The sequence below is a fragment of the Macaca fascicularis genome, chromosome 18 (assembly GCF_037993035.2).
Source record: "Macaca fascicularis isolate 582-1 chromosome 18, T2T-MFA8v1.1".
In the NCBI taxonomy this organism is placed as follows: Eukaryota; Metazoa; Chordata; class Mammalia; order Primates; family Cercopithecidae; genus Macaca; species Macaca fascicularis.
In genome coordinates, this window is record NC_088392.1 from 52,208,643 (window position 1) to 52,344,366 (window position 135,724).

General features: G+C 43.9%; 1 long non-coding RNA gene across 2 annotated transcripts; it reads left to right on the plus strand.

The window, feature by feature from the left end:
* The first annotated feature begins 51,170 nt into the window (after positions 1 to 51,170).
* On the plus strand, positions 51,171 to 87,377 carry LOC135968248 (uncharacterized). Of its 2 annotated transcripts, none has more exons than XR_012427150.1 (3): positions 51,171 to 51,446; positions 52,203 to 52,378; positions 86,346 to 87,377. It is a non-coding gene; the product is annotated as an uncharacterized lncRNA (long non-coding RNA). The 2 variants fall into 2 exon arrangements; XR_010582873.2 differs by lacking the exon at positions 86,346 to 87,377 and adding an exon at positions 54,109 to 54,394.
* Positions 87,378 to 135,724: the final 48,347 nt, after the last annotated feature.

The following is a 135,724-nucleotide window of genomic DNA, read 5'->3' on the forward strand; positions in this document are numbered from 1 at the left end:
TCTCTAGAATGTAAGCTCCACAAGGACAATGACCCACGCATCATTCACAAGTGCTCAGCACAGTGCCTAGAATAAGGCATTCAATAGGTATTTGTTGAATGAATAAACAAACGAATGAATGAATGATCCAGTGCATACCAGGCTTTTCATTGCAGATCTTTATTCCTGCAATGTGCCTAGCATAGATCTTATCACAAATCAATGCTTCTTAAGGGCTAATGGTGTTATTTATTCAACAGACACTATTGAGAGCCTATTTTACCCAAAATATCATGGGAGACAATAGGAAATATAAGAAACCCAAGCTGCTTTAATAACATTATTATCTAATTAGGGATGTGTTCCCCAATATGTGGTTCTTTTCTCCTTCCAGATACCTGGAAATTTTTCAACTGCTGGTAAGTGGGTAGGGTTGTGTGATTAATTAGCCAATGAAACCTGAGCAGGAATGGTAAGTGTCACATCCAGGATGGGTGAGTGAAACGCACAATCTTTCCAGTGATGGTGATCAAAGAGACCCTGTGCTCCAGGGTACAGTTCCTTGACAGAAGAGACTATTTGGCTTAGATCCTTGAGTCATCACATGGAAGTCAGTTGCTTGGAAAATTATCTAGACCTGCAACTGACTTCATGTGTACAGAGGATAAAGCTTTGTGGTGTTGGGCCACTGACATTTGGGAATCTTTTGTTCCTTCATAAAGCAGCCTATCCTGGTGAACACAGAGGCCCTGGCAGGGAATGGGGAGAGGTGGCAGCAGGGAGCAGGGGCACTATGAAACTGATAAGAATGATGATAACTGAATGAACAGCTTTCACGAAGCTGGATGTAAAAGGTGGCTAGTAAGAGATATAATCATTGAGGTATTCATTAAAAGGCAGGAATGTTAAAGAACTGTTGGGTAGACTGGATATAAAAACCGAGGGTATTATAAGAATGAGCAGGATTTAGATAAGCAGAAAAAAAGGGAACATTGTAGTTTAAACAAACGGCTTTAAGGAAAGCATAATGATGATGATCATGAGGAGGAGGAGGAGGAGGTATTGAGGGGGATGCTTGGTCAGAATTGAAGCCAGCTGAGATTGTAGGGACAGGCTGATCAATTCACCCATCAGTGAGGCCTGACTTACAGAAGCATCAGCATTGGGACAGGCCCCAAACAAGGAGAAGGACATTTCACAGGAGCAAATGTTACTTAAAATTCGATTTACTCTTTTTTGTTGATTTAGGGTGGCTATTTAATTAGTTTTGAGCATTGCACATTGTTTATGGTCATTGTTTCAATAGAAGTTAAAAGTAAGAAATTTTACCATGCCCTTGATTTGTAGACAAAATAACTGTTCCAGATTTCTGTCTTGTCCCCTTGCCACATTTCTGATTTAACAGTGTCTCTGACCTGGTGAATTGCTTCTAAATCATATCACCAGGTTTCCTGAGCTTCTGTTGTGTGGAACTTCTCCCAGAAGACAACATCACTAGAGCTGAGAAAACACATCTTCTCCCGTGTCTCAAGTGATAGGTTGTCTGATAACAAATGCAATAGGCCAAACGAACATTTGTGTTCCGGGAATGGCATTCCTCAATGTGGAAAATTCCACAAAATATGTAGCTTAAGCTGAGAAGTTCACTTTGGAGTCCAACAAGACTGATCTCTGAGCAAGCTAGGACTTGCCCACGAACCAGTCTTGGAAAGGCTCCAGGAAAGGCCACTTCTTCTCAGTTGTGGATCTCTAATTAATAAATACGAGGTAATCAAATGTGAACCATGTACAAAACTCTGTGCTGAGAGCTATGGGTGTGTAAGAGCAGACCAGGTTCTGGCCCACACCCCTCCCAGCTCTATTTGAGTACACATAATTAGTTCTCGAGGAAAGGAGGCTAACAGGGTGTAACAGCAGCCATGGCATTCAGGCTCCCTTCCTGTCTGCCACCAGCCTCACAGCCTGCTTGCCCAAGCACGTTTTGTGAGCCAAAAAGAGGAATAACCTCAGGAAGAACTTCCTGAGAAAATTCAAAGCACAGACAACTGATAGAAAGTCAAGATTACCTAAAGTTCTAAAAATGAGACAAGGATGAGCTTGATACAAACTTAGCATATGAAGGAATGGTCTATTTCAGGAATATTCCTATTTGTGGGAATTGCTACAAGTTGTTAGAGGATGTGCTCTTTGAAAAAGAGGCTTTCCTCAAAGCCCACCAGGATTTCTCCCTTTCAGAGCTCCTATCCTTCCAATCATTCCTAACTTCTTCTCCTATACAAATGTGGACTCTCTGCCCTTCCAGGTCAGTCTCTCACTAAGTCAAATCTGTATATACACACATACACACAGGAAGAGAGACAGTGTGTGCATGGAAACACAGTGTAGTGGTTAAGAGCTTGGATAGGGATGGGTGTGGTATTCATGCCTGTAATCCCAGTGCTGGGAGACCAAGACAGGAGGATTGCTTGAGCCCAGGAGTTTGAGGTTATGGTGAGCTATGATTACACCACTGCACTCCATCCAGAGTGTAAGACCCTGTCTCTGAAAAAAGAGAGAGAGCGAGCTTGGATGGTGGAGCCAGACTGCCTGGCTCAAACCTCAGCTTTATCACTCTTTAGATATGTGACCCTAACACCAACTTACTCAGTCTCCCTTTACCTTGGTGTCCTCATCTATAAAATGGGGTTAATGATGATATTTACTTCCTAGGGCTCTTCTGGGAATTACATGGAGTGGTATGTGTGAAATACTTGGACCAGTGCTTGACCTGTGCCTGTATCATCTGTTGTTATAGTTGTTGTTGTTGTTCTGTGTGCATTTCAATTTAATGGGCAGATGGGAGAGTCTTTACCACATGCTAGGGACATGGACTATAAGAGAACTATTGTGCATTTCCCTCTCCCACTCTTTTGACTCAAAGACTGAGGCTTCCCACTGTGGCCTGGAGTTCCTGCAACGTAGAAAACAGGGGTTGACAGGTGCTCTCCTCTGTTCTCTGAGCTACTATTTCTTAAACAGTCAAGAAACACCTCTCAAAATGGCTCAACTTGTTACAGCAGCTTTGGGCTTCTACTTTGCCACCACCCATGTCTAGAGGAAGGGCAACAAGCAGCACAATGGGTCTTCAGCTGTGCTCAGGGTAGAAGGGGGAAGCACCACCTGCCATTCTTTCTGGCATCCTTTATGAGAAACCCACTCACTGCCCTCTTCATCTTCGCCCACTATGAAACCTTTAGTCTCTGTCCTCTTTCCCTACACACTCTCCTACCCCAGGATACTGCAGGCGTGGTATAAAAACACAATAGTTCCTAAATGGTTCAATAACACCATCCCACTTGTGTTCACATTTAAAACAATTCACAATTCCAGCCAATAGCCAGACTCTGGCAGCAGGTAGGGCTGGGGAGGGAGCTTTCCTGAGTCATTCTCCCCCATCGCTGGGCTCACAATTCGAAGAATTAGTGGTAGCTGGGCAGTCAAGAAATGCTTCTCAAAGGCCAAAGGACTTTAGCAGATGCTGGAACAATGATTAATAACAACATGTAAGGCTTCAGAAACAGTCAAAGTGTGCCAGACATGGGAATTGGCAAAGACAAAGGTGCAACAGAAATTGATGCGCACCTGCACAGGATAGTGCTACAATTATGACAGCATGCAAATAAGTGTGCAGGGGCATAAATATACACAGAGGTATTTATTTATATTAGAGGACATTTCACACTACACAATACATCAGCTTACGTTACCTCATTTGATTTTCACAATTGATCTGTTGGATTAACAAGGTATGATATGATTCTTCATGTCACAGGGAGGAAATTCAAGCTCAGAGAGAGGAGCGACTTGTCTAGTTCTTAAAATCAGCAAGTACGGAACTTGGTTGTCAACTCACAAGTTCTAATTCTAGGTTCAGTGCATTTTTCCAGATGCCCTCTCGCCTCTCCTTCTCCCCTCTCCCCTCCACTTCTCTCCTCTTTTATCCTTCTGTCCCTCCCATGTGTTTCTCTCTTTCTCCTCCCCACCTCTTAGCAGTCCTGTGCTTGGACAAAGGTTTTGCAGGTAAGTCAGGCTCCTAGAATAAGGCTCCTTTGTGCCAGATGAGCTCATATCTCCTTGCAAGTCTCTCTTATGAGGAATGAGTCCCAATGGTTAGAGTGCTAACCTGTCCATGTGTGCCATCTCCAGCCTGCTGCAGGGCTGGAGCTCCCATTTATATGTTCTCTTACCACTGGGGAGTCGAGTGTACCCGAGGCAGAGGGGAGTCCTTCTCAAGAGACTCATCTGCTCAATCATGCCACACCAGAGACATAATATCCCAGGGTGAGAATAAGAAAAAGGACAAGAGAAAAGGTACCTGGGGAAATAACCAGCATTAAGAGAAAAAAAAATGCCAATATGGCTGGCTGGATTGCTTATATTGATGGAGCTAAATGCACTTAGGGGGTTATAACAATAAACAAAAATAAATAGAAAAAGAATTGAATCGCACAGGCTGCATATGTAAATGTCACTATCAGATAGTCATTCCTAGCCATCCAACTGGACCAGCAATTGATGACATCTTAGCCCAAGAGACTTGAGAATGTGAAGAAAGATACAACCTGATCTCTGAGATTGCCCCTCTTCAAGTGATTTCTAGAATCTTCTTTGGTTTGGGGACTCCATAGGAATCCTGGATGCAGGTGCAGGTGTCCCACCCCACCACACACACACACACACACACACACACACACACACATACACACATCACAGATCCCATCTAGACCTGTACTCACCCAGAAGATCCTGTGCCAAGAATTTCTCTTCACATCAGACCCTAGCCTCCTCCAAGATGCTCCACCTGGAAAGACTTTGATCATCTCATCCCAATATGAGTGACTGCCAAGAAAGGAGCTTCCAATGCTTTGTCCTGGGTAACATATGTATGCCCATGCCTTAAGCCAAAGAGTAAGACTGTAGGCAAAAGCAGTCTTGCAGGGCATACCCCTCATTTTCCCCCAGTGTCCCAGCACAGGGAAGTAGAGAACTATTAGAAGCTCTATCCTTGGCTCAACCTTCAATTGCGGTGCTAGGGACAGGGACAGAGGGGTCCTAGACTCCCCACTCCCCACTCCAATTTGCACTTCAGAAAGCTTAGGGCCTGATGTGATCTCCAGAGTTGGCAGGCAGTAGGGCCATCTGCTAGCAAATAAGAGTCCCAGGAGGCCTTGCTCACTCACACCTCCTTCTACTCCTGGACTCCAGACCCTGGCTCCTGAGAGGCCCCACATCTGGAGAGAGCTAGGCTTGCCCTTTCTGACTCACCTGTTCTCTTGCACCCTTGCCAGTTCTTACAGGTGAGATCCTTCAGAGCCCCTCTGGGAGTCATCAAAACCCTTTGAATTGATTTCTACTTCTCACCTTAGGAAAACAAGTACCATGCAGTCATTCCTCTGTGATGCAAATTGATTTGTGGTTTCACCCTGAACCTCTCTCAGCATCCAGAAATACCCCAGTCTAGGTGTTTAAACAACATTCTTCCTCTCACACTTCTGCCCCATTCTCAACTCCAGCTTTTCCACATTTTCTTCTTACCCCTAAACTTTCCCTCTGTACTCTGGGGTAGCTGGTACACAGCAGCAGAAAACATTTTTAGGACAGTGGCGCTGGGGCCTCTCTGGAAAACGGAATGAAGTTTACCCTGGTGGGAAAAGAACAAGGGCCTTCCCTCCAAAGGGAACAAGGAACCAAGGGAAGTAAAGCCATTAATGGCAGAAATTACTTTATTGTGAGAAGGACCTAGGGCCACCGGGTGGGGTGGGAAGGTGGAAACATGAGATCAGAGAATAAGAATTTTCTAAACACACTGATCCTCAATGATATGGACATTACCTGGTCCTGTGTGCTTTGTCTTGGAGCCCTCACCCTATCATGCAACATTCCATAGGGATGAACTTAATGGCTGGAGGCACTTATAGTCAGAAGAAGCCCAACACGTGCACCTAACCAAACACTACTTTCAAGAGTGCCATTCCAGGACACACTCTGCCTTAAGAGTTGTGTGTATATTTAAGTCTTACCTGCAAAGAAACGAATAGCTCTTCTAGGACAAGGACCAGATCTCCTTCAGCATTGCTTTTCCTCCTCACCACCATTCTCAACCCCAGCACAGGGTTGGATGCACAGTAAGGAAGTTGCATGGGAACCATGGGAAAAGCTGCACTTGTGTACATGAGATCCAGGCTTTAGCCTTAGACCTGTCTAATTATCTTGTGACTTTGGGAAATTCACTAAAATCCTCTGAGCCTTTGCTTGCTCACCTGTAAAACAGGGCTAACTAGACATTTGGGCCACCTTCTTTAATGGAAAACCAACTTAAAAATACCTTAAACTAATATATGCTACTCAAATTGTATATACTGCAGACCCTGGCATTCACAGATTCTCTTACCCCATCTTTGACTGTTTTCATGAAACCCCAAATCATATGACACAACAGTAGGTTACCCTTTTGCTGGAGTCTGATTTTCATTTAGGGGCTGATATAGTAGGCTGAGGCAGGAGCCTGGAGAGCAAGCCTGGCTGACTGCCCCAAACTCATCGACCCCTCAGTGTAGCGGTTCTTCCCTATGGGCAGGCATTGCACCTCTCGCTAGAGATCTGAAGGTGCCATGTCAGTTCTTATTTGTGCCTCTATACCTTCATAACATATCTAGAATACCTCCGGTTGCCACTTATGCCCACCCTGGACTATCTCATTTTCCCTGGGCTGTTACAGCATTCTTATAACTCATCAGCTTATGTCTGCTTTGTCCCTGATTGACTGCTTTGAACACAGCAGCTGATATGATCCTTGAAAATCATAAGACACGTCCTTTTGTTCCTTCAAACTCTTCCATGTCTTCCCAGCCTCCCCATCACACCCAGGACCCTCTGAGGGCAGAGACTACTGTGTCGAGGACACGGAGGGCATTGAGTAAATATTTGTAGAATGAGTGAGTGATCATTGTTCTGCATTTATAGAGAAAGGGAACTACATATGACTATTTTTCATGCATCTGAGATTCACGGAGGCCTCAGGATATAACCTCACAGATGTCAAGACTCTCCCACATTACAATAGTAAATAATCCATACATATTTAATTGTATATGGAAGTGAATTGAACGACACCTAAATCCACATTTCCAGACAATGCCCAGAATCGGTGTACAAATAAATCCATGACTGGGCACGGAAGCATGAGGCTGGCCCACGTGCAACCTAAGAGAGGGTGGGGTCAGATGACAGGGTGAGAGGGAGAAGGCCACCGACAGGTGCAGAGAGCTCCCTGAAGCTGCCCAGGGCAAGGCAGTCACTGCTACCCGTAGGGGAGGGATGCGGCACCTGGGTGACTTGCTGAGAAAATTCTGTGGAGTATGTTAATTTCTTTGGGACTTCAGAGGCCCCATAACTCTTGGAGATTAATAAGAATCTGGGAAGTATCTGTCTTTGCCGGCTGCTTTCATTTGCGCAGTAATAAAGCTCGCCTTTCTTGTTTAATAAAAACAATGTGGAAACAAATGGTTCTGTGCACAGTCGAACTTTAGAGAAATGAATTCGGTGGCACAGAGGGAAGTGTTTCATCACGCTGCCGGCTCCCCAAGTCTAAAACGTAAGCCATGTTTTCTTTCCCCTCCACCCCCATTGCACTCATACACCTCTCCCCATGTTGTGGTGGTACCTTTGGACTCAGTCCTGGTGCGCCAGCCACGTGGGCAGAATGGAAAGGGACAGCAAGTTCCCTGCGTCTGAAGGCCCACACTTGTTCTGTAAACAGGAAGCCGGGGCTTGGCTCCTGAGACTCCAGTAGCTAGAAGTACATGAGTGGAGGCCCAGTCCTAGACTGGAAATAAATATGATGAGGAGGAACTGGCTTTCGTGTAAAGGGAAATCTGCCTAAGAAAAGAGACTGTGGAACAATTTAGTAGTCTCACTGAGACATGAATCGTTAATGTGTCCCAAGAAGAAACTGGGATTCCATTGCTCACTGGTTCATTCATTATGGTCAAGGGCATGGACAAGGGCAGGCAGACTGTCCCCATCTGACTGCCTCAGCCACTGAGTCCAATGACCAGCTAACCAAGCAAACACCCTGGCTCAAACAGTGTTCCTGATGCCACCCCCCTTCTTTTCTCAATTGGGAACCCTTGAATTTCTAACATAGATAGGGCATAAAAGCAACACCCTTTGCTGGAAAGCTGTGTTTCCTCTTTGGGGTCCTGTATGACTACCTGGGAAATGGCATTAAGGATCTAAACCACGTTTATAATGGGGAGAAAGACTAGTGGAGCACCTCCCCATTGCCGGAAAACTCAGAAAACACAGGATTTATTAACTGCCTACTATGTGCCCTGCCCTGCTGACCACCATCCCCAGGGGGACACATGAATCACAGTAATGAATTAGAACCTCATTAAATTAGACAAGTAGGGGGTCTGGCCTATCTGCATTAATGAAGATCTGATTTATTAACTATCTTTAAAGAAATGCAGTTTTATTACTTTCAAGTGTACGCATTGATTCATATCAAGTGCCAGCAAGCATTGCCAAGTGGAGGTCCTGATGGCCCTGCCTTAACGAAAAGATAAGATTAATTTGTAATTAACAGCATCCATTTGCATGGAAACAATTAATGGGCTAAAGACCTCATAAAAACAGTGCAATCTATTAACTAGATTAATAATGCCCACCATACAATCTGGGATAACTTATTAGTTTTTTCCAGAAAAGGCAAAGGTCAGATCTACAGGAGCTTGGGTGCCATGCTGAGCCCAGAGAAAATTATAAAGGTGTCCAGGCTTGTTTGCAAGGTCCCCAGCTCCCTCATCTCTTTTTCCTTCTGTTTCTTCCAGCAGGCATTTCTTTTGGACAACTGAAAGAAATTTAAAGAGAGAGGTATAGAATAATTATTGACCTCAAGGAGCTTTCAGCATGGCAGGGAAGATAAGATATGTACACATTAAATACTAGGGAGAAATCCAAGTGTGGGATGAAGGTAATGCATAACTAACAAGTGCCAACTATGGTTGAACCCTGATATGGTTTGGCTGTATCCCCACCCAAAATCTCATCTTAAATTGTAATCCAAATTGTAATCCCCACACATTGGGAGAGGGACCTCATGGGGGGTGATTAGATCATGAGGGCAGTTTCACTATCCTGTTTTCATGGTAGTGAGTAACTTCTCACAAGATCTGATGGTTTTATACGGGGCTTTTCCCCGCTTCACTCTGCACTTCTCTCTCCCACTGCCATGTGAAGAAGGACGTGTTTATTTCCCCTTCCACAATAATTGTAAGTTTCCTGAGGCCTCCCCAGCCATGCAGAACTGTGAGTCAATTAAACCTCTTTTCTTTATAAATTACCCAGTCTTGGGTACTTCTCTATAGCAGCATGAGAATGGACTAATACAAACCCCTAGCTGTGCTAGTCCTTGTGGGAAATTCTTGACATGTATATGTTAATAAGTAAGCAACACGCAGAAATAGCCCTTGTAACTTCCTTTCCCATTCTGCACATGAAAAAAATGGAGGCACTGAGTGCTCTAGGACTTGTCTACATTTGTACAGTTGATACAATGTAAGGTAGCCTCACAATGAACCATACACACGTCCTAGTATTTACACCACTATGTGGACATTGCCTCTTAAATCTCCTCTTAAATCTGGGCTGATTCTATGGCTTGCTTTTGACCAGTAAGACTACTGCAGAAGGGGGCCAGGCACAGTGGCTCACACCTGTAATCCCAGCACTTTGGGAGGCTGAGGCTAGTGGATCACTTGAGGTCAGGAGTTTGAGACCAGCCTGGACAACATGGTGAAACCCTGTCTCTACTAAAAATACAAAAATTAGCTGGGCATAGTGGTACATGCCTGTATCCCCAGCTACTTAGGAGGCTGAGTCCAGAGAATCACTTGAATTCAGGAGGCAGAGGTCGCAGTGAGCCAAGATCATGCCACTGCACTCCAGCCTGCTGGGCAACAGAGTGAGACTTGGTCCCAAAAAAAAAAAAGAGAGAGAGAGAGAGTATTGCATAAGGATTGCTGTGTGACTTCTGTGGCTAGATCCTGAGAAGCCTTACAGCTCTGGCTACGCCTCTTAGAATACTTGTTCTGAGGACAGGCAACCTACAGAATGGGAGAAAAATTTTGCAATCTACTCATCTGACAAAGGGCTAATATCCAGAATCTACAAAGAACTTAAACAAATTTACAAGAAAAAAAAATCCCATCAAAAAGTGGGCAAAGGATATGAACAGACACTTCTCAAAATAAGACATTTACGCAGCCAACAGACACATGAAAAAATGCTCATCATCACTGGTCATCAGAGAAATGCAAATCAAAACCACAATGAGATACCATCTCACACCAGTTAGAACGGTGATCATTAAAAAGTCAGGAAACAACAGAAGCTGGAGAGGATGTGGAGAAATAGGAACACTTTTACACTGTTAGTGGGAGTGTAAACTAGTTCAAGCATTGTGAAAGTGTGGCGATTCCTCAAGGATCTAGAACTAGAAATACCATTTGACCCAGCAATCCCATTACTGGGTATATACCCAAAGGATTATAAATCATGTTACTATAAAGACACATGCATACGTATGTTTATTGTGGCACTATTCACAATAGCAAAGACTTAGAACCAACCCAAATGCCCATCAATGATAGACTGGATTAAGAAAATGTGGCACATATACACCATGGAATACTAGGCAGTCATTAAAAAAAGGATGAGTTCATGTCCTTTGCAGGTATTTACACTACTATGTGGACATGGATGAAGCTGGAAACCATCCTTCTGAGCAAACTATCACAAGGACAGAAAACCAGACACTGCATGTTCTCACTCACAGGTGGGAATTGAACAATGAGAACACTTGGACACAGGGTGGGGAACATCACACACCAGGGCCTGTCATGGGGTGGGGGGCAGGGGGAGGGATAGCATTAGAAGAAATACCTAATGTAAATGATGAGTTAATGGGTGCAGCAAACCAACATGGCACATGTATACCTATGTAACAAACCTGCACATTGTGCACATGTACCCTAGAACTTACAGTATAATTATATATATATACACACACACACACACATACACACACACACACATGCATATACATGTGAATACTTCTTCTGAGGGAATCCAGCTGCTATGTAAGAAGCCAAGCTATAGTGAGACTGACATTCTATGAGGAAGCCCAAGCTAGCCCCATGCAGAGGTTGTGTGGGAAAAGAAAGATGCCTGAACAGTCCTAGCTATTCTAGCCATCTTCACTGAGATATCAGACATGTGAGTAAAGACTCCATACTTGACACAAGCCCAGTAGATCTTTCAGTTGAGTACAACATCAATTACAGTCACCATAACCAAAGGAAAGACCCCACTCAGGAACCAGTCGGCTAAGCCGAGCTAATCTACAGAACCATCATTTCTCATGGTTCTATGCAACAGACCACCCCAGACCTAACTGGTAAGATTTGAATGTGAGTGTTCTAATGACAGAATTAAAAACTTGGTCACTGTGTCACACCAGCAGTTGGGTAGTGTGGACCACTGTGTGATCATCATGAGTTTGCCCACCTTATCCTTTCTTCTCTCCTCTTGGAGAACCCCAAACAGGTTTCCTCCTTCATTCTGATTTTCTGGCCTGTGAGAATGGTGTTCAGTTTGTGAGCATGTCTCAGACTAGCTGTGACCCTGCCTAGCTCCTGTGTATCAGCATTCATGAAACAGGTCTAAAACACTGCGGAGAGGGCAGGGCAGTCTAGATGGTGCCTGTCCTGAAGAGAGTTTGCCATATTGTTGAGACTCTGTCCTGAGTACCCTATTTAGACTTCCATCTCTCTGGTGTGAGTCCTGGACCCTGGTCTCCACTTTTAAGCTCATACTCAACTCTCCCTGCTTCCCCTCTGAATCCATGGAGGTTGGGCGATTGAGCTCTGCTGGTGCCTGATTTTTCTTGGGACCTAGGCAGGTGTCACTCTGAGCTCAGATGAATTTGTCCAGAGTCTGACCAATCCCTGGACCTTTGATCTATACCGGCCAATCTACCAACAACAAATTCTTACCTAAGTTTTGCCTTGTGGTCTATTCTGGCATTGGGATTTCCTAGCCTCAATAGTGCCAACCAAAGATGCTGGGTCCCATGACCATTAAGGTGGACAAATGATGACAATAGCTCAAAACATCAGGCTGTTGTAGCTGCCCTCAACAAATGCATTTTGTCACAGTCAAAATCTGTTACTAATAAATGAAACTCTTGTTATAAAATTTCTGACATCCTTACAGTGTGGGCTAAGTACTTTGATGAGCCTCTTTTCAAAATCCCTGGACCTTCTACCAGGTTGGATGATCACTTCCACCATGTATGTATATCACTGGCTTGATCTTCCCCTCACTGTCTCCATCACCAAGACTTTGTTGAAGTTTTTTTTCAGGGCTTGAAACAACACCAAAATTTCAGTTGGAGGAATGAAGCTGTAACAAAGGAAAAAAATATTTCTCCCTCTTCCTCTCAACTGTTCACACCTCTTAGCCCTGAGAGCTCTGAAAGAAAACTCCAGTTGGGAAACCTCTCTTCCAGAGATAATATGGGATAAGCAAGTATGCATAACCCAGGGGAGGTATCTTCCTGGTGACTCCTGGCTCTGACTGTGTCCCACTGAGGAAATCACATGGCCGGGGCAGGAGCACCAATCTAGAGCCCACACCCTGAGTGTCACTTCCAGACTCTGTGAATTCTAGCAATTTCCTTAACCTCTAAGGCTAATTTCTTCTTCTGTAAAAGAGGGTTACTGGTGTCTGTTGTAAAATTCAATGAGAAAACACTTTCAAAACTTTTATACATAATACTCAGTAAATGACATCTACTAGCAATAGTAGTATATACAGTAGTATGTCAATGACAGGAATATGTTCTGAGAAATGTCTCCTTAGATGATTTTGTCATTGTGCAAGCACCATAGGGTATATTTACACAAACCTAGATGGTACAGTCTACTACACTACTAGGCTATATGGGGTAGCCCATTGCTCCTAGGTTACAGACCTATGCAGCATGTTACTATACTGAATACTGTAGGCAACTGTAGCACAACGTTAAGTATTTGTGCATCTAAACATACCTAAACATGGGAACTGTACAGTAAAAATATAGTATAAAAGATTTTTAAAAGGTACGTATGTATAGGGCACTTAGCATGAATGAGGTTTAGAGGACTGGAAGTTGTCCTGGGTGAGTCAGTGAGTGAGCAGCGAATTAATGTGAGGGCCTAGGTCATTACTGGACTCTCCTGGTAGATTTTATATACTCGGTATACTTAGGCTACACTAAATTTATTTTTTTTAATTTTCTTCAATAATATATTAACCATAGCTTATTGTGACTTTTTCTTGATAAACTTTTGTTTTAACTTTTTACTCTTATAATAACACTTAGCTCAAAACACAAGCACATTATATACCTGTAAAAAATATATTCTTTCTTTATATCCCATTCCATAAGCTACTTTCTATTGTAAAAATTTTTTTCTTTTACTTTTTAAACTTTTTTGTTAAAAACTAAGACACAAACACATACATTCGCCTAGGCTTACGCAGGGTCAGGACCATCAGTATCACTGTCTTCCCCTCCACATCTTGTCCTACTGGGAGGTCTTCAGGGGCAGTGACACACATGGAGCTGTCATCTTCTATGACAACAATGCCTTCTTCTCGAATACCGCCTGAAGGACCTGTCTGAGACTGTTTTACAGTTAACTTCTTTTAATAAGTAGAAGGAGTATACTCTAAGACAACAATAAAAAGCATAGTATAGTAAATATATAAACCAGTAATATAGTCATTTATTGTTATCAAGTATTACGTTCTGTACAAAACTGCATGTGCTAGAATTTTACACAATTGGCGGCACAGTGTTTTTTTTCACACGAGCATCACCACAAACACATGAGTGATGCATGGCCCTGTAACAAGATTTAAAAAAAAAAATCACCCAAACCTTTTCAAGAGGTCATGACCTAGCAGGAGAAGCAAGAGAAATATAAGTATTAAAATTATTTTTAAATGAAATTTTCAGCTCCATTATACTCTTATAGGACCACCATCACATATGCGGTCCATCATTGACTGAGATGTCTTATAAGGCACAAAACTACTCATTTTTAGATTTTTAATTGACATAAGTTTTCAATATTGGACCTCAAATTGTATCTCCAGATTCAATATATATAAAATACAGTAAGCTTTCTCAAATCAGATTTTATTAAGGCCTCACAAAACCACTATCACAACCACATTTTTTAAAAAATTAAAATGAAATATGGAGCCATGCAGTAGCTTATATTATACCAATTTTGAGAGAAAGAATTTCAGATTTAGAAAGAGCAATGATTTTGTTAAGGTGGCATAATCCCCTGAAAAAGAAGGCCACGTTTGAACCCTATCATCTGAACTTGAACTCTAAGCCCATGCCCCTCCGCCCTGACCTTGCTAATGTAATGGTTCATCTGTCCATAAACAGGTACTTGTTTGAGCACCTACTTTCTATCAAGTTCTAGAAGAGATACAAGATAGGAAGAAAAAAATTACCCAGGTCTTCTGCTGAAGAGGTCATAATCTAGCAGGAGAGACAGGGGATACATGAGCATTAAAATTATTTTTTAAATTAATTCAGAAAACATTACTAGATTGTGTGCCAAAGTTAAGATTTATGTAAATTCCAAAACAAAATGTAGGATAGATATGGGGAGCTATATGTCAGGGACTCTCCAGGAAAGAATAAAACATTCAAATTAGGAGAGCTTCTTTTTTTTTTTTTTTTTTTTTTTTTTAATTATACTTTAAGTTCTAAGGTACATGTGCACAACGTGCAGGTTTGTTACATATATATACATGTGCCATGTTGGTGTGCTGCACCCATTAACTCGTCATTTACATTAAGTGTATCTCCTAATGATATCCCTTCCCCTTCACCCCTCCCCACAATAGGCCCTGGTGTGTGATGTTCCCCTTCCTGTGTCCAAGTGATCTCATTGTTCAATTCCCACCTATGAGTGAGAACATGCAGTGTTTGGTTTTCTGTTCTTGCGATAGTTTGCTGAGAATGATGGTTTCCAGCTGCATCCATGTCCCTACAAAGGACACGAACTCATCCTTTTTTATGGCTGCATAATATTCCATGGTGTATATGTGCCACATTTTCTTAATCCAGTCTGTCACTGATGGACATTTGGGTTGATTCCAAGTCTTTGCTATTGTGAATAGTGCTGCAATAAGCATAACGTGTGCATGTGTCTTTATAGTAGCATGATTTATAATCCTTTGGGGAGAGCTTCTTTATGGAGAGTTTATTACTATGGGGCAGGCAGGGTGAAGAGGAAGCAGAAGACCTAGTGTAAGAACATAGGGACGGTAGCAGCGGAGTTGTGGCCAGCCTCAGGCTGAAGGGAGGAGGAGAGGGAGGAGCTAGTGACTCAGAAAGGGAGAGGGCCTCATGTAGGGCAGACCACAGAGGAGGCAGGGACCTTACAGTGGCAGATGGAGGTGATCCCACTGGAAGGAATGAAGAGGGGAAATACTTTATCCCCGCTTAAGTCCCTCCTTATTGGCCCAAGCAGCCAGAAGCCAAGGGGCTCACATGCCCATTGACATAATTCATACAGGGCATCCTGCAGTTTAGAGGGCAGAGGGCAGATGGGGAGTGGATCTGGAGAGCCATGGGAGATATGAGGCATGGGGGACTCTGAATTGTAGATGGCATCTGAGTAGGCAGGGATGGAAAGCATCACATCAGGAGCCAGTGTTTGAAGGCAGGATAAAGGTGTGAGTGAGACCAATGGAAGATGGTGGTTGGTGAGAAACCTGGCTGAGGTATACTGAATGGGCTTGGTAGGAGAAGAGTGGGATTTGAAGTTGGGCCAAACATTCATTTCTTGAATTACAGGTTAAATTTTCAGCACCTAGTAGAATCTCAATGAATCATTTTTAAAGAAACACATCAATCCCACCACTAAATACACAGGCATGAGAATCAGGAATGCCAAAAAAGGAAGGCCTCTCTAGATCTACACGCAGAGAGGAGTGTTGTAGGTGAACTGGGAGAATATGTTTGGTGTCTTTCACACGTTTTCTTCTTCCTGGCCTTTAGTTTTGAAATCTCTGTCCCATTCTTCAGTTAGAGCCCAGTGAGGTCCAGGAGATACATATTTCCTTCAAAAAGAGTCTAATTCCAGGCTTTTCTCCTTACCTTATCTCAAGCACCAGTCCAAGACATTTCTATTAGGATTACTTAGGGGGAGGGCCTCTGGATGTGGAGAGTACAGCAGGGCAGAAAAGAGCAAGGGAGGAGCTAAGTAAAAAGCAAGGTCTCCAAACCCTAGCAGAGGCTGGCCAAGCTGATGCGCTGCTGCCGTATCCCTGATCCAAATGCTTCCTCTCCCCAAACCCCACATTAACACTCAGGGCTGGTGCTCTCTACTATGAATGTAACAACAGGGAAAAATCTACCTTGTTCATGTTGGTCACCATGGGACCTTAGGCTGATACCAGTAAATAGTCATGGAATGAACAAAGAGTGAATTGGAAAAAAATACATATATAGGAAAGGAGAGGTGGAAGTGGGGAAGAAAAAATTCTCAAATGCCCCAAACTCATCAGTGGGGACGTCCTTACTGACCACCTGTGTCTCTCCAGGACAATACAGGGCACTGTTGAAAGACACGAGAAGAGGACATACTCCAGCTGAGGGACAGGACTGTGTCAAAAGGCCATCACCAAGGAGAACCATCAAAGCGTAGGCTAAACAACACAGAACTGGTCATAAGTGGAGAATGAATGCACAGAGAGCAGAGGTCAGGGGAGTGGTGAATCTGAGTGGCTCAAAGGGTAGGCTACGTTTCAATAGGATGAGTGGATGGAGAAAGGTTCCCAAGTGAAGGGAACAGCGTGAATGAAGACAGGAGGTCAGAATAAGCAAGGCTGGTGTCCAGAATATTGCGGAGACAGCGTTGCTAACTCTCCCAATTCACATCACAAATATCAACACCTGCCCCAGTACTGCGCAAGGCACAGGGGATCCGGAGATTAGGGAGAGTCTCTGCTCTCCATAAGCTGTAGGGTTACTTCCAGCTCTGAAAGTCTAAAAGTGATGATAAACTAGCCAGACTTCTTACCCCAAACAAAGACTCCTTCCAGAGAATTCTGGAATTATGGCAGGCTGGCTTCTACTCCAACATCCCCAGAGAAAGTCATCTTCATCCATTCTTAGACAATTTTAATTGATACAATTTCTGGCCAGATGCAATGACTCAGGCCTGTAATCCCAGCACTTTGGGAGGCCAAGGCAGGCGGATCACCTGAGATCAGGAGTTCGAGACCAGCCTGGCCAATGTGGTCAAACCCTGTCTCTACGAAAAATATAAAAATTAGCTGAGCATGATGACACATGCTTGTAATCCCAGCTACTCGGGAGGCTGAGGCAGGAGAATCGCTTGAACCCAGGAGGTGGAGGTTGCAGTGAACCAAGATCATGCCATTGCACTCCAACCTAGGCGACAAGAGTGAAACTCTGTCTCAAAAAAAAAAAAAAAAGAATTTCTAGTATACAACAACTGAAATCATTCCCAAACAATGTTGTTTTTGTGATGAAAACCATCATGATTACGATCATGCCTGTCAATCTCTCCACACCCATTCCTCTCTGTGGATTCTCTCCCAGGACTCCACAAGGATGCTGGGACCACCACCCTCCTGGGAGGATCTGTGATGACAGCCTTTACTCTTTCTCAGAACAAAGCCCCAGGTCTTCTCCAGCCTTAGATTCTCCCAGCACTCTGGGCCTCTGTGTTTCAGTCATGGCACAAAGGCCACCTAAGGGTCCAGTCTGGTGGTACAGTACACATTAAATGGCCAGAACTATCACAAGAAACGTCCAGGCGAATATCACAAGAACTCCCACCCACAACTGCTCTCCTTCTCTCCCTATTGACACAATCCTTTGAAAGCTGTGGGGAGTAGAAAATTGCTTGCTTTCTGTTAATCAAGGACACTCTTTAAGATGCTTAAGTACAATACTGTTTAAAAATGGGCAGTTTTATATAAAGGGAAGGAAAAAAAGTACAGCAGGAACGTACAGTATATCAGATTGAATTAGTTTTTCATGCCACAACATGTAAACAAATCTGTTTAATTAGAACACCTTGTTTTTATTACATTCTGAGCAATTTTTCAATGATGAGAAAGCAAGACAATGGGGAAGAGATTCTAAAATTTCCCAGGGACACCCAGAGATCTTCTCTGCTTTCCCTGATGAGCCCAGCTCCTGGGGGTTCCCTTGTATTCTCCAGAAGTGCCCCTGGCACCTCCTCTTCCCACTTGCCCACACCTCCTTCAAAATAACAACCTCCAATTATAGAGATGTCAACAAATTTTATGCACAGAGGGGAGATGAGACGTGGTCACTGACATGATGAAAGCTTGGAACCCCAAGAAATGAAGAGCAGGAAATCCTCAAAGCCCCCAAGGCTCCAAAGAGATGAGTGAGCCCTGGACTGGAGGCAGATATCTGGTTCCAAATCTGGTGCTAGGGAGGGCTCCAGGCTCACTTCCCCAGCTCAGGCCTCTGTCTCCTCAAGAGGCAAGCCCACTCTATGTAGGAGAGAGCTTGACTGAGTACCCTGGCAGCCCCCACACTAGGGATTCTATGCTTCAGACCTACACACATGCCTAATACATGGCCAGAATGTCATAAGCAACATCCAGGTGAGTATCATGAGAACTCCCACCCACAGGGAGTTCACGTGATATTCATTTGGATGTTGCTCATGACATGGCATGTTGTGGCATGATTTTCACAAGGACATTCTCCTGTGCTTCAGACCTACACACATGCTTGATACATAAAGGCCTAAATCAAGGGATCTGAGAAGAATTAAGGAAGCAGCTAGTTGCCCCTCACCCCACTCAGAGCCCAGAGGATGCCCTGGCCTCTCCACGTTCTCTGCTGTGGTTCTCTCCTCCCCAAAGTGAACACTCTCGGGTCCTTACATACACCCACGCTTCTCTCCTCACCCCCACCATTGCACTCACACCTGCAGGGGTGTATGTGTTTGTATTTTTGGTTTCTGGTTGGTTTCCTAACAAGCAGAAGATTTAAGCTTTTAATCCATCTGTTGGGTGCAAAGCATAATATATTCTGGGAGTGGATTAGGGGACTAAATTTGGGAAATGTGTTGTCAAAATGTGGATTTGCAATGCAAGCTTATTGATGAGGGTGTCATTTGGAGTCTGAAGGCCTTTTTGGAGTCTCTGTGTGACGAGGGTTGAAGAGTAGTAGAGCAACAGGTGTACAGAACTCACCCTCCACAGAATAGTAGAGATGAAAACATTTCTTTGCAGGGTGCCCCAATCACTACTTTCTGGCTGCTTCTTTTTCTCTTGTTTCTTCTCTCATATAGTGGGACCATACACATTTCAGGATCTCTCCCCTCCATAGTACCACCCTCAGGATACTGACTTATATTTAGTTTCACTCAGGAGGGATATCTAATAATAAAACAGAAATCTCAATTTCTTTCTTGGGTATGCACATTTTAAGGATGATCAAAGTCTTATGTTCTTATGGTGGTGGGAATGTGGGCACCAATCAGTATTTAGGGATGATGCTAGGAGAGACAGAACAGGAGGCTCATCTCAGGGACCCAGAAACAAGCACCCCCTGGTGGCATCTCATTCACGTGACACCTAGGATCATTAGAGAACAGATATCTTCCTCTGCATGGAAGTGGCCAAAAATAGCCTCAGTTTGTTTTGTGACTGACGCTATTCCCTGTTACCCTACCCTGCGTCACGTGCCTGAACTGAGGCAATGGGTGAATGTAGCCAGGAATTCAGGAGTCAGCTGCAGACTTGGGATAGGTAAGCAGCAGGGTAACAGGCTACGAGTGTAGGTGGGACTAAGGGATGAGGAGGTGGGGATGTGTAAGCGTAGGAAGTCATCACTCTCTCACCCAGGCAGGGCTGCTGCACCACAGAAAACCAACATGGTCCTCAGAGAAAACCGACAGCAATGTAGGAGGCCCATCCGCAGCATCCCTGACTGGTAACTACCAGCCTCTAGTAGACTATCTGCAGCAAGGGAGAACTCACCACCTCCCAGGGAGGTGGAACACCTGGCTCCAGGTATGGACTGAGTAGGCAGAGGAGCGAAGACGGGCCGAAACTCACTTTTTATAGAATCTAAATGCAACAGTAGACTAGGGTGATTGGATTCCAGCCTCCATACTACACATTTGATACAGAAGGTTGGGATGAAATCTCCCCATCAGACCCACTTTGGCCTTGTTCCAGCTGACTTAAAGATGAGGTTGAAATGTCTTTTTGTCTGTAGGCTTTGCTCCTAGCTGACTCCATCATCCCCATCTGTGTACTGCCAAGTGTTAACCCACCTGCTGCCCTGCTCTAGACAAGTGCTTAGTGCACTGAAGCATAGGAGAATCCCAGTCCTTGGCCTCAGAAATGTCACAACCCACATGGGGGAGATGCAGAAAACGCATTCAGAACATAGAGAGCATGGGAAGGCCGTAGGAAGGGATTTGGATGCCAGTTCAGTAAAGTTTTTTTAAAAAAGATCCTTTAGTGGGAAGCCATAGACACTGGAGACCCCCACTCCTCCCTGTGCCACTGCACCTAACACATTTCTGAACAGGGTATTTCTCACCTACCCATTTCTCATTAAAGCCCCTTAAGTTGTCGGCCTCACTTGCCCCTTCTCCCATGGTTGGTCCCAGTTTGTCTCAAAGTGACCTTGGTGTTTTAAAATAGAATTTGTCTTATTGCCTCAAGGACTAATGTCAGGGAGCCCAATCCTGCTTCCTCGTGGGCCTATCTCTGCAAGAAAAAAGAAAGAAAGAAAAGAAAAGCACAGGAAGTGGTTCAGGGTTCCATATTTAGAAAACAAAAAGTGTCCTGGTACTCCCATCCCCTGAGTGGAGACTTGACAGATGACAACAGAGGAAACACTAAAGCTAATGATGGGACTGAGGCTACAGTGGGGCTTGATGCAATTGTTGGATGACAGAGAATCATAATGTAATAGACACCCCTATCTGGGTAAGGAACACCAGGAGTAAGATCAGGAAAATCTTGGCCAGTTCATTTGGTTGTTTCCATATCACTGTTCTTTATCCTTTTCTCTGCTGCACTATCAATTTTTCACTCTTACTGTATTATTACCATCAGCACATGAACATGCCATTATGTCTGCCATTAAATGAAACTCACATGATAGTGTTTCTCTCTCTCTGTTGGCCCATTTCTTTGTCCCCCTTTACAACAGACCTCCTCAGAGGGCCACCTACACCCTCTCAAATTCCTCTCCTCCTTTTCTCTCTAAAACCCACTCCCATCCACTTTCACCCACACCTCTCAACCAGAGCCATAATCCTTAGTGACCTCCACATTACTGTATCCACCTACCGTTTCCCAATGCTCATGGTACTCAACCTACCAGCAACATTTGACAACACTGGCCAACTCCCAGGGCTCCACACTCGCTAAATGTCCAGTGCTCTGGACTGTTCCTTGGTCCTCTTTTCTATCAACACTCACCCTCTTGCTGATATGACTAGTATTATATACTTTGAATGCTGTTTCAGGATCATGAATCCTGAATTCATCTCTCCAGCCTGGACTTTGCCCTTGAATCAGAGTTGTGTATCTCCAAGTGCCTACATGATGATCTCCACTTGAGTGTCTAAGAACCCTCTCAAACTCCACATGTCCAAAATTGAGCCCCTCGTTTTTCCCACCCGAATCCTACTCCACTCATAACCTTTCTCATCTCAGCCACTCAGCCAAAAACCCTGGAGTCATCCATGACTCCTCTTTTTCTGTCATACTCCATAGCTAATCTGCCACTAGATTATATTGGCTCTAGCTTCAAAACACCAAAATCCGAGACACTTACCACCTTTGCTATCACCCCTGCAAGTCTAGTCAACACTTACTTCCTTCCTGGATTACTCCTGCAGCCTCCCTTCCCTCCTTGGAGGTGTTCTTAATGCAGAGGCCACATGAATGTTTTGAAATGTAAGTTTCTTGTCATTTGATTTAAGAATCATGTCATGTATCAGTTTAAAATCTTCCAGTGGCTCCCCTTCCACCAAGAGCAAACTGAAACCCTCACAACAGCTTATAAGACCCTCCCTCCCCATGACCTCTTTGACCTCATCTCCTATTACTCTCCCCCTCACTCATCACCTCCAGTGACACTATCCTCCTTTCTGTGCCTCAGACACTCTCTGCACCCCTACCTTAGGGCCTTTGTTCTGGAGTTCCCCTGGTTAGAATATTCTTTCCCCCAGTGTTTTCTTGGCTCACCTCATCACCTTCTTTCATGCCTCTGCTCTCACTTTCTAAGGAGACCTACCTGACAATTCAATGTAATCCTGCACCTGCCTGCCCCATAGCCAGTATGCCCAATCCCCTTACTTTCCTCTGCATTTCTTTCATAGCATACATCGGCATACTCTATCATTTACCTATTTCCATGGTTTTTGTTTTCGTTTTGAGATGGAGTCTCGCTCTGTCACCCAGGCTGTAGTGCAGTGGCATGATCTCGGCTCACTGTAACCTCCACCTCCTGGGTTCAAGCAATTCTCCTGCCTCGGCCTCCTAGGTAGTTGGGACTACAGGTGCGTGCCACCATGCCTGGATAATTTTTTGTACTTTTAGTAGAGATAGGGTTTCCCTGTGTTAGCCAGGATGGTCTCAATCTCCTGACCTCGTGATTTGTCCACCTCAACCTCCCAAAGTGCTGGGATTACAGGTGTGAGCCACCATACCCAGCCCTATGTTTTTTAATGTGTATCTTCCCTTGCTGAAATATAGGCTCCAAACAAACAAGAATATTTGTTTTATTCTCAAATATATGCCAAATACCTAGGGTGGTGCCTGGTACATGGGTGCTCAATAAATATGCACTGAATGAATAGACTTCCCTTTTACTACCCAAACATAGCCCATTTCACCCACTCCTCCCAGCTAACAACTCTGTGAGTCCTGCTCTTTGGGATAACAAGTGTCAATATTTCTGACAATAGTAGTTATAACAACAGCTACGGTAGCTATAATTTATGGATTGCTTACAAGGTGTACAATCCACCAACCAGATGAAAGTGCTCAACATATACTAGATGCCATGCTAAACTTTTAACAAGAACTATGTCTCTTATTGTTTCTGATAGTTCAGTAAGACAATGTGGTAAAATGCATTAATGAATCCAATATTTTACCCCTATCCCACCTGCAGCATCCATACCCTTGAAGTGTCCTTATGGTGAGCAGGGTAGACCTCTTCTCCCCTTGACTTTTAGTGTGGCCATATGACTTGTTGTGGCCAATGATAAATGAATGGAAATGATAGCTTCCAGTTCCAAATCCAGGACTTAAGAGGCTTTGCATGTTTCCTCCTGCCTTCTTGCACTTCTGCCTAGTCCCTTGGGAAGAACAAGCCCTGACTGGGCTGCTGCTGTTGAACGACCCATGGAGCAAAGCCACCCCAGCAAAACCCAGCCCAGATCAGATGCCCTCACCAATCTCCAGCCACAAAAGCAGTAAAAATAGTGGCTGTTTTAAGCCACTGAGCTTTGGTGTGGTTTGTTTCACAGCAATAGTTAAGTAATAGAGATATTCCCCTATTTCCAATTTTAAAGGAAAGGAAAATGAGGCTTCTCAAAAGGAAGTAATCTACGCAGGATATCACAGCTGGCAAGCAGTGAAATCAGGGTGTAGCTCGAGTCTGACCCCAGAGCATGAGCACCAACCATTAGGTAACACCACCAACCCCCTTTTTGCTTTCTTTGCTCTTCCGTAGCACACGTTGCTTAGACACATTCTGAATTCCTCTCTAGATACATTCAGTTATTCATTCATACTTTCAAAAAATTAAAACTAAAAAGTTGAGTACTCCATTGTGCCTGTAACTTGATAGTTGCTGGAAACGCTGAGATAAGATCTGAACTATGTAAATAGAAATGTAGCAGAAAAGGAGAAAACACAGAGTGTAGCTGGAGAGACGTGCCTGAAGGAAGCTGAGAACAATCACAAAGAAAGTGCTGGTAACAACAGTCGTCAAGGCTCCAAGAAAGTAGACCCTGATGTGGCTTGGGGCACCCAGCTTCAGGCAAGGTGCTTGGGATGATTGGACAATTTCTATCCTGCGTGCTGGCAGAGTGCCACCCTCCCTCTTTTCCTTACAGATACTCCTTAACCCTCATGACCTTTTACTTCTCTTTGCTCTCGGAGTAGGACAAGAGAACCTAATATTATTAGTTACTGCCACTCAATGTTAAAAATAGACAAGCCATTTTCAGGCTTCATCAAAACAATATCATGATGAGTCACTTATTTTTCAGGATTGTGAATATCCAGAAAATATTAAAACATTCCCAAGACAGTGAGACAGTTCTCAGTGTAAGGCAAACGTGATTCTTCATAAGAGTTTGTAGCTTGTCTGGTGTCACATGGTTAAAAAGTAGCATAAACCAAATGAGAGTTAGAGTATTTAGGGATGAAAGGACACAATGAGTGGAGAAAAAGAGCAGGTAATTCATTCACCTTGGGTAAGTTGGTTAAACTTTCTAAATCTGTGTTTCTATAATAAATTGGAAATGAGAATACCTGATTCATCAGGTTGTGGTGATGTTTACGTATGTTTAAAAAAGAGAGAGAGACAGACAGAGAGAGCCCAAGAAGGTGTTTGGCACCAATCCATGGGCAGAGATCAATCATCATTACCATCCATTTGACAAATATTCAGCCAATGTTTACCATGGCCAGGTTCTATGCTATGTCCTGGAAATGCAGTGGTACATAAAATGGACCCATTTCCTCCTCATGGAGCTCACAGTCTAGTAAGGGATACGGATAAGTAAAACTGGCAGATACAATGCAGTGAGCCATGTGCTCTATCAGTCTACATGCAGGTAAAAGGGGAACGTTCACCAGTCGGCACAGTTTCAGACTTACAGTTCCCAAACCTGAGGCACTTGTCAAAACCTCAGAGGAGACATCAAATGGTAATGCAAAGGACATATTCATCAGAATCTACTCATCCTGTAACAAGATGGGAAAGACCATACCTAACATTCTGAATTCTGAAACAACCATGGAATGGTGACTTCTAACCCAAAGGGAAATGGTCCTGCAATGGCAAAGCTCAATGAAATTAACTGGTCGCATCCAACCAGGGCTTACGAATCTGTCTCATGACATAAGATTCTTATCTGTTCCTTGTCCTCATTCTGCATTAATCTCACTCATATATTAAATGCTTACTCCACAACCCCATGTAATCCTCATAACATCCCTGGTAAGTGAGTGCTATTTTTCATCCCCTTTTCACAGATTAATGAACTGGCACTTAGAAAAATTCAGTAACTTCTCCAAAGGTCACACAGCTTGGAACTGACAGGTAGGAACTCATACGGCTACGACTCAAACCCAGGAGCTCTTAAGCATCCAGGACCCTGCTATCCCTCATAATAGGCCTGTCTGGTGGGGCAAAAGGGTCTCAAAGACATTTTGTAGGGTGCTCTTGCAGACTGAAGCCTGTATATAACTGTTCAGCTACCACAAACCACAAGACCAAATTGGGGTCATAAACATGAGGGCTGTGGACGATCTGTGCAACTTGAGTTATTAGGGAAGGCTGTGAAATAGAGTTAGGACTTCAGTCCGTGCCTGGGTGAAGAATAAAAGCACCATTCGTTCTGTAATTCTTTTGATAAAGATGCATGTTCTGTGCACTGAGCTGCAGTTTATTTCTTATTACTCTGCTTTTGTCTTCTTTCTTAGAACATCTTAGATGCATAAAGAAAGAAAACAACCAAGCTTGCTCTATTACTGTAATTACAGCAAGACATGGTTGTGATTGAAGAGAAAACCACCTCAGGGGCTGGGGAAAGGAGGGACAAATGCCAAGGGAGTCACCCGTGCCTGTAGGAGGGCAGGTCACAGGGCTTGCAAACAAAGAATGAAAGTTCTCATTACACAGGATTCTTATCTGTTCCTTATAGCAAGCCCAGCACGATCCTGACTTAGAAACTAGTTATTAGTTCATGATTCCATCTGTGCCTGGCCCTCCCAACAGGAACAGTTCTCTCTTCTCTGACCTCCCCTAACCTATTAACTATGCCTCTTTGGGGAGATTTGACATTTTCCATTTTTTATAATATTTATGCATCTGCAGGTTATTTCCTTGCTCAACTTTCATCTCTGTGTGGGCAGGCCTCTGTTTTGATGTGTCTTTGGGTCCTTCATAGCCCATGGTGCAACACATATGCCCACCATACACCATACACCATACAGTGTTTATTGATAAATGAAGATACAGCTCCATCCCTTGACAAAAAACTGCCTTAATCACAGTGTCTTCCTTCAAGGATCTGGATAAATGAGGGGAAAACTATATTGTTCTCAATTTATACACAAGAAGGTCTGGCTCTTGGAAAATCCTGTTTATCCAAAGATCAGCTGCTAAGATCAGCTGATGAAAACCACAGGCAAGACCTGAGAGGGATATCAAATATTTAGAATAAGAAACAATAATGAAAGAACACTGAGCCAGGTAAGCACCCTTCACCTTCCCAGCCATTGCCTGCTCCTTGCCTCTCCCGGTCCTTGCTCCTCTTCATTGTTCACTCCCAACCACCACCTTAGTTCAACCCTCACCAGCATTTAAGAAACTCCAGCATTTAAGAAACTCCCTGACCCCAGGCACTTCCCTCCTTCTAACCTGTACAACATTTCTGGATTAACTTTCTGAAACTCTTGTTTGATCATATTGAGAAACGAATATACATAGTGGTTGAATGCAGAGCTTTGGACGTGGCCAGATCTGGACTCAGTTCCAGCCATATTGCATACTAAGCGGCAGTCATCTCAGCTATAAAATGAGGATAATAATAGCAGCTGCCTCGTAGGCAGGGGTGAGAATTAAATGAAATATTATGTATATTTACAGAGTACCTGACTCCTGGCAAGCCCTACAGAGATGTCAAGGAGCAGGAAACATTTTCCTACTCTCAGTCCTAAAATGGTCCTCAATGCCAATGAGGCACCTTGCTCTGCCTGGCAAGCCAGGCCCTCCAGAATTTGAATGCAGTTGTCCTGCAGCCCTGACACTTCCAGCCCCGACAAGCGGCCCTTTACTTCAGCCAGGTTCTCCTCACACTGAATGTGTGTGCAGGTTACAGAATGCTCGACTCTCCCCACCAACCTAAATCCTATCTGGGTAGATACTTGGAAAATAGCCTTTAGGAGACCCTACTCAGAACACATTTTAAGATACAGTCCAGATTGATTCAAGAACTGCATGGTGTATGTGTATGTGTGTGTTTGTGTGTGTGTGCGCACACATGCGTGCACGTAAACACAAAGGAAAAACAAAGTAAAATTATATTATTATGGCTAAGACCTTTCATGAATATGAGCAAAAGAAAAATACACAAATAAAAAAGATTACCAGATTTGACCACACAAATGCTAAAAAAGTCTCTACGTTTGAAAACACACTATAAACAAAGCTGAAAAATAAAAGACCAAATCAAGAGGAAAAATATTTGAGCCATATATGCTAAATAAAAGATTAATAATTTATAAAGCACTGTTATTAATCAACAGGAGAAAATTAACCAATAGGAAAAATAAGCATTGGACTTAAACCAGCAAATCATAGAAAGAGAAGCCTAGATGATAAAGAAATATACAGGAAAATGCTACCCTTTTAATAATTAGACAAAATCACAGTAAAGCCCAAAGTCTCACTTTGATCTCTCAAATAGAAAAGCTTCTTTTGTAACAATACCAGTAACAACTGGTATTGTCAAATCTGCAAATAATCATGGATTCACCCTGGCAAGATGAGCAGTGAGCACAACCTGCCCCTACAAGCCACAATGACAAGACACATACAAGGTTTCTAAAATGTGTATAGCTTTTTACCAGTAATTCTAACTTTAAAAATTAATCCTAAGAGACTAGTCATCAATAAGCACCAAGATTTCTGCATACTTTCATCACAGTGTTCTTTGCAACAGAATAAAAAGGAACATCTTAAATTTCCAGTAGTAAGATATTGAAACATAAATATTAATGGTATATTCACATGATAGAATGCTGTGCAACCATTCAATATTATATTTTAGAAGAATATTTAGGAGTTAAGGGAACTATTTGCAAAATATTGTAAGTAAAAATGTTAGGTAGTATTGAAAATTGGCAATTTTCTATATATTTCCAGAAGGGAAAAACTGGGGTAGGATATGCACGACAATGTTAAGTAGCTGTCTCAGTATGGAAGAATTCCAAAAATTATAATTTTATTTATTATCACTTATTTTCTCAGAAGAGATGAACATAAATTACACATAACAAAATGGACTTTACCTAGGCTTCAAAGTCAGTTCAAGGTCCTACTTCCTCCATCAAGTCTGCCCTGACTACTACAGACCTCACTGAACTACTCATCCTTCACACTCTCTTAGCCATTATTATCCATGTTATACAATCACCCATTTGATCAGATGCCTCTTTGTACTGCTGTCTAATTATTCTGGGTTTGAAAGTATTAATTCCTCCCACTAATATCTGGATCTACCTCACCCATGGCAGGTTGTATTTTCCAAGACGGCTGCAACAAGTTCTCCATCCCACATACTCTTCTTACTGCTGACATGGACACTCCTCCTATGAACAGGCAGGGTTTATGGTCCCTGTCTTTGCATCTGAGTGGTCCAGTGCCTATGGCAAAAGTGATGCTATGTAAATTCTGAGGCCAGGATGTATAAAAAGGATAGTGCTTCCACCCAGTTCTCTTGTAGGTGCTCTTTTTTGGAACCCAGCTGCCACATTGTGAGGAAACCCAGACCACATGGAGAGTCCACTTGCAGGTGTTCTGGCTAAGACCCTAGATGAAGTTCCAATAACAGCCAGCAAAAAACACCAATATACAAGTGAGAAAAGTGTTAAGCTGACTCCAAACCCACCATCTGCCTGCACACATAATAGACCCTGTTCAACAACTGCCTAGCTGAGCCTAGTCAATTGCCTGACCTTTGACAGATAATAACAATAAAATAATTGCTGTATTTTAAGTCAATAAATTTTGGGGTGACTTGTTATATGGCAATTGATAACTGGAACTTATTCACACCACCTTTTTATCTTTACTGCCTCACAGATCCCCTCTCTGGACCACTTTCAGTCCTCAATCCCTTAGCTTTATAAAAACTAATCCATGTATATTTATTATACAAATGAATGAATGAATGAGAGTTCTAACCTTCACTTTATTCCTTAGATCCAAACTCATACATGTCAAAAAGTCTTCTTAGTAACTTCCTCACCTAAGAGAACCAGAAAAAAAAAATTTATACATCTGTGAACTTTATATTTCCTTCTGTGTAATTCCTTTCAATTATACCCCTAACTACCCAGCATGCAGAATAATTTTACTTACTAAAAAAAGAATAGTGCAAAAAACAAGGAAAAGTGAAGAAACTGACTTCTCCGGTTTGCCCTCTTCTCAGGAAGAAGCCCCTCCCTAGGAAAAGGTGGGCCTGCTTTGGGGCCTACCATATTGTTACCAATATGGTAACAGGATACTGATACCGCCCTATCCTCAGTAAATAGGGATGCCAACTACAGAACTGCAGCCCGAAAGAGCAAACAGGCCTCGCAGTAAGCCACTATTACTATAGCCCTATACATGGTGCCAACTCTGTGGTGTGGTTTGAAAAGCAAAGGGTCTTCTCTATACTGACCCACCATGCCAGATCCAGTCATGGGTTAAGCATTTTCCTCTCCACTCTTTTTTGTTAAGAAAATCCCCTGGGGAGGGAGCACATATTAATTTTGCAACAGAATCAGCAGCAGTACTCTTGTTATTTTGCCTGACATCAACATTGCCTGAATGTGTTCATGGGAGTTTGTCCCTGGACTGGAGGTGGTAATTGTGCACAACCAAGGCAGGGGCTCATGGGTGAGGATGCCTACAGAAAAGAGAAAATTAAAAGAAGGGAAATGCAGAAATTCCAAAATCGAGCTTATGTTTTACAAGCTTCTTATGTTTTACAAGTTTCTTATGTTTTACAATTGCACCAAAATTTTACCTGATGGGAACTGATTAAATTTGGTTTTTTATTTTTTTTTTATTTTTTGCTGACTTTGGTAATTAGCAAAATTGGGATTACCACGAACTAGTGTTGCTCCCCTCATTTATGAGGCCTCAGAGACCCTAAACTTATCCTGGGCCGTTTGGGTGTCATCAATGTCATGCACAAGAGTCATCTAGACATCAAAGTTCCTTTGCCTTAATGCTGTCATCTCCCCAGTTGGACCCAGTGACTCAGAAAGGCAAGGATGTCATGACTCACGGGAGGAAATAGGGAAGTAGAAGGACCTATTCCAAGCACAATCTTATATGAACGCTCTTCAAAGACAGCGGGATTGTCTCAGATCCTGAAAAAGAGTTTGATGATTGACTTTCTCATTCCTCCTCTCCAGACACTGTTCAAAGCATGGCAATGAGGAAGATTGGCACCTTTTTGAATTAATCTGACATTTTAGAGGTTGCTCATTTGTTTTGTGGCCACTCACATCAGCTTGAGTTTGTATCTCCATGTAACTTCTCTAGGATCACTAGGTGTCCCCTAGAAAGACAGTGATATGGTGCTTGATATACTTTATTTGTTTTGACAGGACTGACCACAAGCAAAAGGTATTTTTGCTTTCCCCTTCCCAGAGGTAGATATTTTTTCTGCCAATAATTTATTTTGCCAGACAAAAAAAGTGAAGTTCATGTTAAGATTAGTTCCCTGGGTTTCTCAACAAATTTCTAAGATTGAGCTACCTGCTACTGCCTGCTATCACCATCACTATCCCCACCCTGCCCATGTGCCCACCTACTTCATCTTTCCCAACACCTAAACAGGTGGGCCTCATAACTTTCACTATCTCCATGATTACTGCCAATTTATCATCACCATCAACATCATCAGAATGGCCTTCACAAACCCCAACTGGGAAAGGCCTGTTCCCACAGCTACAGGAATCTACATATTAAGACTTTCAAGCTCTTCAAGCTCGAGAGCTCTGGAATATACTAATGGAGAGAAACCGTATTGGAAAAGACCCCTGGGAGAGGTAGGGAGGTAAAGTGTGCCGCAGTCGCCTCTCAAAATATCCAGCAAGGAGCCATCAGGGAGCATGTGCCCGTTCTTTGAACTCCCTCAAAGTACCTTTCATCTGTTCTAAATCCAGGATCATCTTTTGTACAAAGCTTGCTGTTTCTGGATAAATCCTTGGCCCTTGTTCAAGCCCTGGACTGTGTCAGGATGTTCCACAGACCCCAGCAGGAAAGCATTGCTAAACAAGCATTTCCAGCGGGACCCCTTTCTTGTGACAGGGATTCCAAATCCCAGCCAGAGCATCTGCATTCAGAGTATCAATGACAAGGCAGTACCGTTGCATTCTCATTTCAACCCTAATTTTCCTGGAGAAGGCCCCCACACCTCCACCAGGAGATAGTCATCAGTTGGTAGTTTCTTTCCTGAGGCACTCTATTTTCAGCTTCATATCATATCACGGACTCTCTTTCCATGCGGAGCAAGCTGGTGAAACATTTTTCCTTGCCTAAGCATTTGCCTCATCTCTGACTCAAATCTCCAACCTGGAAATGAGGGGGAGGGCAAGCCAATATGGCTCCAAGGGGAAGGCCTCCTGCTCTGCCAGCAGACGGCACCTCAGTCCGGAGAATTGCTATGTGAGGCTAAGCTGATATCCTCTCCTCTCTGAGTCCCCATCTCACCTCCTGTTGTCAGAGAAAGTTTGGCACCATCTGCTTCCTTGGGTGTGGCAGAAGACTAATACTATTTTCCCAAGTGCATTTCCAAAATTAGATACTTTCTCCTGGTATTTTTCCTTCCTGGTTGTCAAATGATCCTTTATTGAAATATTTTCCTTTATAGATCTAAACTAGCTGGGCATTCCACTGCATCACTGTTGATGTCATCTATGATATCATGAAGGTGGTGGCCATCAACATTACAGCCCACAAACTGTGCAGTACTCCAAAGCTCTTTCACGGTTCCAGAGTTCTCTAATTAAAGACTGGTGCTGCATCTGTTGGGCAATCTTGACAATGTCATCAAAAGTTATACTGTCACTGTGCTTAATGTTTTTCTGCTTCTTTCTGTCTCTGGCTGGTTCCTTAGGGTCTTTGATGATCAGGACAGAAGCAAAAAGTACAACCTCAATCTAGGCCTGTCTGTTCTGAATGGTCAGTTCCACTGTAATACTAAGACCATTCTAGTCACTGGTTGCTTTGGTGATATTATCACCAACCGTTTTTGAAGACAGATAGATCAAGGGGGTCAAGGTCAGACATGGCACCAACTTCCCCACTGGTGCACCTCAGGTACAGGCCTATAATCTTGTTGGAGTCAAACATGGGCAGAAAGGTGGATGTGGCCAGTGTCAGATGAACCTGGATATGGGAACTGAAGAAAGTTACACCTTGGCATCCTCCAAGCCAAAAGCAGAAAGCTCCCCTCACAGTTTTAAACAATCTTTATCTCTTCATTGCATTTTCATTTAGTGTGTTTTCTAAGTCACAACCAAATTTGTGAGCAAAGAAGAGCGATTTCATTCCCATTTTACAGGTGAGAGAACAGAGCCAGAGTAGTACATAGCATCTCTTTCAAGGTCTTAGCTATCTGCATAATGGCCACTTTGGGGCTGGAATCCAGATGTTCTAACTGATGGAGCTCAACTCCACATACTTCCCACCCACTGGCCTGTGTGTAATAAATGTAAGTCACAAAACAAACCTGAAACCAGTCAAAGGGAGCATGAACATTATGAACAGATTGTGAAATGTGAGTGGACTATAAAAAGTAGCCATTCAAATGTGCCTCACACTCTACCATGAGGACACTTTCACCCTAAAACACACAAGGCCCACAGGTTACTCAGAGACACAGATACCTCACCCAGGACACGTGTGCTGGAAGAGGACTGAAGAGTCAGCTCATAAAACACCTCCATTTTATAAATGAGAAGAGTGAGGCCCTGCAAGATCACTGACTAGTCAAGGCCACTCCAGGACTCAGACTTATTGGATGCCCGTTTCCAAAAGCTCTCCTTTCAGAACCTTCCTCTGCCTTATATGAGAAGGACATGACCTCTGGTAGAGGCCCAGGCATTTCACTGTGAGCCAGGAGAGTTGGCCCACAGCCATGGACACAGGCAGAGTAACTGAACACCCAGCCAACGAACTTCAGAGGAACCAGGAGGAGGAGCATCTATAAAACCATCCCTTCAGCAGCCTGCCTTGGTGCATGAACTTCTGAAACAGGAAGAGTTCCCTTAACCCCCTCACAGGGCATGAGACAGGGGTGTGGCTCGCTTCTTCAGTGCCCCGTTGCTCAAACCCCTAGGGGGAGCAGGCAGACAGGCAGGTTGTGGGGAGCATTTATGGGCTCTGACCCCATGGCAGCCTCTAGGGTTGAGTTTTACAGCTCCTGAAGCCCCAGTGGACGTATGTTACAGCGCGCTTTTTCAGTTTTGCCATCTGCAGGTGGTTTGTGTTAATCAGCTCAATTAGACCCTCTGCCTTATCATGAGGACAGAGGGCTTTCTGTATCCCAGGTTCTTGCCTTAATGTACTAGAAAACTCAGATCACACATGGGCTTGGAGGATGGATGCAAGGTTTTATAGAGTGGAAGTAGCTCTCAGAGAGGTGGATGGGGAGGTCAGAAGGGGGATGGAGTGGCAAGGTGGTCTTCCCTCAAAGTCGGGTCGCCCAGCGGCCGGTCTCTCCCCCGACCGAGTTCCTCTTGGCATCCACATCGTTCCGCAGTCCATGGCCTGCCAATGTCTGCTGGTGTGTTCTTTTGCTGGTGTGTTCCTCTCGACGTTCAGCTACCTGTGTGCATGCCCACTAGGGTCTCGGGGTTTTTACAGCCACAGGATGGGGGGCATGGCGAGCCAGAGTGGTCTTGGAAAATACAACATTTGGGCGAAAAATAACCAGGAGTTCCAGTCCTCACTTAAGTTCGCGGGCACGAGCTCGAGGGTGGCACCCTCGCCAGGGACCCCGCCCATCTCTAGCCAGCACTCCTCTGCCCCCCACCTGCATCACTTCCACTGTTAAGTATCCAGTTCCGTGGATTATGGCATGAAGGACTGTGGTCCAAATGTAAAAAGACCACACAGGAGCACTGGTAACGGGAGCAATTCATAGCCATCAATACCTGATGTAACTTAATCAAATGATCACTAGCAGAGGGGAGGGCCCTAAAGAGACAGAACACAGGACAGGTGTGTTTTAACAAAAAGAAAAGGGAAGACGGTAGCCCCTGGCCTGAAACAGGGCTCTGACTAAGGAATGCTTAGTCTAAGCTCTGACTCCTCAGTCTGGAGGCCAGCCTTGGAAACCTGGGATCCAGAGGAGGGGAAAAGTGATGAAGATATATCGATAGAGAAACCTACTGCACCAAGTAGTAAAAACCCATGGAAGCCAGCTTAGTATTACACTTTTTAAAGTTTTAAAGAATGTATTGGTTTGTGAAACCCAGAGGTCGGAAGGTGCTCTGGCTTCAGGCCCAGCCGTCTCTCTTACCTGCCTGGCTCTAATTTGCCCTGAGCTGGCTGCATTCTCCTCAACGACAGCAAGCACAATTCCGGGCTACCCCTGGCTCACAGGCCAGCAGCTTGGCCCCTCCCAGCCTAAGGAGAACTCCTTCTTTCCAAAGTGCAAGCAAGGCTGGCCTCTGATTAGCCAACCTAAGATCATGTGCCGGCTTTAACTAATCCTTGTGCTCTGACTGGCCAGGTCTAGATCACGAGCTTTCTAAAGCGCCATTAGACTGACAGCCGCAACTTTCAATAAGGAGGCTGGTTTCCGTCAGATCAGAGCCAATCACATTCCTACCTCCAATGCTGCCGCACAGTGGGGATCCCAGGAGGCCAGCCCCTCGCTCAGGTGCTCCAGGGCCTTGGCCCTCGTGGGAGGGCGGGGACTGCTGGAGGGAACCAGGGCCCCCCCACGCTGAACAACAGTTTCCTCTGGAAGGGAGCTGTCAAAAACGCCATCTCAACTCGCGTCATTCTCTGGTTGTCTGTTATGTGCCGACCGCCTCCTCCCGTGTGAATTTTAGCTCTGTGAAGTCAGAGACTCTGAATGTTTTCTTGCTTGCGGAATCCCCAGCACTTGGCACACGGTACAGGCTCAGTAAATGTGTATGTGTGCACGACTGAAGCCTAGAGTGCGCCTGGGGATGCCCTGTGAGTCTCACCTCTGCTCAGGGTGGTATTCCCACTGCCCTTCCGGGGCCCAGAGACAAACTCGGGACAACGGCGAGCAGTCACCCCTTCCCCTGGGCCACTTGCGCACAAGGGAAACGTGCCAGGGGTAGTGCCTGCCTCTCGGGCTCCAGGTACTGCGGCGTCCTGCATTCCCTACCCCTGCCAAGGCCTGCTGACACTTGGCTGAGGTTAAGCCATGGAGGTGTGATGCCCCTAAACCAGAGAGCAGCTGAGGGCAGCTACACGTCAGGGGTTAAGGGCCTGTGTGGGTGTGCGTGGGGACAGTAGAAGGCCAGAACAAGGATTCTGGGAGCTGCATGGAAGGAGGTTCTGCTGGTGCGAGGAGAGAGCAGAACAGGAAGGGGAAATGGCAAATGGCCTAAGCAACGCTCTGCTCCCAGATCGCTCACTCCCTCCGTCTCTGGGAGGCAACCAGGGCATGAGGAAAGGTTGCTGCCATTGTCTTCTTTTCTGCACAGACACCTGTAATCAAGGGCTCCATCAGACTTCCTGTCCCTGCGTGGTAGCTGCTTGCCACAGTGAGAACCTCAGCTCCAGACTGGAGTTGCCTAGCAACTCGGAATCCTGAAAAGAAAGCAAGAAAATAGAGGAGCCAGACAGAAAGGGCAGAGGGAAGTGGGCCTGGCAGAGGAAGGAATTAATCAGGAACAAACAGCCCTATGCACAGGCTCAAAGCACAGGGCAGCTTCACAAGTCCTTAGGACCTCTCCACCCTAGCCTCTTGCTGGCTTCTCACCCTCTGTTAGGTGCCTGCCATTCTCCACCGGGGATACTTCCTTTCAAACTGCTTACCTCCCTTTAAAATGCAAATCCTCTGGAGAGGGTTGTCCCATTTCGGTGTGGGAGGAGCTTATCAGACCCTTTGGGGGAGGAGAGAAGAGGAAATGGGAAATGCTTCTAATCCCATTCTAATCCATCCTGTGTGTTTTACTCTATTCTACAGCAATTTGGTCCATTTCATTCTTCTCCATTCTAAGTCTGTCCACTGGGCAAAGGTGTCAGACTTGGGTGTTTGGTAGCCATCTGTGTGGCACTCAGTGAGCTGCTTACTTTAGGGAGCCTCTCAGTTCTGTCCAAAATAGTCCCAAGTCATGGGTTGTTGTGAAACCCATTAAGCAAAATCCTGTAATTGAGAATATCTGGCACAATGTTTGACAGGTAGACAGCACACAGTGCATGCTAGTTTCCCCTACTGAAGAGTGGAGTCATAATGTCATAGTCACTGGGACCCCTGGGGTCTGTGTAGCCCTCCCACTTCGGTGCAAATTAACCAGACTCTAAATTTTGGAGGTGAAATTTAGTCCTGGAACCCAAAAATGACTTCAGCCCTTGCTCTTAGGGAACACTCTGTGGGCAAGGCAGAACCCCAGCTGCCAGGAGAGTCAGAGAACAATAGGCCATGGCACAATGTTCTGCTCCTGAATTAATCAGTTGTTCTCTTGTCTTTATTTTTCCAGCATCACTGGGACTATTCTTGCATCCAGTTGCTTTTCACGGGTCCTTTTGGTGAATCTATGGTGGTGTTTCTGGTGCATCTCCCTGTCATCATGGCTACAGGAGTCAGGGCTGGGGCTAAGAATTTCTCTGGAATTGGGTTCGCCATTTTCCAGGTTAGGGGTCAGGCCTCCGGACAAAACCAGGGCTTAAAATTTCACTGGCAAATGGAATTAATGTACAAACTAACAATGTTGTGTTTATCCATCCATCTATCCTGTACTTACCGAGTTGGGCCTAGCACTGTACTAGATGAAGAGATCACATGGAAGAGAGGATACAGCCAGAAATAGCCTGAGTTTTCTGCCCAATAAGAGAACACTGGAGAATATTCAAATCCAAACAGAACAATTCCTTTTGTCAGGGCAGGAATCGTTCAGAGGAAATGGAGATGGCCTGGTCGAGACAGAGGTCTCATGAGGCAGAGGGAACTGTTTGAAGCTCCTCTTCCTTACCCAAACTGATGAAAACAGTTTGCAAAAGGTAATATGATCTTTTCTAAATTCCACATTTCTGGACCCAGATGAGTCCTGGAAAACAAGCATACCTAAGAATAGAAAGAAAAGGTACAAGCAAGCAAGGACCCCCACATCTTGAAGGATAATTAGAGCTGATGGAGAATTAACAGGAGAGGAAAGAAGAGGGAACACGAATGCCCCAGTGTCATTTCTACAACTACCTGTGTGGGTGTTTGATGAACAGTGTCATACAGCATCTTAGCCTTGAGTCTTCATTAATTCACTGCTCTCAAGTTAGAGCAGTTCTGTCCTCTATGTTGCCAAGGCATGTGTGATTTTTGAGTGTTCATATATGCCTGCATGCATGATGTGTTGGGGTGGATGTCTGTGTGCTTGTTAAGGGAATGGAGGGACACCTACAGTGCAGGCAGGTAGCATCTGAATTGTGTGGATGTGTAATACTGTGTGGATTGGATTCATGATGGAAAACACCCTGATATTAAAACAAGAACTGGCTTGAAAGCCAGAAGTTTCTAGGACCTTTAGAAATGTCCAACAGTTTTGTTTCTTTCGGTGCCTCTGTCCAACTGTATTCCTGGGACAAGTCTTTGAGCAGAGAGATGGTCTGAAATAAGAGCTTTTCTGAGCTGCCCAGAGTCGTCCTGGTGATTATCAGAGCTACCCATACTATGACTGTGGTTAGATTTCATATTTACTTCAAGTGGGATGGTCTCATCTATCCATGGGTGACCTACTTTCAGGGCAAGGCAGAAAACAAGGGCATCAGAAGTTGGGTCTCTGTCCGATGGTTAATTCCTAAGGAAAGATTCTGCCAAGGGGAGGAACCCCATGGGCCACCCCTCCCTGCCCTTTATTTCTGCCCTACACAGGAAGTTTCTTAATACCCCCAGTGTATGATTTTTCATGTCCACTCTTGGCCTTTGTCTGTGCCATGCCCTCCACCAGGAATGTTCTCCCCTGTCCTTCTCTGTCTCTCCAAACCTCTGCATCCTGCTAGGCTCACGCTGCACACTCTCTCCACTGTCTGCTCCTGGACTATCTGTGTGAACCACTCCTCCAGAATTCTATTCTGTCTCTAATTGTTTTCCATCTGAGTTTTGCCTTTCCAATTGAGGCACCTACTCCCCCGCCACACTCCCTGACTTAGGCCGAGCTTTTAATAAAACCTGCTTCCCTTGAATTAACTCTGTAGCAGTGCTATAGTGTTTACAAGAAGCCACTTCTCATGAATTACATAACTCGAGCTTCACAATACTCTTTTGAGGAAAGCAAGGAAGAGCTTATTATCCCCATGTTACAGATAAGAAAGGTGAGGTTCAGAGAGATTCGTGATTTATTCTAAAGCCATGTAGCCAGGCTAGCAAATCCAGTCAGCCAATCCCAATGCTACTCTTCTCACTACAGCAGTAGTGAGATGGCCAGGCATTTCCTAGATACCATTTACTTCCTCATCTCCGCTATTTGTTCTTCTCATAGCTCAGGGCCGTCTAGGTAACACATCTTTCCAGCTGCCTCCTAACTGTCCTGAGTATCTGAAACCCCATCCGCAATGCTAAATCCTTGGCTTGTATCTACCCCAGCCAGATTGGAAAGAGGTTTGGAAATTCAATCACTGTTGCTAAAGGTTGATGAAGGATTAAAACAGAAACACTTAAAAGTTGACTTAGAATGGGTAATAATCCCTTTTTCTACTCCTCGTCCACCACAATAGCAGAACATCTGAGGAGAAAGGTCTGTTGGACCTGTGTTTTTCAGTATGGTGGCCACTAGTCACTTGCGACCACTGAGCATTTGAAACAAAGCTCATCCAAATTACAATATACTTTAAGTATAAATAAACATGGTATTTCAAAGATCATGCTTCATTTCAAAGCATGAAGAAAAAGATGTAAAATATCTCAATAATTTTTATAACATTTTGTTAAAATTTGGAGATTTTTACATCTATTAAATTAAAAGTATATTAATAAAATTAATTTCACCTGCTGCTTTTTACTTTTTTAATGTGGCTACTAGTACATTTAAATTATGTATGTAGCTCACATTACATTTCTATTGGAGTCTTAGTTTGGACAATAGGGCTTTTCTAGTACTTCAAATAACTTCACGTGCAGGTTATTTGAAGGTATGCTCAGATTATGCTTGAGGTTCCATTATCTGCAGCAATAAGAATTCAGGACAGAGTTCTTCTAGAAGATGGTGCTTGATTACTCCCAAAAGGAGCCACCAGCTGTCAGCTTCTTGGGCCCCACAGGGTTGATGGTCTGCCCCGCCACAGAAACACCCAGCGTCCCCAGCTGAGCGCAGACTGAATTCCCTGAGCCAGGCTCCCAGCCTGGGCTGGGAGTCTCTCTAATGCTTCCGTGTTCCTGGCTCCTGAGGGAGGGCCTCTAGTTAAAGTCATGCCTAAAACTCCTAAATCTGCCATGGAACACTGAGAGGCTATGCTCTCTATGGAATCTTCTGAGAGATTGCTGACTTTGACCAAAACAAAAGATATGAGAATTAAAGGCTGTTTAAATCAAGGTTACTATCATTTAATTGGAGTGGAATCTGGGGCCTGCATTGATTGAGTCCTTGCAGGGAAAAGCCACCTCCCTCAAATAGCATAATCCAAACTTCCTAAGCTGGCAACTTCTGTCTAGGGTCTTAAGTATACCTCCAAACTTTATCTTCACTTTAAGGATCTGACATTATTATCAGCATGCTGGCCTAAAGTGAATGCTACTTCCTCTTTGGAGAGCATGCTCCTAGACTCAGGGTCAGTTCAGGGGACCAGAACCATGGAGCTGAAGTCAGTGGTCAAGTCCTGGACAAGAAAGACCCAGTCACCTTTTCTTCACAGACCACCTTCAATGGGACTACTCACATCTCATGTTCTTGTCACCCCTTGATGGGATGGGGAAAGCCCCTAGAACTACAGTTTGTTTCCAAACATTTCACATAAACCAAAGGAGGCCACCCTCAGAGGCCACTGCTGGCCTCAGCTGTGCCAAGAAGCTCTGAATGAAGCAAAGACAGAAACACACAATCAGCCATTTTCCAATAGAGGAAAGCCTGCAAGCCCCCGAAACAGGAAGCCACAAAGCCAGGAGAGTCTGAAGATCTCAGGCTGTCCCCCAGTCCAAGGTGGGGGGTAAGGGACACATAACAATGTCATTTCATGTGATTAAAAATATATTGCATAAATAAGGCCAAGGAAAATAGAATAAAATATAAACTAAAAATAAATGGTTGAGTCAACTCATCTTTAATGCTTTTCCGTGTAACATCTATTTTGTATAATGGAATACGACTTTCATACTCCGACTGCAAATTTAACCTTGGCCACAAGTTATGATGTACATTACAATACACTTTTATTATGTTACACAGTATTGTGGTGGTTTTTTTAATCTATTGCTAAGCCCCTAACAGTATGTCTGCGTCAGTGAAGCCCATCTGTCACAACCACAGTGGAGACATTATTATGTAAATAGTTCTAGGGCCTCCTTTTGGGGGAATTTAATATATTGTCCTAATATCCCAGCCGGAAAAAAAATGTTTATAAAAATATATATATATTTTTGGTTTGTTTCATTTGTAGAGAAAGGCAGGTTGAGTTGCTCAGGGTTTTTTTGTTTTGTTTTGTTTTGTTTTTTTAATAGTCCAAGTCTCTTTTCTTCTCTCTCCCACTCACAATGTCTTTAAAAGCTAATGATATGGCTCCTAATAAAATAAAATAAAATACATGAGAGACTTATTTTAAACACACCGGCTGAAGTATAGGGCATTACTATCACACAGCCTAGTGTATTAGCCATCTTTTCTATATTACAGTCATATTTCAATAAACTAAGTTGTCTTAGCAGGTGCCATCTTGGATTATTTCTTTATTATACTGAGTTATAAAATATGCAGAAGGGTATGCTGAATTTTTTGTTATTTCTTGCCAGTTTTAAGCCTTTGCCAAAATCCATACATCTAAATTTTCCCTCGTAGAGGTGGAGAGGAAGACCGGGAAGGGACGGACAGACACTTGTGCTTGCAGGGCTGAGGGAACAAGGGCGGGACCAAATGAAGTGTGGCTTGCAAACAGAAGATGCCAGTGTCCCAGACTTCTTATTGCATCTTAATTAGCCAAGCCAGGATTTTAGGACAGCACAAAGAAAGGAGCTAATCATTGGTGGGAGCTGGGCCACCTGGACCTCCCAGCAACACATCAGCCAAATCCTGGCTTTTAATCAGGCCTCAAACATGTACTGAGCACTGGCCAAGCAGTGAGTTCTTTGAGAGAAGCAGAAGTGAATTACTTACTCAAGGGCATCCACTGTGAACAAAGAAAGAACAATGGGAGGATAAAGTAATCACACAATGGTAAGAGTGGTTTGGACCAAGGGCAGTAAGAGTTGAACAGAGGAAACTACAGTGCAGAACTGAATAATCAAGGGAAGCTTCTTGAGGCCGTGAGGATTCCACTAGATCTTGAAGAAGTAGAATTTAGGTGGTTGGAGTGGAGGAAAAGTGCCCCCAGACATCACAACTCAGGCATGCATTTCTACCTGCTTCAGGCAAAAGAAAAGACACAATGAAGGCCCAGAGGCAGAAGGAACCCAGAGGACCTAATAGTCCACACCCGTACCACCCTGAATGCACCTGATCTCATCAGAGGGCTTGATAAAGAGGCAATGGGCTTAGAGAAGCAGGCTTTCCATCTTAGCTTGCTGGGATCGAGACAGGTCTGGCAACAAGATGGGGTAATTCCATTGGGTGTCTATTTAAGAGAATCCTCTTAAAATAAGCAGAAGTCAGGAAACCAAGCTTGATCCAGGACAGAGCAAGACTGGTCAGTGAAGGAAGGTCATTCTGAGGGCAGCATGACACTTGTCCCTCACGCATGCCTCTCATTCCAGCCATGTCTCAGGTCGAAGGGGGGAAAGTGGGCTATAAGGAAAATTTTTAAAAAGCCACTTCACCAAAACTGCTGCCAGATGCTCCTACTTGTGACCTCACCAACAGCATGTCACACAGAGGCTAGTGAAGCATCCTCTGACACCCTTAACTTCTCACAGCTTATAGGAAAGGACCTGCGAAACACCACCTGAGAAGCTAAGTGTCTTAGCAGAGTTGTTTGTGTGCATCGACAAGTGGTCATAGTGAATGTGACTCCATTTACGCACCCGTGCCATGTCTTCAGTATATATAGATCCAGGTAAAGGAAGAAATGGCTGGCAAATTCCCTGGGGCCCAGGTGGGAGAAAGAGTTATTGTGCTAAGAGCAGCAACTTGCACCTGTCTGTGGCATGTGAGGACCATGTGGGTGAACGGCCATTCCTCTGCTCTATGTTGTCCTCAGTAAGGATCCAGCTAAGCCCTCCAAGCAGAAGCTCAGCCTGTGCCTCCAGACAAAGCTGGTTTATCTCAGAGCCAGGCAAATGGGAGCCCAGAAAAAGTCCCTGTGGCTTAGCTACACTGGTTACTCAGTTACTCTCTCCGCAAGGACCGTGGCAACCGTGTCAGGGAGGGAGAGCAGAAAAGTCCCTATCTAGGTCAGCCAGGAGCCTTAGTCCAGGCAGAGGAAGGAGTCCCACGTGGAGAATTAACTTACTCAATTCTTCCTGCGCACCTGTAGTAACTCCAGATGACAGTGGAGAAGAGAGGGTGCAAGAAGGAGGTGTGTGTGACCTTCCTAGAAGACTGAGCCGAGGGCTAGCTTTGAAGAGTCCTAAGAACTGGACTTGGTAGGAAGAGGGGAGCCCACTGGGAGCAGAGGATGGTCAGTGCCTGGGTGTCCCCCTCATCCCACTCCCCGGAGTAGTCAAGAGCCAAGCATGCCTGATCCCCCTTAACCAGGTTAAAGTCTCAGCTCTGCCAGTTGTGCCATGTGTGATCTTAGGCTAATTTCACAATCTTTCTGAGCCTGTGTCCTCATCTGTAAGGAGGAGCAACGATGTTTACCTATTATGATTTTTGTGAGGGGTAGATGAATATCAAATGGCATATAGTAGGTGTTCAACAAATGGTAATCTCATTCCTGCCTTGAAGGTCCACTTTGGTAGTTGGGATTTATAGTCCATGGACTCATAAATACATCTGTGGCATCTAGTTACATTTCAACCCGTGCTGCCCCTGGGGGTAGCAAATCTCACACAATGACCCCCACTCCAGGACCTCCTGTTAGAGCTTCCTCAGTGCTAGACGTGCCTTCCCAGGTCTCCCATGCTCACCTGAGGGCACATTAACTCCATGAGTCAGCGGGGAGCTTTTAGGAGGCTAAGTCAGGGCCTAAAAATGGTTGATTTCAAGAGGTCATATGAACTTAAGCCGGTGCCACCACAGATGGAGACCCAAAATTCCAGAAAGGGACCTTCATCTCTTTAGTTTAGATCCCCATAAACCTGCAAGGCTGCGAGGGAGGAGCACAGTGTTCCGACCCAATCACTGGCCCCTTGGGGAGAATCTTAGCAGAGTTGGTGGAAGTGGAGAGCCTGGGCGGGGGCGCAATTTTACAAAAGGACAGCTTCACTAGCACTGTGGCTAGCCCCAGAAGATGAATGACAGGAGCTGCCCTAGGCCACATCCAACAACAGGAGCTGAGAACTGTCTGTGTCCTCCCAGGCATCTCCCACCAGCCAAGCCTTCATTTCTGCCTCCTGTTCTCATCCACTGTGAACAAAGAAAGAACAATGTGAGGATAAAGTAATCACACAATGGTAAGAGTGGTTTGGACCAAGGGCAGTAAGAGTTGAACAGAGGAAACTACAGTGCAGAACTGAATAATCAAGGGAAGCTTCTTGAGGCCGTGAGGATTCCACTAGATCTTGAAGAAGTAGAATTTAGGTGGTTGGAATGGAGGAAAAGTGCCCCCAGACATCACAACTCAGGTTGGAGTGGAGGAAAAGTGGGCGGAGTGGGTCCCCCTTCCATCCCCACAGAAATGAGGCCATGAGAGGTGGCCCAGCCCCACCCAGCTGCCCAGGATTCTGTCCCTAAGGCTATCGTCCTTGGGCACCATGTGAGTCAGGGAAAAGAAGGTGGTAAGGGAAGGAAAGGAAGAACCAGGAGATGGGCCATCTGGGGAAAGGACAGTGACCTTCCAAGTGACATTTGCACAAGATCTGTTTTCTGCACAAGAACCTCTTTTCATCTAATAGCAGTTAGAATCTTCTAGGTCATGGGGCAGCTTCACAGTGATGAATTATCTGTCAGCTGAGAGGCAGTGGTACAGTTGCCTGAGGGTGACACCTGGGGATGGGACCCCAGAAGAAACTAAGAGGACACCACAGTGGCCAGGGAAGGCTAGAGGACTTTTTCCCTCTTGTTCAGGGCTGGAGTTAGGCTCTGACACCTGAAACCATCTGGTAGCCCCTCTCCAGGATAGACATCATTTCAGGGACCCCTCCAGTCAGACCCTACCACAAATCTGAGATGCTGCAGAAAGAGGAAAGTCAGTGAGGAGGGAGTAACAGCTTCCAACTTCCATCTAACCTTTCTCTATCCAAGCTCAGAAATCAGATAACCAAGAATACTACAATAAGATTGCATGACCTATCATCTCTCCCAAAATCATTAAAAAGGGTCTTCAGTGTCTTATCCTACAGATGGCACTCAGAGAACACTCACAACTTGCCAAGACCACACAGGACTCCGTCCCCCTGACCCTAACTCCTATTTCTGTGTTCATTTAATAACTCCAGAGTTACTCAAGAAGAGGTCAGGGGAGCATTAGTACAGATGTCCGCTCCTCCTGAGCCTGGAGTTGTGATACCCAATAGCAACGCTTCTTCTCCTGGCTGAACCCGGGATTGACCATGTCCAGAGCTGAGTTAGCTGTTTGGGCACAAGTGGCTGATTAGTAAGGGGAAAGCAAGCACTTTGGGAAAGGCCTAACTGGGCAGGCACATGGATGCCTAGGGAAGAAGTCAGAGGAAGAGGCAGCTCCATTTGGAAACACCCCCACCAGGATGCAGATGTTCCAGCAGCTTGCTGGGCAGCAGGCCTGGCAGGAAGCTGCTCTGGCTCTGACCCCAAAACCCCCTTCTCACCCTTTCACTCTTTTCACTCTGCCCTCCTCCCTCCCTCCCCCATTGCCTTCTCCTCTCCAGGCGCTTCCCCTGCGCTCCCCACCTTCTCTTCCCTTTGCTACACTTCCTGCTCCCTCTGTCCTTCATACTCTATCTTGTCCCTTTCTCTCCCTGACATTTGTGAGGACAATCTCCCTCCCTCTCTTCCTCTCTCTGTCTTCTACTTCCTCCGTGTCTAGCCTTTCTGGTTCTGAGTAGTTCACCTGGAAAGAATAGCCAATGTGGCAATGTCTTAGTGTCTTGGTCTTTTTCTTCTGGCCAAAACCAGAGAGTGCAGACGCAAGCAAAAAGTGCCCGAGAGGAGAGGAGGAAGAGAAGAATCTTGTCTAAGGACATGTTCCATTTTTATATTCCCTCCATATGACAGATGGATTGAAAAAGAGAAAGATAACCAGTCCATTAAGCATCCAGAACTCACAGGGCACAGACATGAAATGATTTGCTTTTTCTCCAATTCGTTTTCAAACAGGCCCTGTTAAATTCCCTTTTCCATCCTTAATGATGACCTAAGCACATCTCATTGCTGTCTAATCACTTCCAAATATTAAAAAGTACAAATGAATGGAGGCTTACTTAGAACTCCATGGTATATCCAATATAAGTATCATTTCCTCCTCTCCCCAGCATTGGCCAGGCCACGGCTCAAAGGATAAAGAGATGAGAGAGGGAGCTCTGTTACTCTTAGGATACCTCCTACTCCCCAACTCTTTAGTATGTTATGACAAAAAAGGATAGATACCAAGATAGACAGTGACAAATATCTTTTACAGATATGGTGCTGGGGTGGTTCTTCCTTGAATTCACTGACCATTATTGTCTGCTGGCTTCTAAACCTCAGTTTACTTGCTCTCCCATGGTGGGCATGTTGGAGTCTTGGAAGACTACCCACAGGGGCTACCCCTGCACATTGCCCTAAGCTGAGAGATTCAGCTCCACCTCCACCTCTCATAGCCTCTCATCACCCTCTCTACCTCTGCAGTGGAGGTTTCTTCCCCAGGCAGCTAACTTGTTGGTGGATCTACCAGACAGTGGCAGTTGCTGTAGACAAAAGGGTATGCGTGCTGCAGGTACAACCCAATGTCTACATCTTGAAACATTCCCTGGCTGGGACATCCAGGACTCTGTGTGTTCTAATCTCTCACTAGCTAGCTCTGTATGTCAGTTTATCTTTGAAGTATGGCAGAGCTGAATTCAAATTCTAGTTCACAACATGCTCATTGAGTTACTTTGGGCCAGCTATCACCCTCTTTTGCACCCCAGTGGCTTCATCTGCAAAATGAGGGTAATAATATCATCCATCCAGTGCTGCTAAATATGATCACACTTAGGCATAGGACTTGCACAAAATCATATTCAGTAAGTGATAAGCACATTATCTTACCTCTTGCAGTCTAATTTTCCCCATATTTAAAATAAAAATGAGGTGATGAGTTCCCAAGTTCCTTTTCAGCTTTTGATTTTATAGAAAGTGTACACATTTCTCTCCTCTACTGAGCTATTAGCTATGCCTATGCAGGCAGGGACACAAATCTCCTTCCATGCCTGCCCAAATGTGCATCCTGAGCTGAGAGGCTGGGGGACTCAGCTATGAAACACCCATTCCCTTTATGGATCAGTTAGCATCACTCAGGACTTGGGCTACACACCCAAGCTGGACCTCTCACTAAGCCTAAAAAGTAGGCTCAATTCAGTATTGTCCACACCCAGTGCTAGAGATGGGATACCCAGAAGACACATCACCAAAAGGATCAGGACTGCCATCTGTGTATCTGGAAAACAATAATTTCTTACTGTGATATTTTTGTTTCTTAAAGTCACAAACCACACATTAACCACACAAGCCATATCTAGGAGATGGATCAAGAATTGCAATATCATTCTCCTACCACATTTTGGGGAATTGAAGAATAAAAAAAACACAACTGCTTTTGCTCAAGGTCACACTGTCTGGAATCGAAACTCTCTTTGTCCTGAACTTAGTCTCCTGGTCAAATTGCCTCTGAAACACTTTCTCCCTCTCCTGGGCCATCCCTCAGGCTCTGCTAGGAGCAAGGACAGGAGATCTAAGATCTCAAAGATGCTTTTAACTTTGTTCTTTTTCCAAGATTGTCAGACTCTAGGAGCCACTGAGACTCCTGGAGGGAAGAGCATAGCTTTGCAAGTTTGGAATGACTTTAGTTCAAAGCATTCTCCACTCTCCCTGTGTTCCCAGTGAAGACAAAACCCAAGAACCCTGGGATACCAAAAAGATCTCAAGATTATGTTGGTATTTTCCTGAAAACTCACAGAGAATAGGGCCATGCAATGGACATGTCAACAGCTTTTTTGATGACTTCAATATAAGTGAATCAGAAAAAGATGGATTAAGTTTCCCTTCAAATACACATGTGCTGGAGAGTTGCAGCTGAGAAAATGCTTAGACCCATGCATTTCCTAGGGCTGGTCAACTCCAAACAGAGTGGGATGTTTTGCTGAGTCCCAAACACTGACTTCTCTTCCTATCCCTAAAAATAACTGAGCTGTCCAGCTGTTGGATGGATATTTTCTCCTTTGGTTTTTGTTTCATTTGATTTTCTCACAAAGTATCAGGGTGATAAATGACTTCAAAACCTGGTAGAATGTTCTGGGGGAATTAGGCATTCAGAAAAGTAAAAAGTAAAAATAAAAAAACTGCCACAATCTCACATCATTGCCCTCACCAGGCATTCTGTCCTTTGAACATTACCTGTCATTGCTTATCCATCCATCAATGTCAATCCCAAGATCTGTTTCCTCTGGGAACTCTTTGGGATTATTTTGGTCCTCATGAATGTAGAAATCAATCATTGAAACAAGTTTTTGACCACCTAGCATGTACCAACAGTGACTGTCTAAAACAAGGCCCTTGCCCACAGTGGGTTTATGACATAATTAAGAAGCTCCTACAGACTCATGAAGCAATTAAGAGGTAATAACAGATGGTACAGGTAGGTAAAAAAAAGTATGATACAAGCATAGGGGCTTTAGGCCTTCAGAGAATAGAGAAGGCACTATGTGTATCAAAGAAGGTTGGAAATCATAATAACCAACATCCACTAACTGTCGTGTTTTGGGGACTTTCACAGATGTTTTCTCTGGATCTCCACAAAAGCCCTTTAACACAGACAGGGTATTGGTCATACAGACAGGAAATAGAGACTTGGGAATATTAAGTGTCTTATTCAAGGTCATTAGTAAGTGGTGGAGCAGATGTAGAGACAGACTAAAGGCTTATAACCCAGGCACCTGTGCCTTAACACCACACTAGTTTTTTAAACAGTTTGTTAAAATTCGATAGGTAGATAACTATGGTCTGATACTGCAGATGACCGGAATCTCTGTGACATTTCTGAATATATCCAAAGTTGACTTGCACACCCCCACCTCTCCATTTTGCTAATGAATTATACCCATCTGGAATTTTCTCGTCCTTTCTCCCATTCCTAAAGATTCAGGACAAGTTTGGACCTTGGATTTCCCCAGCCTAAAATGTTTTCTCCTTCTTTGGAATAAATAGGACTTAATGACTGTAACTCTCACATGTCAACTAATTACGCACTGGGAGTCACATCACTTCTGTTTTCTTGTACTTTTACTTAAAGAATCTTAGGTTATTATTTAGCATATCTATGTCTCACCTTCTGCAGAGATTAGCTGCTCTCTGAGGAGAGTTTTTATGCCTGATACATGGTACCAACTGTTTTGAGAGTAGTCCAAAGCTATGTCTAGTAAATATGTGTTGATAGGAGTGAAAATCTCCACCCTATGCTGAGTCCTGCATCAGCAGGCCCTGTTCCCATCTTGGTGTAGAACTCTCCGTCTGCATGTTCTACATAGTTCTCAAGCTCCTGTGTGGAAACTGTTACCATCTTCCCCTAAAACTAGCTTCTCTTCCAGAGGTTTCTCTTGCTGCCAGAAGCAATGTAGTTCTCCCAGTCAGGCTCCAAAGGTGATCATCAGTTTTGATCTTGATGACCTAGGGTACTGTTGATTGTGCATTGAAGTTTCTTATAAATAAAAGGTGCCCGACCTTGCGCTGGATGATCCGGCAGAGACCAAAGAAAGAGCAAACTCCTAGGAGAGCTCCCAAGCAAAGAAAGGACAAGATACACAGGGAACAAATTAGTTAACAATGCAGGCTTCTGTGTGATCAGTTCACAATGCCAACGCCATACTTCAGAAGTGGGGAAGATGAGCTTGTGTTGAATTAGCCCACAGATGCTTCCTGGGAAAGTATTTGAGAAATCCCTGGAGACAGGGAGGACTGAGTTGAGAGAAGGAGAAGGGGAAGGCTCTGGGGGCAGCCCTGTGGGGAGAAATGAGAAGATAAATGCATGGGCCCTACTCTCAGGCATCAGAAGTTGACCAGTTGAAGACAAAGGGAAACCGGTATGGGGAAGTACTTGAAATCCAAATGGAGAATCAGTCGTGTCCACTGGGGCTATTTTAGGGAGCTAAGAAAAAGATACCAGAACTAACATTCAGAACCTGAACTTGCTCTTCCTCCTCTTCCAGAACAGAGCCTGGTGTAGTCAGAATCCCCATGGCAGGATTCTGGGGTTATTCTCACCTTGCCATGGTGCATGTGCAGGCACATGTCAGAAAGAAATAGTACTCAGAGCAGGCCCCCCACGATGCCTTTGAGAGCCTCTTCTCCTTCACCCAGAGCTTGGCTCCCAGCTTGGCTTGGGATGCCCCAAAATCAGGAACCTTAGGACAGCCTCCTGGAGGCTGGAAGGATAGGGGCAGCTGAGGTCATTGGGTTTCAACTTTAATGACTGGGTTATTATCATTGCCCCTAAGTGATTTTTCAAAGGCACAGGAAGAAGTCAGTCAACATTCCAAGTTCCCACCTGGAGGAGGCATTAGGAACTATCCTGAGAATCCCACTTCTCCTTTCTTTCCTTGCTACTACAGCCATGAAAAAATACTTCCAGGCTAGGCGCGGTGTCTCACACCTGTAATCCCAGCACTTTGGATGCCAAGGCAGGTAGATCACTGGAGGTCAGGAGTCTGAGACCAGTCTGGCCAACATGGTGAAACCCTGTCTCTACTAAAAATACAAAAATTTGCCAGGCATGGTGGCGGGTGCCTGTAAACCCAGCTACTAGGCAGGCTGAGGCACGGGAATCACTTGAATCCTGGAGGCAGAGGTTTCAGTGAGCCTAGATCACACAGCACTCCAGATGGGGGAGACAGTGTGAGACCCTGAAAAAAAAAAAAAAAAAAAAAAGAGAAAGAGAGAAAGAAAAGAAAAGAAAAGAGAGAAAAGAAAAGAAACGAAAAGAAAGAAAATAAAAGAAGGAAGGAAAAAAAATATTTCCACACCAAGAAAAGAGACTCACAGGGAGCATAAATGACTGAGGGCTCCAACTCCTAACGTTTTATTTATTTATTTATTTATTTTATTAATTAATGTTTTTATTTTACTGAGGGGCATAAGGCAGAAAACAGAGACCAAGACATGTTTCAGAGCAGGAGTGGACGTTTATTTTAAAAGACTTTAAAACAGGGAAAAAAAAGCAAAGTACACTTGGAAGGGACCCAAGCAGGCGACTTGAAGAACAAGTGCCCCAACTCCTAAGACTTGAAATTCATCTCAGCATTCACACTGAGTTGACAGCTCCCCAAGGCTGCTCTTCATGTGACTAAATGTGGCAGGGATTCTAAGGAAGACCTGCTCCTGGGAAACAAAGGACTCTCTTGTTGATGGACTTTGGCTCACAGACACCCTGCAGCTTTGTAGAACCTTCCTTAGACTAATCCAGGACATTTCCACCTAAATTCTTCTCTCCACTAAGTCAGACATGCAACAAACCAGTTCTGACAATTCTCCACTTTCCCTGCTTTCTTCTCTTTTTCCTATCACAGAGGAAATTCCCTACTTCACCTCTCCCTGGGCTCAGAGAGTACGCAGGGAAAAGACTGTCAATGAATTTATCCTTGCAGAGGTGCCAGGCAACATCCACCAGATCTGTCCATGTCTACAAGCAGGTAGGTAATATTCCTTAATCCAAGAAGAATTCAAATTATTTATATCACTGTGAATAAGGGGAAGTTAAAAAATCTCAACCAGAGTTTATTTACTGCCATCAGAGCTCCAGATCCCCGGAGTATTGCTCCTCCCGCCCCCACAGTTGCAGACACTAATGAAATGGGTAACATAACTGCAGACAAAACCTGAGGTGACTAATGATTTCAGTCTGTTCTTTCTTTTTAACACGTCTTCCAAAATACTTTGCTTTGGAGAAGAAAACAGTAAAAACAGGAAAAAAATGGGGGGGGGAATATATATTTTGCTTTTACATAAAATAGTTCTAAAATGTGTAGACCTAGATGGTCAGGGGAAAAAAAAAAGGGAAGAGGAGATGGGGACAAGCGGGAAGAAGAGAAAAAGGAGATAGAAGACAAGTGGTGTTTATCTCTCAATTCTGACCCACCTCTTTTGTATTGCAAAATTATATCACATGTACAGAAAATAACCTAAAATATAAATGTCTACTTTAATAAGTAGGTACAAAATGAGCACTCTTGTAACTACTATCCAGGTCAATGTAAAAACATGTCTAAGCATTCCTGTTTGGTTTGGTTTTCTTTATAAATCTTATCAATTAATTTGTATTCCTAAACACTATAGTTTAATTTTGCCTGTTCCTTATATTCAAGGAGTCACACAGGTATTCTTCTGTGTTTGGATTTACTGGCTTAACGTTTGGTTTGTAAAATTCATCTATGTTTTGCATGTTGCAGTAATTTGCTCATTTGCATCGCTGTGTAGTATGTCTGCATCTGAAGAGACCACATTTGATATATCCATTCTATCAATAATGGATATTCGAGTTGTTACCAGCTTGCGCTATTGCAAATCATCTCTTGGCATATGTGAGCATGAATTTGTGCTGACTGTATACTTGGGAGTAAAATTGGTAAGTCATAGGGCATGTATATCTTCAGCTTTAGGAAGTGTAATTTTCCAGCATTGTTGTGTCAGTTTATAGTCTCACCGGTGGTGTATAAAAACTCTGATTGCTCTGCAGCCTTATGAAAACTTGTCGTTAACAGGTTTTTAAAATTACCTATCCTATTGTTATGTAGGGTTATCTCACTGTGGTTTTAATGTTCACATTTCTCATTATTTCTGATTACTAATGAAGGTGGACACATTGCCATGTGAACACATTGTTTTTGTGTGGAAGCCTGTTTAAGTCTCTTGCCCATTTTTCTATTGCACTATCTTCTTTTACTGATCTATAGGAGTATTTTATTCAGGAAACAAGATTTTTTTGTTACTTATATGTATTATATATATGTGTCCCTCCCAGGGTTGCATCTTCACTCTCTTGAGGATTTATTTTGATGATAAAAATTCTACAGTTGAATATAGATAAATTGACAACATTTTTCTTTATGATTGGTGTTGTTTCCTGTTTAAAAATCTTCCCTTCCTCTGCAATTATGAAGATACTCTCTATCTTGTCTTTCATAAGATTTACTGTTTTGCCCTTTACAATTATATACTATTAATATTTAATATATTAATTTTATACACAATTTTTACAATTTATAAGTTGTAAATTTATATTTTACAATTATATACATAATCTATATGGTTTTTTGGAATAGTGTTAAGTAGGGGTGAAAATTTTTTTAATTATATGGAGATCTATTTTGTTCCCAAAGCACTTATTCAAAACACCACCCTTTGCCCACTGCAGTAGGTGCCGTACTTGTCATAAATCTAATAATACATGCATGGGTCTGCATCTATTAGCCTATTATTACTATAATACTACACTATCTTAATTTTTATAGCCTTAAAATAAATCTTAATATTCAATGGACGAAATCTTCTTCAAGGGTGTCTTGTCTATTCTTAGCATAATTTACATCTTACATATCTGTTTTTAGATTTATTCTTAGGATTTTATTTTATATTTTGATACTACAGTAAGTGCTATATTTTAAATTTTATTTTGTAATTATTTATACCTGGTATTTAAAAATCAATTGGTTTTTTAATACCATTTATTTAAAAAAGTGCTGAACTCACTTGTAAATGTTAGTAACTTATCTGTAGATTTGTTGAGATATTTTTACATATAAAATAATATAACCAATATATAAATACTTACAATTTTATCTCTTGCTTTCCAATTCACATAATATTTATTTTTCAACTTTTCTTGATGCATTGCCTAGGACATGCAATATAATGTTCAATAGAAATGATAATAGTGAGTACCATGGTCTTAGTCATAATCTCAAAAACAAAATCTGTCAACATTTCTACAAAAGAATTATTAAAGATGTGGTTCTTGTACATATTCTTTATCAGAAAGATTACCCTTTATTACAAGGAAGTTTATACTTATTCCTAGTTTGCTAAAGACTTTTTATAATACATTTTATCAGACATTTTTCCTGTACCTATAAAAATAATTTTTTTCTAGTGTATTCTACTAATGTGGTGAAATGTATTAATTTATTTTCAGATATTGAATCAATTCTGTATTCACAGAATAAATTCACACGAGAGATGACAAATTATTTTTTCTAAATATTGTTGGATTTTGGTTTGCTATTATCTTATTTATGATTTTTGTCCAAATGTTTAGGAGAGGCGCTGACTTGTAATATTTCTTTCTTTTTTTTACAGGTATTAGTGTCACGTTTATGATGGCCTCATAAACAAGTTAGAAAATATTTCTCTTTTTTTTGTCCCTCTAAGAAGAGTTTGGTTAAAATCACTACTATTTCTTTCTTATTATACATATTTGGTAAAATTTGCTAGTGAAATAATGCTTCAGAAGTTTTCCTTTTGGGGAAATTACAAATTAAATTTATTAACTAATATATTTATTAGCAATTCAAATTTTCAATTTCTTTTTATATTTAGTAGATGCCTTTTTCTAAATATTTGTCATTTCAAATAAACTTTCAAATTTATAATATACTCCCTTTTCTCTTTTTTATGTTAATTAGATCCATGATAATAGTCCCTTTTTTGTTATTTGTGATCTTTCTCTTTTTTCATGATCAATCCCATCAGGATTTTATCAGTTATAACCTTTCAAAGACTGATTTTTTAATTTCCAATGATCCCCTATTTTGTGTGATTATTTTTAGTTTTATGTTTTCTGTTTTATCTTTGTTATTTTATTCCTTTTACATTCTTTGTGTTCATCTTGAAATTGTGTTTCTAACTTTTAAAATGGATGCTTATATTATTTTCAGCCTTTCTTTTTTCCTAATATGCACATTCATGGGCATAAGATTTCCCCAGTAAATACTTATTTTGTCATACTCTACAACTGTTGATGTATTTTATATTTATTATACTCCAGTTTCAAATATTTGCTATTGTGCTTTGTGACTTCTTCCTTGAAGAGTGGGTTAAATAGAAGTACATTTCTTTCTTTCTTTTTTTAACCTTTAAGTTTAGAGACACACTTGCAGGTTTGTTACATAGGTAGACTTGTGTCATGGGCGTTTGTTCTACAGATTAGTTCATCACCCAGGTATTAAACCTAGTACTTACTCATTAGTTATTTTTCCTGATCCTTTCCCTCCTGTAACACCCCACCCGCAATAGGCCCCAGTGTGTGTTGTTCCCGTCTATGTGTCCACATGTTCTCATCATTTAGCTCCCACTTATAAGTGAGAACATGTGGTATTTGGTTTAAAAGCACATTTCTTAATGTCCAAACAAACAAGGATTTTTCTAGTTATCATTTTATTTGTCTGGATCATTTGTGTTTTTATCAGAGAACATAGTCTATATGATTTCAATGCTTTGAAACGTGACTTGCTTGATGACTCAAAATGTAGTCAAATTTTATCAATGCTTTTGTGTGCTTGAAAAGAATGTACATTCTATAGTTAGCTGCAGTGTGCCATACACATACACACACACACGTTTATATATTTTTATGTAAACATTAATTTTTTAAAAAATCTTTAATATCCCCACTCATTTTCTTTTCTGTTTGTTCTCTCAGTTAATGAGAGAGGTAAGCTAAAATACATATTATGAGGGTATGCTCATTTCTCCTTTTAGATTTGTCCATTTTTACTCTAGTTTAAGGTCATATTTTAGCTGTATTTAAAGGTAGTATCGTTATTTTTTTTCCTAGTTAGTTGAATCTTTTATCACTAGGAAATTCTTACCATCTCTAATAATATTTTACCTTGAAGCCTACTTTTTCTAATCTTAATATAATATATATTTCCATCCTTTTAACTTTTTGATATCATTATGTTTTAGTTGTACATCTCAAAAAACAAATACAATTGAGTTTTTTAACCCTGTCTGACAATCTTTGTCTTTCATTTGGAATATTTAGTCCATTTACATTTAATGCAATTATTGATATATGTGTGTTTAAATCCACCACTTTACTATGTGTTTATGCTTTGTCTCTCTTATTCTATGTTTTATTTTCTCTCTTTCATTTCTCTCATGGTTTGACTTTTTTAACTTTCTTTTTAGGGTATGGTTATGTATTCGTTGGCTAATTAGACATTTATTTTTCTATTCTCTTAGTGGTTAAACTAAAAACTAAATGTACATCTTTAGCTTATCAAAGTCTAATGTTAATTGGAAGCTTCTTCTGGAAAAGAAAAAGACATCAGAGAATTATAATTTTGTTTATTCCTCTCCTAATATATATACCAGTTTTTTATTTATTTTACTTCTATTTTAATTTTAAACCCCAGAAGGCAATATCATCATTGCTTTATAAAATCAATAGTCATTTAGGTTTAATTGTATATTTCTTATTTTTTTATTATTTAATCCTTCCTACATCCTCATTTTTCTCATGTGAGCCCATTTTTCTTCTGCCTGAAGAATGCCTTTACCTTTTTATTTAGTATAAGATTGCTGATGACAAATTTCCTTTTGTTTGTCCAAAAATGTCTTTATTTTACCTTCATTTCTAAATGATATTTTTTCGGGAGATAAAATTCTAGATTGGCAGTTATTTTTTCAACACATTAAAAATATCATTGTATTGTCTTTCAGCATTTTTTTCTACTGAAAAGGGTTACTCATCAGTCTAATTGTTGCACTTTAAAAGCAACCTATCTTTCATTCATGACTGCTTTTACAGGTTTCTTTTGTCTTTGATTTTATGCAATTTTAAAATGATGGACTAGGTGGGGTTTTAATTTTTGCTTATGTTTCATAGCAGTTTTAAGTCTTGGCTTAATATTTTAACATTGTTAGAAACGTCTCAGATATTATTTCTTCAATAGTTCTTCTACTCCATTCTCTCTCTTCCTTTTCTGGGACTTGAATTAAACGTATGATAGAACTTATCACTGTTTTCTCTGATTTTACCCTCTTTGCTGTTTTTTTTCCCCCACCTTTCATATGATTTGGCTTCATTTGAGATATTTTCTTCTGACCTATATTTCAGTTAACTAACTCCCTTTTCAGCTATGTCTAATCTTTAAATAAACCATTCCATGTGTTTTTATTCATATGCTTTTCATGGAACTAGTTTTTGAAATTTGATATATCAATTTTATGGTTTCTTGGTCTCTGCTGAAACTTCCATCTTGTTTTTAATTGCTTGAAAATAGTATATGTTATTTTAGTAACAATATAATATATATTTGATTTATAGTGTTATTTTAAAATGCCTAATATTTCCAATACCTGGAGACTCTGTGGGTCTTCCTTTAGGCAAGTTCTTGTTCATTTGGGTTTTTTTCCTTGTATGTCTGGTTATCTTTGATTGTGTGCCAAACAATATATTTGAAAAAAAAACTATAGAACTAATTTGAAACATAGAATGGAATTATCTTCTGCCAGAGGTTATTTCCACTTACTTTTGTCATACTTCTGAGGACAACAACAACCTTGGATTACCTTAATTCACTTTCAGTATTGGAAATTTCTGCCCCACCTAGTGATTCAAGCTAGGATAGAGTCTTGAGAGGGTGTGTTTACTTCTGATTAACCTGTATTACTAGGGTATAGCCTTTCAGAGTTCCAATCCAAGTTAAGGGTGATTTGCTAGTATTTACATCTCTATATTTCGATCTTCTGAGAAATGCTTTACTACCTTGTTAGATTTCCAATGCCTTCGGCAACTTGTTGTTGCTATTGTTGTTGTTTTCATCTTCTCTAATCCTCAGCAGAAGAGTTGGTCTCAAATTATCTAGTCCACTTATTTTGGCAGTGTCCCACATCTGACACCCAGGAATCCTATACTGTCTTCTGACTCCAGAGAGACCTCTGCCCACACTCACACCCATACCCACCCTTTCTCTAAAGACATATTACTAGCAAAGGGAATTGAAAGACTTTGATTGATACTCAGAGGATCCACTTTCAAGTTGTCTCTGCCCTCATCTGGCTGTGGCTTCATGTCTCAGAACTAGTAACTGGGCTACTGTCTCATTCCTGTGACCAAGTAATACCCACCTCGATTCTTAGAAACTCATCCATCCTTTTCTTTGTACCTAAAGACATGCTCTGTTTTCTAAACCCTCTAAGACTGGGGCTCCAAATTGCTCCTTTTCACCTTCCCTTTAACTGCAGCATCTCTGTGTGTATAAGGCAAGGACCACAGGACCTAACAATGTTCCTGGGATGCTACTTACCGGACAGATCCAAGTTGCCAACACTTGATATCCTCCTCTTTTTGAGATACTCTGTGCCCCTTCTAGGACTTTTCTGAGGATGACCACTTGCCAGGGCACCATCAGTGAGTGCTCTTCAGTGCTCACCATAAAAGTTTCTCCTGCAAAGCTGAGCTTTCCCCTCCCCCTGATCTTAGGTTTGCTCATTCAGAGCTGTCCTTCCACCTAGCTGGGCTCCAGCTGTAGCCAGGCCTGTGCAGCTCACCAAATCCTGTCACAGCTTCCATCTCTGCACCCAGTCCCACCAGGAGGCAACCTGGTCACAATATGAGTAGAAGAACCTGAATCACAGTGAGATAGGCAGTATAGCATTCATTCAATCATTCATTCATTTATTTACTCATTCATTTTGTTCTTTATAACCTGTGATCCCAGAGTGAGGGAATGAGTAAATAAATGAATGAATGAGTGAATAAATGCCTAATTACCAATAAATTACTCTAAAGCAATTGTCTTTAATCTTCTTATGAAGTTGCCTTTTCAGCCTTTACTCTACAGTGGTAATACTAGGTCTGGGAGAACAATTTGTTCAAGACTTGGCTAAAATCTATAAAACCTTATTGCTAGGATAATATGTCTTTGTAATAAATGTAGTAATCATTTTTATGTAAAGACTGTTTCTGTGGAAGCTTTGCTTTATTTATTCATTGGACAAACATTTATTTATGCAGGTTTTGAGCTGGGAATACAGAGAAAATGGACTAGGGACATCATTTTCAAGGGATTCCCATCTGTTGTAGGATATTTACAATGCATTGTGCTAAGGGTTATGATGGAGGACCACATGCACAAAAGGCACTCTGGGTCTCAACAAGGATAACAAGCAGATCAGGGAGGGTTTCCTGAGGACTTGTAGTGGACCTATGATTGGTTATCAATAACTAGCTGAATCCCTCACCCCTATTTCCCTTCTGACATTGCTCACTGACTTTACAGATACACTTTTCAAAGTACAACAGTAAAATTCAGCTCTGTGGGTCTGAGTGATTGCTAACTCTAAATTAGTAGAGTTTGAGTTAATGAGGTTTAAGAAGATCATTCTTTTTTCCTTATAGTGAAGTGAGTCCATGCTCTGCTCATGAAGCTCCTAGAATAATACTTTATCCAGTTTCTTATCACATATGCCCAGTTTCCTCACTCAACGGCCTAATTATAAATATATACCATTAATACCAGACAAGCTGGCCCAAAGTCCTCCAAAAGTCTCCAGTTGGGAGGGCTGGTAGGCCATACCCTCTAATATCCTTTTTATGCTTTTCTGTTTATTTACCAAGCAGTAAATCAGTAAGCATTTAATAACCTCCAACTATGTGCCTGGTCCTTAAGTATTGTAGATTTTTTCACATAGGGTTCCTATGCTAAATATGCTTATAATCTAGGTGAATAAAAAGGAGATGTTTTCATGCTAATTTAGGCAGCATGCACTTACTTATTCCACAAATCATTATTGGATATTGAGGACGTACTGAGTATTGCTCTAGATATCAGAATCTCTCAGCGAGTAGGACAGATGGACAAGCCAGAAGAAGACTGTGGCATTAGTTACAGGGAACCATCTAAGTCTCCTCAGCACAGTAAGCAGATGATCACTGACTCTGACTACTACAGAAGTTGCTTTCACTTTAGCCAGCCAGGCATATGGATCAGGCTAAGGTTTGGGATGCCTGCCATGCCCACCACCCCTTCCAAGGGATCTTCCCACACAGGTCCCCCGACCCTCTGCCACATCAGATCCAAAGTGGCACTTAACTAAGAAAACCAGCCTCTATCTTAGTCACCAAACTTTGAAGAAACGGGCATTCACATTGTGACCAAATAGAAACAATGGTGCCCAGCTGGAAACATTTTATTTTCTTTGTTGGAAATTTTTTAATGGGGAGAAAGTGAACCAGTTGATAATGGGACCACAGAAATCATGCCAAAAGTAGCCAGTCTGCAAAGGCCTTTAGTCTTAGATTTGCCCAAATGAACAGAAGCTACAAGTAAACAGAAATTCTTAAGTCAGGGAAGAATAGCAGAGGAGGCAGCTTGTCATTAATGGAAAGAATAGGAGACTGCGAGCTTCTGCTTCTAAGACGGCACCAAGATATTCTGGGCACTAGAGTTGGGCTGGATTCCGAAAGCCTCCCAAGCCCCAACTCCATCACAGCCCTGGCATAGCCCTGTCCTCCTGATTTCCTGTTCCTAGGAGGTCCAGCCTGTGCCTGTTGTGGCCTCACTTGGTATAAACCCAAACTCTTGGTGTCAACTGAGCATCTGTACTTTCACCTTAAAGAGTCTGAACAATGTACAAGACAGGCCCATTCCTTAGAGTTCTGGCCTCCTGGCAAAGGTTGAGGGAGGCCAGGCCTCTGCACAGCCCTAGGTACACATCTCTTTGATACATCCTGTAGAGCTGAGTCATGCACACAGGCTATGCCCAATGCAGGCTGCTGAAGGAGATGTCAGAAGCAAATTACTTACGGCGAAAAGGAAGGTGTTACTTAGGGATGCATGGCTATATGCAAGGACTGATAGAGCCTGGAAAGAGGAAGAGGAAGGCCTCTCTGAGGAAGGCAGGACATGGACCCATCTTGGTAGAAGACAGGGCCACCCATCCTCACCCTTCAACCTCCTCCCACGCTCCGGTCTCCCACATCTAGTTCAGGACAAGTGGGTGGATGTGAAGGAAAAGAGGTGCAAAGTGACAAACCTCAGGTGACAAAGAGGGAATAGACCACAGGACATATTGCTGCTCTAGGGGACACTGCAAACTGTGCCCACACTTTACGCAAATACAGCCCATATTTATGCAAATACCCACAAGGGCTTTATTAATTGCCAGAAGCAAAAAGACCACATAGCAGGCTGAGAAAGAAAGTGGTTGACTTCCATTCTCAATCAGATACTATCTCATTGTTCAAGTTCTCTAAATGCAAAAGCGATTGTGACCTCGTTGCCTTTCTCTCTTTGATGAAAAGGGACAAATGTGCCTCAAATGCTGAGTCCTTAGGAAGCTCAGCCCAAATTACAAACAGACATGTCTTTCTTCAGCAGGGCCAGTGCTCCCTTTTGGGGTAGCCATCCTCACCTCTGCCTTTTAGACACCAAACCCAGACACCCCATGAGTTCTCTCTGTCTCTCCCTGGCTCTACCCTTGTCTCTCTTCCACTTGCAGTGCCCCATGATACAAATTTTTCTCCCTCGCCTGCTCTCTACCCAACTGATCCTCCACCTCTGGGACCTGAGAGGCAATTAATGTTAATGATGCCTAGTTCATGCTAAGACAGCCAAACTTCATACACATTTAAAGAGGTAACCCCAATATCTTGACCTAAAATACATCATAATAAAACTTCAAGCAGATATTTATTTTGAATGGTGGGAGGCTGAGGTCTCCTTTGGGCTTCCAAAGTCAGTTGCACAAGCAATCCCCTCCTCTCACCCCATCACTGAGCAATTAAGACCCTACCTCATGCTGACTCTTCCCTTCCTGGGAATCTTCAACTCTGCATGTTAGTTTCTCCTTCCCAAATGGCTATACCTTCTAAGGCAACTGTCTTGAAGGAAAGAAAAGAGCTGAATTTTTAGGAAACAAATTCCCTGGAGTCATGACCAGGGCTGGTTTCTGAAATTCATTTTCCAGCTAAGCACTTTAGAACTGTGTTTCTTGTGGTTATTAGCACGAGTGACAACAGCCTTTTCCTCCCTGAGCCACGCAGATTAAGGAAACCTAAGACTACATTTCTAAAATTGTTTCCATTTCAACCCACAGAGAATCAATACAAGAGAAGAGCATTGCCTTCATTGCCTTAAACACTAATGTTATCCAAACTCAAATTCATTTTTGATGGATTGGTGGCTGTGTTTTCTTAAGACCAGGCTAGGATAAATATACACATTTCCTGATATTTTTTCTCTCTCTCCCTACCCCCACCCCCTACATATGAAAAATGCAGTGAATGATACACTCACACTTGGTTGTCCCTTCAGGACACCATCTGTATGGAAAAATTGTGAAACCATTTCCAGTAAAGAGATCCTGGGGCTTTGCTAAGGCCATTGGCCAGCATTGACTATATGACTCAGGAGTTCCCAGTCTGAAGGGAGAGTCATGGCACAAGCTGCAGAGAGCCTGGGTGTAGGGTGCAACACAGACATTGGGACTGTCTGCAGCCACTGCTAGACCCAGTCCCATCTCTCCTCATCCCTATTGTTGGGGTCCCTGGATTCTGATTGCCACTGCCACTATGTGTTTAAGCCCAGCCCTGACCCCACAACTGGCTCAGAGTCAACTGTGGCTTGTAGCAAGAGAGGTTGACAAAGCTCCAATCCCACATTTCGAGCCTGACATCCAATTGTTGCTGGCCTCAGGTGGCTCCCTTGCTCACCTTCTGCTCCTAGAATGCCCCTTCCTCACCATCTTATTCTTCAGGATTCAGCTGAAGCATCACTTCCTCCAGGACATTTTTTCTCTGACTGCCTTTTGAGTCAGTCACCCTCTTCTGTCTCCATCATTACATCTTGCAAACACATTGGCTGTTGGCCACCCAGAACTGCAAATGGCTCTGTTTGTATCTCCCCCGCTATAACGTGAACTACCTGAGAGCAAGGTCTGAGTGTTACTCAGCAGGAGGTCTGAGACAATGCCTGACACATAATAGATAATTTTTAGAAGGAGGAGGAAGGCAGGAAGGAAGGAAAGAAGGAAGGAAGGAAGGAAGGAAGGAAGGAAGGAAGGAAGGAAGGAAGGAAGGAAGGAAGGAAGGAAATTGAATGAAGCCCCAGCTTGGAGTGAGTACCCAATTAATAAACAGAGCTTCTGTTTTCATTCCTGAGATTATATTGAAAAACGGGGCATTAATATTCTTAGATGCTGCCATAAAGAGGTAGATTTATCTGGACTTCACTTCAGGACTTGGCCACATGACTTGTTTTGGCCAATAGAACATCAGCCAATGTAACACAAACAGGCTTGAAACGCTCTTACTCAATGGAGTTTGCCTTCTCTTGCTGCTGGGAATCCTCCAACTGACATCTAAACAAGCCTGAGCTTTCTATAGAATGATGAGAGACCCCAAGAGAGGCCTAGCCATTCCCACCACACTTGCCATTTTAGCTGAAGCCCTAGACATGTGAGGTCATTATAGATCCTCCAGCCCTATCCAAGCAAGCCCAGACCAGAAGAAACCCACAGAATCATGAGATATAAATCACTATGTTTTAAGCACTAAGTTTTGGGGTTGTTTCTTTTCTAGCAAAAGCTAACTAATACAGTTCCCACTATAAGCCCCTCTACTGTAACTTGTTTCTTTCCACCTTGCCCATTCTCCAACCATGCAGATCCCTTTACTTTCTTCAATAAGCCAACACTTTTCTGACTCAGGACCTTTGCACATGCTGTGCATTGCTCTCTGCTATGTTCTGAACCTGGTTAGCTCCATCTCATTCTTCAAGTCTTGGTTTTCTTGACCATTCATTCTAAACTGTGTTCTCCAACACTTCCCAGTTCTTTATTAGCACTGTTTGTTTCCTTCATATTTCTTTTAACAATTTGTGATTATTTTATGTATTGGTTTGTCAGTTTTAATACACTCCCTTCCATGCTCCAAGAAAGTATCTTGTCTGTTTACTAGATTGTCCCGAGATCCAATAGAGCTACTGAAGCATTCATTAGTTATTTGATGAAGGAAAGAGGAAGATAAAGAGAAATGAAGTCAGCTCAGTCCCTCCTAGGATGGGGTGCTTCTTAGCTCTACTGTAAGATAGAAAAAGTACATTATCCCCATTCCCCCATCCCCCTCAACTGTCATGAGAAATTTGGGGGAGGTGAGGGATGAGTATGATGGGAAGGAGAAGACAGAGAACCTACCATGGCCCAGCCCTGTGATCTCCATCTGAAAAAATACAAAAGGAGCCAAATACCGGCATAATGAGGAAATCAGAGTCACCCACAGAACAATCGGCAACTAATCTAAGCTCCCTGAGATGCTGTCCTGCATTGTGGGGGCGTCGGGGAGAATCACATAGAGGCAATTGCAGCAGGTGGGTGGGGCTCACTGTAAGAGAAGCAGGTGGGGCAGCTGGGTGGACAGCGAATGCACAGAGCTGTGCTGGGCCTAATCCTAGACAGGAAGCAGTCAGGTATGGTGTACACAAGGGAAGAGTGGTGGTCGAGCAGAACTAGCCCTGGCCCCAAACCTTAGGTGCAAACCCTGAGATAAGAGAAAGCTGGAGTCTAGCTCAAAAGAGAGCTACTGTACCCCAACAAATGGAACTTAAGACGAAATCTATGTTATTCTCACATTTTATCAGCACCATAGCAAGACTGGAAAGGCTCACCTGGCAAGATTCCATCCACGAAGATGATGTCCAACTGCCCTCTTTCCCCAACTCTCCTGGTTTGGACTCCACACACAGTTCTAGTCCTGGAAGTTGTCTCACTCTCTGGGTATCTTCTACTCAACACTTGTGAGACCAACACTAGTGAGATCCTGCCGTCGTCCACTGGGCTGGGTCTGACTTTGTCCATTGTTTCTCCAATACCCATATGGGCCCTGCTGTCTCCAATGTTGTCTTACTGGGCGTTTACTGGAATATAAAACCATCACAAAGTTCAGCACTATCTTCTTTACCCTCTTACAATCATCCAGTTAGAGCAGACTGCTGGATTGCCACAGTCATTTTCATCACCATAGTGTACTTCCTGGGCTCTCCAGGAATGCTGGCAACAGTCAGTCTAGGCCACTGGCATTTGATGGGCGGGAAACAACCTGAGGAATGACATTGCACATTGAAAAGTCAGCTTCTTGGGAGTTTGGCAGAGGTTTAAATATTCTGCTTTCCTGGTTGGGTGGAGACAGGAAAGAGAGTGGAGAGAAGAACAGATTAGAAAAGAATCATAGTGTTGGTCCCAGTCCCAGATTCCTCTTACATGGCTGGGAACTGAGCTGTGAAACAATACTCCTGATCCAGGATATGGCTGGACCCCAGGGGGATCTCCAAAATGAGAAAATGACCTCTGGAGACTATGGACCCACTGGTCGGGCCTTTTATAAGCTGTGGACTGCACATTCAGTCTGCCTGCCAGGGCTTTGGGAGATCATAAGTTTGGGCCCATTGCATCCCTAACACAGAGATCATGGTATCTGTGTTATAGTGAACAGTACTTTCTCTGCCTGATCTTTGGCAGATGGAGGAGCCCATGGCCACAGAGAGTGTTAAGAGCATGTCAGGAATATCTAGTCCTCTTTCTCAGCTGGTCACCCCCCAGAGAATGTAATCTAATGAGGAGCCCCAGCATTGACATTTGTAAAGAAATCAGAGTTTAGTTTAATGCCTGTTGGGTGACTAATTTTATTATAGGCTAGATCTAAATTCCTCTTTTCCTGAGGAAATTCCTCACTTTTCATAATATAAAATTAACTGCTAATTTTATGTTCTTAGAGGGCAAGGGTGGCATCATTTTGGTTTGGTTGTCTCACAGCATCTAGTCATGGAAACAGAAGAATCATTGCTGCAGCTGAGTTTGAATGAGGCCGTGTGAACGCTCACAAGAGATAGGCAGAGAATGGGAAGATTGACCAGTGATCGAAATATAGCATTTGTTATTAGGATATCCTTTCCTTTCCAGCTTCAGATTTGGGATAAAGCAACTTTAGTCCAGCAGAATCAAAGTCAAGATCCTTAAGTAGCTCAGCCTAGCAGATGTGTTCAATATTATTTATGATTCATTTGTTAATTTATTCAATACATCTATTAAGCACCTGCTATGTGTAGGCAGAGCATTATGCCTCCCCGAAAAGTTAGTGGGGAAATTGGGCTGGAGCTAGAATATTCAAATGAGCAATGGACATTGCTAGTAAAGAATAAAGTCAGACAGCTAGGTAGGGGAAGAAAAGCGAGAACTTTCTCTTTGCATCACTATCACAGAATCCACCGGTTTCCCTCTATTTCACACAAGCCTTTTGTTTTCCCCAGTTCCTGCAGTGCACCCATTTTCTCCTTTTGCAATATTTATTCTGTACTACTCATTCTGATATTTAATCATATCAACCTCGTCTGGGCAATTTCAAGAGTGAAAATCCAGGGCAGATATTGGGTCCTCCACAGAGCTAACCTCAGCCCCATCTGTACCTGCTTCATTCAACATCATTGTGCAGCTACTTCTGTAGCACATGGTCTAGCTCCCAATTATAATTTATCTCTGGCCTGCTGTATTGTTTCCTATGGAGAAGCCTAGGTCCTCAAGGGACCAATTCTTCTCCTTCTCTTGGGCTTCCTATATAGGGCAGTACATAGTTGTACCAAAAAAATTCCAAATAAGTAAATTAAAGGCTCAATAAGAAAACCATCTAATTGGGCCAATTAAATAGTTCTTCCAGATATGGGGAGACCTATGCACTTGGTAACTGAGTCTTCTAAAAGGTAATTTATACTAAAATGTAAATGACTGATAATCAAAAACAGTCATTTCTGCCAGAAAATATTTGCATTTAGTCAGAAATACAGAGTCTTAACCCAAAGAAATATGTTACAATTAGTCATTAAGTTAGATAATTGTGACCTAAACTCATGGTGCTGTCACTCATTTAACCCACTGTCAAGCCCTGGCTCCCCTTCACAATATCATCACTGTCCCCAATTGAGTCCATAGTGATGACTCTGTGTGTTTAATGAGGTTTAAAACTAGGGGACACAAAAGTAGCCCCATCCCATGTTAGCAAGCTCTGACCTCCCTAAGGTAAATGGTAAGCGAGAAAGCAACTGTCACCTCCCTACTGCCTACACACACATACGTACAACCATCCCTGGAAGTCTCACAGTTCCCCATAGAACTGCTTCTCTCAGGAGAGAGTGGGTTTTTAAGATAAACTCCTCTAAAGGTTGTATGCCTGCCAGCCACTGATGCAAGGAGCATAATTAAGATGGAAAACAACCAAATCCTGCAAAGAGCAGAGACAGAACAAGACTGGGCCAACTCAGTGAAAAGGCCTCTCTCCCCTGTGGCTCTGTGCTCAAGAGCTCTCCACAAGCAAATAAATAAGGGAGGGTGGAAAGGAACACATGAATAAAACAAAAGGTATATTTATGGAGCACTGCTGGGCAACCCCTACAGCACCTCCTGCTGGCTGGACCCCTGGGGTCACCTTCCAGTCCAGGGCTGGATCTCCATGTCCCACTCCATTCTTTCCCACAGGCCCCATATGTGGCAAGTCAGCTGAACTCAGGTGGAAATCGTGCTGAGTGCACAGGACTAGGGGAGGTGGAGGAGGACAGAAGCCCAGAGGAGGGCTAGGGAAATTGTGAAAACTATAGGGCCGACCTCAAATCAGTGACCAAGGGCCCTAAAGGGTGGTGATGAAGTCAGCCCTGGCTCCACCAGGCCCTTAGATCCCTAGAATTACAGCTTGGAGGATGAGGAGTGACAGCAGGGTGAGCTAGATGGGAAGTGTTGCCAAATTCGGTTGGGGGACAGCATCATGATGTGGGTGTTTGGTTCATTAAGAGCCACACACAGACCACAAGTTTGGGAGGCAAAGAAAAGAATCCAGGCCCACAGAGTCTACACAGAAACTTGCCAAAGAGTCAAGGTCAAACCCAGGGGCCTGGACTTCAAGCCAGCAGTCTGTCCCTTCCAAAGAACTGGATGGCAAAGTAGAAAAGAACAACAGAAAACCAGTCATGATTGCATCAATTGGACTTACGGGATTAAGGGAATGAGTTTTGGAATCAGGTCAACATGGCTTGTACATCCAGTCTGTTCCTCATTTGAAAAATATGGGAGAGACCTTCCCACAGAACTGTTAGGGAGACTAAATAAAATAGTGAATGAAAAGCACAGAGCCTGGCACATACACTATTATTTTGGTACTGATGGCAGAGATAGGGCTGCTGGTATTGAAGGAGAAATTATAATAGTGGCATCTAGCATCACAACCATACTATCTATTTCAGTCTCTACTGGTTCATGGGGCTGAGGTGCCTAAAGGCTCACCTGCTGGGTCAGGGTTGATGCAGAAACCAAAGTGCTGTAGGCTGAAGGCTGCACCAGCTTCAGGTGTCCATTGCTGGAGCTAGCAGGAGCTGGAGCCAGGGACACAGTCAGCTTATCTCTGCCCCATATATACCACGACAGGCTCAGATTGTAGGGTTAAAAGATGTATTTGCAACCAACTAGCCCAATTGCCAGATCACAAGGCAAGTGATCTGTACAAGGTCACCCAGATGGTTTGTGACAGAGCTGGAAACAGAATTGAGGTCTCCTAACTCAGACCAGAGTTCTTGCCATTCTACTGGGGCTCCTTCATCCCCATGAAACATCTTTACCTAACGCCCTCCTAGCCTCACTACCCCTACTATCAGCAGACAGATCTATTCCTCTAGAGTGGGTAGCTATTTCCACGGGAAATAGGCATGTGCTAATGAAAATGTCACGCATAGAGAATCTACACACTCTGCATGAGTCTCCTCTTCCTGGATGTGGAAGCCACCTGCTCACTGCGACATGGGGAATGGAGGCCAGGGTGTAGATTCCGTGGTGAGCCCACCATGAGGAAGGGTCAGCTTCATTCAGGAATTCAGTTACTGGTCTTGTCCTCTTTTCCTCCATATCTTTCCTAGTATCATGAGACACAAGCTACTCTATTCCAAACATGAGGGATGAATCAGAACTAAAATTCTGTTTCCTAAATTCACAATTGAAAAACAACAGCATTTACATTAGTTATTTTTATCTAGAATACCAGGGTAGTCTATGAATAAAATACACACAGTTGGAGAGGAGGAGAATATTCATCCCACAGCTCTCTGCCAACCCAAAGGCCAGTTGAACCATCTTCATTACTTTTCGTAATTAAGAACATAGTAATAGCCAACTAGGTTTGTTTAATCAGTGTTTGGGGTTTTGAATTCAATTCTCACCTGAGCTGACTTGAGTTGTCAGGTTGATTTAAAGTAGTTAAATAAAAATTAATTAATGTAATTCCATAAATTACTGAGTTGAAATGAGTTATTTGAAGTAAAGCAAAATGAAGTAAATCTAGGTTGGTTCATTTTTAGTCTCAGAACTCATTACTGAGTTGCTGGCCAATGGCTATGGGTGTTGGCCTTAAGTAACTGAGAATTCTAGAAAACTGGCTTTAAGACATGGCCCGGAGCAAAACCATTGCTGGGTCCTGCAGGCTAAGTCCATTTGGGGCAAGGAAATCTGACAGCAGGGAGTTCATGTATCATCCTGGAAGCCCACAGATTGAGGGGATATGGGGACCAGAGGTGCTACATGGCCTGGGCACATCCTATAAAATGCAGACCTTGGTCATACTCCGACCTCTTAATTTAATGCAATACTGTCTGTTACTGTAGAATTCAACTATTTGTCTCAAAATTATAAACTATATGCATATGAAGTGGCTTAAAGAAAGGTCCCATGGGGTGGACCACACAAATCTAGAGAATATTTTAGGCATTCTCTCTGTGTCTTCTACTCTCCTTCCAAATAAAAATGAATGTATTCTGTACAGCAAATGTTCACATCTTCCCCCTTTTCCCCATAGAGCACATGATTCTACTTCTATCAATTCTTTCTTCCAATTCCCATTGTTACGTAAGCTGAATGTCTTAGAAATAGGCATATGTCTTAAAAATAGGCCTATGTATATAATTTAACTGTGAATGTGGTATTCAAGCAGTCTCCAACTTAAGAGCAGGCTCTGTTCCAAAAGTTTGAGTGTATGTCAGTTTTCTAGTACTCAAAATGCATTTTCCCATAGAAACCATGTTGTGCGTGGTAGTTAGGTCCCCCAGGCAGCCCACAGAAGCCTGTTGAAGCCCATGAAACTGGAGTGCAGTACGGTACTAATAGAACCCTAGACCCCAACATGTTTCTGTGGGAGAGCACATATGGAGCTCTAACCCAGGACTCCTCCTCTCCTTCAAATCCTACCCTTGCTGGTTGTGGGAGTGGACACACGGTCTCACCATGTTCTCAGAGAAATGGACCCTGCATCTCAAGTTCCAAACACGCCCTCTGTAATTTATCAGTTTTTCCCTTTTTTTACACAGCTTTTCTGTTAACAGTCAAATTATGCTCTTCCCCACAACACATTGGTGCAAAGCAGGGAAGCAGACAGACTCGCACCCAGGTTGTCCTGCCTTCAGGGAGGGAGATCCCTGGGGAAAGACTTCCTTGAGAGACAAGCAGGGTCAACCTTCATGCATTCTGCATACCCTTGGTGGCTGACAGAGAGGAAGACAGAGGCCCCAGGAAGGCCACCAGGAGAGTGGTCAAGATGACTTCATCGTCTTATGGAGCACCCTTAGTGCCAAGAACTGTGTCAAACACACCCAAGAAGGAAGAAACTACATAGAAAGATTCAAATTCCAAACAGAAAACAAAAAGACCTTATGTAAGTCCCCTTTAAAATGAACATTATCCCTAGGTATATTATCAGGTGAAAAACTATTAATGGGTAAAAAAGGCAACAAACAAAACAAGACAGGATGAGAAAAGTGGAAGGAGAAGGTGCTCCATCTGAATGAATTTAGTGCTCTCTCAGAGTAACCGACAGCAGCCAGCCAGCCCAGCACCCCAAGGGGTCCTGAGCCCACTGGCAGTTCGGGGACCCTTGTACCAGAAATCGAGTTGAAATCTAGAGAGCTCAAGGAGCTCCCTAGAGAAGTGATTTCACAATTGCTCCTGACCACAGTTTTTTAATTTCAGGTTTTGTTTTTTGGTTTTAGCATTTAGCCTGAAGTCACCTATCCAATGAAGAACTGATATAAATAATGTTTGGAAACATAGAGTCCATTTTTTCATTATTTATGAAGCATAAAGTAGATAACTCATCCTCACAGCTTTCACTAAATTATTTCCACTTCTAGCTTCCACTGTAGTACTTGGAGAAGGAAAAATAATCTCATACCCAAAGTTTTAGGGCTTCCTCTAATTGTCCAGAGTTTTCTCTCCCTTAGTAAGTGGTCACCACAAATCTGTGGGAGAGAAAACTTTGTGGCTCTTATCCATCAGGAGGGACATGACAGGTGGTTGGGTCCACCTGCCATCCAATACACTAATGCTTTGAGCCTTCCACCATCAACATGGCCTTCCACCATCAACAAATGATTGGATAATATAATGTGGTATTACATACAGTGGAAATTCTGACCCATACTGTAACATGGATGAACCTTGAAAACATTATGCTAAGGGAAATAAGTCAGACACAAAAGACAAATAGTGGATGACTCCACTTATACGAAGTACCTGGAGTAGTCATATTCAAAGACACAGAATGTAGACCAGTGGTTGCCAGGAGCTGGGGGAAAGGGGAAATGAAGGGTTATTGTTTAATGCGTTGAGAGTTCGGTCTGGAATGATGAGAAAGCCCCAGAAATGGACAGTGGTGATGGTTGTACAACAATATAAATGTACTTAACATCACTGAACTTTACACTTAAAAATAGTTAAAATGGCAAATTGTATGTTATATATATTTTACCAGAATTTGAAAAATATAGGGGCTTCCAGCCTCTGCTCAAACATTTCACCTCATTCCAAAAGCATAATGTATCCAAGGAAACTATGTGCCAAACATTGCTCATGCCATTTGCCTGGAGGAGGGTTGCAATTTTAATAGCATGACCAGAAGAGAACTTATTATGAAGATGAAGTCTGAACAACAACTTGAAGTAAGGAGTAAGTCAGCCATACCAATATATGGGGAGAGCATTCCTGGAGGAGGGAAGAGACAGTGCAAAGGCCCTGAGGGACTTTCTGCCTGGAGGTCTGGAGAGCAAAATGATGCTGATGGGACTTGCATGGGATTACATGATTGTGAGTGCTGTAATGCTGGAATTTCCCAGTGAGGATGTTCTGCACTCAGGTAATGCTGGATCAGTGAGCGTTCAGGGATGTAGATGACCAATTCAGATCTCATCCAAGTGGAAGCAACATGAGCCATGAGTTTAATCACTGTTTGCACTAAGGCACCACCCCCTCCCCCCCACAACACCCCCTTATGGCCAATGATGCAGAATTTGAACCTCTGTAGTTCAATTTATCCAAACACTAAACTTTCCTCTTCCTGTCACAGTGTGAAGCTGGGTACTGGAGGGGTTCTGAGGAACTAACAACACCTCAAGCAGATTTTCAACAAATCCTCTTTTTAGCTCACTCCCTTGCTCTCAGTTTCAGGGCGCCTGGGATCCCCATTTCTTTGCTGTTGAATAGAGAAATGAATGGATAAATGAACACTATACTTGAAACAAAAGAGAATCTGGCACTGAAATATATAGTTCCTGTTCCACGGGCTGTTTGGGGTCAGATGTGAGGGAGAAATCACAGGAATCTTTAGAAGCATTAGGAATCGTCTATAAGGACAGAGACTGCTGCAGATGGAGCACATTAACGGACCAAGGCCCAGTGTCTGGAAAAGTGGGGTTTACTGGGGGGCCCCTATTAAAAGTATGTTCAAGGTGCCAAAGTGCATCCCATGCATACCTGAGACTGTACTCAAGTTTTCAAGTTCTAAGCCTTCTGTCCTTCTTCAACTCATTCTTTCTTGTTGAAGCTCTCACTGGGATAGGGGAAATGAGGAGTCCCTAAAAGTTTCCAGGAATTCTTGCTACTCTGGTGAGAAATTTTGTTGTGTGTGGTTGCAATTGGTATCTGGGCTCCCAAAACATTTTGAGGACATTTCAAAACATTTAACACATTGTGTTCCACTGTTTCCAAACCGTATCTGACTCTCCTCATAAAGACCATGGCCTCATCAAAGGATTTATCTTTGTTGCTCACGTTGGTAACACAGCATCTGACCATAACCGGTGCTCAGTAAGTATTTATGGAATAAATCAATGACTGACCATTATTGATGCCACCAGAATAAGGTTTCAGTATTCAAATACATCTTAACATCCCCATGTTTCCCGCTATACTTAGGAAGACTGGTGAGAATAATTCCATTTTACAGATTGGAGCCATAAAGGGTATGTTAGTTTATTGCTACATAACAAATTGCCCCAAAATATATCATCTTAAAGCAACACACATTTATGATTTATTATTATTTCCAAGTTTCTGTGGGTTGGGAATCTGGACACAGCTTAGCTGGGTCCTCTGCTCCAGGGTCTCTCACTGGCTGTATCCAGGTATCCACAGGAGCCAGTCATCTCATGGTTCAAATGAGGCAGGGTCTGCTTCCAAGCTCACACAGTAGATGTGGGCAGGATTTGGTTCTTCACCGGGCTGTTGGACTGAGGTCCTCAGCTCCCCACTGGCTATCAGCTAGAGGTTACCCTCAGTTTCTTGCCACATAGATCTCTCCACCATGACAGCTTGATTCATTAAAGCCCCCAAGCCATGAAGGCAAGAGAAAGAATGCTGCATGATGAACATCACAGTCCTTTATAACTGTGATGGTTAATACTGAGTGTCAACTTGATTGGATTGAAGGATGCAAAGTATTGTTCCTGGATGTGTCTGTGAGGGTGTGTTGCCAAAGGAGATTAACAGTTGAGTCAGTGAACAGGGAAACCAGACCCACCCACAGTCTGGGTGTACACAATCTAATCAGCTGTCAGCACGGCCAGAATAAAAGCAGGCAGAAGAACGTGGAAAGGCACACACCCAGGAACAATACTTTGTAGCCTTCAATCAAGTTGATAATATTAACCATCGTGATAACCTAACCTCAGAAGTGACAACCCACCACCTTTGTGGTATTCCATTCACTAGAAGCATATCGCTAGGTCCAGCCATATAGGGCATGAACACTGGGAGGCAGGGACCACTGGAAGCTGTGAGCTGTGTGCAAAGCAACCAAACACAGGGGCACTGAGCGTACCCAAATCCTTCAAGATCACACAGTGGATTTGGGGTCAGAACCAAGCAGATCTCCACTGTCCTCTCTCCTCCCTCCATCTTGAGCTGTGCTATGGGGCAGGGCTGGTGGCATGGGCACCAGTAGGTTGGTAAGGAGGGAAGAGGAGTAGTGAAAGAAAGAGGGCACCAATGCATTTACCCAAATTTATTCTGGAACAGAATTTGTTTTTCAAGTTATCAAACAGGCAAAAATAAGAAGTGACTGAAGGTATGGATTTATTACCACTAATGCAAAAGCTGTTCCTGATAATGTTTTAAAGTATTTCCATATAATACATCTGTTCAGTTCAAATTTATAAATGGGGTCTAGAAAGAAGCACAGCACCCATCAGGGAGCGCTGAAGAGCCGTGTTTGTCTGGCACTTTGTGTGTAGGTTTTTCCAGTAGGGAAGGATGTTGTTTGGGCTGATTCTAGTTCAGAAATCATTGCTGGTGGATTCGGCAGTTGACCAATCCCCCCACTCCACTCCCCACTCTGTGGGGCTGCTCACCTGCTCAGCATCCCTATGGAAGAAAAGAAAGAGCTTGGGACACAGCAGAGCAGTACGGGGCCAGGATAATGGAATGGGGCTCTCAAATCAGAAAGCTGTGTGGGTGATTAATTCAAATGATCCCAAATACTTCCCCTCCTCCAGCCATAATGCTCAAGCCTTCCTGCTGTGTGCTCAGTTCTTTCTTCTTGTGGGTTTAGCTCCTCTCCGTGCACAAAGCAGGCTTGACTCAGGGAGGACAAGGCATCGCCACACCATCTCCACATCTCTTATCCAGTGTGTGTGCATGTGTGTTTGTGTGTATGTGTATATGTAAATGTACATGTGTCAGGATGGGGGAAAGGGGTGCTGAAAATAGCAACATGTTATTTCTAGGCTCTTTGGAAAGAAATGAAGCAGAATGAGAACAATGAGAGAGAAGTGTGGAAAACTGAGTTAGAAGGGAGGGGAGAGGCAAGCGGTGCAGGGAGGAGTAGGGAGCTACACACCTGCTGTCTTTTCCTCACACTTCAAATTAGCCTTTCCCATTTGGGGAACAACAAAACTGAAGCTCAAGGGGCTGCCGTAGCTTGGCCAAGGTGGCACAGGGTTGGATGATAGGGGTGGATGCAGAATGCCGCCCTATAGCAGCCTGCTCTGCAGAGCATGGGATTGGTGACATGGCACGCAGAGCAGCTGGCCTTGTGATAGGTGGTTGGCAAACTTCTCCTCCTTCCATCTTACAAATTACACACACACACATATATACACACATATATACACACACACACGCATATATATATGGATTCTTGTTTCCATTGTTCAAACTATTTTAGATGGCAAATTCTCATTCTAGGAGGCCATTCCCAGGAGTGGAATCCTGGAGGGTGTCATAAAATCCCTGTGGGGTGGGTGCAGAGTGCAGCCAGCAGCAGGATTCTTCGTGGTGTCTAGGCATATTAGCCTCTTGGCCACAGCACTGTGCCATGAACAGAGGCTCCCTCAGACCAGAAATATGATCTAAGCGTGAGGTCTTCAAAGGACAGAGGGTCTTTGAAGAGGCTTCTTGTTACTGGGGGAGGGAGCTTTCCGGAAAGCTGGCACCTGACGGTTCTTTATGAGAAACTTAGGCCGGTGTCTGTCCATGTAGGAACTTCAGATGACAGGTGAGAAGGCCAGCTTTACCTGGAGTTGGAAGCTGTCTTTCCAGCTGATATTTCTTATATTAGCAGGAAGGGACAAATTTCAAGAAGCAGAAGTCAATTGTAACCAGTTAAGATAGAAAGAAAACTGCCTCCCCTAAAAGATGTCCATGTCCTAATCCCCCAAACCTGTGAATATGTTCCCTACATGGTAAGGGGGGATTAAGTTTGTTGATGGAAATAATGTTGCTAATTGACTGACCTTAAAATAGAGTGTCCTGGATTATTCAAGTGGGCCCAGCATACTCACACGGGTCTTTAGAAGACAGAAGAGTGTGCGTGTCAAGGACATGCGATCTGGGAAAGACTCCACGAACCTTGGATGGCTTTAAAGACAAAGGAGGCTATGATCTAAGAAATGTGGGATGCCTCCAGGAGCTGAGGAAGACAAAAAAGAATTTACCCCCAAGACCATCCAGAAAGAAGGTCAACCTGCCAACACCCCGACTGTAGCCCAGTGAGACCTGGGTCACATTTCTGACCACCAGAATTGTAAAATTAAAAAATTTTGTTGTTTTAGGCCACTGGGCTTGCAGTCATTTGTGACAGCAGCCACAAGAAACTAACAGGAGGCCAAGCACGGTGGCTCACGCCTGTAATCCCAGCACTTTGGGAGACCAAAACAGGTAGATCATTTGAGGTCAGGAGTTCGAGAGCAGCCTGGTCAACGTGGTGAAACCCCATCTTAAAATACAAAAATTAGCTGGGCTTGGTGTGGGTGCCTGTGATCCCAGCTACTCGGGAGGCTGAGGCAGGAGAATCGCATGAACCAGGGAGGCGGAGGTTGCAGTGAGCCAAGATCACACCACTGCACTCCAGCCTGGGCAAGTCCATCTCAAAAAAAGGAAAGAAACTAGAAATTAACAGGAAACAGTGTAGGGTTGTCTAAGTCCAGGGAGAAAATCTGTGCGGCCCAGAGAAGTGGCCTAATTCCTCACCTGATGTGGGCTGGAGGAAGTTGAGAATACATCTAGCCCCTGCAGGACTTGGCGGCCAGGGTCACGGGTGAGAGTCTGAGAAGACTCGTTTCACTTCTAAGTAGTCAAGGGCTGTCAGTGAGACCCCAGACATGGCTAGAGAAGCTCTCACGCCCCTCCTTGGGAACGTTTGAAGTCATCATTTAAAAAAGAATACAGGAACCACCAGCCAGTGACAGCCACCAAGAGAGCTCTGCTTCTTTGACCTCTTCACAGTCTTTGCTGTTTTGTTTATTTTCCCCATAGTGATTGACAGCTGAACCCTTTAAGGAAAAGGCCTTGTAAATTGTTTCATGAACAGAAAAGGAAAAAAATTTAAAAATAAAAATAAAAAAGAACACTTCCCATTTCCCAGTCAGCCAGGACTGCCAGAAACCTAGGTTGGAGAAACAGGTGTTGGAAACAGGGAGAAGCAAAATCCTCATGGATCCCTGAGGCAGACAGGGAGACAGAAAGGCTTCAGAGGCTGTGAGAAGGTCATCCACACAGAGCCAGGACCCACACAAGGAAGCAGTGGCTGTGCTCCCAGGGAGGACTACTTGGCTTAGCATGGAGTTAGCACTCAGCAAACATGAGATGCTCTTATTATTATCACATAATAAGAAGGAATGTCAGATTACCCATTCATTAAAAAGAATACATTACATTGCATTCCTTCATACTCATTAGTTTACCTAACTTTTCCATAACCATGTTGACATGGTAAGACTGGTGGCATTTTCCCCCACCACTTTATAAATGTAAAAATGTCAAAGTGAGACACATTCTCGTTTTGAATAAACAGGATGAGGAACTCAATGGTCAACAAGAGACTCCAGGCCAGAGAAGGAGACTCAGCAGGGTATGAAGGCAATGGGCTCAGAGCTTCTGGGAGACACCCTCTGTGACCTCCAGGACCAGCTGGGGAAACCAAGAGGTCAGAAAGGCTGATCCACTGTCTCCAGAACTCAGAGCTGGCCACTTACTTGAATCCAGCTCTCAACTCTCTGCTTAGGCTCAGCACCACCCTGCTCTGAGACTTCCTAACTGTCTTGTCTCCAACTGATTGGGAACAGGGTGGAAAAGGGGACGAACCACTTGGCAGGGCTGTCACCCTCCCAAGGCTCATAGCTGCACCCTGGCAAGTTTTCCAACCACTTCTGCCTTCTAGTTACCAAAGAAAAAATACTGATTGTAAACATCACTTTAAAAGCATGCCATCCGACAGCCGGCTCAGCTGCAATACATCAGCCTGAATTGTACTCATTTATGGTGAAGCATTTTATATTAATGTTTTCATTGCTTATCACAGACACTGGCTTTAAAGTGCTTAAGCCAGCTGTACTGAGTTATTTATTAGGCTTTTCTTTTTTCCAAGTTGCCTTTTCCTTAAATAAAGAGTTTGTTTTACTTTTATACATTTAAGAATCCCTCTTGTTGCCTGCCCATCACTTCTGATGCCTTGTGTGCATACACTCTTTGTTTCTCTAGAATTTACTCAGTGCCTCTGGAAGTCAAGTGAACTGGAGCCAGCAATGCCCACGGAAGGAAAAGGTACAGTGAGGCAGAGAGTTCAGTCTCTGCAGGACCATCTAGCTTCCCTTCCTTCATCCTACAAGTTAGATTCCACCTCCACTATAATATTGAAGATGTTCAATGATTGCCCAAAGTTAACTGATTTGACAATTGGGATATAGTCAACGCTGCTAATCATCTCCCCTTCCATGGTTCTCCTCTTGCCATTATGACTACTCCTGTGTCCCCATCATTAACTCTACCTTCTTTTTCATTCCTAAGTGTGGGTGGCCTAAGGGTCAGGCCTCAGGCCTGTCTCCTGCAGAACTAGAATGCTACACAAAGTGAAGTCCTCTAAATAGTGAGACACCCCCTTTCCTTTACCCACAGGGCTCCCAGAAAGCTGATAGCAAGAAAGAAATCTGGACAGTTGGTTTCTAGAGAGTCAAACTTTCTATTCTTGTGACTTTAGAGTTGGCTAACAAAATTCCAGGACCTAGTAAATCCACACTGAAGCCCATCAGTCAACAAAGTCTAACAGTAATCATAGAATTCCAGTCAGCAATGTGGGTCTTCATTCTGAAATACAGAAAGCCAAGCACCAGCTGACACTTAAGAAGAACTCTAACAAAAAGTGAAACAAAACAAAAATTGGAAATAAGGGCCTTGCAAGAAACAAAAGTAAAGCAAGAAGAAAAGAAATTCTTAAAAAAAAAAATTGTAATTATCTTCAGAAAAAAATAAGATAGGCATCCATGCAACAAGAATAGCAAGTTATTATGAAATAATACTTAGAAAAATTTAAGAAAGAATATGTGGGAATTAAATATGGAATACCGATAATAAAAAATTAAATAGATTCTAGAAGATAAACATAAGCAATCTCTAGAAGATAATATAATCAATAAATATTATTGGAAGTAGACAAAGTAGAATGTGATAGAATGCAGGAGAGAAAACTTAAAGCATCTGTCAAGCAGGTTCAATAGTCTCAAAGAAATTTTAATAAGAGATCTGAGAGAAAACAAGGGAGGCAGTTACAAAGAAAAAAATTCCAAAAAGATTTCCAGAACTGAAGGGCATGAAATTCCAGATTTAAATAGTCCATCAAAAGATCAAATATAATGAATGAAAAAAAGAGGCACACCTGGATATACCATTGTGAAATTTCAGCACACCAGGGATAAAGAGTAGAAATAAATACTTTCAGAGAAAGGTAAAAAAGAGATCATGTAACAAGAGTAGAAGTCAAGGAGGCATGAGGCTTCTGAGTAGGAACACTGGAAGCTAGAACACAATGGAGCAATGCCTTTAGAATCCTGTGGAAAAAGCACCTTCATCTTCAAGTTCTATATCTAGCCAAATGGTAAATGAGATGTGAAGAGCAAATAAAGACATGTTCAGATATGCAGGGGTTTTAAATTTTACCCTCATGCATGTTTTTATGAGAACTGGAAGAGGCTCTTTACCAAAGCAAGAGAGTAAAGCAAAAAAGATATGACATCCAGGAATGAGGTGATCCGAGGAGCTCGGGAAGACCAAGGCAGCAGGTCCAGAGACAGCCAGTCCAAATCAAATAGGCAGGAAGTTGGGGCCCAAGGAAAAGCGGTTCCAAGAAACAAACAAAAAAAAAAAAAAAAAAAAACACTGTTCAGTCACCCAATGGGTTTGACTCTGTCTAGGAGATCTTGGTACCACTGCCAGAGATTTTGGGAAAGAATCAGTGATAGGTACATAAAAAACTAGGCAAATTATTACACTGGACAATCACTAGCTCATGGAAAAACCAACAATTGTTTAAAAAGGAAAATCATATTTGTATTCCTTTGTGAATATTTTTATAGATATAAATATGAAAATCCTAAAAATTCACTAAGCAGAAAATAGCAATATAACTGTGTTAGGAGGATGAAGGAAAGAAGAGGAATGGTATGTTAGCTAAAAAAGAAAAAGCCTAAATTCCCGTGGATAGAAGGTAAAAAATATAGCCTATAGATATAATAATATCATATTATTTAGAAGTATGAAGTTAAATGCCAGCAAGAATTGTTCAAAATTTGAAAATGGTGTTTCTAAGGAGTAAGACCCAGGAGGAAGGAAGGGTGAGCCAGAAAACTGCTAGGTTTCTTTTTCCTAAGTCTTGTCAAAAATTTGAATTTTGTAATTATGTACATATGATAGTTTGACAAGTAAAAGTTTAACTCAGGTATGCAAACAATAAAACATATGTATAGCTATATATTATAGAAGGGCAAGAGTCCACGATGGGCAGATGTTTAATGAGGAGCAAAAGAGATGCAGCCCCTGCCCTCTGAGAATTTCTCTCTAAACATGGCATGCCATCTCTTATCTCTGCATCTTGCACATACCTTTCACTGACTACTTGTCTGCCTGGAATACGCTAATTCATCTATTAAGTCTCCTTTCACACCCTCCTTACTCTCCCATGCAATCAGGCCTTTCCTGGGTCCTACTGTCCTTTGTGCAAACAACCAATGCAGCAATTGCATCATTGTATTTGCAGGACATGTTTATTTGCTGGACTCCCAGCTAGCTCATAAGTTCCTAAAATTTAAGGACTTCATTTTACCCTGAGTGTGTCCCTAGTAATGAACACAGTGTCTGATTCTATGTCAATACCCAGTAAGTGCTTGTCAAATGAATACATGCATGGATACAGGCATGGGTGCATATCTGGATGTATGAAAGGATGGATGCATGGACGGAGAATAGAGGATCAGGCTGTTTCCTTGTTACCACCCAAAAAAGAACAATACTGGTTGATTAAATGAACAAAGAAGACTGAGAGAGTGGGAAATATCCAGAAAATTGATTGTACCATCCTCCCTAGGCCAGGCATATATAGGCCTATATAGTGCTTGTGGTTCACTGCCTCACTGAAGCCTCAGTGAACCACTGGCACCTAACTATTACTACCAACTACATTATTGCTTCCAACATGCTTGGGACCCAAGGTGGCCCAAAACAATGTGCATGACACAAAAAGAGGGCAGGAAGGAAGAAGGTGTCATGGAAACGGGAGGCAGGGGGCTCTAATGACACGACTTGATGGCAATGGCACCTGTCTCTCATTGTGACTTTCAGCAGAAAGATCAAATGCCTTTTGGGTGCTGCCAGATATTGCTCTCAGCTAAAAGTGCCCATGAAGGAGGAAGCCAGGGCACCTCCAGTAATGACAGCCATGTCTAGTACTAGGGCCTGGCTGAGCTGGTGGAGCTCTTCTCAGGCCCATCCTGTGGGTGCTATCAACATTGCTTACGCTAATCATTTGAATATTTCCACAAAGATCCCCAAGCAAGTGGATGACAAGATGTAGAGGATCATGTGCGCAATGCCCCTTCTAGCCCCTGCCCCATCCAGCACACCTATTTCCTAAATTGGAGGGTAGGGGGAGGAGAAGACTTGATCATCTGAGTCTGAAGAGGAAGGGACATTACCAAAGACTCAGAGGGAGCTTCTAATGCCTGACTGTTGCCACTTCATCCCCACCAAAAAAAAATCATTAGCAATTGAAAGTTAAAGTGAATTTCTCACCCATTCATCCAATCCAGAATGGTAGCTGGTCAGCACCATAGCATGATTTAAGGGCTCTGAAAAAAAACCACACTGCCCCCAAAATATCTCCCTGGCCTGAAATTCATTTCACTTCATAACCATGCCTGAAACTCCACCAATTAGAAATTCATTTACAAGCCCCTCTTGTAAAATGTGCAACAGTGATTAGCTTTATTTGATTCTGCTCCAGAATCTAAAATTAGTACCAATGGCTGGGCCTAATAAAGAAAAATTGATGGGCTTTAGTTTGACTGAAAAAACCTCTTTTGTCAGTTCTTGCTCTTCAGCAATGGGACCGACAATTCCCATGAATGACACATAAACGATTACTTAAGACAAAATCTCCTTCTGGACAGGTCAAAAGGGTTAGAAAGTTCTTCTTTGAGGTAGATTAAATGGGCTTCCCAAAGCGCTCAGCAGTTTGCCCTAATTCTGCCCTCAGCAACACAAAGAGAGTCTAATCACTCGCCTCTTGTCAAATATTCTAAGCTAGGCTTCCTCTCCCTTGGAGTTTCCATGGCCCTTTCTCCATTTCTAACAGCTGGGCAATATGTGTGCATTGATTTGGTTAAATAAGACATGGCTTCAAGGCTCTGCTTACACACCAGCAAACGGCCTTTCATAGGGTAGAAGTTTTAGGGTGTGTGTGATATGCAATAATAGCCTTGCTTTCTTTGCTTCTCACTGACTAAGCACTCTGGAACCTACAAGAGCAGGTAGGGCTGGAAGCATCACGTGGGTGTTGTAGGCATCAAGCCATGGGCAAGGAAGTCAAATCAGAGAGAAGGGCTCAAGAAGATACCAACACCTGGGCTGGTTGGCTTTGATAAGAATTTCACCAGAGATCAGGAGACCCTGAGGGTGCACCCTGATGTCATGCCAGAGGCTGTTTGTTCTGTATTTCTCCATGAAAGTTCTGCTCCTGCAGGCCCATGATCTGGCCTTCTGTCCTAAATCAATCCCTCATTAATTGACACTTTGAGCAAGTTTCTTAATTCCCATGAGCCTGTTTCTTTATCCACTAAATGAAGACCTTTCTATCTAGTTGTCTGGTGGAGTTTTACAAGAATTACATGAGAAGATGAACGTGAGAATGTTTTAAGGTCTATATACAGCCAGGTGCTGGCAATGGCCAATGGTGGAGATCATGGTTGACTTTTGGCTTGTGGGGATGGTCCAGGTCCACAGCTGGGAATCATGGCCAGAAGGAGCACCAGCATGCTGCAATGAAGCACATTTCTAGTTCAGGCAGAATCCAAAGGCCAAGTATTTAGAAGCATTACCATCAAATTTATGGCCTTTTATACATTTTTGCAGCCACACAATATCTGATAAAATTTTCTGCATGATTGTATCTTTTTTCTAGATTTGCTGAGATATAATTGACATATAAAGTTGTGTATATATAAATATATCTGTGTGTATATATAGTGCATGTATATATATACAAATTATATATGAGGTAGATTAAATGGGCTTATACAATTTTGTCTACATATATATACACTTTTTATTCGTCTCTCTAGATATACAATTTTTATCTGTATATATATATATTTCAGGTGTACAATGTGTTGATTTGATACATTGTGAGATGATTGCCACCATCAGCAAATTAACATATCCATCATCTCACATAGTTACCACATATAAGTGAGATCATATAGTGTTTGTCTTTGTGTATTTGGCTTATTTCACTTGGTGTAACGTCCTTCAGGTTATTTTTTCTGACATGTTGCATGTAGCATGGATGATGTGGGTTGGTCAACCTACAGTATGTCTGGTTGCATAGAGGTACCTCATTGGCCAAAGGAGTATACAGGGAACACATTGAGCTATGAGTGGAGACATCTGTTTGGGTTATTCACCAGCCAATCCTAGATCAAATCTTCACTTGTACAGATATATAGAAGTCGAGGATGGAAGGGAATGTGGAGTCAGAAACCTCATAAGGGAGGTAGAGTCGGAAACCTCAAGACAAACCATGATTATATCTGTGAGTAGACTTTCCAAGGTAGCCTTAACTTAGATGTATCTATTTGATCACCTAATTCCTGGAGTAAATCAAGACCAGATGGTCAGAAGGCCTAGGTTCCTGCCCTTCTGTTAAATGTGGGTCCAACTGGGAGGGTCTCCAGGCTTCACTGTAATTAAGGGAGCAGTACTGGGTGATCTTTTCCTATACCTTCCATTTTATCCTTGCACTCATTCCCCTCAACTCCCAAACATGGGTAACTTCTGCACGTCCTTCAAGACTTAGCCTTAACTTCGCTTTCTCGGGGAGGTCTTCCTATTTTTCTTTAAAGCCCCTGCCAGACAAACACAGCACTTCTACCTTCTTTTCCATATTCTCCCTGAATACTCTGTGACCACCATATCTTTTTGTGTGCCTGGCACAGAGTGGGTATGTAATAAAGTAAATTTTTTTAAAAAAGAGAGAACTCTTAGTAAAGGAGAAATCACCAGCCCTCTTAGAATGCAAATAAGAAAGTACCCACTGCCATAAGGAAAATTTTTAACTGCTGTATAAACTGCAAATAACCACAAAATCTTAGCAGCAAAGCATCTTCCATCAGGCAGTGCATACGATCAATAGAATGCACAAGTTCCAAGCCTAGACCTCAAAGACCTTGCAACTTCCTATTTTGCCACCTTTAAAACCCTGAGACAACCGTGTGAATAAGCCCAAGCTGGCCTGCTAGAAATTGAGAGCTCCTGTGGAGAAGAACCAAGGCACCCCAGCTGACAGTCAGCCAATTCCTGCCCAAGAGCCTGTCAACTTTCAGACACATAAGTGAGGCCACACTAGATCATCAAACCACCAGCCAACTCACCAGCTTCCCAGAGACACTTTCAAAAGCCCTGTAAGTGACCCCCTGAACCAGTCCAGAAGAGATAAGCTGCCTATTGAAACCACAGAACTAGATAAACGGTTGTTGTTTTAAGCCACAACATTTTTGTGGCCATTTGTATACAGCAAACGCTAACTGATACAACCTTCCCTCCTCCCCTTTTTGTTTAACTTAGAAGATCCAACTCTTGCTAAGTGGCACTGAAAGCAAAGGGCAGAAGGCTCCTGGAGCCCTAATGTAATGTAATGAATACAGCTGCCTTTGGAGTGGGGGATAACTCATGTCCTAATCCCCGCAGGAAAAGCTTCAGATTAGAGAAATTCATTCATGTGAACCACAGGGACCATGGTCAGTCATTCAGTCAGAGTAGGAAACAGCTAACAGCACCTTTAGTGCTTAATCTGTACCAGACACTCTTCTAAGAGGAATCTTTATATCTATTTTCTCATGTAATTTTTACAACACCCCATGAGATGAGACCATTTTTACTTCCACTTTCCAGATGAGAAAGCTGAGGCACAGAGATCCTAAGTAATTCTCTTCAAGAAGTGGTGAAGCTGGAATTTGAACTGAGACAGGCCAACTCTAGAGTCATTTCTCCTATTCAGAATGCTAATCGGCCGAGTAAGGATAACTGGGGCCCCAAAGGGGACCTCCAAAGAGTGAAAAGGGGATGTGAACTCATGACTAGGCCTGGGGCCCAGGAGATTTTATAGGGACAAAGCGATTCTGACACAGGACATGGTAGAAATGGGAAATGCTTCCGTACCCAGTCACTCTGGAGAAGCTTTGGGGAAACAGTGGCCTAGCACATGAGAGTATGTAAGTGAGGACCCAAGCATAGGAAACACAGCAAAACTGCTGGTACAGGGACTTGCACCCACAAGGGCATGATCAGAATGCCAGGCAGGAGCCCACAGGCAACACAGGCCCTGTGGACCAGAATGCAGCAAAGACGCCACTCCTCCACCACCAAGTAGCAGTGTCATAAACAGAGGGGGCTTTCAGTTTCTTCTCCCTCTTTGAGGGAATGCAAGTGGGGGAAATGAAATGAGAAGCTGGACTTCCTGACAATAAGAGCAGTTGAGGTTTTAAGTGATTGATCAGGAAAATAAAGACGAAATGGTCATATTTACACTCAAAGCAGGTGAAGTGGTCTTAGTGGCTTCATAAGTATTTCTTGAATAGAACTGCACAGTTTATAAAGTGCTTTCAAATACTTTATTTCCTTCTCACAACAACCCTGCAAGGTGAGTGGAACAGGTGTCATTGTCTCTGCTTCTCAGTTGGTGGAACGGCAGCTTGGGAGAAGTGCCTTGCCCAGGGTGACAGAACCAGTGGGAGCAGAGCCGGGATGCCAATGCAGGGCTTCAGCCTCCAGATCTGCAATTCCCATCCTTGGGCCATGGCTTCTCTCCATGCACATGGTAATTCATCTAACAATCAAAGAGAAGTCACAACTCAGGACAGGAATCCTAGGGAATGGACATTGATGACTCATTATCAAAAGAGGGATCCCAGACTCTTAGAGGAGCTCAGAGAAAGTCACTGTATCCCAAGGTAATCGGCAATGGCTTCAAGGAAGAAGTGGGGGCTTGGGCTTGATTTAATTCATTCAAGCAACTCTTTGTTCCCCAAATTGTTCTTCGAAAAGTTGCCAATGAATTCAATCCAGTCATTTGTTAGCAACAAGTTGCTTGGGGATGATCTGCAAAATAGTTGGTTACCTGATGTAATCCATTTTTACTGAAACTGTTTTATGTGTTAAACAAATCATGGTGATTATTTTTGTGTTTGCTTTTTTGTCAGCTTAAAAGCAGAGGCTGTTTCTCAGGCAGCAGCCCTAGCTCTCAACCCTCAACACCTGCCCACTCTAGGCCAAGTCCCAGCTGCTGCTGCAGCAGCGTTGACAGCAAATACAACTTTCCGTTGCTTCCTGTTGAGCAACTGGGAAAAGACGGAAGCAAGAAGAGGACCCTGGCATCAGACGTCAGCACTCTGGAAATGGGTTTTTACTGGGGACGGAAAGAAAGAAATTGCTGAAATGGAAGGAATTATCATTTCTAGAGTCATCTCTGGATAACAAATTGCGGAGGCCTAAATATCCACAGATTATTCTATCTGAGTTTATCTTGTTGTGACAGATCTGCATGCTGTAATCAATCATGCTGCGTATCCATAAAACAGCTTGATAGTACACATGTATTCTCCTCAAAAGAAAGTTGTAACATTTACACATAATAACATTGGGCTGCAGGCTTTGCCTGACGTATGCTCAATATCATCTGATGTTTTATTGGATCCCACACAAACTTTTGCCTAATACAGTCGTTTCTACAGAGAAAAGTTCATTGAAAGTCTTGATTATAATAAAGAAAAAAATTTTTAAAAGACAGGGAATTGTGACAACTACTCTGGGGGCTGCAGAGAGGCCAAAGTGGGTGGAACATTGCGGGAAAAGGACAAGGGTGGGTTTGAAGACCTCCACTTGCTGGCTGTTGGCTCTGGAACAGGACAGTTCAGCTGTCCAGATCTCAGCTGCCTCACCTGTGAAATATTTGGCATTACCAAATGCTAAGGTGTAAATCATACAGAGAAAGTGAGATGGGTGGAAGAGGATGGAGAGATCACGGGAAGGGATTCCTGGGCAGGAAATAGGCATAATTAGCCAGTGTGACAAAGCACACAGAAGACCACTTTGTCTGACTCAGTGTGGGTTTGGGTAGTGGTAAAAGAGTTTGAAGAGGAGCTTAGAGCTATTTCTGAGGACTGTCATTATAGGTCACAGTTATACTCTGTTCATTTCTCTCGCCACACTCACTAAAATCTGTATAAAAGTTATTTATTTGTTGACTTATTTATTATCTGTATCTCCCCATCTCAGACTCTCAGATCCATGAGGCAGAGACACAGCTATCTTGTGCACTGTAGTGTCTGCAGTCCTTAGCATGTACTAGGTACTCACCAAATTGACAAAGGAATGAACCACAAATGAGTGAATGACCAAATCAGGCCACGAATGCACCAGCTCCAATTCTTACAGAGAGCTGCCACAGAGGTGCTACACTGACAGCCCCTCTGGCTAATGTCCTGTGCTCTCCCTCTCCCCAACCTCCATCTAAACTCCCATCCAGTGCCATGCTCCCAGCAATATAACCAACCTAAAAGCAAGGACCAGTGGGCATGCTGCCCTTTGTGGACAACAAAGGGTCCCTCTGCTCTCTACCCCAATCTGAGGACACATGAGATGTGGAAGCTGATTCGGGGACACACTTTAAGAAATCACACAAACTAGCAAGTGCCATATAAACAAGTAACTCTCTTTATGTTGTAGAAGTTCCAGTGGATTGGGTGACATGCAGGACCATGCATCAGGATCATTCTCAGAACATGAATATCACCTAGGGAGCTTTGTCACCTTTCCACCCTAGCTCTGCTCTTGGAAGTCCTGGTTGAGTAGGCTTGCGCTGGGGCCTGGACACCTATCATTCCTAAAGTTTCTAAAGTTTCGCAGACAATTTTGATGTGCTCTGAAGATTGACAACAGCAGGACCGGACAATGGCTTAGGTCCCTTCTTTCCTGCTTCCATTGTAAGTGTAGTTTTATCCAAGACTGATTGAGTTTTCTTTGAGGGAGAGAAAAAGGAGGAATGAATATTCATTGGTTTCTTTGAGGGAGGAAAAAGAGGAGGAGTGAATATTCATATGGTTTTCTTAAAACTCAATCCAGTCTAAGATAAAACAAGTGACTCATTAGAGAAAGTTTAATATCTGGCCTTCCAGTTTAATAAAAATTAAGCTAGGGTTTTCATTGTCCAGTGAGCACGCCATGCTCATTTCCTGCTCCTATCTTTGGTTTGTAGAATTCTTCAACGACCACCATTGTCCCTTCCTTCCTCCACAACCTACCCAAATCACACCCACTTATTTGGGGAAATGATGAGATATGGCTAATCGTGTAAAAATCGCTGACAATTGGGCAAAGAACTTACCTCAACCTTGTCTTGCTAAGAGCTTTGAAATTTGCATTGGGATAGCCCACTGCTATTCACTCATTAAACGGACATGTTGACTCAGCTCTATCAGGAGTTCTATCATGTTTGACACAGCTCTATCAGGAGCTGTGCTAGGTGCTGGGTTCAGAGCAGTGAAAGAAACTGATATGGAAACATGATTCTTGCTTCATGCTTCAGCATCATTGCTTAAGAGCAATCTGCTGTTTGCAGCTTGGTGCTTTGAGAAATCTGTAGTGTTGACAGCTTCCAAGGGTTTAAGAAGACATAACTCTCATGAAGAATCACAGATGTTATCCTGAGGATTATCCATTCAATCATCAAAGGTTTTATTCTTATACTCTGTGACAAAGAAAAGGCTAAGATTTCACATGACTCCTTTTAGGTGGGGCTACTCCACCCCAGCAAAATCCACAAATAAGCAAGTTGAGTTTAACTATAAACTTGGGGACTTTTGCCTTGGAAATGGATCTGGTACCTTGGCTCTTCTGTCCAGGCCAGCTAGACCTTGCTGAAGTTGGGCTGCTGGTCTTAACAAGCCCATGTGTTTGGTTGCCATGGCTGTGAGGTGGGGAAGGAGACCCAGGAGCATGCTGGATGCAGGAAGAAGCAGCAAATCAGGCTGGTGAAACCATGCTGCTGAGATAATCAGGGATATTAGGGGCAGAACTCTTCCTTTCTTCTCAGGCCAGTCCTTATTCCTTACACAAAGCAGCTGGAAATCGTTGCATTGTCCTGAGCCAGGCTAGGTGACTAAGTTGCAAGCACAGACTCAGGGATGAGGACATTTCCCATGACAGCCTGCACTTATTCTCAGCCACGAGGACCCTGGGTTTTCTCCCACCCTTCCCAGCTCAGGCCATCCTGTCTCTCTAGAATGGTTTGAAGCAGCTCCAGGATGGCCCCTGGACCTGGAAAATGTCCCAGATCGGAAGGGATTAATCACTATGTGACGTTCAGCATCTTCACTCCCCAATTCCTGGTGCCAGCAAGTCTCTGCTCTCCCTGCCAGGACCTCTGCTATACTCAAGGTACACAAAACCCCCAATCTACCACACTGCACACACCCTTTCCTTTTAGTTAACCAAAGTCAGACTAGCACTTTCAAAAAGAGCTCTTATTAGGAAACCCTGGGAGCACAAAGAAGAGAAATAGATGAGTGCAATAATGTTTCACATTTGTATAGCACTTTGCAGTTTGCAAAGCACTTGCACATTCATTACCTCATTTACCCAGCATGGATTCCTTCCCATAACTTAAGTAAAGCCTAGATAGAGATTGGCACGGGCTCTTCTAAGAGTTTCCCCCATCCCTGCCTGACTACCATTTCCCCAATCCAACCTTGACATCTGGCAACACCAACAGCCTGAGTAGAGAGTCCTGGTGAAACCTAAAGGTCTGATTTCTGGTCCCAGGTCTGACTCAGATTTTTTCCTGGCCTACCCAGCCCACCCCTCTCCCAGATATTGTATTCTGGAAGCATTTTCACTAACTAGTTGCTAATGGTGATTCTAACCACAGAGGGAAGCACTTTCACTTACTTGTTTCCAGAACGACACTGGGATGGGTCACTATCAACTTATTTGTGCAGAATAATAGCTAACATTCATTGAGCACTCTTGGAGTGCCAGGCACTGCTTTTTATGTGTACTAGCTCATTTCCCTCTCACAAGGAGCATCAGGTGGACTGTATGATCTCCACTGTACAAGTGAGAGAAGCAGCTTGGTAAATGCAAGTCGTATTTTAAGTTGTAGAGGTAATCAATGGATTGGGTGGGCTGCGGGACAATGAAACTAACCCCATTTCCTTCACTGAGTCATCAGTTTATGAATGCATGAGTTCAAGATGCATTTACCAACCCCCTCCCATGTGGCTAACCTCATGGATGCTACAGTGAATCAGGCATGGCTCTGCCCTGAGGATCCCATGGGCTGGCTGATCATACCAGCCTCTCCTGCTATTAATGTGTAATATAATAAGTGTTATCGCAGAGGCTGAAACCCAGTCTAGGGCCTGGGAAACTGCCCAGAGGATACAACTTGGGATGAGGAGGGGCAGAGGGGGCACCAAGTGGAGGTAAGAGAGCATATCTGGAAAATGCAAAAATCTTAGTTCTACTGGTCAAGTAGGGTGTGACGAGTCATATACTAAGTTATGAGATTTGGGCTTTATCCTGAAATTACTAAGACACCATTGATGGGTTTTAAGCAGAGAAGTGACATGAAAGCGACTTTCCCCCAAAGTTATTTTTTAAATTAAGTCTCTGCTTCTCATCTTGTTTTCTTGTGGTTGCCTCTTTCCAATAAAAGTGAGTTCAGATGGGGGAACTCGTTAAATAAGACTCTCTGGCAACTGGTTGCTAATTAGCTAAAGTTTTACTGTCCTCTATTTGACCAGAGGTGAGATTATTCTTCCTCTCCCTCCCGTGCTCACTCTCTCCCCAACCATGGTGGGCTTAGTGATGCTGAGGCCCATTTGGTTCAACAGGCTCACAGGGCAAGTCTGGGTGTGAGGCTCTGAATATTTGTAGCTTCTGTTTCTACTCAATGTTTCTTTACATTTTGGTGTCCATCTACAAGAGTCACCTGCTGTCCACATGATGCTGTCAGAATTCACACATTGCCAGCAATAACCAATACCCCATTTGTCAGGCATTGAAGACATTGTATCACACTGACCTGCTGAATGGCTGTACTGATGTCCCCCCACCCACCACCCCAGTGGGGAACTACTAGGCCTAGGATCAGGGCCAGGCTTGGAAAAGCCCAGACACTGGCACCCCCTTGCCTTCAGGGAGCATTCTTTATTCAGTTCAGGATGCAATTTCAGCAGGCATCAACACAGAGAAAAGAGGGAGGAAGATGCCATGGCTTGCTGGCCAGTCCCACCATGTCAATTCTGATGATTGACAGGGCTGCAGGTGGCACAGCCAGCGCCTTCTCACAGCTGGGAATGTTGTCTTACAAAGGTTCAAAATGTCCAAAACCCCCAGGTCACAGCACATATGTGAACTGGCCTTTGGCTGTTTTCCTCTTTGGACCCAAAGTTCTGTTTTATTTCCACAGATGGGACAGACCTCAGAAACTGGGCTCTGACCAATCTGTGCTATGATCTGATCATGGGATACCAAGACAATGGGTAGGGACCTTTACCTCTGGATCATGAGAGGGTTAAAGACTCAGAGAGTCTGCTAAGATTCATAAGCAATTGTACAGGGCGGCTGTGCACACTGCTTTCATCAAAACCCCATAGGGGTCTGCAGTCCACCGAAAGGTTAATAAGCCCAGATTTGGAAGGTGCTTGCTGATCTGTACACACCGACCATATCGCACACCTCCAAGCCCAAGACCAGCTTTCCCCACGGCAAGTCTGCCCAATCACATCCAGTTGACCCAACTAATGCAAACACGGCAATAATTTATTTCAGTTCAAAGAAATGCAAATTGGGTTAATATTCCTTTCTCTGAACCATCACATATTCAATGTAAACTAATTCATTTCCACAGCAGTGAATTTTTCTAGAAACAAATGATACTCTGTTCTGCACAATTCAAACTAGCACATTTTTTAATGCAACAAACATTTATAAACCACTCATCCCTCCCCCCTTCCCTCCTTCCTAAAAATACCCATTGCAGCACCATCTTCGAGCCTACAGCCTGTCATCCCAAACTGCTGTATTGTATTTATATAATGGGACTGTTTCCATCCCAGTCATCAAATAACCCTGTTTATTATTATCCCCATTTTACAGATAAAGGAACTAGGGCATAGGGAGGTCAGCTGACCCTACCAGCCCAAAGCCCCACAGCAGGGCTATAGTGGAGAAGTGTTTCCAGGCCATGGCAGCCTTGGGAGAGCAGAGGCCGGCAGTCTGGTTGGGCTATGCTTCTAGAGAAAGCACACACCTCAGGGGGGATGATGCCAGTGGTCCCTCACCACAGGCCAATGCAGAGATGACCATGCCCAGAAATGTGGTGAGAGGCCCCCTCAGCCACTTCTGCCTGCACCCCGGTCATGCTGGACAAATTTGTGTGACTACCTGTAAAGGCAGGAGTTCCAAGAGAGGTCAGAGGGAAGCTTCTTGGAGATGACATTCAGGATTTGGAGGCTTAAGGCCATTCAGGAGTGTCAAAGGAGTCTCACCCCCATTCCACAAAGTGCTTGACCTCTCCCCAGCCAGTGACTCCACACTCGGGCTTCTCCCATCAGGAAGTGCCCCAGGCCTCCTGCTGCAGCCTGTGAGGCCTGTGATAGGGCAGCAGGCTCAGCTGGTCATCACTAGAGGCGGATCACAGGTTGGCATCCACCTTTCTATAGACACAAGACTTCATAAACACACATATATCATTTCTCCTGAGGATACAGCTCTTAATTTAAAGGACTAAATAATCCCCAGGGGTGGGATTATTTCTAGCCCCCTTCTAGTACCATTAGGGAGGAATGTGGGGCTTCACGCTGGTGAACATCAAAGTGGCAGGTCCGTATTCCCTATCCAAGAGCTGTCTGTGAACCAGTCAGCTATAGGGATCAAAGGCAAAAGTAACTATTCCATTTGCCTTGGACCCCACACTTGCACCCAAGCGCATACCCGCCTGAGGTCCCTGACACTCCAGGCTTCGATGGGGTCGGGGCAGAGGCTGTGGGGCCCACAGCATCAGCACTCTCCTGCAGAAGGACTCGTCACTAATAAACACGCTGCTCCGGGCATTTGCTCACAATTGTTTGATATTTCAGTTTTCAGTCATTTTCTCAGTTAATAATTTATTAAATGGATTATTTGTCATTTCAATTTATTAAAAATTGATAAAGGGCTCATTTCTTTTTTCCCAAGCTAGGACACAGGGAGAGATACACAGGCCAGAGTACAAATTAAAGACTCCCTACTCCTTTCCCTTCCCCTGTCCCTGTGAAGTCACCCGCAACCACTGAGCACCCTCAGGTCCCTTTCCCGGTGTCTTTGCACACAGAGCCCTGCTCCCTAGTCAAATGATGAAGCAAGAGAGGCCGGCCCTCACCCCCGCCCAGACACCTTCACCACCCAGCCCTGAATCACGGTTTTTTATCACAGCCAGACCCCGAACCACGCCAAAAGCAGCGTACATCCTTTGTACTGCCCTGCTCAGCAAAGAGAATGCCCTCCCAGCTCCCTCAGCCTCTGAAGACTGTGCAGTCCCCATCTGAGGTGGAGCTGTATTTTAAAGAAGGAGCTTGGAATCGTGATGGGATTTCAGGCACTGTGATAAAAGTAGGAGGGAGGTGTTTACAGCAGCAAAAGAACTTGCAGGGGCGCTCGAAATGGCTACCTGCTCTCTCCGTGGGCAACACCAGCACCGTCAACCAGCTCTCTTGTCTCTGGTGCTCTCAACGATTTCACTGTTTCTATATTCTGATCCTGGCTCTGCCTGTGTTTACAGAACAAGCATATGAAGACACTTGAGGAAAAAAAAAAAAAAAAAAACCGTAAGCAGGCTGTCTCCTGATCCTTCTCCTCTTCTTCTTCCTCCCCACCCTCCTCCTTGTCCCTCCACCATCCTCTGGCTCTGATTTGCTCCTTCTCTCTGGCTCTGGACTCTCTTACCATCTTCACCACCCTTCCTGCTTCTCTCCCCTCTCCCTCTTTCCCTGGAATTTGCTCTATCCTTTTTCTGCCTGACTTTCTTCCCTTTGGGCTCTTCCTCTCCCAAGGACTTGAGGTTCACAGACTGGTAAATACCTAGATTCTCCTAGCCGTGAGTGTGGCCTGTGAGGGCCTCCTTAGAGCCACGATGGAGCTTCATCCCCAGGGCCCTGGAGTCACAGCTGTTCTGTGGTTGTTTCTAGGCTGAGAGTGAAACCCCAGGACCACCCCATGTGCCCAGGTCCCAACTTCAGGTCTCAGAGTACCCGCCCAATTGCAGCAAAAATAAAAAAAGACAGTGCTTTCTGGATCCAAGATGGTGCCACGGAAAGTCACCCCGTCCAACTCCAAGCGCTGCTAAGGGTAGGGAAAAGAAAATAAACCAGACGGAGAGGTGGGAGCCTGGAGAAGCAGCAGCCCCTCAGAGTCACTTTAGCCAAGAGCATCGGTCACCACTTGGCCATTTCTGTCTGCCTTCACAGGCTCCTTGAGACCCCATGTATCACTGTTTTCCAGAGCACTTTTCCCCAAGATGAGTTTAATGGCCTTATAAAAGCCACACTGTGCACAAATTGGGAAGTTTCTGAAGCACCGCACCGGCTTTCATGCATATACGCTTGCAAAGTTCCCACAGCCAGGCTGGAAAGGCAATTCAAGGCACAAAAAACATCCTTGGGTAAATTACTTCCTATTAGTATGTCACATATTTCTTAGATACGACTGTAGTTCCAGGAGGTGACAGCAGCAGTTGACAATAAAACTTTGCACTCTTTTTTATTTATATTTTCTCTGCCTTTCTATTTGTTTTATTTTTTCTTTCCCCTCAAAGTTACATAACATCGCAAGGAGCTCATCATCCCGTTGCTCCCAAGGAAACAATACCCCCTGAGGCTTTTCTTGACATGCTCTATGTGAAGTTGTCCAAGAAGACATCTAACTTCAAGTACCACAGAGGAACCTCAAAATAGGCGTCATAGCATTGTTTAGACAGGAGGCCTGTGAATGGGGCTCCCTTAGTCCCCAGTAGTATTCTTCCTCAGTTTCTCCCCTGACCACAGCATTCTGCCTAGTGAGGAATAATACAGAATTCTCCACTGAAGGCTGGGCGTGGTGGCTCATGCCTGTAATCCCAGCACTTTGGGAGGCTGAAGTGGGTGGATCACTTGAGGTCAGGAGTTTGCGACCAGCCTCGCCAACATGGCGAAACCCTGTCTCTACTAAAAAAAAAAAAAATTACAAAAAAATTAGCCAGGCATGGTGGTACACACCTGTGCATCCCAGCTACTTGGGAGGCTGAGGCAGAGAATAGCTTGAACCCAGGAGGCGGAGGTTGCAGTCAGCAGAGATCGTGCCACTGCATGTTTGCCTGAGTGATGGAGTAAGACTCCATCTCAAAAAAAAAAAGAAAAAAGAATTATCCACTGAACAGCCACTATATGCCTAGGCCAGAGCTAGATGATCTGGAAGAGGCAGGAGAAGATGGGAGTTCATGGTCTAGTTCCTAAGTCCCACACAGTGAGACAGCCTACTTAAAAGAAAAAATATATTACAAGTGACAAAATGAGCAGACTAGCCTGAACATGCTAAAGGAGCTGGGCTGGAAGGGACCAAGGTCAGGCTAAAGGAGGCTGTGACCCACAGCTAGGCTTCCATGGACAGGCAGAGGACAGAGCCATTGGGACCTTTATTGCATCTTTGGAAAAATGAGGTTTCCCTTAGGCTGTTCTTTGCAAACACAATGGCACCCTGGCATTTAAAGGCACATCTGGATGAGAAGGGAATTGTATGAATTCGTTTTCATGCTGCTGATAAAGACATACCTGAAGCTGGGTAATTTACAAAAGAAAGAGGTTTAACTGGACTCACAATTCCACATGGCTGGGGAAGCCTCACAATCGTGGTGGAAGGCAAGGAGGAGCAAGTCACATCTTATGTGGATGGCAGCAAAGAGACTTTGTACAGGGGAACTCCCCCTTACAGCAGCATCAGATCTCCTGAGACTTATTCCCTATCACAAGAACAGCATGGGAAAGACTTGCCCCCAGGAATCAATTAAGTCCCACTGGGTCCCCCCCACGACACATGGGAATTCAAGATGAGATTTGGGTGGGGTCACAGCCAAACCATATCAGGAATGCTCTAGTGAGTCTCCAGCAGGGAACTGGTACTCCTCATCAAGAAACTTCTCTTCATTGTCCCAAGACCTTAAGAATTCCTTCAAATGACCAGGCGTGGTGGCTCACGCCTGTAATGCCAGCACTTTGGGAGGCCGAGGCGGGCGCATCATGAGGTCAGGAGACCGAGACCATCCTGGCTAACACAATGAAACCCCCATCTCTACTAAAAATCCAAAAAAATTAGCTGAGTGTGGTGGCGAGCGCCTGTAGTCTCAGCTACCGGGAGGCTGAGGCAGGAGAATGGCGTGAACCCGGGAGGGGGAGCTTGCAGTGAGCCGAGATCATGCCACTGCACTCCAGCCTGGGCGACAGCGAGACTCCTTCTCAAAAAAAAAAAAAAAAAAATTTCCTTCAAGCACGAAGAGGACCCAATGTGCCAGCCTTTGGCCTGGGGGTGGATGAAGCTCACCTCAGCTTCAGCTTTCTGGCTTCTTAATCCCTTTCCTTCCTGCTCCAACACTCCCTCAGGAGCCTGATTCCTGTGGTCCACTGCCAAGCTCAGAACCAGGGAGAAATAAATGGCAGCCCCTTTACTTGCTCCCTCCCAAAAGCACCCAGCTCATTTTTATTCTCAGAATATCAGGTCTAGAAAGTCACACAGCTTAAGTTTATAGCTGAAGAAAGGTCTTGGTTGTTCTGCCTGGAGTGTTTTAACCCTGTCTCTGTAGAAAGATGAGAATCTAGACCTTTAAAAAAACATAGAGACCACAAAATTTGAGTAGTGCCCACCCCAGGATGTTGTTTAGTGTAAATCCCATAACATGGTAAATTTAATTATTTTTAACTTTTCAGCTAGAAGTTTTGATACTGCCTTCAGTGTCTTTGAAACAATGGGAAAACTCTATCCCTAAAAAATAAAAGATTAATCCCTTTATTGCAAATTGTCCTGTGCCTTTTTTTTTTTTTTTTTTGGTCAGTACAGATACATCCTGAATATTTTAGGACTCTTTGGACCTCAATTGTCTACCACTTATAATTCAAAATTCCATCTCCCCCTGTCTTTTCCCAGGACTCTTAATTTCTCTTCTCTCTCTACCATTATTTATTTAAGCCTCCTAACTGTATTATTTATTTTAACACCATATCTGTATTATTTATTTTACTGTAGCTCCATAACGATATTATTTAAGTCTATAAAATAAAGCCTTTTCCCTTGAACTCTCTGTGCAAAGTAAAATTGTATTGTACTGAAACATTCTTTGAAATGCCCCTCTTTTCTACCACTGGATAATAATAATAATACTTTGCATATATATAGCACCTTTCATCCTGGGATTATTTAAGTCTGCAAAAGCAGTCTGTCTGAATTCTCTATGCAAAAATCATGTTATATGATAATATTCTTTGAAATGTCCTTTATTTTTCACCACTTGCTGGTATAGAAATGCTCTGTCTTTATGCACAACTTTTCACCTAGAAATTCCCAAGTGGTTCTCTTATTAATGCTCATCTACTTAGAAGTGGCTGGGTTAATATTGCTCCCACTTCCTGAGTGGTGAAAAGGAACAGCAAGAAGACTTCCATAGACAGGAAATGTGTGTGACTCAGAGGACATCAGGAGGAAGGGTGTCCACCATCCCACGAGGTTCCTCTCTGCCATGGAAACAGCTTCTCACAGCCTATCTCCTCCTGCCCATCATCTGCATTTATCAAAGAAACACAGACTGAGCTCTGGAGCCAGATTTCCTGGGTTTAGATGCAGTTACTCCCAAGTGGCACATCCTGGGCAAGTCCCTTGGCCTCTTGAAGCCTCATCTGGCTCACCTCTACTCAGCATCCTCCCACAGTCACAGCCTGTGCTTTGCTCAGGCCTCTCTCACATCCAAAATTATCCTTTCTACTTCTAGCTGCCTATCCATCCATTAATGTCCAACTCCAGGTCCATCTCTAGGAAGAGTGACTTAATCCATTCATGCTGCTATAACCAAGTACTATAGACTGTGTAGCTTATAAACAACAAAAATTTATTTCTCACAGTTCTGGAAGCTCAGAAGTCCAAGATCAAGCTGCCAGTAGATTTAGTGTCTGGTGAGGGCCCATTTCCTCGTTCATAGATAGTACCTTGCTGTGTCCTCACATAGTGGAAGAAGCAAACTCCCTCAAGCCTATTTTACAAGGCCACTAATCCCATTCATGAGGGCTCCACCCTCAAGACCTAATGACCTCACAAAAGGTTCTACCTTTTAATGCCTTTACTTTGAGAGTCAGGATTTCTATAAATAAATTTTCAGGCCACACAAGCATGCAGACCATAGCAAAAAGCAAATGGAAGCCCATTATATTCTCCAATAACAGCATCCAGTACCTGTCATTTTCTTTCTGAATGGCCCTTGGATCTTAAGTTCTAGGCAAAATATCCTGGAGCTACATTGTGTTATTTTGCACAAGTTTAATTGTCTCTTATGATTAAACTTACATTTATTAGTGGACTCATTCAACAAATATTTATTGAGTATTTGCTATGTAGTGGACACTCTTTTTGGCTCTAGGAATACAGTTGTAAACAAAACAGTCAAAAACCCCAGCAATCTCAGAGTTTAAAATCTTGTGGAAAAATATATCCACTACCAGATCTGTACAGCTAAGTCACAGCAAAACCCACACCTTCTCTCATGGCTTTCTAAGAGCTGAACAGAGTATGGTGTACACTGCTGGGGAGCAGAAGGTACTTTTTATCTGATTTTTAAATTTTTAATAAGAAAATACAAGACTTTGAAATAATTGTAACCATTTTCTCTAGTTTCAAAAAAACTTTTTAGGCCGGGCGCGGTGGCTCAAGCCTGTAATCCCAGCACTTTGGGAGGCCGAGACGGGCGGATCACGAGGTCAGGAGATCAAGACCATCCTGGCTAACACGGTGAAACCCCGTCTCTACTAAAAAATACAAAAAACTAGCCGGGCGAGGTGGCAGTCGCCTGTAGTCCCAGCTACTCGGGAGGCTGAGGCAGGAGAATGGTGTAAACTCGGGCGGCGGAGCTTGCAGTGAGCTGAGATCCGGCCACTGCACTCCAGCTTGGGCGACAGAGCGAGACTCCGTCTCAAAAAAAAAAAAAAAAAAACTTTTTAGAAATTTGCCTTCAGCCCCAAACTGGTTACTAAAGTTCCTGACTATCCTTATAATGTTTTATATACTCAATCTAACTCTTCCCAGAGTTACCCATCACTGTGAAGAGGATCAGGTCCACAGCCTCTAACCCTTAAGTTACTCATCTGTTAAGTGGGCTGGTGATTTCTGGTCTTTTTGAGAGGAAGAAATCAGACAGTCTTCCAAAGGGCCAGTACTATGCCCAGCCAATAACAGCAGCTAAATAAACCACAGTTCCACATCCTTTCCCTTCCTAAGACTCTGGTACTAATTCCATGTGATGTCTGAAGGGCTGAAACATTTGGGCTGATGAAAAGGGCTGTCTGATCTCCCCAGCAAGTTCCCTCCATAAGAAGACATGGCAGCACAGAATCAGTCTCCTGTCTCTTGCAAATTATATATCTGATAAGAAGTTAATAACCAGAGTATATAAATAATTCCTACAACTAAAAAACACAACAAACAAATAAACACTTGATTAGAAATGGACAAAGGACTTGAATAGACATTTTTTCAAAGATGATATATAGTCAACAAGCACATGAAAACATGCTCACATTACTAAACATTAAGGAAATGCAAATCAAAACCACAAACGAGATATTACCTCATACCTATTAGGATAATGACATTCAAAAACAACAGAAAATAACAAGCATTAGCAAGGATGTGGAGAAATTGGAGCCCTTATGCATTGTTGCTGGGAATACAAAATGGTGCAGCTGCTATGGAAAAGAGTTTTGTAGTTCCTCAAAAAATCTAAAATGAATGTTATCCATGAGATCCAGCAATTTCACTTAGGGGTACATACCCAGAAGATTTAAAACAGGGTCTCAAAGAAATAGTCGTACACTCATGTTCATAGCAGCATTATTCACTATGAACTCATGTTCATAGCAGGGGTATTCACGTTCACAGCAGCACTATAATAACAAAAAGGTGGAAGCAACACAAGTATCTACTGATGGATAAATGAATAAACAGGTGAATTTAAAGTGAAACATTATTCAGCCTTAAAAATTCTGAAATGTTTAAGAAATGAAGTCTGACACATGCTATAAGATGGCTGAACCTTAAGGACATTATGCCAAGTGAAATAAGCCAGTCATAAAAAGACAGATATTATATGATTCCACTTATATGAGGGACCTAGAGTAGTCAAATATGTAGACACACAACGAAGAATGTGTTTGCTAGAGCTTAAGGGTGGAAGAAATAGACAGTTGTTGTTTAATGGGTACAGAATTTCATTATTGCTGCTGCTATAAAGACACATGCACACGTATTTATTGTGGCACTATTCACAATAGCAAAGACTTGGAATCAACCCAAATGTCCATCAGTGATAGACTGGATAAAGAAAATGTGGCACACATACACCATGGAATACTATGCAGCCATAAAAAAGGATGCAGTCATGTCCTGTGTAGGGACATGGATGAAGCTGGAAACCATCATTCTGAGCAAACTATCACAAGGACAGAAAACCAAATACCGCATATTCTCACTCATAGGTGGGAAATGAACAATGAGATCACTTGGACACAGGGTGGGGAACATCACACACCAGGGCCTGTCATGGGGTAGGCGGCAGGGGGAGGGATAGCATTAGAAGAAATACCTAATGTAAATGACGAGTTAATGGGTGCAGCAAACCAACATGGCACATGTATACCTATGTAACAAACCTGCACGTTGTGCACATGTACCCTAGAACTTAAAGTATAGTTAAAAAAAAAAAAAAAAAAAATTTAAGAAAAAGAAAGAATTTCATTATTGCAAGATTAAAAGAGTTCTGAAGATGGGTTACACAGCAATGGAAATGTACTTAACACTACCAAACTGTATACTTAAAAATGGTTAAGATGGTAAATTTTATGTTATGTGTATTTTACCACAATTTAAAAAGAATTTAATGCAATTGAGAAGAAAAACTTCTAAAAGAATTATCCTGCTGTTCAGCTTTGCTCCCAAATTTCGATTTTGGATCATTTTCTCCTCTAGTACGATGTTAGGCATGTCAGCAACAGGCTTTCCCCTCCAGTCCTCTCAAAGACAATTGAGAGAGAGACATGGGAATCCAATAAAAGAAGATAATACTGGCTCCAAGGCAGCGAAGAACTGATTGGAAAGCAGAGCTTCAGCCCTGTGGCCAAGTGGACTAGCCAGTCCTTCCCCCTAAATTCAAGGCCCTGAAGCTTACCTTCCCCTGCTCTGTATGCCATGATGGAGTGCAAACAGGAGTCAGAATCCTGCAGACAGATTCTGATCAGAGGGAGAGCAAGAGGCTAAGCTCAGCATTTTCTGTCCCCACCCCCCAGAGCCTCATCTCCATCCCCTAACCTGGGGAAGAGAGACTGGGAAGAAACCAGGTATACAGACATCCCTCCACTTGGAGAGAGAGGAGCATGTGTTCTCCCCAATGAACTACTAGGCAAATTAGGGATTGGTCTAACCTGATGTTTTGAAAGTTTTATACTGAATTACCTAAAGAGTAAGAGAAAATAAAGGGGCTTCCTCATTACTCCCCCAATATTCCCACCTTTCTCCATAGGATCTGGGAATCAGCCAAAAACCTTGGCACATGGCAAGCAGCACATTTCATAGAAGTCTTACTTGAAAAAAAATTTCTCTCCCAAAGTATTAATCCTCATGCTGACATCACTGTTGATGGGGTATGAAGTTTGCTGGTGGTGAGGTTTTCTTAATCCTAATGGGATATCTGTTAAGAAAGAACTTAAGTTGAAGGACTCCAATAAGCTGAAGGACTTGTGCATGATGGAAGTCTCAGTGCTTTGCTCTGGGTGAGTGGGGGGAAGTGTGTGAAGGAATCTTTTGCCTGGGCGGTGGCCCTCATCGGCAGTGAGCCCGCTGGAGCTGGGTCTCCTTACCACCCCTGCCCCGCCACCACTGCAATTCCCCTCTCTTTTGTAATTGGAGCAATTCTCCTCTCTTTTGTATTTGGAGCAATTCTCCTCTCTTTTGTATTTGGAGCTAGAGGGTGAGGATGAGGGTCTGAGTAAATTTGTATCAGCACATCAGGGCCTTTTGGGAGGAAAGAGATGGAAAACCCCAACTCCTCTTTGAAGCCTGAAGTTACTGAAACATACTAGATGGACTAGAGCAGGCCATACCTAGGCCGAATGGCAGAAAAGGAGAACAAACTCCTTGAAAACAAGCAAGCAAACAAACAAAAGGGCTCCATCAGGAGAGAGCCTGGGTTCCAGAGTGGTTGTGGGGGGTCTCTTCCTGATGATAGGCCCTCCTGCTGACTCATTCTCCCTGATGCAGGCCTGTAGGATGAAAGCTTCTCCACAGTGAAATGGACAGGCTGTGATGGCTGGAGCTGGGGTTTCTATGAGGCGCTGGGGCCTGCCTGATGAAGAGGCACCTCTCTCACACATCATCTGGGCAGCCCACAGCTTGGGCAAGCTCAAGAGGCACACCGCAGTGGACTTAGGGAAACACCTAACACCTGACTCCACCCAACCAGGGCTCCAAGAAAAGGTTGCAAACTTCAAAAATAAGCATAACTGAACATTGCTATCGAAGTCAATCGGGCTTTTCCTACAACTCTTCAGATACTTCAGGTAGATGTGCCGTCTTCTCACGAGGTCTGGCATCCCTCACACCTCAGGGCCTCCCCTGGTAACAGATGGGCCTTGGTTGCAGCAGGGAGGTCTAGCACGTGGGTCTTGAGATCAGCATACCAGTGAACTTCTCCCTATGGTGCAGCCTCCACCCCACCCCAGGCCACAGAAGCAGTTTGTGGACTTTTTACCAGTGAGAAATCTTTTCAGTGCAGGTCAACACGATTCAACATATTCCCAAGTTCCACTCCAGAAATCTAGTCAAATTCCTTTTACAGCAAATAAAGTATTTCCCCTCTGGAGCTGTAGGAGTGGAAGAAGGAAACACGAGACACGTGCCAAAGAGCAAAGATACTGAGATCCTTGGTGTGATCGCAGGGCTTTAGGACCAGGAAGGCTCATGTGTGCAGAGCTAGTTTCTGAAACTAAAACAGCAGATACAGGGCTGGCTGCCAGCATGGGTCACAGGCCGAGGAGTGGCTTTCTGAAGAGTCGGGTTCAGAATCGATTAAGCAGCAGGGCTATTTATTGACCACATTAGATTTCATAGGAAAGAAGAAAAAAATAATCCACCATGAAAATGAAATCCTGTGAGTAACCCCAATAGGCTTGCCCACCAACTAACGAGAACAAGGTAAATTTGAGCTCAATTTACTCAGATGGATAATAAAACTTTCAATTATGGTTGCATTATTTGTTGCTATATGGTTGAAAGATTAGGTGACAATATGCAAAAAATAGTTTCTTCATATTATAATATTTAGTAATGTCATTTTATTTTTTATATGTTTCATTAAATTGTTTTGTGGCTTTATTATCTACCCAGATGCACAGCCCAGAAACACAATTATTCAGATTTAGAAGCAATAAAATTTGGCATGCATTTTCTTGTATTCAGAATTCCTGCATGTTAAAAAGAAATTATAGCATTCTTCCCACATTGCACTGCTCTGAGGCCCTCACAGACCCATTCATTAACCGAAGATATTACAGAAAGCACACCATTTAGGTTAAAGGGCCCTTCGGATAACAGATATGCATGCACGAAGCAAATATTTCACTGTAGCTCCGCCTTTTGATTATGACAATAATAGCGGCAAACTGATACACGTTAGCTGTAATGTGCTACTCAATGATGTATCCATTGAGTGGTGAAAACTCTGATTGCAAAGCAGCACACAGAGAAAGCATTATGACAACAAAACCTATCTTTGTAACTATCAGGAAGTGGGAGTTTTACTACTTGGAGAAAAATGAAAGCTTCCTAGGGAATTGTATTTTAGAAGAGTTCTCTAGGATGTGAATCCTGCATATGTTTCATGGCCCATGGAGTGGTGAGTGTAGACAAGTATGAGTTGAGGGATGGTGGCTCCTCTGCCCAGAAATATTTTTCTACTGACAAGTCACAGCCCAAGGCCTCAGAACCTCCCGATCAAAGTGCAACTAAATACTGTGGGGATATTTATCCACCACTGGGACCCTAACATGCCTTTCAACTACTTGAAATCATGGAAACCAAAATGCAGATTCATTAAGGAATTTAACACAAGACTATCAAGAGTCAGTTTTGTTTTGGGAACAGTTGATTGTGTTAAATGGAAGGGGTGCCAAAAGAGGGGTAAGAGGTGTCAAATGTGATCTTAGACCACTCAATATAGGAAAGGATAACTTAAAAACTGGAAAAATATATTTGCAGTACATACCACCAAAAACAAATGACTATTGAAAATATACAAAGAATTACTATAAGTCCATAAAAAAGGAGCAAACAAAATGATAGAAAAAAAGGAATAGAAGACATGAACAACCATTTCACAGAAGAGAAAACACATATGGCCAATAAACATTTGAGGAAATAACAGAGAAATGCACAATAATGCCTTTGATAACAACTTGATTGACAAAATTAAGAAAGAATACATCATAAAATACCAGAGATGATATGGAGACAGAGGATCTCCAGAGGAAGAGGAAACTGGTGAAACCTCATTGGAAAAGAATTTGGTATTATCTTATAAATAGTCCTAAACTCTACAATCCCCAGATTCTAGTTCTGGGTATCTACTCAAGAAAAACTCCTACATGTGTGCACCAGGAAGGATGTACAAAAGTATTCATAGCAGCACTATTCTTGGGAGCAAAAATCTGGAAATATCCCAAATGAATAAGTAAATTCTGGTGTACTCCACAATGAAAAGATTGTGAGGTACTCAACACTAACGAACTGCAGCTACACACAACAATATGGCTGACTTTTGGCAATATAATATTGTTGGAAATAGTTGGCTCCAGGAGACTACGGGCAACATGATTTCTTTTTCTAAAAAATTAAAAATAACCAACCAAGCAATATAATCTTAGGAATGAACATATATAGTAAAACTGTTACAAAGCAGATGATGAGTGCAAGATTCAGGAAAGTGACTAGCTGTCATCAGGGAAGCCAGAGATGGGCTAGAAAAGCTGATGGAGGAGTAGGCAAATTGTGCCAGTGTCTAGTTTCCTGTGGCAGATGTGAGCTCTCAAGTGCTTATGACATTGTAAGTACACACACAATGTAAAAGGGGGATATACACAGACAGTGAGGGGAGTGTGGCAGGGATCAAAGAGTAACCCAATTCTAAGCACTGAAAATCCTAGGTGATTATTTGGTATTCAGGCACCTTTGGTGTATATGCATGAATTTATGTGTGTATGTACATATATTTCATCCACACACTCACTGAGAAAAACGTTAGTTGTTTTTAAATGGGAAATTAAAAGTAATCTATTATTCCTAAAATGATCAAGAAGCAATAAAACAGGGTGCAGTGACTCACACCTGTAATCCCAAAACTTAGAGGCAGAGGTGGAAGGATCACTTGAGCCCAAGAGTTTGAGACCAGCCTGGGCAACATAGCAAGACTCCATCTCTACAAAAAAAAAAAAAATTAATAGAAAAGTTTTAAAAGAAGCAATAAAACAGATATTCTGTGCTGAAAATACTAATTATGCAAAAGATGAGGGGTGGAGACTAGAGGAATAGGACAAGAACAGAGAAAGTGATAAAGACCCAACTCAGGGAATTTGCGGGGTAAGGCTCCCCTTGGAAGAAAAGCCACAGAGGGTAAAAGGAGGCTTGAGCAAGACAGGGGACATCATCCAGTGTGGTGGTCCTCAATTCCTATCAGGCCTCAGAAAGCACCTGAGCTTTAAAAAATACAGATGTCTGGACTCCACCATCTGAAATTCTAAATTCATTCATCTGATTCAGGCCTGAGTATCACTAAGTTTCAAACATCTCCAGTTGTTACCAAAGCTGAGAACCACTATCTTCTGGGAAAAGGATTAGATTCGAAATCATACCTAGGTGTTCTGAACCTATGTCCAGCATTAGCTAGAGATAATTTGGTCCAGTAATTTTATCTCCCTGAACCTCCATTTCCTCCTCTCTAAAGTGGGCGGTCAGGGAAAAGGAGGGGGCACTAAAGACTCTCACAGACTGATTTCAGAACCTCCTGTTTTATTTATGTTGTAGGCAGGAAGGTGGTGAATCTCAGCAAAAGAGACTACATTGTCTTCAACCCAGGGAGAAGAGAACAGGCCATCAGTCCCCCGGCTAGATGATTAGATAGTGTCTCAAGGCATGATTAATTGAAGTGGTAATGTAGTCTAGTGGTTAAAAGCAGGGGGCTGGGGAATTTCCAAGCATGATGACTCAATGAATTCTTGCTCTAACAACCCAAGAATTGTTAGCAACTGTTAGAAGTTGGGTCTAACAACCCAAGAGTTGTTAGCAGCTCTAAGAACTGCTACAAGCACTTAAAACTTTAAAGAAAAAAAAAAAAAAAAAAAAAAAAAAAAAAAAAAAAAAACCATATCTAAGCTCAAAAACAAGGTAGCCATTGCTGTGGACCAGAAAAAGAAGAATTTCTTTTTCTTCTTTTTCAGAATTTTGAGACTATCAAGGGATTAAGTGGATTCATGGGTCTCCTGGGCTCCAGAGCTGGAAGCATGAGTTGTAGTCCTGGAGTTTGGCTTCTGCACATCAACAGAGACCCTGGGAGCCCCAAGTTAGCAGAAGACCGGGTAGGATCACTGAGTGAAGCCAGGGCTGGGGTCCAGCTCCCATTTGGGAAAGGAAGCCCTGGGAAAACAGTAGCCTGCTGCGAGGGGCAACAGCCCTGTGAAGACATTGGGGAGTGAAATTGGAGAGAGGGGAAAAAAAGCATAGACTAGCGGCTAGGAAGTGAAACCGGGCAATCACAGGTTCTCTGACCAGATATGAGATACTCCAATATCACCCCAAAACAAAAGCCGCAAAACACACATCCAGCTAGAGGCAACCATAAAATTTATATGAAATGTAAAGTTTTCTAGAAAACTATGAATGAACTCATAGTTGACTCAGAAAAATAGAAAGCCTGCATAAGCTGGTAACTGCTGAAGAAATGGAATCGGTTATCAAAATCTTCTCCCCAAAAAGCACCAGATGCTGCCAGTTTTAAGGATAACTTAGTGAATCTATAAGAAATGGATAATTCCTACTTTACAAAATATTTGAGAGAAAAGAAAATAATGGAAAGTTACCCATCTCATTTTATTGATACCAAAATATGACAAGGACAGTACAAGTAATAAAATTATAAATCATTCTTGTGCATACAGATATAAAAATCCTAAATAAAATACAAGCAAATAAACTTCAGGAATATATTTTTTGAAGGGTGACCAGATACCTTTATCCAACGAATATAAAGAAAGATGCTCTTTTCAACAGGTACACAAAAAGCACCTGTACTGGATGTTCTAGCCAAGTAATACTATCAAGATTAAAAGAATTGTAAATGAAGACTCAAAATAGTCTTATTTGCAGTAATATATTTGTATATGTAGAAAATCTAAAAGTATCTATCGACTATTAGAATAAATTAAAAAGTTAAGCAATCCTTATGTACAAAAGATAACCTTTTAAAAACTAATAATGTGCCTATATGCCAATTTGAAGAAATAATATTAAAAAAGGATTCTATTTACAATAGCAAGAAAAACTATGAGGTTTCTAAGAATACAACTTTAAAAATCTAGATTAAAAACTTTATAGAGAAAATTTTCAAACTGTTACCGAGAATCATAAAATAAATAAAAAGATAAACCATTTTCATGGTTGGGAAGACTCGACTACATAAAAGTATAATTCCACTCCCAAATTAATATATAAATGCATTGCAATTACAATCCAAATTTTGACAGGGCTTTTTATGGAGCTACACAAGATGATCCTAAAAATGCATGTGAAAGAAGAGTAAGAGACCAAAATTACCTAAGGACAAAATTGGAGAACAACATGAAGAGATGTGACCTGCCTGTATCAAGTTTTATACTAAAGCGACAGCATGGTACTAGCATGACAATCAACAACAGAACAACGGGACAGAACACAGAACTCAGGAAGAGCAGATTTCACATGGCACAAGAATGGATTCTAAACGAGAGTGGAGATTGGACTAATGAGGGAAGTGTACTGGGATAAGTCATTTTCCATTTGGGAAAAATGAAAATAGATCTCCACCTTTTTCCATACACAAACATTAAAATCCAGACATATGTGAAAGCTAACTGGGAGGAAAAGCTCTAGAAACTGAAATAAAAAAAGAGTATCTTGATGACAAAGGAAAATATTTCAAAAATAGGACAAATTAGTATAGTCATTAGGAAAAACAGTATGTAGTTTCCCCCAAAAATTATAAATATGATCTAGCAAGCACGCTATTAGGTATATATACAAAGGAAATGAAGTTAGTATGACAAAGAGGTATCTGGATTCCCATGTTCACAGTAGGATTATTCACAATAGCCAAGATATGGATCAACCTAGCATCCATCAATGAATGCATAAAGAAAATGTGGTATATACACTTCTGATGGGGTTAGGTCCTGATGAACCAACCATAAATCAAAAATGCATTTAATACTGGCAACATAGCATATGGTCCCTAACTTAAAATCATTCAACTTATGATTTTTCAACTTTATGATAGTGTGAAAGCGATATTCATTCAGTAGAAACTATAACTCCATCACAAGTTGTAAGGAGCTCCTTGACATACAAAGGGGATGCCTCCCAATAAACCTATCAAAAAGTCCAAAATCGTAAGTCAAACTATTTTAAGTCAGAGACTGTATGTATATATGACAGAATACCATTCAGCCTTTACACAGAAGGAAATCCTGTCATTTTTGACAACATGGATGACTCTGGAAGACATTACGCCAAATGAAATAAGCCAGCTACAGAAAGACAAATACTGTGTGATCTCACTTATATGTGGAATCTAAAATAGCTGAACTCATAAAAGTAGATAGCATGGTGGTTACTGGGGTGAAGTGTGGCAGGGAGAGGATTGGGGAAATGTTGGTCAAAGGAAACAAAATTTTAATTAAACAGGAGGAATAAATTCAACAGATTGATTGTACAATATGGTGATTATAGTTAGCAACAAGGTATTGTATACTTTAAAATTGTTTTAAGTAGATTTTAAGCATTCTCACCTCACACAAAAAAAAAGATAACTACGTGAGGTAATGCATATGCTGATTAGCTTGATTTGGCCATTCCACAATGTATATATATTTCAAAACATCATGTCGTATATCACAAATGTATATTTTTTTAAATTTTAAAACAACTTCCAGTTAATAAATATTTGTCAAATAAGAGAATGATTAAAATGACTAAACACAATAATGAATTAAAAACTAAAAAACACACAAATAGCTCACTACAAAAAATTTCCTAAAAAGCTCCACAACAAACATTTGTTTGTAAATTGTTAAATTTAGAAAAATGAAAATTTCTGCTTGTTAAATACCACCAGAAGTAAAGTGAAGACAGTGCAATCCACAGAATTTATATTCAGACTCCACCCAAGAAATTCTATACATATATTTTTAGAAGACAGATACCCCAACTTAAAAAAAGGGGGAGATCATGGAATATAAAGCGGATGTAGCAGAATATTAAGATCGAGTAAAATTAGAAGATAGGTACATGGATGCTAGTTGTTGTTCTCTGAAGTTTTCTATGTGGTTGAAATGTTTCATAATAAACTTAAATAAAAATAAAAGCTGTGCTTTCACATCACCCAGGCCTGCTGTGCTCATGTTTTAGTTCTGATACTTACCAGCAGCCATGGGCAACACACCTGAACTTTGCAATTAAGAATCTCAGTTTCCTTATCTGGAAAATTGGAGGAGTAATAATACACATCTGTGGGTGACAGCTTCATACAGGGCTTGACAATAGCTAGTACTTAATAAAATCTTGTTTCTTTTGTATTAATAATAATATTAATCCCATTCACTCCTATCTTTTTCCTCTCTCACACATAATGTCCTTAAGTCTACCCAAAAAAGCTAAGTCATATTAAGCCTTTGACCTAATTGGTGTAGCACATTCTTTTGAGCAGTGTGTGAGACACATTTATATCTGAGAAGACTGGGCAGGTCCAGACCTGGATAAACTCAAAAGTATGAAATGTAATAAGTACTTGGTACCCACACATCCATTAGAATCCCCTAAAAGCTCTAAAGCATTTACCCTCTGCCTTAACTGTTGTTTCCTATTTAGATGTTAACTGATAACAAAGGTGTTCACTAGTATTCCCATGTTTTAAGAAGGACTCAGAAATAAAATATCTTTCAGATCCAAAGTACGTATTAACAGCAGACTAATTCTGTTCTAAACCCCCTCAATCACACCAAGTAGGAATTTCTTGTAAAGTAGGACAGGAGCTGGAGCTGCAAAAGTCATATACTCTCACTTCTGAGTCAATATTCTTGCATTTACACATACACAGACAGACAGAATTTCTTCACCCACCCTCTGCTTCTGTATACTAATAAGTAGAGCAATCTAGAATAGGCTAATCATTACAGCCTAATATTCTGTTGTGGTCTGTAGGGTAAAGGTCTTGGCCCTGGAAGTACTTGCGGTCTCCCTTGAGAGGGACAATCATCCCTAGAGTCAATTATCCAAAGAGGTGGCAGGTTCCCGAAAGGCAGGCCTCAGGCAGGGAAGAGAATATTATTTCCCTCAGAGTCTCATTTTATAGAAGCTGTTCTTCAAGGAGTCAAGATGCCTGAGGTGAGCTCCTAGGCAATAGAGGCTAAAGAGATGCCCACCCCATGGAGACAGGCTGGGAGCTGGGATGAGATGAATCCTATCACTTTCAGAGACCAAGCCATAGCTTCTACATCAGATGATGTAATATAACCTCCTCCCTGGGTTTGCTGCTTTATGACCAGGTCCTCAGTATTGTTGGAGCATGCCAGTACTCTCATCCTGGGTTCTTACTTACTTTGCTAATTAGCATTTCTGTGTGAGAATTAATGATAGGCCCTCCAATAAAAACTAATTTTTATGTCTTTAAACTTATAAGGTGAGTCCAGGATTATGAAGCATGTTTAAATATGGAAATATATGTCTTCTTACAATTTATGCACACCACACACCACTTTCTCCAATGGAGAGATTTTTCCTTCCATTACCACCTAGAGCAGTTAATTAGCTCTGTTTGTGTGACAAACCACTCCAAAATTTAGTGATTTGGAACAACAATTAATTATTATTAACTCATGATTATATAGGTTAGCAAGCTGGGCTGAGCTCAGCAGAGTGGTTCTTCTGCTGGGCTCTCTGGGGCTCACACCTGTGGTTGCATAGAGCTCACAGGTGAGATGGAGGCTGCTAGGTCTAGAATGACCTCAATCACATGTCTGGCAGTTTGTTATGGCAGTTAGCTGGAGCAACAGGTGTGACTGGGCCATATGTTCCCAGCAGGCTAGCCTAGGATCATCAACATTGTAGTGGTTGAGGGTTCCCAAGAACAGCAGAAGAAGCTTATTTCAATGTGCAACTCTTTTTCAGATGTCTCATGTTGCTTCAAGTCATCACCTCCTACTTGGTAATGTGTCACTAACTAAAGAAAAGCCCAGAGTTGGCCAGGCATGGTGGTTCAAGCCTGTGATCCCAGCACTTTGGGAGGCCAAGGTGGACAGATCACGAGGTCAAGAGATCGAGACCATCCTGGCCAACATGGTGAAACCCCATCTCTACTAAAAATACAAAAATTATTAACTGGAAGTGGTGGTGCATGCCTGTAGTCCCAGCTACTCTGGAGACTGAGGCAGGAGAATTGCTTGAACCTGGGAGGTTGCAGGGAGCCAAGATTGTGCCACTGTATTCCAGCCTGGTGACAGAGTGAGACTCTGTGTCAAAAAAAAAAATAAAAAAAAGCAAATCCATGAGTCAGTTTAGGAGGGCACTAATACAAGAGTATAAATACAAGCAAGGGGATTATTACAGCCTTTTTTTTTTTTTTTTCAAACAATCTATGCCAGGCTTGAATAACCTAGATCTTATTTTATGAGGCAGGGAAGAATTTTCCTAAGACATACAACATATACCCACAAATATTCACACACTCATATCCATATATGCACATACTTACTGCATATTCTCACACAAAAGCATATGTACACACACATCAGTCACACTTGTACTCACACACACATACATACCCACAAGGACAGAGTTACATAAAACCAGTTGTGTGTATAGGCACAAAAGTCAATTTACAAGGCAAGGTTTTTGCTATACACACTGTTTCATTTTAACTCCCAGCTTTTCCTTGACAAATCCTGCCATAGCAAATTCTAAAGAAGGAATCTGCTGCTACAACCTATCCTTTGATATGAAGGGTTAAGCGATTAAGGATGACCCAGCCTGCCAGCTGCAGGCCCATCTCTGTGGTCTGATTTCTCAAGATGATACAGCTCACTTCCCAGCGGTGATTGCAAGATTTAAATCTAAGTCAGGAGAGAGAAAAATGCATTTCTTAGTACAATGTTAGTTAGAGCACAGATAGAGACAGCATAACCGATGAACAGACGGAGTTTCACAGAATTGTTTCACCATTTGACTAGATGGAAAACAAGGAGATGCATTTCCATACAGCCTCCGAGCTCCAGGGCCTTAGGAGGTCCCCTAGTCTAGTTCCCTGAGTATCTAAAATGAATGTGTTATGTTCTAAAAAAGATCTGGCTTTTAAAATAAAGATCTCTTCATTTACCACTGAAAGCATATGACTTTGTTCTATATTTTCACATCTCTATGCATTATCAACATATAAATTATCAAAAATTTATAATTAATAAGTATTTACATTCATAAATTTTTAAGTGACAATATATTAAAATGTGTTAAAAATAGATTGCATATATTTCCACTTCTCCAAAGTTTCTTATGCCTTTGGGAAAAAAAAATTTTCTTTCCTACAGAGGCAAAATTTCTGGAAAATCTATATCAGAACAACAAAGTCATCTGCATGACTCTGATCACCACCAACTCTATCCTCTGAAACACCTTTTAAAGCTGACTGCCCCCACCCCTGCTTAAAGCTTCTCTGATCCCAGCCAAGTACAGCCCTACCCAAGTTCATTGGCTTCAGATCACATCCATACTTGGAAATACAGAGGAGAAGCTGTGGAGCTCAAAACAGGTGAGAAATGACCGCTTTGGTTTCAGAAAACTGGTTATGATTGGCAAGGACAATAGTCTGTGGTACATGAGGTGCTCTAGCCTATCAATGTAAGAATACTCAGAGACGCACCAGTGCAGCTGACCACTCCAGGGCTGCAAATTCAAGTGCTTCAAGACCCAAACAGGTGACCTGAGCTGCAAAGGCAGCTGGGTGGCTTGTATCTAGAGAGAGTGCAGGGTGCCCTCTCTGCTCAGCCCCAGGAATCAGGGCCCAACTTGTCCAGATCTTCTGAAGGTTCTCACTTTTAAATGTTGGCAACTAATTCAAATTACATCAGTCTGCAGGCCAGAGCACTCAATTAATTAATCAATTAATCAATCAATCAATCAAACCAGGAAAAAAAAAAGTCTAGATTCCAAAGTGTGTACTCTGATCTTAAGAATTCCAGTGAAACAGGAAAGAGTAAGAATGAGCCTTAGATCCCATTATCCTGAGACATTTTTCTTCTGATTCCAAAGGGACTCAATTCCAAAAGCACACCCATTAATAAGGTCCCTTCCTCCCCTCCAGCTCTAGGCCAAAGCCTGCAGACAGCCTTTTGTTCTACAGCTGGGGAAAGAGGCCAGACCTGAGCACAATGAGTGTCTGAGAACATATACCTACTTGCCAAATTAAACCTTGTCCTGGGTTAAATGTCCAAGTCCTCTAGGGCACCTCCCTTTAAGTCTGCCTTAAACTGCTTTTAAAAGTGATCGGATAGGGAGCTACAAACCTACTGATTGATGAGATTGATGAACCTCAACCATTTCCAGGTTTCTTTTTCAGCCAGAAGTCCCCGTAGTGCAATTCTCCAACATACACACAAACACACACACACTCTCTCACTCTCTCTCTCAAGGAAGGGGTCCTGCTGTGATAAATTGGTGCTGCTCCATGTTATAACAATACATTAACCATACCATTACTACATGGTAAAAATAAATAAATAAATAAATAAATAGATAAATTTAAAGAATACAACCCACCCCCCAAATTATCTATGAAAAGAGATGAAGTTTACATTTACTGAGGCAGTCCTGGCATCACTCCTCACTCAGACACTGCCCTCATCCTCAGAAACACATTTCCCCATTTCCCCTCATGTTACCCCAGATCATTGTCCCACAACCTTGTGGGCCAGTAAGCAGTTGATTATGCCCATTTGATAGAAGACAAAATAGAGGTCCAGAGAGGAGAGGTCACAGAGGAGTTATACAAGAGGCAAGACCCAAAACAGGCCTGCTTACCCAGGCACCGCTCTCCCACCTAGAATGGCTTTCCCAGGCTTCCCTGTCTGTTTCCCTGTCCAAACATCCCCGTCCCCTGAGACCCCGCACTGCCCTTGAGACAGTATCCCAAGCTTCCAAAGGCAAAGGCTGAGAGTTCTGCTTCTCCATCTACCCTAGAACCCAGGATGGAGCAGGCTGCACACTAGGCCCTCAGGGATAAAACCTAAGAGAGTTTCTCCAGTTCTGCTGAATACAGTCCAGAGAGGGGCAGCCTACAGAAGAAGGGGCCGGTGAGGGTCTGCCCAGAGGGCTGGACACACCCCTGCCTGCAGGTTGGAATGTAGCAAATGCCTATCTAGGGCCCCTTAAACTCAAATGCTGGCATTTCACACTTGATGCTCTACCAAAAAGAATGTTATTCTGAAGAAAATAAAGTCAGCAGAACAAAAGGACACTCTACTGATAAGCTGTTCTAGCTGGCAACCATTCCTGTGGCCTGTCCTGTGCAGGGCATCTCAGGGAAGACAGGAAGTGAGACGTCTCCGCATTTTGGAAGTTGATAGGGCAGTGTGGGAAGTCACTGTGCTTGTGGACATGAATTAACAGTGACACACCCCTCTGTGTTCTCAGACCCCTAGATGCTCTCAGGGCTCCCAGTTCTGATCTCTGCAATACATGAGGCCACAGACAGCAAGAAAGGCCATCACCAGGGGTTTGATCCTGGGCCTGGGCGTCCAAGAATGAGCAGGCCAGGCTGGGATGCAGGGTGGGTCTCATGAGGGCAGTGGGGCATCACAGGCAGAGGCAACCAAGAGCTGCAGGCTCAAAGGAGTCCTGTTGGAAATGAGACAGGAGAGATGGCCCTGCCAGGGCAAAGGGTTTGAAACAGGAAAGAGAGAACTGCCACTGGAGGGTCACATCACGTGGGCCCTTGAGTGCCATGAGGAAGAAGCTGGCCTGTTCAGTCCTCAGCAGTAAACATAACGTCAGTGATTTCCCCCATAGTCCTTTGGTATTAAGTGCAAATGAAAAGGAACAGAAGCCAGATGGGAAATGAAACAAAAAAGTGAAAAACAAAGACCTACTCCTAGTCCCAGATGGCAGCTAAAGCCATGTGTTGGACCAAAGGCCCTTGCAAATGGTCCCAGGACAGGTGCAGTCTGCCCTACAGTCACTAGTGCAGTTCTGGAAGCTGGCAGGGCTCTGATGCCTGAAAGGTGCCTCCACATTCATTTCTTCAAGCCCCTCTCAGATGGCCGTGCTGCAGCCAGCTCCTACCATCACACTGGAGTAGTGCCAGTGCTGGGGGCACCTGTCAGAAGCACTGGCCTCTCAAGAGCCTCGGGTTGGTGGAGGATGCAGGAATGGACTGTTCAGGTCTCCTCAGGCAGCTGTTTAACAGCTGTCCTGACACCCTCTGCCAAGAGCAGGAGATGGGGCACAGGTGATACCCTGAGCTGATGAAGCCAGATACTCTTTGACACTGAATACTCCTCTCGAAAAAAAAAAAAAAGATGCAAGAACATTAAGATATTGATTAGAAATCTAATAAAATAAAAGAAGTTATTCATTTTTCATCTTAGTGCCACGCCAGGAAATGTAATGCAGAGCTTGAGTATAAAGACCAATCATAGAAGAAAGTGGTGATGATCTGGGAGTGGTTTGAGGAACACATGGATGGCCCATTAAAACATGTCCCCAGTCTACCTGCTCCAGTGCCTTTTTCCCACTTTTTCCACTATTAGACCCCTTGCTTATACACAAATGCCCCATTAGAAACTCCACAGTCTGGTTTTACTGAGCCACTGGCAGTTTCCCCAACACACTGTGTGCCAGTCACCCCTTTGGTCAGAACACCTCCTTCCCTCATGTGCCAGCTGCTCTTGCTCCTTCCCAACTCATCTCAAACCTAGCCTGCTCAAAGCTAGTCTGCTCCCACAGCAGGGCACCCAGCCCTCTGATGGCCTGTCTCATTGTTCTGTGATTATCTATGTAAATGCCTGTACCTCCCCTCCCTTCGTAGGAATTCTCTGAGAATAGAGGCCATGTTTTATTTTGCCTCCTAGGTCTTTATAGAGTGCATCTAATGAATTAGTCCTAACAGAAATGTGAGCACCTTCACCTATGGGTATTCCCTCTGTGGCAGTTGTCAAAATGGGCAGGATTTGACGCAAGAGAACATCAGGAAGGGGACAGGAACGCATGCTTTGGGAGAATATATGTGCTTCATTATCACATTAGTGAGGCAGGCAGCCAGGCACAGGATGCACTAGCAAGGGTTTAGGAAAGGTAAGGTAGGAATCCCACATTAAGAATCCCTCCCACCCTGCCCTCACACACCTGAAGAAGTAATAAGCATAAGAGTTAAAGAGTCTATCTGATATTGACTGTCCACCTAGGTGCTTCCTGTGCACCAGGTGCTAGTGGCATGTATGATCTCAGTTAATCCATAAACAAAGCCGGGAGGTCTATTATGCTCATCTCATCTCCACAGGTATGAACCCAGAGGCTCAGAGCGGACAGGTAACTTGCTGAAGGTCATGTAGCTGGCAGGAGGAAAAGCTGGGATTCACACCCCTTCCTCTCAACTCTGGTGCTGTAGAATAAAAAATCGAGTTGAAACTGTGGGCCCCATTTGGTGGAAAAACACAATTATATACATTCACACTATCTGCCTCAAATCCTTTTAGACCACAGGAAGCCATTAAATAACAACTGATAAATAAATAAGGATCTTAATAAATTCATATCCATGCACACCTGCCTAAAGTCAATCCTCCCCCTGAGCTAGAGTCTCCCCGTGAGGTGGGAGATGCAGGAGCCAGACTCCCCAAGTTGTTGATGTTATGGAAGAGAAGGTGATGGGAGAGGGAGAGGAGGAGAGGCTCTCAGAACAAACAACCTGTGAAGGCATCTCCCAGTCTTGCATGATCTGAGACTCTCTCTTCACATAGCCCCTCTGCCACCTACCATTACTGTTGAGGTTTGTGACCCTGCTACCCACCCCCGACCCACCAATTACCTGTGATTCCCTCCCAAAGATTCCCTCTACCCCAGCCCTTCCATCCCAATATGGCCTTCTTACCAATGTCAGCCTGACCTTCCTGAAGCATAGCTCAGAGCATGTCCTGTCCCTGCTCCCACACGTTCAGGGAGTTCCTTTGCTTTCTGATTGAAATCTAAAATCCTCAGCTTAATTCAAGGACTTTCAACTCAGCCTCCAACCAACCAACCAGAGTTGTCCCCAACTATTGGCTCAGACACCTCAGGCTTCAGCTTCAGGTTGAAAACGACTCACTGCACCCTAAATGAGCATTGCCCTCCCTGCTCTCCTGTTTCTTGCTCTTTCCCTCTGCCCAGAATGCTACTGTCTTCTTTCAGACTGCCAGCAAACATTTGTGGAGCACCTCCTAGGTATTAGGCGCAGTCCTGACTTGTAAGATCAAACTTCTCCTTCAACACTTTAGCCAGATGCTGACTCCTTCAGGAGGTCTTCATTGGTCTCCTAATGAGAAGCAACTTCATCCTTCTCTATGTGCCCAAGTACGTATTTCCATGTTTGGCCTTAAATCACAGGCATGCATCTGCCTTGCCCAGCATTGGCAGCTCCTTGGGACAGGGAAGATGGCATAGATGGCTGGTAGCCCATCATTGATCATAGTGAGCTCCAATCAAGCCTGTACTAGACTGATGGACAATTATGAAGTTCCTGGATTATCATTTCCTGCTGACATGTAAACCACAACAAAGAATAGGTCTTATCAAAACAATTATCAAAATACCAAGGAATGAATTCTCTGAAGCATCTAATTATTGCAAAGACTAAATCACCCAGTCTCCTAAATAATTTTGATTTGCCTAACATTTTCATACTGCATACCTACACAATTAAATAAACTATATAAATCTATAACACTTTGTGCTGTCAGACAAGGATGATATAAGTCACGAGAAAGAGGATTCATTCCCTCCTGGGTTCACCTGGGATCACCTATAATGTTAAAAATAAAGGTGGACGTCAGGCTTAAGACCCATTCACTCAGTCAGCAAGTTGAAAGTGTTTCTGAAATTCTGGCTACATGAAGTCTTGTAGTTGGGCTATAAAGTAAATGGACTCAGTTTCTCCCTCCCAGTATTTCTACTCTCGTCAGGAATACAAGACTTACTCACATGAAAGAGCAAAGCTAAACAATACCTAAGCAAGAGACAGGTAATGTAAATTATTGACATGAATGTTCAAAAAACATAAAAGTAAAAGAAAAATCCAAACAAGTTGTGGATCATCAGAAAAGATGCATTTGAACAACCTTTCTTTCTCTGTAGAGCATACTTTTCAAGCTTCAGAAAAGTCCTGCATTAGCCATCTTAGAGAGTCAGGTCCAGGTGGTTCTCAAGGAGGGAGGAGATTCAGCATTAGGGCACCCAGTCCTTTAGGTCTTTCATTTCCTCATGTATTCCCCAATTCATCAAATATTTACTGAGTGCTTACCACATGCCAGGCCCCTGTGCAAATGCCCAGACACAGTGGTAAGTGAGAGTGACATGGTCCTTATGAACTAGCAGGGTCTAGAATCTACTACAAGAGAGGGTCTCTTTTACATTTAGGGAAGGTTGATATTCAAGTGACTTGAATGACTAGACACAGAATGGATGATGATGGGGATGGAGGGAAAGTGGTGCAGAGGCAAGATGAAGGGCAGGAAGAAACCTTACTGAGAAAAAAATACCAGTCATCATTTACAGAATTCCAAGGTTGAAAAGTCTAAGATGGGGGTGGTGTAGTGGGGACCGTGCATGACAGTCATGGGCAAGAAGAAAGGAAGGAGCTCTTGTCCAAGAAAGGGAGGCACACAGGGTTCTGCATCAGGGTCAGCCCTCTCCCCCACCCTCAAGCTGAGACTTGGCAATGCTGCCATGGAAAGCAGAGCCAAGAAGTGAAAAAACAATGAAATGGGCCTGCCATCAATGAGGAAGTATCGTGCAATGCCAGCACTTGATTTGGAAAGTATTCATAACGCTTTCTTGGCTAGGATATTTAAGACAAAAATAGAAATATTCTCATCAATGATTTATAAGATTGCTTTAGAAAGATGGGGCAGAACCCAGTATAACAAAGAGCAAAAAAACACACTCCCACTTGTCACTGTGCTGGAGAGCATGGGTCAGCGCAGACAGAGTCATTAGAGGGTGCTTTTTGTTCCTATCACAGAAATTAGAGCCGGGAAAAGCTACCAATTTCACCAGTCTGAGCCTCAGAACCACAGCCACTTTTTGGACTCTTCAAACTGCAATTTTATTCTTCCCTGGGGTTGAAACCTCCAGATAAGATATCTGAAAGTTGCATCTGTATGGTAGAGACTAGCAATAATACTAACAAATTAGCAGCCAATTAGATAGGAACATTAGAAAGCATCCTTTTCTGGATATAGCCCTTGGAGGAGAAGAAGATGAGGACCAAGAAGAAATAAGAACCAATTTAGAAAAAACAGAAAATGGGGAGAAAAAAAAAAAAACCCTTCTCACAATAAGGTAAGGTCATTTCACAGCTATCAGCTGAGTTTATTATAAGCCCATTCCTGGACTCTGTTCATTTTCATTTATGTACACATTGACTGCATCACCTAGACTCTCCGCTGGAAGCATATGGGATAGGAATGGAAAAGGTATCTCACACCTGTACTGTTGCCAGCACCCCAGTTCCCAATACCACCTCCATCCAATCCTGCATGAAGCTCCCCAGCCAATCTTCCTAAACCCAAAATTTGATCAAGTCATCATCATACTGGGGACAACCTTCAGCACTCTATTGCCCACAGGATCAAGATCCTACTCAGGCTGATATTTGAGGCTCTCCAGCCACCCAGACAGACAATGAGTATTTCTTGTGCACACAGGGAGCCAAGCCCTGAAGATACAGGGCTTGGCTTAGTCTGGGCAGTCAGGCAAGTAAGGCCTCCATGAAGCAGTGATGTTCAAGCAGAGAAGTGAAAACTGACCAGGGATTAGTGAGCAAAAGAAAGAGGGAGAGGGTTCCAGGAAGAGAAACAGGGTGAGAGATATTGTGGATGGCTGTCAAACTGGATGGAAGCAGAGGGGGTGAGGATGAGGATGAGAGCGGTAGGAGCCAGGTCCAGGAACCCAGGACAAGGGGAAGAAAGAGGTCACAGAAGAAGGATCCAGAAGGGGTGGCAGATGGGACAGAGTGAGTGGTGAGGATCTGGGAAGACCAAGTCAATGAGCTGGGATCTATCCTGGAGGTAATGGGAAGACACAGAAGGCTTTTAAGGAGGAAACTGGCAAGACTAGATCTATGTTTTAGAAAGGTCATTCTGTGCACAGAATGAAGTGTATTTGGGTCAGAAAAGGCAGGGTCAATACAAAGAAACCAGTTGGCTGACTTTGGCAACAGTGTAGAGAGAATGAGAAAGAGGTGAAAATGTGGGAGAACCAATGGGATTTGCTGACCAAGGGCATCTCCAGGATGAGGGACAGGATATGGTCAAGGGTGATGCGTGTCCAGGCTGAGATGACTGGGTAAAGGATGGGGTCACTAGCCAAGGCAGGGACTTCAAGTGGGGGAGATTCTTTTTCTCATGAGAAGAGAGTTGCCCCGAATCTAGCATTCGTCTCTTGGAGCCCTCTAGAGGCTGGGAATGAGGAGCTGAAGCTCAGTAAGAAAGATTAGACTAGACATGTTCCCATGTATGGAGAACTGCTACCCTTTGCAAGCAGGTGGTGGCCCTAAGAGATTGTGAAACCTGCAAAGAAGAAAAGTTCAAGGATGGGACAAAGGTAATCCAGCATTTAAGGACTGCACAGGGAAAGAGGACCCAGTCGAGGGGACCAGCAGAAAGCAGTAAGTGAACAAAGAAGGAACAATGTGTGTCCTGAGAGAAAAGAAAGAGATTTCCAAGATAAAGTGATTAACAGCATTAAGATGAAGACTTTAAAAATGGCTACTGGATTTGGCCAATAGGAAGCTACCGAGGATTTTCATAAAAATGATTCTGGTAAACTTGGGGGAGCAAAGGCCAGGTCTGAGTGCTGCAGAACAATGAGAAACAAAGAGGAAAAAGCAAGGGTAGCTATCTGTTTCAGAATGGGTGTTTTGGGAGAAACACATGAGAGCCGGAGTTTGTAAAGGTATTGACTGTCATGTGAAGGAGTGAGCCCTCCTTCGATGGCAGTGCTTAAGCAGACTGGAGAAACAGGAATGCTGGAAGATGGGTTCCTCCAATGACCATAGGAGTAACAGAGAGGCCTTCGAAGGGCCATTCCAAATCTGAGAATGGAAAACAAGATCTGTCCAAAATGTCATTTCCACAGAGCCTGTTTAGGATTGAGAGCCACACTTCAGCATCAGGACACCAGGATTAGAGGGGTTAGAGCAGGGAGCATTTCCCTGGGCTTTTTGGATATGAAGTAAATATCATTGCATCATCCCTAAAGGGGTAGTTGAACTGGAGGCTATGTGGCTTGGGCTAGAGAAAAGGATTCAGGAAGGAGAAGTGCCAAGGAGGAAACCCCATTTCCTCCCCTAGGAGAAAGTCAGCTCCACTTGGAGGGAGCCACGGAAGGAGGATCCGGCTGCAAACAGACGGCATAACAATGGAGGCATCTGTCCTTCCTCTTTGCTCTTCCCCGGGACTGAGGTAGTGCTCCCTTAGGTTCCTGACTAATAGGGAAGCCAGGGAATACACTGTGCCTCCATTTCCCAGCTCAGGGAGGAGGGCGGAGTTGGGGCACAGCCAGCTGCTGGGGCAGCCTTCCTGGGAGCCTCTGCACACCCTGTGCCATCCTCAGCTGCCAGCCAGGACCACAGAGCAGGAGAGGAGGAAGGACAGACAGACTGATGGAGGAAAGGAGGCACAAGGAGAGGGGGAGAAAAAGAGAGGAAACAGCCATCCATTACCATTACCAGACAGTAAGTGTGGATGTACATGTATGCGCGTGAGAAAGACAGAGAGAGATCTACGTTCTCTATCTAACCCTGAGCAAGTCACCTCATCTCTCTGGACATTGCCAAAGGCATAAAATGAGAAAAGTAGATTAGAAAATACCTACAGTTCCTTTCAGGTTGAAAATCCTGTGTTTCTCAAATTCCCTATCTGTATATATATATAGCACCCCCAGAGGCCAAAAGCATTAGCAGCACAAAGAAAATAAACCCCAAAGAAGAAGACGTGCTCTCACACGTGTGTCCCTGACAAACACGTGCATGCTGCACGCGCGTACACACACGCACAGGAAGGAGGGTGCTGTGTTGAAGGATGTGCCTATATGTGATGACGGTAGTTAGAACATCTACACATAAAACTTGTCTGATCAGTTTACAGTCACATCTCTTCTACACACTAGTAAATGCTTAATCCTGACTAACCTAAATATTTGACAAATGAATCCATTTGGATTGTCAAGCTCTCTAGGTAGCTAAGAATTTACTCCTCACATGATCAAAACTAGTTTAAAAAGCCACCCCAGAGGGAAATATCTAATTTGGGTTTTGGTTTGGGGGTTTGGAGTTTTGGGGTCTTTTTGTATGACAAATGTCTTAAGCAAATTCAGCACTCGGTGGCACTGGTTTCTGCTCTTTTAGGCACGGTGCCAAGCACGGTGCTGGGCTGGCTCGCAGAGTGAATGAGCTATAGGACTATCCTCCAGTGTCCATGTGCCCACAGGAAGGGACATAGCGGGGAACAGAGTCCAGAGGCTGCCTTGATCAGGGGGAGGACGAGGGCAGAGCAAGCCTCCCACTGTACCCCAGACAGCCAGTCCTCCCATCTCAGAGCTGAACCTTAAGTAGTGAAGGGGGAGGGAGGAGAAAACAGGCCCATTTCAAACAAAGCTGAAAACTGTGAAGACTGGGCTCCACCTCCTGTCTGGGTGGCTCTGGACCACCTGGGGCCACTACCTAGAGGAGTAAAAGGAGAGTGGGTGGAAGCAGAAAGATAAGTTTAAGTAGATTCATCACCCTCCTCTCCCTGTCCATCCTAGTTGCCTGCGGTGCAGGAGAGTTCCGGAAGTGATCTACCTGGGATGCACAGGAAGAAAGCTGGAAGCCAGGCTGTGCCCCAGGCCCACTCCCTTAAGGGGCTGTAGGAACGTATAGGGGGACCCAGAGGATACCTGCAAGCACAGTGGCCACCTGGGGCCTGGTGGGCTATGCTCTGGGGCTCCCGCAACCCAGACAGTGGCAGCCACACCCCGTAGAACCCACCAAGGCCCCAGAGGACACAGTCTGAGGACAATCCAAGGCCCCCTCTCCTACACAGGATGTGTATGTTTCCCCTACCTCAAATGCCATCTCAGCTAGAGGGGAGAGGAGGAAAACCTCTAAAGATGGGAGATTTGCCCATACAAGACTAGTTTACCCTGAAAAGAGGGTGAGTTACCTTTAACTAGCAGGTCTGAAGTCTTCCTCTCCCCTTGGCATGGGTGTGACAGGGGCCGGGGGAGTAAACGGCAGTTAGAGAAAGTGAAAACCACTACGTAGTTTGGCTCTTCACAGTGTAAAGCCCTGGAACTGGATGCTGCAGCGGGGGGCAGCTGGCGTGGCAGGTTCTGGGCCCTCTCCTCATCTGCACTGCCCCCAGCTGAGGACCCCTGCCCAGGCTCTTCCTGAGAGGCCCCACCCCAGGACTAAAGGCCAGGGATCCCACCGACAGTGGCATTTCCAGTCCAAGAAACAGCCTAGAGCAGGCAGAGCTGCTAAAGCATCCCTGCCCACTGGGGGAGCAGCGATGGTGTGGAGCAGGAGATACAGGCCCTCTGCCTCCCTCAGCTCCAGGTCAGGGAGGGCTCCCAAGCCTCCCCGGATGGCACAGAAGAGGGAAGGAGACTCCAGACAGCCCCATGGCAGTTTACCTTCAGGTCAGCCTCAGACCTTACCTGTAAGACTTGAAGAGCCAGAGAAGGCCCCAGGCTGCCCCAACACTGATTCCCAACAAAGGTTCCTTGCTGAGAAGCTGTTTGCAAGACAAAGGACAGAAAAATGCAAGCAGCAGCGGTGAACATTCAGGCAAAGGGTGAGTGAGCCCAGAAGGGGAAAGGGTGTGCCCTGTGAGCAGGGCTGGGGAAGGACTGGCCTGGGGCCCAGACAGGAGGGTGGACCCACCAGACTCTGGATCTTGGCTCCACTCCCTCTCTGCTGATAGCCCAGAGCCCAGTGTGACTGCCAACGGAGGACCCTCCAGATACAGTGCCCTTCAGAGCCTCCGTCGGCCCACAGCCCCCTGGTTGCTCTGGCCTGTCAGTCCAGCAGACTTGGGGCTCCATTTATCACAGGCCCTGGCAGTCCCCAGGCCCCAGGGCCCATCCTAGCCACTGCACTCTGGACCATGTGCACACACACAGTCACTGACCAAGACAACCAGCCCCAGTTAGGGTTTGGACACCCTCTTTGGTCCCTGGTCATTTAATTGTTAGATGCAGAGTGACATGAAAATACTCCCATCCTCAGATTTTGCCAATGATAGCACAGAACCTGCATGTGATTTCACAGCCTAGAAATCTAGTTTTATCATCACCACCAGCATCACCCTCAGCACCGTCAGGGCCAGGTGGTACCACAGAGATAAACGTTTACCAAACAGATGGGTGAGGTCCCCTGTCAGGAGCAGTGAGGACCAGGCTCTAGGAGAGATGTTCATGAGAATGCAAGTCGAAGCTAAGAAGGGGAGAATCTGGTCTACAGCAAAGGCTCAACTTTATCCAATTTGCGTATTGATAGTTTAGGAACTAAATGACAAGGGAGAGCTAAGCAGGGAAACTCATCCTCTGCCCACACAGGACCAAGGGAACCTCACGCATGCTCAAGGGCTGTATGGGTACAGAGCCAGAGAGGCCAGGGTTACCGCAGTGCTGAAGCTGACTTTCCAAGAAAGGTGGCACCCAACAGAGCCACCAAGGTGGATAGGACTTGATAGGAAGACAGGAAACAGCATAGCATAAGCATTAAATATGTGAGCCATGGAAACAGCCAATTGGATTTTGAATTTTCACTGTCACTTCCTGGCTATGTGACCCTAAGAAATAAACCTAACCTCTCTGATCTTTAGTAGCCTGGTATGTAAAAAGCCAATGCCTCCCTTATAAGCATGCAGAGAAGAACAACTTAGCCGGGAAAGGCACTGGCCTGTAGCAATCAGTAAAATGGACACACAAGGTAAAGGGTAAATAAAGGCAGAGGCTGAAATGAGAGTAGCATGTATATAGAGGCAGGGCATACAGGAATAGCCCAGAGGGCCAGGCCCCAGCAAGGCAGGCTCCCAGGCTGGATGCGGCTGTGGCTGGAGGGGACTGCCTCTGAGGCCCCGTCTCCTAGGAAGCCGCAGCCTGGGAGGTGGTGGCCCTGCCAAAGCACTGACGGTCTAGCCCTGTCAAGAGCTTTCTTCCCATTGGCCATGACTCTGACAGGGAAATCAGCAGGCCGGCGGTGCGAGCCTGGGCAGCGCAACAGACAAGGCTCTGGGGACAGCTTAAGTGGACAATAATTGCAGGTTATTATATACCAGGCTGCAGCCAAAAGCCAGGCAGCTATTAAGTGTGATTGGGAGAAATAATCCGGAGGAAGAGGATGGATGGGAGAGCCAGGCTGCTTTCTCTGTTCCAGGGCTGCTCTGAGGCTGGGGGCTGTGCAGGGACAGGGACAGGGTGGGTGGGGAAAGAAGCTTATTCGCAGCATAAGCACTTTGCACTCTGAGAAGCAAGTCTATCCTCATTCCTCCCCACAAGGTATGCAGAGCAAGGATATGGTCCCCATCTCACGAATCAGGGAATGAGGTCCAGAAAAGGGAAGCAATGACCCAGGACACACAGCAAGTCTTGGCTGAGTCCCTCCAAAACCTAGATGGAGCCCCTTTTGTTGTTTGATGACCAAACACAGAATCCATTCTCCTGAGGCAGGAAATGTCTCAGTGGGGCAGCCTTGACGTTGAGCAGGGACTGGAAGCAGAGATCAAGACCCAAACCAGGCACAGATCCCATCACATTGCTGCCTGCTCAGCAGACAAGATGATAGGAGAAGACTAAAAATCGGAGGAGAGGCAGGGTTATGATAATAGGGATACTTCTCAGAGCTTTATCTATTCATTAGATGCCTAAGAAGAAGTTTCTGCCCATTTTATAGATGAGGATACAGAAACCAAGAGCAATGGCACGGCTTGTACATGGCAGGGCGGTGATATTGTAGCTCTTGCTGGTCTAGGGACCTGCACACCCCACCCCAGATCTGCCTATTAAGAGAAGCCCTTAGCAGAGGTGACCCTTACCCTGCCCACTGCCACCAGCCTGGGAGGATTTGTGGTTTTATCCTTGTTAGCCAGGGTTTCCCATTTCTTCAGGAGGAGAGGTGGTTCTCTTTTGGGACCAAGGATGGTCTGGATTGACCCACATCCCACATGGGATAACGCTGCCCTTTAATGATGTATGGATCACACATACCTAACTTCCTACCTTCACACCCTCAGATCTTTCAAGCCCACAACTCATTTTGGAAACAAGGATGAGACACCCTAGTCCCAGACACACAAAGACCATGGGCATCTTCAAGGAGATTCCCAAAGACCAAACCAACCCCTTCATTATTTAACCAAGGCAGCTTCTGTGGAGATAGCCCCACAGTGATGGGGACATCAATGGAGGGGATATATATCATGGGTGGGTGGACAGCCCTGACTCCTCCAAACACAACACCTCAGCAGACATCCAGGAGTGTCATGTAAAAGGCTCAGGGCCATCGTAGGTTCTGACAGCCTGTCCCTCCCTCCTGGGATCAACTCTCCCACCCAGCAGTCTCAGAGCCCCAGCCTAGATTCAGGCTGGCCCAATGACCCTGCTTTGGGTCACATGAGAGTAGAAACCCGCGCAGGGAGAGATCAATTACACTGTGACTCAGCGAGAGGGCACAGGGCCAGGGAGTGAGTCACAGCAGCGTGCCCACCTTCCCTGGCAGGGAGGTGGGGGGATACAGGCCTGCGTGGGAGCTTCCCTGTATTGGGGTATGCAGGTGTATGGGTGCAGGCTCCCCTGACGATGGAGGCAGGGGGTACTAGGTGTTTACCACAGGGAGAGCGCCTCTCTGAGCCTGAAGGCAGGTGTGCATCAGGAAGCTGCGGCATTGAAAGAAACTCATGGGGGCTCCTACCTGACATGGGCTTCTCTCCCTCACACCCTCACACAACTTTGCACACAACCGGAGATGTCATTCACTTGCTGTAATGTGGAAGGGGCCAAACTAGCTTCCCATTATGGATGTCTTTCATTTCCCTAACAACACTGGGAAGGCCACTGAGGAGAAACCCCAAACATTGTCTTTCTTAGAATATCTCCAAGTGTTATTACACATATTCCAAAGTTATTTTCTGCAATGGCTTATACCTGGAAAAGAGTTTGTTCATTTAACAAATACACTCATAATCATAGCTAACATTTATTGGACACCTACCATGTAGCAGGCTCTATGTATGTATTACCTCTTTTAGTCATCATGACAATCATACGCACTGTTATACCCACGTTTCTGATGAGGAAATTGAGGCTCTCAGAGCATGGCTTACACGGCTGGTAAGTTAAAGATCTGTCTGGTTTCAAAGTCCAAACTCTTTCCAAAAACAATGCATGCACCTATGCACATATGTATATAAAAAGTACAGTAACTTAAGTCTGATATACACTTTTTTAAACAATAAATGTCCAACTGTATTTACAGACTGTATTTCTTTAAACTGTACTCTTTGAACAAAATTTATATTAATGTATCTGTTTAATAAGACACCAAAATGTATATATACAACTTTCCATGTACACTTTGGAAGACTTTAAACTTACTGAAAGAAGACTGCCATCTGGAAATTATTGTGGGGGATGTGGCAACTTTCTTGAAAACCTCTGGCATCTCTTAAATGTTCCTAATGGCAACAAATTCTCATCCTTTGAGAGCAGAAATGATTTATGGAAAATGGGCTCAACATGGTGACTCTCCCCCTCAGCATATGTGTGTTTGGGGTCAGAAGAGTGATTTCTCCCTTTGTATTCTTCCTAAATACCCAGGCATCTTCTTTGTTCTGGTCTTACACCGTTGATTACCCTCTTCTGTGTTATTATCAGCCAGTCAGCACATAGTCATTGAGTCCCCACCCTGAGCCTTTCCTAAGAGCTGACCCTGCTGCAAACCACCCACCCATGGCCACTTGCCACTCTTGGAACACAAGCCTATAACCTTCCAGAGGCGCAGCCCCCTACTTGACTGTGCCTGTGCCCCCTCCATCCTCAGCCTCTCCCTCTCTCTCCCCAGGCCATGAAGTCAAGCACCCAACTCCCGGGTGAGTTACCAGGAAGGTCTACCCAGCTGGGGGAGTCCGAGGTCTCCAGATAACAACCCTTTAAAGATGTAGCACGGTGCAAAGGTCCTACAGTCTCACCTTCCTGAGACTCTGTCCAATTGGTGTCCCCCTGGCCCCACCCAGCCACCTCACTCCTTCATGTCACCGGCACAGCCTGGAGGTACTGCATTCTCTGAAGGATTGTGTAGGAGCCCAGAGGCAGTGGGGAATGTTAGGATTAGAGACAGCCCAGGTAGAAACTGTCCATCTAATGGCATTATCAGAGAAATTGTGGCCCTGCTGAAGTGACATTTACCCATAGCACTGTGTGTGTAATAAACACAACTTCCTATTCCAGTTTCTAAAGTGAGCCCAGTGCCTGAAAACCTCAGGGCTCATGTACAATAAATTAACATAATTAAAAACTAATTAGTAAAACATCACAATTAAAAGGACTTGCTGAGGCAACACCTCTCAGGTAAGAAGAAGGGACTGCCAGAGTGCTGGCAGCTAGTACACAGAGCAGGTCCTGAGAAGAGGCTGTGATGCAGGACTTACCCTCCCGGAAGGCCTCCTTCCCCAAGAAGCACCTTGAGAACAGTTGAGCAGCTTGTAAGGACACCCACAGCATGTCCATCTCAAGTCTGGATGCCAAGCCCAGCCCTAGCCAGAGATGGATGCCCCTCCTCCCCTGTAGGAGGTGGGAGGGGCTTCAGCAGGACCCTAGCCCCCAGTGGCCTGTTAGTGACAGTCTGATAATATTGGCTGGCCAGACATTGATCTAAGCACTTACCCTGCATTTACTCATTTAATCCTCACAACACCTGTTTGAGGTAGGTTTTATTTCTCTTTTTATTTTACAAATGAGGAAACTGAGCCACAAACAAATTAAACAACCTGCCCAAGGTCATAGAGTTAAAAAGTGGGAGTGGCAGGACTTGAAGCCAAAGAGTCTGGCTCCAGAGCACAGGCTCTGCTAGCTTCACCCAAACGCAGCTGAAACCACATGCTTGTGCTGGATGGAGCACTGCCCTTTAAAATAACAAAACACAGAAAAAGCCAATTCTTTGGGGAAGATAAGGAGTACATTCCTAACCCCTCAGTGCAATTAAGTTCATCAAATTTATCTACATTCTTCTATAGCCCATTTAGACCCTCAATCCCCACTCTGTCACCTTAATAATTTTTCCTTGAAAACTGATTAGTCAACCTCACAGACATGCCACTGTCTCATCTTTTTCAGATGTGATATGAGGAAGGAAAGGAAGGTTGAAGAAAGGGACCCGAGTCTCCACTTGACAGAAGAGAACGCTGAGGCCCAGGAGAGTGATGAGTCAGGTCCCCACTGCTGAGTTCTGGCTCTCCTGGCCATACCACACAGGATGCCCCTGTCTGGGACTCTGGGGTCCCTTCATTCTGCCTCTCACACTGCCTCAACATTTCCTACCTGTCCTTAGCACAAGTGAGGCAAAGCCCCGGGGTTAGCATGGAAGCCTGGAACAGGAGCTGACCACAGACTCCCAAAACCATTCCCTGCCAGAGCCAGGGCTGCCTTCACAAGACCAAGGCAGTATGTCCCTGAGGCTCAGCCAGCAAGAAAAACAGCTCTGAGACCCCTCTTCTGCCAGCCCTGGCACCTGTCTGAGCCCTGAAGACAGATCAGCCCTTCTAGGGAGTCCCTGGGTTTCCCAAACACACAGCATTCTCCCTCCAATGGGTTTTCTTCATGCCCAGACCTGCTGCGGGCTCAGAACAGGATAGGAGGTCCTTCAATTGTCTACTTAGGTAGCAGGAGGCTGCCAATATTAGCTAAAAGGCAGTAGGGATTGCTTTTCTCTTCCTTTCTTGCCCCAATTATTGTTCTTTATATCATTGAACCTTCCTGAAGTATTCCAGGTCAGAGATGCCCTGGGTTTGTGGAGAAGACCATACTGCTGAGGCTGCCTGCAAAGCCCCATCTTGCCTACCAAACTGATAACCACATGGGAGCCTCCTCCTTCTGGCTGTCACGCAAGAACTCAGAGCCCATTGCTCACTCCAGGCCTGGCAACTCCAAACACCACTTCAACCAGAAAGGCCACCTCTCTCCTCTCTTCCTGAGCTGAAACACCCCTTCCTGCAAGGCCAGTAGGGCCTGCTCCTCCAGAAGGCCTTCCCTGAGTGCCACCGCCCACACAAGCTCCACCTTCTCTGGGGGTCCATAGCCCACACAGCCTGCTCCTTTCACTCCGCCCCTCAGTTGGATCATGCCCTTGGTGGCCACTTGGCTCTTTGAGTCCGTTTCTTTGCCCAAACAACACATGCGCACTATACAGAGTACAGGGGAGTCTCCCTTCCTCCAGCCTGCCCTCACTGCCCTCTGCAGGTCTGGGCAGAGCAGTTGCTCCATAGAGATGTTTAATTGGAGGTCTGGTGTTAGGGAGCCCAATGTAGATTTCAGCTCTCTTTTCAGCGTGGTCTCAACATAACCTTGGAGTAATCCCTGCATTTTTCCCTTCTAGTTTTAAATCCCCAGCATCACCCAGTTTACACCAATCTGGCCCCCTCTGCATCCTGCCTTCTTCACTGCCTTTTCCCTTAAGGCTCCTACCCCCATCACAGATCCTCACAGGCAACTTGGATTGTTTTCTATTTTCTCCTATGTGGAACTCCTCAGGCCTGGAAGACATTTAACCATCTGTTGCCATTTGCTGTTCTGGGGCTTTTCACTGGGTATGACTTTGGTCTAACTAGACAGTGAGTTCTTTGCAGCCTTGTCCTTTCTTGGCTGCTTCCAGAGGGAAATCAGAAAGACTGGATGAATGCAGGAATGACTGAGTGGTGATGCCTCCAAGTCAAGCAGTGCAGACCCGGGATGCCGAACTGCTGGGGGTCTTCTAAATTACGTGTTCAAAAGTGTCCACCTAGGGCCCTGCAGCTCCCCTTCCTTAGAGCCCATATGAATACAGTGTTGACACCACTCCCCGAGTCAGCTTAGCCACTGGTATCTATAAACTACATCTTAAGTACCTACTGTGTGCCCACCACTACCAGAAGGGGTTGCAGAGGAGGAGGAGAGACCAGATTACTGGGTCCTTGCCCTCCATGAGTTCACAATTGAGGTGGAAAGAGAAGATTCACAGGCAAGAGAGACAAAGCAGGCCTGAGGTTGTGTGGCCATGGCCAGGGCTGCTGGTTCAGTGGGTGTCAGAGAGAAGAGAGTGACCAGTGACAAGTGGCTCAGCTGAAGGGAAGCTGAGCCCAAAGAGGGCTCCCTCCCCCATTTGAGGAACAAGAGAAGCAAAGGGAAGCGAAGGAGCAGGAGGTATTGGCAAGGCCTGAGTAAGTAGCCCACCTGAACCTAATCCCCACAAGACTTTCTAACACCCCCAAAGATGAATCAGCAGCAAACTGTAAACACCAAGCCCAGAGAGAAAACGAGAAGCAATTGTTCCCAGCCCTACTTCCATTTGCCAGCATTCTCCCTCTCTCTCAGTGGATGAAATAATTGTGGCTATGAAGTGGCACTTGGAGGGAAGTTTTAAATCTGCTTAAATGTCACAGTGAGTAATACTTTGCCCCCATCTTTCTCTAATTACATTTCTCTTTGATGATCTAAGGTTAAAAAAAAATTTTAACTCAAGTGTTCCTGGAATATCAAGGGTGAGGATACCAAAGAGCCAACCTAATCATGTTCCATACTATTTTCTCAGGCGTCCTGCTCTTTTATTGCATTAGTCTGAGAAACCTGTCTGTGTTATTGTATCCCCAACACTCTGCTATAGAGGAGAGGTAGGAGCCTAAAAGATGCAGCTCTGCACCTTTAAGAGATTGATGCCTCAACAGAAGCTGCTTCTGCTGCTGTTTACACTGGGTAGCTCAGTTAAACAGGACTTAGTGTCCTGGGGCAGGAGCTGGGAGGGAGGACATTTCACCATATACTGCCAGAAAGATGAGAGGTGAGGACTGTGCCACCTGCTAAGGGGAGATAACCCAAATCCAAAATAAGCCATCATCGGGTGGGAGAGAGGGGAGGGTGGGGATCTCTAAGGAAGAAGGAATTCTCCACAGCTTTGAGGCCACCGGTGGAGAGACACCGGGAGGGGCCGTGGTGCACAGGGCAGAGGAGCAGTCCTGGAGGGAAGTGACACTGCACAGAATGAAGGAGTCTTCATAGCATCTGAAACAGCCAGTGCCCCCTTTCATTAACAAGCCCACTCCCCGGCTCACTCCTGCCCAATGATTGCTTTTATTTATGTATTGACTAGTATTAGTAACATGAATAATTAACCCCCTGTGAATAATCTACTTGGACCTAGGGGTGTCTTGGGTGGTGGCAGGAAGAGGACGGTGAACTTTAGTGACTCTCCCCTGAGCAGTTCCCTTCTTTTCCAGCTGCCCCTAGCTGGCCCCTTTCCCTTTCCGATGTCCGGGTTTTGCTTTCAGGGGTTGAAGGGCAAGGAGAGAAAATAGACCTCGAGCAGGAATTTACTCTCCTAAACTCCCCTGTGATGGCAGAAAATACACGCCACTCAGGTGTAGGATCCTGGGTGCCATGCACCAGCACCACAGGATGATGTTGGAGGAGATATCTTGGACAGTTAATAGCCTCTGCTGATGTGTCCTAGGGGACAGGAAGGAGGAGGTCTCAACCTGGTAGGGACACACACACTTATGCAGTGTGGATACACGCAGGGTCCGTGCACAGACCCATGCTGCAACCCCACAAGCAGGCACACACGGCCAAACCACATACACACAAACTCTCCAAGTGCTTAGCAGGGACATGCCCCCCTTATGAGGGCACTTCAAAGGCACACCAAATAAACAACCACCACATGGCAGAGGCTCTATATGTGAGTTTCTGTTCGAGTCCATCTACTGGGTCGATTCTTAGACCAGCATATAACACCGGATAACGTAAGCCCGGGAAACCAAGTGACGAATTAACTATACTTACACCCGATTCCAGCAAGCAAAGGCAGGAGAAGCTAAAATGAAAGGATGAAGTTCCACAGTTCTAAAAATCATACTTGCTCTTTGGTTTGGCCCCGGGATCCTCAGAGAGAGGTGTCCTGGACGGACTCGGGGCCTGGGGCTGCGAACCTCGGGCCTCCGGGCCTCCTCCGGCGCTGGAGAGCTCGTATTGTGCTTGTAGCAAATGGGGTTGGCCTGAGTTTTCAGGCAGCTGGGGTCTCATTTCTTTAATTAAAATTGCAGACAAATCCTCTAGTAACGTAATGTAATCCGAGGGCAAAAAAAGAGAAACCCTGAAACCCCAAAGTGGCCAGTCGAGGGCCGGCGGGGGTTAGGCCAGCCGCTCCGCCCCGCCGCCCCAGCTCCCAGCCCCGCAGCCCGCGGGGGAGCGGGCGCGTTAATTTGCCAGGCTTCTGAAGCGAAGAGGCTGCCCTGAAGAAGCAAACGTGAGAGAGGACGGGGTGCAGGTAAATATCATGAACGTGAAAATCTGCTACCCCGGCCAAGTTCACCACCAGTATTCACCCCCAGAGGCGGGGCTGCTCGGACCCTGCTCGCGGCTCCGCGCCTGCCACTCCCTCTCCCGCGCAGCCGAGGTGCCAACCCCAGCGGGCCTGGCGGGGAGTCCGGCGGGGTCCGGACCGGGCGGCTGGACCCCCGGTCCCCACGGCAGGAACCACTTCGCCTTGCACCTCGGGAGCTGTAGGTGCCTAAAACGAAACCCGCGGGGGCAGCGCACGCCGCGCGAGTCCCGGTGCGGCGGCAACCCAGATAGCGATTCGGAGGCTTTATTCTTTTGATGGTGATTTAAAAATATATATTCTATTTGAACCCGTAAGGCAGACGAGGGCAAATCAAGCCGTCCCCCGCGCCGGCTCACCGGCCACCGCGCCCAGCGCCTTCCTCCCCCTCCGGCGGGCGAGCGGGCAGGGGAGCCCGACTCCTACCTTCCTCCCGCCAGCCGCAGGCGGACCGGCCGCGCTCTCCGGGGCGGGGGAGGCCGACCGGGACGGGGACCCCCACCTTCCGCCTTCGGAGGCGGGCTGGGGTGGGGGTCGGACCCCGAGTCTCTACTCCCCGTCCCTCGGCCCCCCGGCGCGGCCCGACCGCTCCCAGCCCCATCCTGGCAGGTGGCTCGGGTGGCGGTAGGTGCCGGGCGGGAGGAAGATGTGGGGCTGCTCTGTCAGGTTGGGGGTGCGAGGAGGGAAAAAAACAGAGAAAGAGACACACAGAGAGACAGGGAGAGAGCGCGCGCGCGAGAGCTCTTGTCTATAGATTTATCCACATAATATACATTTATGTAGCTTTTTTTCTCTCGACACTGATGAATGCGCGCTCGGATTCCCGGCCGGACTCCCTCCAAGCCGGCTCGCTTTTCTAGTCTAAATAAATAAATAAATGAAGCCAGATGGAAGAAAAAAGCGCCCATTCCACCTCCGCCGCCGCCCCGCCCGCCATCCCTGCCTTTGCTTCGCCCGCCTGGCGCCCTAATAGAGCATAGCTTGGTGGATAAAGCCCCCCTACATACCCACAAGAAAATAAAAATCACTGTTTTTTAAATACAAAAAGTTACACCTGCTGCTATTACAAAAAGAACCCCCAAAAGGCAAAGAGAGGAGGCCGGCTGCCCGGCT